Here is a 144,179-nt window from a genome sequence, read left to right as displayed (position 1 = left end):
TAAGAGGGGTACCAAGAAAGACTTGAGAACAAAAGGAAAACCCAGTGCTAATGAGCAAATCATATGAGTAAAACCCTTTTCAGGGTTTTAAAAATATATGTGTTTACATATTTTTCAGCAGAAATGGGACATATTGGGGCACCTGGGTGACTTAATTGGTTAAGTGTCTGCTTTTGGCTCAGGTCATGATCCTGGGGTCCTGGGATCGAGCCCCGCCTCAGGCTCCTTGCTTAGTGGGGAGCCTGTTTCTTCCTCTCTCTCTCTGCCCCTCCCCTCTACTCCTGCTCTCTCTCTCTCTCAAATAAACAAATAAAATCTATAAGGGAAAAAAAAAAACAAACAAACCTGGAAAGATACACCCCAAACCAGTAACAGTATTTGGTGGGGTGAGGGAGATGATTGTGGGAGATTTTCGTTTTTTTAATTGTATATTTGTGTATTACTGAACTATTTAGCATGGCTCAGTCGATTAAGCGTCTGCCTTCTGCTCAGGTCATGATCTCAGGGTCCTGGAATAGAACCCTGTCTCAGGCTCCCTGCTCAGTGGGGAGGCTGCTTCCCCCTCTCCCTCTGCCCCTGGCCCCTGCTTGTGCACATGCACTGTCTCTCTCTGTCAAATAAATAAATGAAATTTTTGAAAAAGAGAGGTGGGAAATACTACGTCTCCATTCTTGCCAATAAAAGGGGATTATAAAATGTTTCAGGCAGGGGCTACATTCAGAAGTAGTTAGTCTACTCTGGGAGTCTAATGCTCCTTTGGAGAGCATATGGATCCTGGTATATTGTGAAAGTATCAGGCTGTCAATTTAGAGCCAGAACCAATGTTATGACTACTCCATGAACTCTGGTTTCATATTGTACCTATATATGCAATCTATACATATTACAGACATACTATAGTTATTCCTTCCAGGTAGGACACAGACAGTGGTATGTGACTTAGGGGTCCCTGGAAAGAACCCCCTGCAACACTTCCCTTACTAGCTTGTTAGGATAGCAGAAATTCCATTATTAAGGAGTTTCATTTCTTCAGATTAAGGAATTCTCTGATATTAAAATTCTGCACTAAGGTCTCTCTTATGTGCTCCTTCAGCACGCTGTATGCCTCTGCAACAGACTTTATTTAGATTTTAATTGTCTGTTTTCGTTCCCACAAGATTCGGCTCCTCCCAGAAGGAACTATGTTTTGATAGATCTGCTCCCCAGTGCATTCCACAAGGCCAGACACACACAGGGTCTCAGTACTTTCACCAATTGAATGACTGCTTCTAGAGAGATTCACACTGAATACTAAGAATATTCATATGAATACTGAACCTGTTGTTCCTACTCTAGCTATTGTGAGGTTAAATTGAGGAAATAGGTGTGAATGCATTTTGTAAACTATGAACCATTATACAAAATGCACGTTATTATTATGATTAGTATTAGTAGTATTATTGTTGTATTATTGGAATATAGTTTTTTTCCTCAGATAATTTCCAGGGGGTATACTTTTATGGATGGAGATATAATACGGAGTCTTCTCCACCCGACAATGTCAAAAATTCCTGACCCATCCTCTAGCTGCTTGTGTTTGAAAGAGCTCAACTCCTTGCAGGAAGGAGGACTGCAGTGAAAAGTAACTACCAAGGAAATGTTTCACTTCTGTAAAAACAGGCAAGAGTAAATGGAGAGCAAGGATTATATGGGAGTAAGATATAGGAAAATACATAAAGCATGCTCTGAGAGCCTCAAATAGCACTTTCCATCTATTCCAGAATCTTTGGTCAATGACACTTTGTGACAGGACATGGGAGTTCTTTGGCTCAGGGCTTTTGTCCTTGTGAAAGGCATGGCTTTGCTCTCTAGGTTGCAAAGAAAATGTTTTAAAACTGTGATTTTTATCATGAGTTTCCCAGGAAACCATTTTGGTTCCGATGCTAATTTGGGTACCTGACTGTTTAATTGAAAATGAGTTTGGGGGAAAGGAGGGAGTAGAGGGAAAGACTGCTTTGGGTTCCCGCCTAGCAAGAGGGGGCCAGGCAGGGAGTGCCAAGTCGAGGGCTGGCTCCACTCCACACTTTTGCCAGCTGGCACCAAGCTTCTTTTTTTTTTTTAATTTATTTATTTATTTTCAGCGTAACAGTACTCATTGTTTTTGCACCACACCCAGTGCTCCATGCAATACGTGCCCTCCCTATTACCCTCCACCTGGTTCCCCAACCTCCCACCCCCTACCCCTTCAAAACGCTCTGGTTGTTTTTCAGAGTCCATAGTCTCTCATGGTTCATCTCCTCTTCCAATTTCCCTCAACTCCCTTCTCCTCTCCATCTCCCCATGTCCTCCATGTTCTTTGTTATGCTCCACAAATAAGTGAAACCATATGATACTTGACTCTCTCTGCTTGACTTATTTCACTCAGCATAATCTCTTCCAGTCCCATCCATGTTGCTACAAAAGTTGGGTATTCATCCTTTCTGATGGAGGCATAATACTCCATCATGTATATGGACCACATCTTCCTTATCCATTCGTCCGTTGAAGGGCATCTTGGTTCTTTCCACAGTTTGGCGACCGTGGCCATTGCTGCTATAAACACTGGGGTACAGATGGCTCTTCTTTTCACTACATCTGTATCTTTGGGGTAAATACCCAGCAGTGGCACCACGCTTCTTAACGGAGGTCCCCAGAGTGTGGGGCAAGGAGGTAGAGATTCATTTTCTTTTCTTAGTGCTAACCTGAGAGGCTGAGTAAAGGTTGAGCCCAGCACTCACTGAGGTTGAGCTGAGGGAGTCAGGAGACAGGCCCGAGCAAGACAAACAGCTCAGGTCTTGGAAGTGTTCTAAGCTTCCTGCTTAAGACATTTTTTAAAACTCCTCCCTCAGATGGAATGATGTCCCTACAGGGTGTGGATACCTGGAGCTTACCTCTACCAAGGCACCTACAAGTGAACTCTATTTACATTTCTGTGGCTTTTTCTTTTGGTGACTAGAGCCTCCATAATGATGACATTAGAGGGTGTGGCTTTGCACATGAAAGAATGCAGCCTTCTTATTTAATGCCTTTAATGTTCCCTAGAGAGGTGGTATATCTGGACATTTCAGCTCCAAATGCCTGGGAGAGAAGGAGGCTCATTAGCTGCTGAGAGGACATCTGGTATGCAGGACCTTCAGGTCAGACCTGCACTCACAGCTCTGCGCAGCAAACAAGGCCAAGGTTAACAGTCCTGGCAAAAACCATTCCAGTGCCATGTAACAACCATGGATGAACCCTGACCTAGGCTGCATCTTTGCTCATGGGCCGAAGTTCTCACATACACCTCGATAGCATCCTCTCTCGTCTTGAATCATGCTGTCCAATACAGTAATAACTAGGCCCATGTGGCTATAGACCACTTGAGATACGCTAGTCTGGTTTGTGATGTGTTAAGTGTAAAATACACACTGCAATTTGGAAGACTTTGTATAAGAAAAGAACATAAACCACCTCAATAGTTTTTGATGTGGATTATATGTTGACATGACAATATTTTGGATAGACTGGGTTAAATAAAAATAGGAGAATTCATTTCACTTGTTTCTTGTTGCTCTTTTTACTGTGGTTACTAGAAAAATTCAAATTACCTAATGCTCATATCATATTTTGATTGGGCAGTGCTGGTCAGAGTGAGTACCATTACACTCATTCATTCCCTCTGTCAGTGCTTACTGAACACTCTAATGTACTGAAATAAATAAGACCCAGGCTCTGTTCTCAGTCCACAGGGGAGAAGGGCAGGTGTTTATAGAGCAATAGCTTGGGGCGAGTGCTGGAACCGAATACCATGCACTGTACTGTGGGAGCCCCAAGGAAAGAAAGACACTCTTATGGAGAGCATCATCAGGGAAGGCTTCAAGGAGGAGGTGAGTTTTAGGATACACAGGGGTTTTAGCAGTCAGAGGAGAAAATGGGAATGATGTATCAAGACGCATAGATACGGGACATGCCTGGCATGTTTCAACAAAACACAAGTCATTCTTCCGGGTGCAGCTCTTAGGACACATGGGGAGTGACAGGTGGAGACAAGGCCGAGGTCCCAGGACCTAAAGGATCTCTCACGTCACAAGGAGTTGGCCCTGACAGTGGATCAGGGGCTGTCCAACTGTAATGTGCCCAAGAATCACCCGCAGAGCTTTTTAAAATTCCACACATCCAGAGACTTGGATCTTGATGAGTTAGGCCTCAGAATTAGCATTTTAAAATCAGCATTCCAGATGATTCTAATTCAGATTGCACTTTGGAAAATGCTACTGCAGGTAAGGGGGTTGAGGTAAGCAGTGACGTGATCATACCGGCACTAAAGGAAGACACTCCGAGAACAGAAGGCAGGTGGGTGGGGAAAGTTCTCCCGGACCTGCTTCAGTTATCTAGGTGAAAAGTGACAAGGATAGGGCAATGTCAATTCAAATGAATGGGAGAGGACTGCCACAGAACTTAGTCAGATTGGCAGGTCTTACTGACTAACTTGGTCCTCGCTTATGTCCTCACTGCAATCCCCTGTATCACATTGGAGTACTGGTTTCTCTTGTTTATTTTCCCCAAACGTTTTAGAACACAAAATCTTCTTAGTGAGACCTTTCAAAGCAAAGTTGATACAGGATTCAGTTTCTGAGAAGGCCTTGCCCATTATAGAGCCATTTTTATGGTATCTAAAGTAAATCTTCCCCTGACATCTTTTCTAAGTTCCCCTGGCATTCCAGATCACAGTTGCATGAAATGGATAGAACCAGACTGGGGGTGTCCCCACTTCCCAGAGCTTCTTGACTGCCTCGATTCCTTACTGAGTGAAAAAAAGACCTGGCTGGCTTGCATTTTTAATAGGAGAGAGAAAAAAGACACTTGCTTATCCTATAAATATAACTACTTTTAATGTTTGTTTGTTTGTTTTGGAAACTCTGTATAACCCAATCATAGAAAAAGACAAGGTTATTAAGTACTGGCATGCAATATAAAAGCGAAGTGGACCGTTATCAAGACAATAAAGACCTGAGTTTCAAACAAACAAACAAACAAACAAAACAAATGTGGGTTTCAACTACAGATGGGTTAGTGATGCCCACATAGGTCTTACCTACTTTGTTTACCTGATAGTCTACTTTTTATTCATTATTTCCTTGAGAGGACTGTCTTTAAACTCAATTTCTAAGATAGTTCATTTTCTCCAAGCAATGGGCTCTAAGAATTAGGAGAGGAACTGGAGATTTGAAGCTTAGTTATTTGGGGAGTTAAACTACATGTGTCTGCCATATGTGATGCATTATTTAATGCCCTGATTAAACACATTCAGGTCCACTACCTCTGGTGACCCTTTTCTGGCCTAGGGACCCAGTATACTTGCAACTTGGCTCTTTTTCTGTATCTCTGGCTGAGGCTGTTCCTATCTGCATCTCTTGGAGTTTCTTTGCCCTCAAACAGGAACATAGTGGATTTCTCTACCTTTCCCAAGCATGTGTTCTTGCTAGTGTTCAGGTTGGAGTGCAGGATCTGAGAAAGACAGAAAGGTAATTAATGTTCCAAAGTAATGCTCAGTATATTTCTACCCTCAGATGACTGGCACTCTGCCAGCTACCTTCTAGTTAATAATTAATTAATTAATATATCAGTGGCAATTGATGAAATTCAATATTCATTCTTATTAAAAACTCTAATAAACTAATAAACTTTAAGAAGCTAGAAACAGAAGATGGGGTCCCTGGCTGGCTCAGTCTGTAGAGTATGTGACTCTTGATGTCAGGGTCATGAGTTCAAGCCCCACACTGGGTGTAGAGCTCACAAGAAGAAGAAGGGAAGAAGTTTATAAAACACTCAGAAAAGTATGGAGATGCTTATAGAACATGGTGTTCCCAAGGGCCACCTGGGTGGCGCAGTGGGTTAAAGCCTCTGTCTTTGGCTCAGGTCATGATCCCAGGGTCTTGGGATCGAGTCCTGCATCGGGCTCTCTGCTCAGTGGGGAGCCTGCTTCCTCCTCTCTCTGCCTGCCTCTCTGCCTACTTGTGATCTCTATCTGTCAAATAAATAAATAAAATCTTAAAAAAAAAAAAAAGAACATGGTGTTCCCAAGGACAGCATAGATGTCAGCTGACAAGGGCATTACTTAATTTATATACTCAAAAGAAATGAAGAATGAATGACAGCAGCCGTCACCATAAAACAAAACAAAACCACAATCCTCTGCCTAGTTCCTGGACCTGAGCCAGTTCCCAGACCCTAAATCCATCCACTGAATGAGAGATGATAACCCTGCATCATCACGGCTAGTAGGTTCAATGATTCCCCTAGTCCTTCCCCAGTGAGACCTATGACCATTTAGTAGGGTAACTGTAGAGTGGATGATGAGGAATACAGCGATATTTCAGTGACAGCTGGATACAAGATTTGAGTTGACACCGATACCTGGAGACCTGAAGTGTTTGAATAACCCTCTTATTAGTGGAGAATGTATTAAGCCCAGAAAAAGAACAGAATCCTGGACCAACAGCGAGATCTAGCCAGCAGTCATTTTGCCGGTCACTGAATGTTTATTTGTAATGAACATATTTGGGATTCGGAAGAAACTTGACTTTAGTTCATTCTTTAGTGGAGTAAGATCCATCATAGTTGGAAAGGCCAAGCGGAAGCCTCTAACCTGCTTCCCTATCTGCCAAGCTATTAATCAATTGCATTATCACATCCTGGGGGAAGGGGAATGGCAGAGATTAGTGTCACCCTTAAAGACATAAAGGATGCAGGGGCAGTGATCCCCATCATATCCCCGAGTCTGGCTCAAGATAGATAGATAGATAGATGGATGGATGGATGGATGGATGAATTCTAGAAGATGACAGTGGACTATGGCAAACTCAACCAAACAGCAGTCTCAAGTGCAGCTACTATGTCAGATATGGTGTCTTTGCTGGGAGAGACTAACACAGCTTTGGGTACTTGCTATGAAGCCAGTGATTTGGCTACAGGGATTGACATGGTGTGCATTCTTGTGGGACAAATAATGGTGTACATTTCCACTCTAGGCCCAGAGTTATGTTAACTCTCCCACCCTCTCTGATAATCTGAAAGTACCTGGAAAAACCAGGATATTCCACAGAACATCGTAATGTTTCACTATGTTAGTGACATCCTATTAACAAGACCATTTGAGTAAAAAGTAGCAAATAAAAAAAAAAGTAGCAAAAAATTGTAGAATTAGTTAAGACAAATGCAACCCAGAGGGTGAGAAATATACTCTGAAAATTCAGGGGCCCATCCAATTAGTGATGTTTTTAGGGACCCAATAGTCTGGAGTATGCCATTATATCTCTTCCATTATATCCTTAAAGGACAAGCATAGCATCTTGTACCTTCTATTACTGAAAAAGAAGCAAAACATTTGATAGGCTTCTTTGGGTTCTGGAGTCAGGATATTGCATACGTGGGAATACGGCAACAGTCATGTACTGGATGACATAGAAGGCTGCCAGTTTTGAGTGAGGCCCAGAGGAGTAAAGGCTCTGAAGCAGGTCTGGGTTGAGATGCAAGCAAGTTTTCCATTTGCGCCAAGCAACACAGCAGACCCTATGGTATTTTAGTTGGGAAAGACAGCATGTGGAGTTCATGGCAACCACCAATAAAGATTTGTAATGTGGATCTCTAGGATTATAGAGCAAGGACATGCCAGCTATTGCACAGAACTCCATACCATTTAAAAACAGCTCCTGGGGACTCCTGGGTGGCTCAGCTGGTTAAGCGGCTGCCTTGGGCTCAGGTCATGATCCCAGTGTCCTGGGATCGAGTCCCACATCCGGCTCCTTGCTCGGCAGGGAGCCTGCTTCTCCCTCTGCCTCTGCCTGCCACTCTGTCTGCCTGTGCTCGCTCTCTCTGACAAATAAATAAATAAATAAATAAAATATTTTAAAAATGAATAAATAAAACCAGCTCCTGTTGTGCAACTAGGTCCTGGTGGAGATGAAAACCATGGGATATACACTGGCCCCGTGGCAAGAGTTAAACTGTGTTTTGTCAGAAGCACCAAATCACAAGGACCCAGAAGAGCTCTATCATAGATGGAAGTGGTGTATCTGAGACTGGGTATGAGCAGGGCTGGGGTGCATAAGTAAGCTCGTAACAGCAGTTAACCCAGAACCCAGGTCATTCACCAATGTTGCACCAGAACTTCTCCCTCAGCTCACGGAAGGGCTCCCTTATGACCAAGTCATAGAAGAGGAACAAAAGGACAAGCTTGGTTCATGGATGTATCATCTAGTATATCGGTACAAGCCAAAAAATGATGGTTACTAGAGAGTCCTACTCACATATCATCCTAGAAGAGAATGCTCAGGGGAAATCCTCCCAATATACAGAACTTTGGGCCTCTACTGTGTGTGGAAAGAGAAGTGGCTTAATATAAGAATATTAATAGAGTCATGGGAAGTAGCAAATGGCTTGCCTGGTTGGTTAAGAGCCTAGAAAGAAAGATTTTTAAGATTTTTAAAGATTTGGGATAAAGAGATCTGGGAAAAAACACTTGGATGAACTATGGGAGGCCATGTGTCTTAGCTTGGGCTGCCATGACAAAATACCATAGATTAGGTGGCTTACACAACAGAAACTCATATTCTCATAGTTCTGGAGGCTGGAAGACCAAGTTCAGGATGCTAGCATTGATCCAGAGTGGTTTCTGGTGAGAACTCTCCTTTCGGCTTGCAGATAGCAACCTTCTCAACAATGAAATCAGTTAATCTCTGTTATCCCAGTGCTGGTACAATGGGCTTGTGGGTAGTAAAGCTTTGGTGGCACAACTGGAGACATTACAGGCTTAAGAGCATGGCCGCCCCCTCACATTTCAGGTCAGTTACTTCTGTTGCTGAATGTCCATCCACAACTGATTTCATTGTTGAGTCTTTCTCTCTGAGTGCCCTCCATTACTAATGCCCTTTCCTTCCTGTGAGGCCTTGGGAAGTACTTCTGTCGGAGGGCTCAAAGTGATCTACCAACACGGGGTCTCACATAACACTGCCAGCTTCTTTTGAGGCCAGCTTAGCCTCGATGCCCTGCAACTATGGGGCAGGTCCCCAGGACAGGGTATATAGCAGAAATCAATTATCATCACGTAGTTATATGTCCTTAATGGATAGAAAATATTGAACTGGGAATGAAGAAATAAAACTAGTGGTGGTTCTGCTTTTGACAGATCTATCCCTCCAAAATTCATTCTGATCATGGTCAAGAGTGATTAAAATTTCCTCACAGACATGGTATTGTGCTGAGGGAGGTACTATGTGAGTCAGGCAAGTTCAAATGTCATTACAAGGAAAATCCAAGGGTAAAAATGCAGTCAATGAAAATCACTCTTTCCTATTTGCTCACCTCAGACCTGCCCCTAGGCTGGAGTCTAGACTAGCACAGATAGCATATCACGCCAGCGGCTGGCCCCACTGGTGCACTCACCAAGTCAGCAAATCAGCGACAGGTGATCTCCACAGGCCTCTAACAGGCTATCGGGTCACATACAGTACTTTGCTCAGAAAAACTCACTTATGTATCTCGTCGCTGATCAAATTCAAGTACTTCATATTTACATTTTAAAAGCCTAAAATGGGTGAGTTTATCAGAGCCCAGCTTCATGACACTGATGCATGTGCTTGTACCGAGTGGCTATGAGCTCAGTGCTCTTTGATTTAGGTGCAGGAAGCTTTTATTTTTGAATCTCTGCCTACTCATGGCAATACATCAAACAATCAGTTTTAATATCTTTAGGGTTAAGTGCACTCATGTAATTTAGAATTAAATGATTTTTATTAAGCACTTTTATAGACCATCTACATGCTATACAACTACACTGATTAAGGATCATGGTGACTGGTAAAACAGCAGCCCCTATGAATTAGGGAAGCATTAGTGAAATGCATTTTCTGAATGCATTCAGTACTAAGTAACTCAAATGTCAAATGAGAGTCCGAATGAAAATTTCCCTCCACAAAGCAAATACACAGCTGAACCCAGTGGGCTATATTAGATTCTAATAGTGACATATCACTGGTGTGTGGTCTTTCTGCTTTTCTGTCCTATATTCTCCCCCTACTCCACTCTCACTTCAGCCCCACCCCCCTCAACTTCTAAATTTAGTTGATTACTTCTCTTTGAGGCTGCCAGGAATGGGGTTGGAAGTGGGGTAGTAGTCAACCTACCCAGGTCCCCTTCCCCTTGTAAAAAATTTGCAGGAGAGCTGCTCACCGGCAGAGGGCAGCATAAATCTTTTGCCGTGCACATGCTCAGAGAGGCTCTGGACTTGACCCCCCTCTAGAGGGAAACCAGGCCCTGGGGTTGTCTGGTAGGTGCCACTGGGTCGCCAGGTGATTCTTTGTGCTGTTGTGTTGAACCCAATCACATTTCGAGTTCATGGCTACTTGATCAAAACTAATGAAAGCTTCTCTTGCCTACTGTTTCAACTGGGCATGGTTGCAGAGGCCATGGGGAAACACTTGCGTTTACCCTACAATTCTCTGAAGAATCGCAGAACTTCATTTTTGACTCAGAGTTCTTTGTTTTCTCTCTGTTTTTGTTTCTGGGCTGTGTGTGTGTGGATGGGGAGAGCTTCATCCTGAAAAAGGTAAACCACACAAATTCTTGAAAGAGAAATTCAACTAGTGGCTATAACTGGCAAAACTTTTTCCTTAGCTCCATCAGAAGGATATCTGAGTCCAAGCGATCTTATTAGGTATTATTATAACTTATTCTTCCAACTAGCTCCAGTGGTTGCTCCTGTAAAGCTGTCAGGTTTCAGCTGTAAGAGGAAAATGTTTCTCAGCACAGTGATAGTTGGGGTTGATGGTAGCAGTGGTCCCTAAAGGTCAAGACCAAACCAGGCTAATAGGAGAAATATTCTTTCCTTTGTGGATAATTAAGGAATTATAGTCTCATAAAGTAAATGATTATTGTTACACTTTGCATTTACTTTACCAGTGACATATTTTTTCACCAGTGGGGAGGACTATATTCTCATTACATTCTCTTCAGGGGATGAAAATATTCCTCTGGATGCTATAGACTGAGTTCAGAACTTCAGCTCATATCTAGACCAAACCTGAGGCTTTGCTTCAGTTTGGAAGTGCTAGAAGGAGCCAGAAGCAGCTTCCTCCTGAGGGGTGAGGGATAGTTGCTCCCAGAGAGAACAGTGGGGATCACCTAACTGGGAGTCTTGAAGAAAGGTTTGAGATGGGGACTGGGGTACGAAGATGAGGCCAGGGAGAGGGAACTAGATTGGGAGGACACCTATGGCGGAAGTGAACAGTTTAGTGGGCTGGAGAGGCACTATCCTTTGGCATCCCTAATTCTGGAAGGCTGTGGCCTTTGGTCAGGACAAGGGAACATCTAACTTAAACTTTTATTTCTCCCTACAATACTATTTAGAGAACTGCCTGACTCTTCAGTAAAGAACTTTGTTTTTCTGGATTATAGCCAGAATGGCTTGGTTTCACAAAGGTTGACAGGATTGGGGCAACGGAGAAACTACACCCTTGAAAGCTTTCGGGGCTAAAGAGCAGGAGGAACACTGTTTCTTTTCTGTGGGTTGCCTTTCATTATTAGAAACATGGAGACCAATGACACAAGATGGTCACAAGCATGAGAAGTGGCAAGACTAATCTTTCTCAATTCTCTGCTTCTCCCTGCCTACAATTTCTTTGGGGTTACTCACAGTTAAAATCATATTTTGTTTCTGACTTCCAACTCAACCACTTCTTCCCTGAGGGTTTGTCTCTTGTGTGGGTGCCCCTTCTCTGAACTTCCACAGCCCGTAATCCCACTTGCCATAGCATTTATCAACAGAATGGAAATTTCCTTTCTAAACAGCAAGCTGAATGAGGACAGGGATACTGTCAGTTTTTGCATGGTTCTAGCCCTAATGCATATCACTGTGCCTGTAGAAAATAGGTAACCAAGAATTACATGTTAGATAAATTCGTGAATAGATTTACTCACCTTATCACATTTAATCCTTACAACTTCATTATTATTTTTTTTTAAGATTTTATTTATTTATTTGTGAGAGAGACAGAGAGAATACAGGCAGGCAGAGTGGCAGGCAGAGGCAGAGGGAGAAGCAGGCTCCCGGCAGAGTAAGGAGCCCGATGTGGGACTTGATCCCAGGACGCAGGGATCATGACCCGAGCCGAAGGCAGCCGCTTAACCAACTGAGTCGCCCAAGCGTCCCTACAACTTCTATTATTACCACCCATTTAACAGATGTGAAAACCAAGGCTGAGGCAAATACATAAATTTCTCAAGATTACGTAGCAAGTATATAATATAAGAAGAGGTGGTATTTGAATTGAATTGGGCCTTGAAGGGTAGGTAGAATTACAACAGGTACAGATGGAAGAGGGACCTTTTAAGAGGAGGTAAGCACATGAATATAAGTATGGAAACAGCAAAACACAGAGCATATTTGGGGACTGATTATGATTCACTCTGGGTTGCAAAAAGGTATGTGCAGTGGCATAGTGGAAGATAAGGTTGGAGTAAAAATACAGTCACAATATGAGTCGATAACATTGAGCATTTAATATATGCCAACACAATTCTAAGCATGTATACATAAAAAATACATTTGTGAATAGCTAATACATGCCCACAGTAAAAAAAAAAAAAAAAGTTTAGAGAAACTGAATGTAACAGTCAAGAGTAAGACTCCCTCCTCTGCCTGTATCTTTGTCCACCTCATCTCCCCTCTCCTGAGGCACCACTGTAAGTGGGTTTTTCTGTATCCTTCTACAGATTCCTATTCTGTGCATATGGAAACATACGGAGATACTTTTTTACACAGGCACATACTCTTCTACTTTTCTACTCCCCCCCCCTTTTTTTTCCACATTGAATGCATTAGAGATCAACTCAAATTACGGAGCTGCCTCATTCTTTTTAACTACCTCTTAGTATTCCATTCTGTGGACGTACTATAATCTATTTAACCAATTTCTTCCTAACAGACATGTAGGATGTTGCAAATCTTTTGCTATTACAATCAACTATCAAATGTCCTTATATGTTTTGCTTTGAACTCATGTGTGAATATATTTGTGGGCAAACGCCTGATGGGTTAAAAGGAAGGTACAACTTTGCACAGATACTATAAAATTGCTCTCCAAAGAAGTTATACTACCTTATGCTCTTACCCACATGTCTTATCAAACTTTTTGATCTTTGCCAATTTGATAGATCAAAAATATATTTTTCACTATTGTTTCTAATTTGATTTTCTCCTACTATGAATGAAATATTTTAAATATAATGATATCTTATTCTGTAAAAATATAAGACTTATAAAGTAAATATAAATTTAAATATTTAAATATACTAAATATATAATATATTAAATTTAAATATTTCTTTAAATAAATTAGAATGTAATATAAAGTTTAAGTATATGTAATATTTTATAAAAATCATTACTTGATATATTTTTCCTTTTTTCTTAATTGTGTTCATTTTCTTTTTTTGAAATGTTGCTTTGTTGGTCTTTTTTATTGACTTGTTTGGCCTCTTTATGTATAGGGGAAATTAGCCCCTTAACATGATATGTCTTACAAATATTTTTTCCCTCAATTTGTCCTTATTCTTTTGATACTGTCCATGGTATTTTTGTTTTTTATTTTTTAAATTTTTTATTTCAGAAAATTTCAAACACATACAAAAATAAAGAGAATAGGTTAATAAATTTGTATGGACTAAATACCCAGCATTATCAATATAAACACAATCTCAATTCATTTATCACCATGCCTCTATCACCTCTCTTCTTCTGTCCTGCTGGATTATTTTAAAATAAAATATATCATTTTATATTATTTTTATCTATGATAATTATAGTCCTGCAGTGACTTTAATTTTTATGTAGTCAAACTTACTAGTCTTTCATTCTGTGATTCTGCTATTTAGATCACCAGAAACTCCCTGAGAATCTACAAAGTCACAAGAGACTTCTGAGGTGACTATCTTAAGATGAGTAAAACCATGCCACGAAGAAGTTGGGGTACCTTGCCCAAGGGGACATAACTTCTAAAGGGTAGGAGTTGGGACCAAATCCTGGCCACCTAAACCAGGGTTTCATCTCCTGACCATCACACCAGATCCCTGCCCAGTGAAGGTGTAACAGGCCATGCTGAGCAAGACAGAGACCTCAGGGGCGCCTGGGTGGCTCAGTGGGTTGGGGCCTCTGCCTTCGGCTCGGGTCATGATCCCAGGGTCCTGGGATCGAGCCCGGCATCGGGCTCTCTGCTCTGCGGGGAGCCTGCTTCCTCCTTTCTCTCTGTCTGCGTCTCTGCCTAGTTGTGATTTCTCTCTGTCAAATAAATTAAAAAAAAAAAAAAAAAGACAGAGACCTCAAATTGGCATTCCCATTTATTCATGGCTGAACCTTCATGCCCACTGGCTGCTTCCACACGAGCTTTCTAAGGCAGTGCCCCTTGGAGGGTAGGTGGGTGTTACAGATCCCCCTTGAGAATCTCATGAAAGAAAGTTCTAGAACACTGGTCATAGGAAGCATGCATTTTTACACACAGAGACACAAACACATGTGTATGTGGGCATGTACGCACACACACGCACACACGCACACACGCACGTGCACACACACACACACACACACACATACACACAACCATGTACCAGCTGTAAGCACAGCCTCCAGGGATCTGCTTATCTTCATTCTGTCATCTCTGCATTAGGCAAGGAAACAGGCTCTTAATTATCATGAATCTGGATTGGATACTTACCAAGGTTTTTTGCCATTCAGTTCCCTAGAGAACAGTGCAGTTTGATTATATTTGTATTTATGGGCAGGTGAGGATGACCTATTTAATCAATACATCTAAAGGCTAAGAGGTAAGCTATATTATTCAGACTCAGTAACAAAGCTTATGCTAATTTTCCCTGACATGTAGCATGTTAGGTTAATATAATTTGGATTATATGTATCCTTTTTAGAAATTGATGTTTTTGTTGCTGGTTTCTCCTGACATTTTTGAACTATAATATGGAATGCACTACTCCTCCAACAAAGAAGGTAATTCTCACTAGTGAAGGTAATTAATGGTTAGTTGATCATATTACAGCATAGAAATGATGTTTTTGTTACACAATAGGTTTTCTAATTGGTGATCCAAGGATGACCATGTTCATTTTCTGCTGATAGAGATTTCCTACTGTGCATGGCATTATCTCTTAATACTGTGATAGCAGCAAATGATGGTCATAGCCAGTAAGAAAATTAATTTACAATGTTTCAACAATCATTATAAAAGACCTAATAATGCTAATTTACATGTAGGACGAGTCATCTAATTAGTTAATTAAACAGGACCTTGCTGCCAGTCTCCTACAATGGAGCATACTGTGTTACAGGTGTTTGACAGAGCTGAACAAAGCCGAGGGAAGGTAGATGAATACAGGCTGACCCCACGAATGCATGTGATGTTTATAGTTACGAAAGCATGAGCAAGAGCAGTTGCTCTACTCAAAGTAAGAACCAAACAACCAAATTTTAAATATTGTTATTTTGTTTCTATTTAATGAGGAAAAAACTTTGTCGGCTTATTTCCTAGCTTTACAACTTCCAAAATGCCTTTAAATCTTGATTTGATTTCTGAAGTTCAAAATGCTCTCATAAGTTGGTTATCCTTTGGATTTTCTTAAAATAATAAAATCACTGCCATCTGTTGAAAACTACCACTATCTCTCTCTCTTTAATTACTCTTAGTTGTAGCACTTGTATCTAATTTATAAAACTTGTATGCTCACGGAGGCCATAAACAAAATGGGCTGCTAATTTTAATTAGCTTGTCTAGCTGGTGGTCCCACATGGCTGGGGATTCAGAAGTCCCAGTTACTTCTCCCCTTTCAGCCTTTGTTATTTCACACTAATAGGTTTTTGTATTTTTAGTCTGTCTTCATGGGAGAAGTACCCTGTCCCTTCAGTGAGTTTAGCTGCTTTTCCCTAGGCCTTGCCAGATGTCCTGATTCTTTTTTTTTTTTTTTTTAATAGGGGTAGGAGAGGACGACCATTGGGACAACCAAAACATCACATATGTCTCATTTGAATGCAACATAATTGCTCAGAAAGAACATCTATCTTTACTGATATTGTGAAATATTCCTTTCTAACTGCCAGACTGGAATAACTAATTTTAAGTGTTTTTGTATTATAGAGTTGGAATGGTTTCTGTTCTAAGAAAAAAAAAGGCATTGAACATGATTACAATAAAAGCTATCTAATGACTAAATGGAAATTCAACATTTTCTTAAAGAGTTTGCAAAACCACAATAGATTTTCTTTCTGTCGATTCAGATATTCACAGGTCATCCAGTCTGGCCTTCTGTCATAGTGCAACTATAATTCCTTATTTTAAAATATTAATTAACTTTTAGACATAAGTCTTTTAGCTCTGGATACAGTACTGCCTATATGAAGGAAATAACATACTGAGGTGAAGAATGGTGTTTCTTGGAATAGGTATTGTTTGCCAAGCTGTATCCAAGAGCCCTACAGAAAGTAGAAAAAGACATTATAGAAGAGTGAGCAGACATTTTTACAAGGTCACTTCATTCAGACTGGAAAGTGGCCAGCACAATGTCATTATTTACAACAGGATCTGGGAACACTTGAGGAAATTACAGACCATTTAGTTTTGATTCCATTGTGGGGGGCAAAGTCTTAGGAAGTATTTTAGGAGATTAAATGGGGAACACTGAGAAAAGCACAGCTTGATTAAAGGTAGCCAGTGCAGTCTCCGGAATGAAAAAGTCATGCTTCGATAATTTCTTGACTTCTTTAAGGAAGTAAATGCCAAGAAAAGCAAATGAATGCTTCAAAATTTTGTATTCTCAATTTCCAGGAGTTGTTTATTAAAGTTTTGCTTGACAAATTAGCACAACGAAGTGGTTTCTTAAAATTGGAGAAATGCAGAGACAAAGATTGATGGTGCATTAAATTGTTTTTAAAGTGAAAAGAAATCAGGCAAATATACCTTAGGACCAAAAGAATTTTACTGGAACAAGGACACTATAACAGTCTAACTCGACTCCATTGTATTTACAATTTCTTTTTTTTTTAAATATTTTATTTATTTATTTGACAGAGATCACAAGTAGACAAAGAGGCAAGCGGAGAGAGAGACGAAGGGAAGCAGGTTCCCCGCTGAGCAGACAGCCTGATGTGGGGCTCGATCCCAGGACCCCGGGATCATGACCTGAGCCGAAGGCAGAGGCCTTAACACACTGAGCCACCCAGGCGCCCCTCCATTGTATTTACTACAAACATCAGCATTGTATTGTTTTGGCATTTATTACATAGTTGTGCAGAATTTTTCCTAAGACAGTGGGAAATCATGAACACCCCTTTCAGGAATATACAGCCTAAGAGACAAGACTGATTCAGATAAGCAGACAAAAAACTAGAAAAACATAAATTGAAAATTTAGTAAGGTTGACTCTTAGATTGCTAGTAGTGAGGAAAACATGTTGGTTTTTAAAATTCAGGACAAGCATTCATAGTTTCTCTTTGGGCAGCAGAGGGAAAGCTACCATGAAAAGATGTTTGGTGGAAGGGTAAATCTTATAACTGTAAAAGGAATAAGCACACCAGGACATTTTCTGGGATCCTGGAACCATCTGGGAGGTCATCTAGTTTGCCCAGTCCAAAAAGAAAGTAGGAGGGAGATGATCCCAGAAGGGTAATACACAATTATACATGAATAGGGAGCTAACTGAAATTGAACAAGATAGAGACCAAAAATAGGAGAATGACATTAGGGTATTGGACTATACACCCTTAAGTCCTTTTCAAATCTAAAATATTGTGATTTCCTAGGAGAGATACTGCAGGTTTAGTAAGGACAGGACTTCAGAGAATCTCTTCTAATTAGCAAAGATTGCCTGGAAAAAGTGACCTAGAGATGTACAACATCCTCTACAAGGCAAGACAGATATAAGTAAAAGGGGAAAAGCGTTCACAATATAGCTGATGTTTATTGAAGGCTATGTCTCAGATAAGTTAAATGTTAATTTAAATGCTAAGCATTTAACATACATTATCATTTACTTTAATCCTCTCTAAAATTCTAATAGTTGTAATATGTAATAATCGTCACTTTACATTTGAGGAAACTAAATTAAGATTCACACAGCCAGTAAGTGAAAGGCACTAGAAATAGTTATTTTAAACCACTATACAAAAGTGTCCCAGTTCACCTGATCATAAGTTTTAATCAGGGGTGTGGCATAAAAACATATTCTATCCCCTCCCCTGAAGTTTTTAGGAAGTAGATTCTAGGACAGGGCCTGAGACTAGAATTCTTTTACAAACACCCTGACTCAGTTTTATGATCAGCCTTGTTTGAGAAACATCGTTCTAATACCATAATGCCTCTTAGAGAACCAGGTTTACTATATTCCAAACCCTAGAGAGTGCTGGAAGCTGGAAGGCTATGTGATGGGAAGTACAGGATACCTACCCTTAAAGAGGCTGAAAGCCTAGAGCCCCCACAGCAATTTTAGTCTATGAGGCTGTAGCCATATATTTGCCTGTAAGACACACCTCCTGGCTCTGTCCCATGGAAGCACACTCTCCCTGGCTCAAAACCAGTCCTCTTATACACTGCAGTTCAGAGAAATCAGCATTTTTTATAAATGCTTACATGGAGTAAAAACACAAGAAAAACAGAACCAGGTGGAATTACCTGGGAATGGATCCTTTCTGACCAAAAGCAGGGAAAAAGGAATAATGAAATAGAACAGAGAAGATCTTCAAATATTTAATTTTAGGGAGAATAGAATTGGTTAATACTTCGAACCCAGTTGTTTGTTGTCTTTGTTAACTGGGATAGATAAAAAGGTCTTTTTTTTTTTTAAATAAGCAATGGACACATTATAATATGCAGTCTACCTTCTTGATACAAGAACTCTGAAAGGATTGCACAATTAATTAAATGCATCAAACTTCAAAGAGCTACTAAGGTATCAACACACTCTTCAAGGGATACATGGGGAAACTACCAATTACACATTCAAATAAACCATACCCATAGCAGACTAGGCCTTATTAGTGTACATAGTTCAATCAATTCAACAAACATTTATTGAGCCTCTACTATGTGTAAGGCATCAGAACTATGCTCTATGGAGAACACAAAGATGAATACAATGGCCTCTCCCTTAAAGAAACTTGTCCTCGAATAAGTGAGATAAAATGAAGAAAAATGACTCTAATATAAACTGTAAATTTCATGAAAAACTATAAACAAGAATTCAAGGAGCTCAGATTTCCACAAGGCTCTGAAAAGTCCTCAGAGAGGAGAAGACATTAGAGCTAAGACTAGAAGGATGAGAGAAATTTGTAAAGAGAGCTTATAAAATTCTTTCTGTCCCTCAAAGTTCTCATCTGTAAAATAGGGATAATAATAGTTCTTACAGGTTATTCTACAATAATGATTTATAGGGTCAACCCAACTTCATGGATAGTTTAGAAGCAATAGTTACTTGTCAAGGAACGTACACCCTTGCCACTGCCTATTATTAATGCATTGTTTAGATTTCCACAGCCACCTTTCACAACACTTCAGAGTGATAAAGTATAAGCCTTAGAACAGAAAGGTTACCTTTGGCAAACCCCACAGAAGTGTTCCATAAGGATGAGTGCACTTTAGAGCTGTGAGCAGATCACTGGCTGTGTACTGGATGCTATGTTGAGGCGAACCAGTCAGGTAAACTCTTTCCCATCGGTAAAGGGCACAGAACATATCATCTTCTTGACTTGTTCGACAAAACGCCTCTCACATCCTGTCTTGACTTTTCTGGTTCTACGGCCATACCTTGGTTCAGGCTCTTATCCCTGCACTAGTAGAGAACTAGATCATTTCCTCCAGATGATCTCGTGGTATCTACGCTTCACTCTTCTGTGCTTTTACACAAACCACTATCAACTAACTTTCCTAATACAGTACTCTGTTAACATTACTGCTTAAAGTCCACGAGAGGCTCTCTAAAGAGAATCCAGACTCCACGGACTGCCATTCTGGACTCTTTGCAACCTGGACCAAACACACTCGTCTAGTCTTAAATCCCACAACACTCCTATGACTGTGGCTTTGCTTATGCATCTCTCACTGACTAAAGCACTTCATCCTCATTTTCATGTATCAAATAGAAATTATCCTTCAATGCCTGCCCAGCTCAACTCCAAACCTCCCCCCCAACATTCTGTGCATACGGCTTGGTACCACACATATCTGAGTATATGGCTATATCCTCAGGATAAGTAACATTAGCTGCTTATTATTATTTATGATAGCCTAATCATGGAAACAGCCCAAATGTCCATTGACTGATGAATGGATAAAGAAAATATGGTGTGTACACACACACAGAGAGAGAGAGAGAGAGAGAGAGAGAGAGAGGAATATTACTCAGGCATAAAAAAGAATGAAATCTGGGGCACCTGAGTGGCTCAGTGGGTTAAAGCCTCTGCCTTAAGCTCGGGTCATGATCTCAGGGTCCTGGGATCAAGCCCTGTATCAGGCTCTCTGCTCGGCGGGGAGCCTGCTTCCGCCCCCCATCCCTACCCCCCACCTGCCTCTCTGCCTACTTGTGATCTCTGTCAAATAAATAAATAAAATCTTTAAAAAAAAAAAAAAGAATGAAATCTTGCCATTTGCCATGACATGGATGGAGCTAGAGAGTATAATGCTGAGTGAAATAAGTTAATCAGGAGAAAAACAAATATATATGATTTCACTCATGTGGAATTTAAGAAACAAAATGAGCATAGGGAAGAAAAGAGAGAACCATGAAGCAGACTCTTAACTATGGAGAACTGAGGGTTACCAGAAGGGGGATGGGTAAGGAGGTGGGTTAAACAGATAGTAGGGATTAAGGAGGGCACTTGTGATGAGGACCAGGTGTTCTATGGAAGTGCTGAATCACTAAATTGTACACCTGAAACTAATATTACAAGTATGTTAACTGCAACTTAAATAAAAATGTGAAAAGTTAGCTGATTACAATATATTACAATACCATATTGTTTTCTGTGCAGAGCTTTGCTTATTTTATGCACTCAATCATTTGTTTAATTATACAAATATTTAGTAGTAGTATTATTTAACATTTCTTAACTGCTATGTTTTAAGTGCTATTTAAATGCTACACATGTGTTACATCATTCTGTCTTCTCAAGAACTCTCTGAAGAAGGAATTATCACTACCCCTATTAAAGGATGAAGAAACTGAGGCACAAAGAGTAATTTGCCCGAGGTTACAGAACAAATAAGCTGGGCTCAACTGAAACTCTTAATGAATATACAATGCTGGCTCTAATGTTAAGGTGCTTCACAATCTATAAAGACTTTTACTTACCCGGTTTTCATTTCAGATATGGCAACTGAGGCGTAGCGGCAGGCCCCAAGTTACCCAGTGAGTTAGAGAGGAATTGAGCACTAGCAGTCCTTCCTTTTTCCTGCTGCAAGGAGTCACAGCGGTATATTCCCACAATAAAAACAAAGAGAAGCAGGTGCCAAAAAACTGGGTATGAGATGAGGAGCTTTTCGGATCAGTGTGTGAAACTGGTACATTCCTGGTGCACTCTTCGGATTGTAACTCTGGCACATCCTAAAAAAATCCTAGGGGTGCCTGGGTGGCTCAGTCAGTTAAGCATCTGACTTCAGTTCAGGTCATGATCGCGGGGTCCTGGGACTGAGTCCCACGTGAGTCTCTGTGCTCAGCAGGGAGTCTGTTTCTTCCTCTCCCACTGCCCCTCCCCCTTCTTGTGTGCATGCTATCTCTCAAATAAAGAAAATCTTTACAAAAAATCCTAAACAAACAAAATATAGATCCTAATCATAATATCATACCTTAATACCACAGATCCTAATCTTTTAAAGACTTCTGACTTACAAAGTGTGACCAATATAGCCTATACCAAGATATCTCAGAACTGAAGTTACCAGTTTAGATATATTGTTTATTAGATTTTATGATAAATGCCTGAGGACACTATTAAGAGATGGTAGTTTAAAAATATAAATTTGGGGCACCTGGGTGGCTCAGTGGGTTAAAGCCTCTGCCTTCGGCTCAGGTCATGATCCCAGGGTTCTGGGATCGAGCCCTGCATCGGGCTCTCTGCTCTGCGGACAGCCTGCTTCCTCCTCTCTCTCTCTGCCTGCCTCTCTGCCTACTTGTGATCTCTGTCTGTTGAATAAATAAATAAAATCTTTAAAAAACATATATATATAAATTTATAATGTAGGAAGCAAAAATAAATTTACCAAGACATTTGAAAAGATTCCAATTAACGCTAGCATTTTTTTTCCTTGTGAATATAGTTGAGTTGTAGTAATATAATAAAAAATAGAGTACAAGTTTTAGAATCGGGCAAAGCAATTAAGTAAGTGGATGAATTTGAGTCAGCTCTCACTGCAATGTTATATAAGGAACCCCAAATTTCAGGGACTTATGAAAATAACCAAGTCTTTGGGCAGATTGTGATTCTGTCTAGTCAAGATTGGCTTGGACTGGCTCCAGGTTTGAATTAGGTTCAGGTCTACTTTATGTTTTTCCTTATTCTTTTCAGAACAGGAGCTGGGCAGGCAGGTTCTTTTCGTGGTGAACAGCAGAAGTGTAAGAAAGAAACCAATTCACATAAGCACGATTAATCTTTGATTCACATCACTTCTGCCCACATATACATGGTTAAAGTAAGCTGCAAGACTAACATCAACATCAATAAGGAAATATACTCTGCCCATTTCTGTAGGAAGGATGAAAAGTCACATGGCGAGGGTAGTGCAGAACTGGGAATGACAATCCAATCTGTCCCAATCTGTAAAGGAGGGATATTGACATTTACTTTAGTTTATGTTAGAAGGATTACATGTAGATAAATCATGTGAAGTGGATATTGTAGTTCTGGAACACAGTAATTGATTACCAAATACTAATTCCCTCTATTTTATCCCCTTCCCATTACCCCTACCCATTGAAGGAAAAGCAGAAGGAAGCAATGCTTCCTTTCTTTAATTAAGTAAAAAATAATCAATCTTGTTAGGCAAAGTGAAGAAAAAAAAACACCTTCATGAACTAATTTTTATTTCATCCTTGGATTTTTAATGTTTATTTCCTACCACATTTCCTCCTACTTAACTGCAAAATAATCATCAAAAGCAGGAAGATAACACTGACACACTGCGACTGCCTAATTCTCAGACCCTGTTCAATTTTTCCAAAGAATTATCTAAAGGATCCAGTTCAGGATGCAATGCAGAGGTGCTTGGCTGGCTCAATCAGTGAAACCTGTGACTCTTGATCTCAGGTTGTGAGTTCAAGCTCCACATTGGGTGTAGAGATTATTTAGAAAAATAACATTTTAAAAATCATGTATTACACCGTCTTTGGGGTGATCCGTGGTGGACGTTTTGAGGGCAGCTGACCTGTAGCCTGCGCGTCCCGGACCGCCTCCCGTGGAAGACTGAGCCGGCAGTGTAGCTTTCTCCCTTTGTCTCATAACCATGTCCACCAACGAGAATGCTAATTCACCAGCTGCCCGCCTTAATAGCTTCAAGAACAAGGGGAAAGACAGTACAGGAATGAGGCGGCATCAAATAGAAGTTAATGTGGAGCTGAGGAAAGCTAAGAAGGATGATCAGATGCTGAAAAGGAGAAACGTAAGCTCGTTTCCTGATGATGCTATCTCTCCACTGCAAGAAAACCGCAACAACCAGGACACTGTAAATTGGTCTGTTGATGACATTGTCAAGGGCATAAATAGCAACAATTTGGAAAGCCAGCTCCAGGCTACTCAAGCTGCTAGGAAACTGCTTTCTCGGGAAAAGCAGCCCCCCATAGACAACATAATCCGGGCTGGTTTGATTCCAAAATTTGTGTCCTTCTTGGGCAGAACCGATTGTAGTCCCATTCAGTTTGAATCCGCTTGGGCTCTCACTAACATTGCTTCCAGGACATCAGAACAGACCAAGGCTGTGGTGGATGGAGGCGCTATCCCAGCATTCATTTCCCTGTTGGCATCTTCCCACGCCCACATCAGCGAACAGGCTGTGTGGGCTCTAGGAAACATTGCAGGTGACGGTTCAGTTTTTCGAGACTTGGTTATCAAGTATGGTGCAGTTGAACCACTTCTGGCTCTCCTTGCGGTTCCTGACATGTCATCGTTAGCATGTGGCTACTTACGGAACCTTACTTGGACTTTCAAACCTTTGTCGCAACAAGAACCCCGCACCCCCGCTAGATGCCGTCGAGCAGATTCTTCCTACCTTAGTTCGTCTCCTGCATCACGACGATCCAGAGGTCTTGGCAGATACCTGCTGGGCCAGCTCCTACCTGATGGATGGTCCAAATGAACGGATTGAGATGGTTGTGAAAACAGGAGTTGTGCCCCAGCTTGTAAAGCTTCTAGGAGCTACTGAATTGCCCATTGTGACTCCTGCGCTAAAAGCCATAGGAAATATTGTTACTGGGACAGATGAACAGACTCAGGTTGTAATAGATGCCGGAGCGCTTGCTGTCTTTCCCAGCCTGCTAACGAACCCCAAAACTAATATTCAGAAGGAAGCCAAGTGGACAATGTCAAACATCACAGCTGGCCGCCAGGACCAGACTCAGCAAGTTGTGAATCATGAATTAGTCCCATTCCTCGTTGGTGTTCTCTCTAAGGCAGACTTTAAGACACAAAAGGAAGCTGTCTGGGCTGTGACCAACTATACAAGTGGTGGGACAGTTGAACAGATTTGTATACCTCGTCCATTGTGGCATAATAGAACCATTGATGAACCTCTTAACTGCAAAGGATACCAAAATTATTTTGGTCATTCTGGATGCCATTTCCAGTATCTTTCAGGCTGCTGAGAAATTAGGTGAAACCGAGAAACTTAGTATAATGATCGAAGAATGTGGAGGTTTGGACAAAATCGAGGCTCTACAAAACCATGAAAATGAGTCTGTGTACAAAGTTTCATTAAACTTGATTGAGAAGTATTTCTCTGTAGAGGAAGAGGAAGATCAGAATGTTGTGGCAGAAACTACCTCTGAAGGCTATACGTTCCAGGTTCAGGATGGCACCGCTGGGACCTTTAACTTTTAGCTTGTACAGCCGACGCAGAAAGTTGTTTGTGGTGTGCTCTGTTTGGTAGAAGTTTGTCTTACTGTTTCTCTACTAAGAACTCTTTTTAAATCTGTTTTGTTATTGTAGCACTTTTTACAACAAAAGTCTACTTGACCAGTTCCAAACTGTACAAACTGTATGAAGCTCCTCCTCCCAGTGGGTTTCTTATTTCTATGTGGAATCTCCTCTCTTGCAGTGTCTGTAAATAAATTAAATTCTACCCTTTTCTTTAAAAAAAAATCATGTATTTAGTTGTCTAACACATTAATATGCTTTAGTCTGAAAGTTTCTTAGTCTTTAATTGACTTTCATAACTGTTCTAGTTTTATACACCGTATAACAATTGCTACAAAATTAGCAGCTTAAACCAATATACATTTACGATTTTAAAGTTCCTGTGGATCAGGAATCCAGGCCTGGCTTAGCTGGGTTCTATGCTTCAGGATCTCAGCAGGCTGAACTGTGTTTGTTAGCCAACTCTGCAGTCTCATCAGAGGGCATACGGGGCAAATATCTGCTTCCAAGCTCCCTGAGGTTGTTAGCAGAATTCATTTTCTTGCTGCTTCAGGACTAAGCTTTAGTTTCTTAATGGAAGCCACCTTTAGCTCCTAGAAGCTATCCACAGTTTCCTGCCATGTAAGCTTCTCCAACATGGCCAAATACCTCATGGCAGCTTACCTCAAGGATAGTAAGTGGGAGTGTCTCTAGCACCTCTTCTAATAAGATGGAGTCTTATATACATCACATATAATTATGGAGTGACATCCTATCACCTCTGCCATATTGTATTGGTTAAAAGCAAGTCACAAGTCCTGCTCAAACTGAAGGGGAGTACATTACACAGAAGTGTGAACACCAAAGGACAGGGATTTTTATATGTGTGCGGTGGTCATAGGTTCTGTCCACCAAAGTGACCGTGCCACTTCTGAAAATTACTTTGTAGAATATTCCTCATTTGGGGTTTTTATAAGACGTTCTTCAGTTTGGATTTGTTTGATGTTTTCTTATGATTCCATCATGATTAGGTAAAGAATATTTTTCTAGAATATCACAGAGACATCGAACTCTTCACATTGCTTGGTGTCTCATGATTTCAATTTGTCCTATTATTGATATTCATATTGATAATCTGAATTAAGTGATATCTGCCATGCATCCTCACTATAAAGTTACTCTTTTCCCTCATGTAATTAGTAATTGTTTTGTGGAAAGATGCTTTAAAACTATGTAACTATACCCGTCCTCCTTACTTTCAATCAATTTAGGTATTTAATAACTAAATTTTAAAAACTTAGTTACATATTTAACCAGTAAGGGCTTATGGTTTACTGTTTGATGCAATGAGCTATAGTTACTAAAACTATTTATTTTGGTGCCCATTTGTCCCAGATTTAGCCAGTGGAAATTCCTTCAAGTTGGCTTATGTGTTATTTTAATATGACACCATCATTCTTTTAGAGTACTTTCTTACTTTCTGACATAATAAGATCTCCAGGCTCATGCACTTTCTTTGCCCCAGTGGTGATATCAGCCGTTACTCTGAGGAGCCCTTTACCAGTGCTCTTCATGCAGATTCAAATTACTGTCTGGGATCACTTGCTCTCAGCCTGAGGAACTTCCTTTAGTATTTCTTATAAGATGGGTCTGCTGGCAACACATTCTCTCCATTTTTGTTTATTTGGAAGTCTTTATTTTGCCTTCATTTTTTGAAAGATAGAATTGCTGGATATAGAATTCTAGGCTGAATTTTTTTTTTTAAATCTTTGAGTATTTTAAATATTTTAATCCACTGCCTTCTGGCCTTCATTTCATCGCTGAAAAGTCAGCTTATGATGTTCTTGAGAGCCCCTATAACTGACTAATTTCTTTTATCTTGCTGCTTTCAAGATTTCTTGTCTTTGACTTTCATCATTTTTACTATGTTGTGTCTGTGGTTTTCTTTGAGTTTATCTTATTTGGATTTTGTTAAGCTTTCTGAATATGTAGGTTATTGTTTTTCAATATATTTGAGAAGTTTTGGGCCATTACTTCTTTGAATATTTTTCTTCCTATTCTCTTTTCCTTCTGATACTTCCATTATTTCTATGTTGGTGTATCTAATGGTGTCCCATATCTCTGAGGCTCTGTTCATTTTTCTTCATTCTTTTCTTTCTCTGTTCTTCAGCTTGTATGATCCCTATCAACCTATCTTCAAGTTCATTAATTCTTTCTTTTGCTAATTCAAATCTGTTGAGACCCTCTAGTGAGTATTTTACTTCAGTTATTGTACTTTTCAACTTCAGAATTTCCATTTAGTTCATTTTTATAATTCCTCTTTATTGATATTTCCTATCTGATGTGACATTGTAATCATACACACACATATATATAAAGGTTACTCTGAAATATTCTTCTATTAATATTTATAAAAATATTTTTAAAATGTCAATGTTTTTTATTAATTTGACATCTGGTTGCTCTCATAGGTCATTTATAGTGATTGCTTCTTTCCCTGATGTATGAATCATATTGTCTTATTTTTTTGTATACCTCAGAATTTTTTATTGGAAACTGAACATTTTGGAATAATATAGCAGCTCTGGGTACTGCTACCCCATCCCCTCTCCCATAGTGAGCTTGTTATTTCATTACTTGTTTACTGATAGGCTGGATTATTTTAGTGAAGTCTATCTTTCTCCCACATTATTCACATTATTACACTGCTGATGTTGTTCCTCAAGGAAGTACAACTTTGGGAATGCTCATATCTGCTCTCTCTCAGACCACGTTCAGCTGTTAACCTCCACTAATTGCAGGCTGATTGCTCTATTGTTTTCATAATGCCATTCCTGTACAAACAAATCTAATCAACTTGTGGCTCTTTTGAAGGAAAATTTGTTGTTGTTGTTGTTTTAAGATTTTATTTATTTATTTGACAGAGAGAGATCACAAGTAGGCAGAGAGGCAGAAGCAGGCCGAGCCCAATGTGGAGCTTGATCCCAGGACCTTGATATCATGACCTGAGCTGAAGGCAGAGGTTCAACCCACTGAGCCACCCAGGTGCTCCACTGAAGGAACAGTTTTTGATGTCAGCATTTAACAATTGTTGTAACCCCAGGAAGGCTCTTCCCAGCTGTCTTATCCTCCTTTCTTTCCTGCAAACTAACCAGCCTCAGTCTTGGCTATATCTTCATTAGATTCATAAATCAAATTCCTTTACAACTGCCTTTTATTACACATCTACTATTTTTAAGAGCATCCTTAGGCTTAAATTTTTCTACTTGCTATTGCAAATGAAGACAGTTACTTTGGGAAGAGATTAGGAGGTATATGGTTCATGGTCTGCCTCTTTTAAGATAAACTCTCTGAGTCAGGGCTTAGGAGCTGAGAGTAGGGACAACAGGTCCTCTTAACTTGCTTCTTCTGATGGGGAACTACCATGTCAGGACCTCAGTACTTCTAGCATGCTACTCCCAAAGTAGAGCCTCTGGACCACAAGCTGGGATTGGGCAGATGGGATTTCCTATCTCTTGCTGCACTCACTCAGGAATTAGCCTGGGCAACAGGCAGTTGGGGGCAAGGTGAGAAATGCTAGGGTCCTGCTAGTCCTAGGAAGAAAGCCCTCTAGCTGGGAGCTAGGAGGGTGAGGGTGGAGAATCTGCCTGTGTGATTTGGGAGGGGAAAGAGAGGGAGTGGTTCAAATACCATACACTTGCCTTTCATACCTAGTTGTTTTTCTTTTTTTAACCTAGATTTTCTTCAGTGGATTTTTTTTTTCATTTGCCATTTGCCTTAGGATCACTTTCAGAAGTTTTGAATGATCTATTTTTGTTTGCCTGTTGTTTGTAATTTTGATCCTGGATCGAGCCTCACATTGAGCCCCACATCAGGCTCTCTGCTCAGCAGGGAGCCTGCTTCCCCTCTCTCTCTCTGCCTGCCTTTCTGCCTACTTGTGATCTCTGTCTGTCAAACAAACAAAATCTTTTAAAAAAATGGATTTTTTGACCAGTTTCACTGGGGAGCAAATCAGAAGAACTCCTCATGTTGTCACGCCAGCAATTAATCGTACAGCATTTAAAAAATTTTAAACTAAATTTTTAATTTAACTATGTTGTTTTTGTGTAGGCATGAGCCACAGCCCATATATATTTCAGAGTTTCTACACCATCAGAGTTCTTTTCTATTATCTGTAACTGCAACTTTTCCCAGATCTCTGCATTGTCTGTTCTCTGCCTAGAACTCCCCTTCTCCGGATATTTGCAAGGTTTACTCCTTCTCTTCCTTCAGATAATTTTTTGAGAATCATCTTTTTAGCAAGGCTTTCTTTCACCATCCTATTTAACACTGAATTCCTCCCTGACAAAACTGGCATACTTATCCCCTTTTGCAATTTTTTTTTTTTTTTTTTGGTTACAGACTATTATTATTATTATTGTTATTATTATTATTATTATTATTATTAGGGAGGGCGAGAAAGAGAGAGAAAGGGGCAAAGAGGAAGAAAATCTCAAGCAGGTTCCATGCCCAGAGTAGAGCCTGTCTCAGGGCTTGATCTCACAACCCTGAGATCATGACCTAAGCCAAAATCAAGAGTCAGATGCTTAATCAATTGAGCCACCCAGGTGCCCCCAGAGACTTTATTCTTAAATTTCTTTTGTTCACTACTGAATCCGTAGCACCTTAAAGTGTTCTGCACATAGTAGGCACTAAAGAAAAGAAAATTGTTAAAAGAATTTCTTAACATCTTACATGTATTAACTCATCTAATGCTTGATGATTGTAAATTGTGATAACAACTGATAGCTAATAATAATGCTTCCTACTCTCCAGACATGGAAACTGAGGTACAGAGAATGAATACAATGAGGCCATGGTAAAGGTAAGATTTGAACCCATGCCACATGACTATTAGATTAAACTTCCGTTCAGTCTCATTCTCCTCACTCCCAGATACTGGTTTCCTTTCCAGAGCACTAACTCAGCTAATTCCAGCTAACATGTTAAAAAGACATTGGCTAATACTAGTTAGGATTAAATTCCATAATGTTCACAATTTAATGATGAAATCTTAAAAATCAAATACCTTCAGAGTTTTTTTAGATACTATTTCCAGCAGGACATAGAGAGAATTATTTCTTCAAGAAAAGAAATTTGATTGGTGCTTCTCAAACACGGAGTGGCTTATCTGCCCTGTTTACGAGTATCCAGCAACATGCACTAAATTAAATGAGGTATAACAGCTGTGAAATGTATAGTTAGTTACACACTCTTAGTTTCTAGGAATCATGTTAATGCAGTTGGGTGTTTTATTGACCAATCTCAGTATAAGTAATCAAAAACCCCATGAAAAGCATCCCCATAAAGCTAAACTGGAATAGAAACTTAAAAAGATGTATTAAAATCAACATTCCCATACTTAGTGAAATGGAAAAATAGGACTTAATGATACTACTGTCCAACTTAACAGAAATAAAAATTATATGATTATACTATAAATTAAATAATAAATATTATCAATGGGTATATATTGATAGTGCAATTATGGATTATTTAAAATTTTCTGTATTTTCTATATATTCAAAATAAATGTATCATTTTTGGAATCAGCAAAAAAGTTGGTTAAATGTTGGAAAACACTAAAGAAGTTTGTGTTCATAAGGAGAAGCTTTAATTGCTAAACATGTAACTAAACCTATTAATCTCCATGTTGTATTTTTCTATGTGTAAGGGATAATACAGATGTTTTTATATACCTTAAATAATTTATAGATTTATAGATTTTTATATACCTTAATAATTTATAGATTCATTCTACACAGGTACAGTAAAGATCTACTACTTCTGAAACATACTATATAAATAATACAAATGGATGTCTATACTTCACCTTTGTTAAAAAACTTTATTTAAATTCATAATTAACATATAGTGTATTATTAGTTTCAGACGTAGAGTTCAGTGATTCAGTGATTCAACACCCAGTGCTCACTACATCATATGACCTCCTTAAGGCCCATCACCCAGTTACCCCTTCCCTCCACCCACCTCTGCTCCAGCAACCCTCAGTTTGTTTCCCATAGTTAAGAGTCTCTTATGGTTTGTCTCCCCCTTTGATTTCATCTTATTTTTTTATGTAAAGACTTCTTGTTATGAAGTGTTAGTCTTTATTACCAGAAGTGGCAGTAGAGTAGAGGTTAAGAGCTTAGGCTCTGGGACCACACGGCTCAGGTGCAAACCTCAGCTCCATCACTTACTAGCTGTGGGACAGTGAACAAGCTACTTACAGCCTCTGTGGTTCAGTCTCTTCATCCATAAAATGGAGGCAATACTAACTCCCTGTTTTATAGGGTTGTGGTAAGGATTAAATATGTCAAGCACTTAGAACAATGCCCAGATATGTAAGTGTTTGTTATTATGATCATTACCAAGTTGGCAGCCTCTTCAAGGTAAGGGAGCTATTTTATTTACTCCTCTGTAGTACTATTATCCCTTGCATATAAAAAAATCAATAAATGATTCTAGAATGAATGACAGGTTTAATTAATCTGAGAACTGAAATTAAAATGCTTCCTACATAGTCACTAAAACAAAAATTAGAAGGTTTCATGGACGATCATGTGTGAACTCGCTAGTGTGAACTCTCAGTATTTCTCTTTGGTTCCCTAGTAAGAGCTTTGAGAAGAGGAACCCACTTCTAACTTTTAACTGCAAACTCTAGAGATTTTACTGGATACACAAATAAGAAACTTAGAATGTTAGCCAGGACTCTATATGAAAGTAAGAGAACCCCAATTCTAAGTAGTTCATGTAAAAGAAGAAAAGGAGATGCAGGTGGCTCATGTAGCCATAATACAGGGAGAGGTCTTGACACTGGCCTTTGGGATGCCTAGAATCAGATGGGTCAGTCTGTCTGCGCAGCTGTTTCTGGAGGTATTCTCTCTCTTGGTTTCTCTCTTCACTTTGCCTCTTGTTCTATTTCTCTCTTCCATGTTGGCTTTATTCCCTCCCACTGCAGGCAGTTTCTGTGTAGGAAGGTGACATGGCTGCCAGCAATCCTAAACACACATCCTCAGATCCTCTCAGACAGGAGAGAAATCTTACCCAACATCTCCCATTATAAAAGATGCCATGGAAGGCTTTCTCAGGCCCTCTTTAGGTATTGTGTCCATCCCTAGAGAGAAGTATTATATAAAACAGGCACTAGTCTCCTGACTCAGGATTTGTTATTGTTATTTGCTTGTTTATTCGGACTGTTAGGATTACTTTGGTGAATTCTTTATTCTCCCAGTGTCTGATTTTATATCTCAGGGTATGACTATAGTTACTCTTTCCATGACGACACCCAGCTGTTAAAACCCACTAATGTCTAGAGTGAAAAAGCGGTTCCCCCAAAACCATGTAGACAGCCCAGACAGACTTTAGGAATGCCAAATATCAGGGAATTATCTCAATTTGTGTCTAATATATCAAATAATTTAAGGGATTGCATTAAATTATGGAATATTAAATTATGGAACATATTATTAAGGTAGGACCTAAATACTTAACTGAAAATATCCCAAAATATGAATATCTTGGCTCTGTAAGAGGGTCACATGCCATATTAATGTGATCAGCTAACCTCTCCTACTTCTTTAAGTTCAATGATTACAGTGATGGTACTCTACCTTGAAAAAGGTAGAGCCCAAAGATACTTCCAAGATACTTTAATTTTCTATTAAAGCAAAATGTACGTTATTTTATTATCAATGCAAAACATAGAAATTAGTGCCTTAAATCTCTCTCTGGTTTTTGTGAATCTTCCCAGATTAGTCTGGGGGAGGGTGAGGAAGACTCGGTATAATTATTATGTGAAGTATGATAAGAACTGATGTACCAAAAGATTTCTAAGCCGCAGTGAACTCAAGCCCAAGGCATCCCTAGACTGGCTCACTAACACCACAGTAACCAAACACTGCCTACAACAGGCAAAAGAGCCATTGTAGACAACTGGACTGAAGGAAAAAGTAGCTCAGCTACAACAGCAGGGCATGCACATCACACGTAGGAGATATCCCTGAAGTGCCAGGTTCTGATGAACAGGGAACACTGCATGGCAGGGCACTATAGGACCTCTTCTTCACAAGACCATTACTTTCAAATATAGGAGATGTAGCTGTCTTCCTAACACACAGAAACAGACCTAAAGAGACAGAGGCATATGTCCCAAATGAAAGAACAAGACAAAATCATAGCAAGAGACCTAAGCAAAATGGAGATAAGTAACACACTTGAGAGAGAATTTAAAGTAATGATCATAAAAGTCTCACTGGGCTTAAGAAAAGAGTGGAATCATCAGTGAGACCCTTAACAATGAGGTAAAAAAGAATAAGAGATGAAGAACATAAAAATGGGATTAAAAATACACTAGATGAAATAAATGGTAGACCAGAAGCAGCAGAAGAACAAATCAGTAACCTGGAGGACAGAGTAATGGAAAGTCATCAAGTTGAGAAGCTGAGAGAAAAAAATAATTATGGAAAATGAGGACAGACTTAGAGAACTCAGCAATACCATCAAGTATAATAGCATTCACAGTATATTAGAGATCCCATATGGAGGAGAGAAAGAAAAGGGGGCACAAAATTTATTTGAAGAAATAATAGCTGAAAATTTCCCTAATCTGGGGAAGGAAATAGAAATCTAGATCCAGGAGGTATAGAGATGCCCCCCCTCCACCAAAATCGACCCAAGAACGTCCATACCAATGTAATTTAGATGGCAAGAATTAGTGATAAAGAAAGAATTTTAAATTAGCAAAAGAAAAGAAAGCATTTACAGAGAAGGGGAAACCCTAAAAGGTGATCAACTGATTTTTCAACAGAAATTTTGCAGGCCAGAAGAGAGTGGCATGATATATTCAAAGTGCTGAAAGGAAAAAAAAATCTGTAGGCAAGAACATTCTATCCAGCAAGGCTATCATTCAGAATAGAAGGAGAAAGGAAGAGTTTCCCAGACAAACAAAATTAAAGGAATTCATGACCACTAAATCAGCCCTACAAGAAATGCTGAAGGGAACTCTTTGAGTGGAAAGGAAAGACCATAAGTAAGGGTAAGGAAAGTAGGAAGCACAAAAGCAGTAAAAATAAGTATATGTGTAAAAATCAGTCAGGGGACTCAAAAAACAAAAGGATGTAAAGTATGACACCATATATGTAAAACATGGGGAGGAGTAAAGAATGAGTTCAAGCTTAAGCAGTCATCAACTTAATACTGACTGCTGTACAGAAGATGTTATATACAAACTGTAAAGTAACCACAAATCAAAAATCAGTAGTAGAGATGTGAAAAAATAAAGAGAAAGTAATCCAAGTATATCACTAAAGATAGCCAACTAATCATGAGAGATCAAGAGAAGAAAGGAATGGAGAAGAAATACAGAAACAACTATAAAACAAGCAACAACATGGCAATAAATACGTACTTATCAATAATAATTACTTTGAATGTAAATAGACTAAATGCTCCAATTAAAAGACATAGGGTGATGAACTGGATAAAAAACAAGACCCATCTGTACACTGTCTGCAAGAGATTTATTTCAGACCTAAATACACATGCAGATTGAAGTGACCAGATGGAGAAGCATTTTTCATGCAAACAGAAGTGAAAAGAAAGCTGGGGTAACATACTTATATTTGATAAAACAGACTTTAAAACTAAGATTGGAAACAATCTAAATGTACAATAATCACAAACTTAAAAAGAAAGTATGGCATATCCATGTACTAGAATATTATATGATCAGAAAAAACTGTGCTATGAAAAAATATGCAATAATATAAACACAGTATATCACATGCTTTGTTTAAAAAGATAGTTATAAAATATTTAAATCCCATTATTTAAAATTGTATTATTTAAAATGTACATACATATTTTATATGTATGTAAATTCTTGTCTGTATCTTATATGTTTTCTAAATTTTTATAATAAAGAAATAATTTATGTAAGAAAAATAAAATTATTATTCACTTACATAAGTGAATACAGAGGCTTAAGTATTAAAAACACTTGAACATTATTGAGGATTGTAAGGAAACAACTGCCATTAGCAGATTACTTGTTCTTCTTTGTAGTGATTTCTCTGCAACCCTTCACACTATTTCACAATTTCGTCCTGAACTTTATCAAAACCCATGAACATATATGATCTTCAAAACAGCTATGAGGGATATTGCTTTTGTGAACTGATGATTAGCACTCTGGGGACAATGTGTTCACTTTCTTTCTTTTTTTCTCTCTTTTTTAAAGATTTTATTTATTTAATTGAGAGAGAAAGAATATGAGCGGGAGGGAGAAGCAGACTCCCTGCTGAGCAGGGAGCCTGATGTAGGACTTGATCCCAGGATCCTGAGATTATGACCTGAGCCACACAGGTGCCCCAATGTGTCCTCCTTCTTATCTTAGATTTTACTGCTGGGCTTAACAGTGCTGTGCTCCTGCCAGTGTTCATTCGTTGATTGAATCAACGTTAAATGAATATTAAACTCCTGAAGTCCTCTCCAATTGCTGACAGCACCCTACAGAATTTGCTGTGAGATGTACATAAACTGTAACCTGCCAAAATGAGACCCCAAAGTTGATTTGGGAGATATAATTAAGGACAACTGCCTTCACTTTTTAGCTCTGAATTAGGTTTAAAAAATATATATAGGTTTAGCTCTGAATTAGGTTTAAAATAAACAGTGTTTATCCCAGAATGGAATATGTGTAAAGAGTTCATATTTCTATTAGCTTATTTGGTATTTTATAACAAGATTTTAATAGGTCTTCCATTTTTATCTCATTTGCTGTGATCCAATGGGACTACAATAGGTTGGACAAACTGTAAAACTCCTAAAAGAAAGGAGCAGTGCAGAACAATTATCATGATTTCAAAGTGACATCCCTCTTGCCTAGCCCATTGTCTAATTGTATTTCAGCTGCAGACATATTTTCTAAAATTTATTTTTCATCCACGGGATATGCACAGGAGCCCTTATCTTCAGGCATGCTTTTGCCCTATCACTTTAGTAATCTGAATCACCCACCCAAGTTCAAGGAAAGTACCACGAACATAACAAGTCCTTACCCAAGTCCAGTGTATTTTGTTCACCTAGTTTACTGCCTTACCATCTGCCCTTCACTTCTGAAGGACTTGCAATAAAGCAGTAGCCAAAGTAAAAGCAGATACCCCACTGCTATCTATTTAACTTTCATTAAGTGAGTTGGTGCAGTGCTCAGGCGCCTTCTCAAAACCAGCCCATCATCTAAGAGTATTTACATAAGACTCTTTGCATTATATTCCGACCTCTGCAACATTAGTATTAACTACTGACATCTGCCAAGTCTGACTGGTAAGTGCTTTACAGTATCAATTCATCCCAAGCAAAAAGCATTTCTGAGTGCTGCAGTGCTCTTGTTAATGCCAATAAGAAGTATCAAGGCTCATATGACACCTAGCAGAAATTAGTACCCACATTCAAAGAAAAGTCTTTGTTATTTCCCAGAGTATTATGTGGACTTTATTGAGATGACTGCATCTGACACCTGCTGTAATATAAAATGCAGCTATAATTAGCCAACTGATGCTCACTGCAGTTTAGGTCGAATCCCTTCTGTGGGAATTATGCTTTAAAATATTCAGAACTCCAAGTGGCTCTCATTACATTTAATTTTAACTTAGAATTAGGTGGTCTAGAAAAAAAATTTAGGATTGTAATAGCCCCCTGCTGAATGCCACACAGCAACGTGAAAACCCATAGGGTTTTTCCCCCTCTAAATAAAAAAAAAAAAAAAAAAAATGAGAACAGCAGACTACACTAGAGCCTTCAATTGAAGTCTGGCTTTGCTTAATTGTACTTTTTGCACTCATCAGTCTCTCCTCTTCAGAGCAAGCTACAAAAATTGCGTGAATAGCCAAAGAAAAGTTTCCCACAGTCACTGGCCACAGAAAAACACTATTGTCCTTCCTCACAGTTTGATGGACAACATTTCTATAAATGGGTAGCCAGGCTGTCAATGGTACCCTTGCTGAAAAGGCAAAAGAAGAGAACAGATTCTGCCAATATCTGACAAAGCATGTTAACACATAATCAGGCATTCACTAGTCAGGCAGCTGCCCCTGGGACCTTCATCACACAGGTGCCTTTAAGCCATTTCCTATTCACAGATAAAGGAAACAAGCAGGAGATACCTGGGAAAGGAGCAGTCTATTATGGCTCGCCAAATGTCCATCTTCCAGGCTGTGTGTATAAAAGTAGAAAGAAGAAAAAGGAAACTGTGGCTTCAATTGAAAAACTGTAAAATAGCAGAACATTCACAAAACCTATCATTTAAGCTGTGCTGTTTTTTCCCCCTTTCTTTTCTCTTTATTTATTTTTTTTTAGGAGTGGATGTGTTTGTTTGTTTGTTTGTATGGCATAGAGCACTTGTGTCTAATAGCAAAGGTCTGTTTTCCTCAGTGGTTTGTCAAATGCATTTGTCCAAACGTCCCTTCACATGCAGGCTGAAATACTTACCTGGTCTAATTGAGTAACAGAGAATTTACTTTGTCACCTTAAGTGATTTTTTTTTCTACACACACACACACACACACACCACACTCACACACACATACACACTCCATTTTACGATCTGTGACCAGTGATGCCAAAGTGGTAATGGGGTAGATGATCTCCCAGTAAAGCATTAACTCTGGACTATCTCTTGAGGAGTCACCAAAATAAATACTCAGGAAATTGATTACCATTGTTCATTTCTTCATAACTGCTTAGACTAAGAACATTAGTATCCCACTGCTCTGATCTACCCAGTTAGAGAGAGTATCAAACCTTAATACTCCACTAAGCCAAAGGCCTCATCAGTCTACATATAGGGCATTTTCAAATTAAAATTTAATAAGACAATTTCAGATAAAATTTCATGATCACCACCTTAAGGCTGTTAAATATGAATTTCTATTTAATTCTTCATTTTCATTTTATTTATTTTCATACTCTCAGATCTCCTATACTCAACGTATGGTACAGATATGGGAAAGAACCAGAAAATACAATTTTGGGAAGTGATTAAATCCTCAGGGACCTTAGATTGACTAAATGTGGTCCTTGCAATACAGTTTGAAGATCTGACACACTCATAACCATATTTTCCTCTGAAAGGCAAGGTACTATAAAGCTACTGGGGAGCCACAAAGTCAACATAGTGATATAAACCAAATGCCATGAATTAAACTACTGCTTTTTCAACTAACTTCTTGAGTGCTACTTATTTTATATAGCTTCCTCATCTGAAAAATAGGAGTGCACTGCTTACCACAAAGTTTTGTGAGTAGTCACTGATGAAAGTTGCTGCCTTTGGTGTAGGAAGAACATCTGCTAACTGGAACAAACCAACCAAGGATCACAAACACTTTAGAAATATAACCTTGCATTCTCTGATCTAAAATGTTTTTTTCCCCTTATTTCTTCTTTTTACTTATTTCTAGAATAAAAATAGTATTATGAGGTAGAGTTTAGTTAATAAATCATTAAGTTACAATTTATTAATTTTATAATTTTTACAAATATATGAAGATAGAAAATTTTCCTTAAATTTCAATTCAATAATATTTAGTGTTTGCTTATATATAATCATTGACATTACTATCATACCTATTACATGCTAGGCACTTTATATATGTTTCATTATTTAATGACAACTCTGAGATAGATACAATTATTGTTGCTATTTTGTTTATTAAAAATTTTTTTTAGGGATTCCTGCGAGGTTCAGTCAGTTAAGCGTCTGCCTTTGGCTCAGGTCATGATCTCAGGGTCCTGGGATCAAGTCCCACATCGGGCTCCTGGCTCAGCAGGGAGCCTGCTTCTCTCTCTGCCTGCCAATCCCCCTGCTTACGCGCTCTCTCTCTCTCTCTCTCTCTCTCTCTGACAAATAGATAAATAAATTCTTTAAAAATTTTTTCTTTTAAATTAAACTCTACCTACACATGGGGCTTGAACTCACAACCTAAAATCAAGAATAGCATGGTCTACCAACTAAGCCACCTAGGTATTCCCATCATTGCCACTTTATAGTTGGGGAAATTGAGGTTCTAGAAGATAGAGTAGTTTAACCTTCCCTACTTCTCTATCAAATTGCAGACTTGGATATGTCTCCTTCCAAAGACCATGCTTTCCCTACAAAACCATGGTTCATGTTTTAATAGGGCAAAATGAATTTTTATTTTTTCATGATTTGAAAACAAAATATGCTAATAAGTGTGGGTTTCTTAACCACCGTAACAAAAATTAAATCAACATCTTACCTCCAGGTAGGATAACCAAAACTTTTTTGAATAATTGAATTTGAGTTTATTTTTCTTAACTATTTCTAGGGAAATCATTTCCATCAGTGACCAAATTTATACCTGAAAATTTTAACCAAAGACTACTTTTATCTCAAAGGCATGGTCTATCTCACCAACCAAACTGAAACTCCTTAAGGTCAAAAAGGAACCCAGTCTTCAGCTTTCTCAAAAAATTTTTTGTAACAAAACATAACCTCTTAGGAGTTTCTTCTCCAGGTATGCCCTAAAAACTCCTATAACTTAAAACACTCTTTTATTCTGGCTTTGGTTGAATCCACAGTTTCTTATTATTTCCCATCAGGTCAAATATAAATGTTTTAGCTTGGTGTTCAAGTTCACAAAAAACTAACTCTAACGTGCCACTTCAACTTTTTAATTTTACGCTTTACTCCAGCTGAGCAAATCTCATATCTGCTTCTTTCTTGCTCATTCCCATTTCTGACTTCCTAGTTGCTATGTTTCTCTTCTATCAGCCTAAACCTAGTATTTCATGTCCATCTAATGGTAGGTGTACTTTCTTCAAGGAAAGTTTAACTCACTCAACACTGGTCTTTCACTTAATTTCATCTTTTGATTTTATTATGTGATCTATCACCATTCACTGGAATGATATGATAGTCTGTCTCATCCTCCAGTTGTTTCATGGAGCCTAGACTTACGTTTCCCACCAAATTATAGCCCCCCTGGGGGCAAAAGAAGACCATGAGTCCATAAACAAATGAGAGAAGAATAAAACAGTTCTCTCTAATGCTCCATATAACATTCTCTTATATTTAATCCTTGAAGAAAGTTATCATCCATTGATATTCTTCTAGTTCTGCAACTAGAGAAAGAAGCAACACTCAAATCTGACTTGAACAGAGAATGAGTTAAAATAGTTGCCATTTCTGATCTTTTCTAGGTAGATGTGGAACTCTACCTAGTAGTGCACAAAATATTTCTGGCTTTTCTCCTTCTGAGCACATGGGGAGATTATCATTCTTGACCCCATCTGAAGTTAGCATGGCCATATCCGAGGCGTTAGTCAATAAATGTGATCAGAAGTAACACATATCACTTTTAGGGAGAAGCTTTAATATTTTGTGCTATTTTCCATTTTATTTTTTCCTTCCTGCAGTAATTGTGAAAGAGTGGAGGTAGACCCCCTTCCTCAGCCAGGGTCTCTAAATGAGGATAATGTACAGCAGAGTCCCCAGCCAACTAACGATGTACATGTAACAAAGAAACCAACTTGTTTGAAGCCATTAGGCCTGGCCTGCAGCATTGGCCTACATCCCTGCAGTGTAGCCTATGCTGCCTGATGCGACAGCTTTCTTTCTTTTTTTTTAAAATTTTAATATTTTATTTATTTATTTGACACAGAGAGAGAGGTCACAAGTAGGCAGAGAGGCAGGGAGAAACAGGCTCCCCACTGAGCAGAGAGCCCGATGCGGGGCTCGTTCCCAGGACCCTGAGATCATGACCTGAGCCAAAGGCAGAGGCTTAAACCACTGAGCCACCCAGGCACCCCCAGCTTTCTTAAGTCAGTATGGGATTCAGAATGTCAAGATACAAGAAGACTGAAAAACAGAACGACTAAATTAAAAGACTTTAATGTAGAATCCGTAAATATATAGGATTAGGGATTTCATTTTTTAATGTGGTAGGTGAAGAATCAAGCTCAAAAGATCCTTGAACATCTTATTGAGTTGTTTATGATTTCTTTTCTTTCTCTTCTTTGACATCCATTGTACTTTCAATCTCTGTACATTATTTTGAAATTTTATACTGATGGTAGACTCCACTAAAAATCTTAACCATCACAAAATTTAGGTTAGATTTCTTTAAAATTTATATATGTAATATTTCTGATTAAATGTTAAAATATCATTTGTGCCCTTGTAGCTATAGCTACAAAATGATATGCATATTTTGGGCATTATTTTGCTATTGGTATCATCCAGGCAGTCAAAATAAAAAATCACAGATCTAGCTTTATTCAACTACATAAAAGTTTCTTTAACCTAGTTATGTCACAAATATACACTTTAAAATTTTTATTTATTGTTGGGCATGGGTGGCTCAGATGGTTAAGTGTCTGCCTTAGGCTCAGATTGTGATCTCCAGGGCCTGGGGGATCAAGTCCCACATTGGGCTCCCAGCTCAGCAGGGAGTCTGCTTTTCCCTCTCGCTCTGCCCTTCCCCCTGCTTGTCCTCTCTGTTTGTATGTGTGTGTCTCTCTCTAATAAATAAATAAACCTTTAAAAAATTTATTTATTGTTTTCTTAGATTTGTTTTAAAAAGGAATATACAGCTAAAGCTTCAAATATGAAATATGAGAACCTACTGAGTATGCTTGTTTTTTTACTTTTATTCTTTTTTATATACTAATATGCTGACAGATGCATTCCCCTATGACTACATTCTTCACCACACATAAGTACTATATAGTTATGAATAATGAAATTTAAAAAGCACAATGAAAGAACAGCACAACTGTTTTTTTATTTCTCACTCTTGAGGACTCATTGCAATATTTCCTGCTCCATATTAAGTTTAAGAGCTTCTGAGAAGTATTCTTAGAATTCAGATCTTTTGGAAAGAATAATGATTCAATTAGAGTTTTTTTTAATCATGATGATTACTTTATGATAATGATCTTATATGGCTAAGATGTTGCACTTACATCGCACTTAGATGCAGGATTTCATTTTAGCAAATTCCAAGAATCATCCATGACTTTATTATTGTACCTGACTTTTACAAGTTCTTTATCCAAGAACCTCTTCATTCTCAATTGAAATGGGGATGCTATTTGATAAAGTGCAGTGATAACCAGTACCAGCTGAAAAACATGACAAAATGAAGAATATCAGAACCATTTGAAAGCAAACCAGGAATTCCCATTTGTAATCTTAAAAATCCTCCTTGGAATCAGTTCAGAAACCAGTCTTTCAGAGGTGTCTCACAATTCCCTTTAAGTTTCATTGAAGAAATCTAGACTTTAGTAATACATATGATATAAGGCAGTATTAGTTTCCTACCGCAATAAAGGCAGGGAACCAAGGCTATACCAACATCACCATTTCTAGTAACAGCCTGCTAACTAAAAACTGAAACTAGCCAAATTCCTGACAATTTCATTCACTGGAGTGGCAAGACACGGATGGAAACAGTACTTAAAATGAATTATTATGGCCCGCTCCCCCTCTCCCAATCCCACCTCCCCCCAGCAACCCCCAGTTTGTTTTGTGAGATTAAGAGTCATTTATGGTTTGTCTCCCTCCCAATCCCATCTTGTTTCATTTATTCTTCTCCTATCCCCCTACCCCCCCATGTTGCTTCTCCATGTCCTCATATCAGGGAGATCATATGATAGTTGTCTTTCTCCGATTGACTTATTTCACTAAGCATGAGGCGAACCATAAGAGACTATGGACTCTGAAAAACAACCTGAGGGTTTTGAAGGGTCAGGGGTGGGAGGTTGGGGGAACAGGTGGTGGGTGATGGGGAGGGCACGTTTTGCATGGAGCACTGGGTGTTGTGCAAAAAGAATGAATACTGTTACGCTGAAAAAAAAATAAATAAATAAAAAGGGAAAAAAAAATTTCTGGGACAGCAAAAAAAAAAAAAAATGAATTATTATGTGCTATCGTGAGTGCTGTGAAGTGTGTAAACCTGGCGATTCACAGACCTGTACCCCTGGGGTTAAAAATACATTATATGTTTATTAAAAAAAAAAAAAATTGGAAGGGGAGGCGAACCATAAGAGACTATGGACTCTGGAAAACAACCTGAGGGTTTTGAAGGGTCAGGGGTGGGAGGTTGGGGGAACAGGTGGTGGGTAATGGGGAGGGCACGTTTTGCATGGAGCACTGGGTGTTGTGCAAAAACAATGAATACTGTTACGCTGAAAAAATAAATAAAATGGGAAAAAAAAAGAAAAAAAAATGAATTATTAGAGTGATTTTTTTCAAAGAAAAAAATTTATTTTGTAAAAAGATTAACCATTTTTTTCTTTTGTCATGCCCACTTAAGGTGTTCAACTTACCAATGCTCATTCAACCAATATCTACTGAACCCTGACTATGTTACGGAAATGAAACCCATGGCATTGCATAGAAATAGAAGGCAGGTTAGGATATATGTCATAGGAGCAGCACAGACAATGCTGGCCTCCTGAGAAAGCTTCTAGTTACAGGGGCCAGGGAAACTTAGTGTGAGAGGTGAGTCTTAAAAAACAGGTGAGATTAATAAAGGGGGGGGAGGGGCGCCTGGGTGGCTCAGTGGTTTAAGCTGCTGCCTTCGGCTCAGGTCATGATCTCAGGGTCCTGGGATTGAGTCCCACATCGGGCTCTCTGCTTGGCAGGGAGCCTGCTTCCCTCTCACTCTCTCTGCCTACTTGTGATCTCTGTCAAATAAATAAATAAAATCTTTTAAAAAAGGGGGGGGGATGAGATTTTAGTTGGTGTAGATGAGAATAAAACAGATAAAAGTGAATGAAGAGGACAATACAGGTGACAAGGAAATGACTATACTGTAGTAACTGCAGAGTACTTGAGCAAAAGGGAAGTATGAAAACAGGATAGTTATAGTCAGCAGGGTCAGAATTTTAGCTGTTGATGATGGTGATGGGTTTCAGTGGGGGGGGGGTGTTTTAATGTAGCGAAGTTGTCCTCCTTTGAGGGAGTTGAATCACTTTCAGAGAGGAAGAAAAAAAGGAATGGTATGAAGAGTCTAGCCCTGAAAATAAAAAACACCTCTTCCTTTTGAGATAGGAAACCATCCTACGTTACTAAGAAAGAACATCCAAGGTCATAATATCTAAATGCACGCTTCCTTTCTTTCCTTTTCCTCTACTTAAGGAGCCTGTTTTCAGTCTCTAAACCTATCTTTTCATCAACACATACATTCATTGTAACATTTACTGAGCACCTACTATGTGCCAGAAATAAGCACAAGAGCCTGCCACATGGTTGATACTCAAAGTTTGCTGCTTTAAAGTAGAGAAAAGGCAAAATGAAAGAGCACTAGGTATCTATAAATTTCTCAGTAAAGTAGGATGGATATTATCTGGTGAGAATGGGAAGGGTAAGCAGTGAATTAGATGTGTGAGCAGAAAGATCTGAAGCACCTGCTGAGGGAAGTGTGCTGGGGAATAAATGGGAGATCAATAACAGATTGTGAAGAAGCAATGAGAACCCAGTTGGAGTAGGCTAGATTGATTTTCCATTGGGCCAGAGGAACAGATATGACTTTCTCCAAGAATACTATTTGAACAAAATTCTCTACAGAACAGGATAAGGATGAGTGAAACATATAGGGGTAGGCTGGTGACTAAAGGTCAGGGTTGGCATGACGGAAAGATAGGGGTTTAATAATGGAGTTTCTCACTTCCCTAAAAGCAAGCCCTCTCTCCGCCAAATAATGTGGTGTTACATGACACTTCTCTCATATTCTTAAGCCATAAAAAATGAATTAAAATTATACTCTAAACTTTCCTATTCTAAAATCACATTCTAGCATGACTTCTGAAATAGTTGTATGATTAGTAAACCTGTTTTAGAATTGTTTTTTTTAATATCAAGAAGTCCACAGAAGTGTCCTCTTATGATAAACTCCTGTCCTAATTTTCATAAAACTATACAAATATTAAGCGCAAGATGTTATAAAATTGACATTAAATAAATAACATTTATTTTTCCATTGTGAGATTTTGTATGTGAGAAATCCCATATTATAAGCCTTATAAATTATTTTTAAAAAGCAAATGGGAGATCCTTTCAGATGACATTAAATTTATACAAATTAAAAAATAGCATCTACTGATTTAGCTATTACCACATTCATTTGTGATGCTCATTAGCTAGTCAGAATTTATATATCCCATATATCTGCATATCTGAAATGACCTTAAGAAAATATGGCACAACAGCATTAGTTTATTCAAGAATGATATGATTGACTACATCACAATTCTAAAACTCTATGGCAGAATTAGTATCTTTCATTTTAAATGAATCTTCTGACACCTGGATTTCCCTCAGTTTAGATGGGTTCCTAGTCTTAGATGAAAAGAAGATAACTGACTTGTTATTCTCAATTCTTCTCTTTCAGAACTCACGTAAAGTCAAAATAAGCGAGTATGTAGCAGTCAGGAAAATACCATGCTACAGGGTAAGAACTCAAAAGCTCTTCAGCATATACAGAGTATCTTTTCCTTTGGGATAGGGCTAGGTGCACACTAGACACTCAAATACTTGTGTGACTAGACTCCATACAACCCAAGGATGGATCTGTATCTGGCCTGTTCACAGCGGAATCTCCATTTGTCTACCAAAGCATCAGTCACAAAACTGGTATTAAGGAGGAAAGAAGCTGGGAGGCACCAAAATAGTTCAATCGCAAGTAATAACATTCTCCTAGGCAGTATCTTGAAAGGGTCAGGCACTGAACAAAACATCTGCATTTTAACAACTGTCTTAATAATAGCACATGCTATTAAACACCAAAGGACTTTTGAAACTACTCATGTTAAAAAAAAATTAAAAAATTGTATTCAATTTATAGATAATCTACATATGAAATCACTAGTATTAATTGTTGCTCAATAAGCATACATTTGTTCTTGTAAATTTGGTATATTCTTTGCCCATGATTTAACTAACTCACTTTTTAGAGAAAGTTGTCAGTTTTAAATGTCAATAGTTTTGTCTTTCTTTTTTCTTTTTCTTTTTTTTTTTTTTTAAGGGAGATACTGCTGCTGCCTGGGTAAAAAGGAGGAGGCAAAATATGCTTAAAGGATTTTGTTTATTATTATCACAGTAATAGTTCAAACCAGTAACAAAAAAGATAAAACAGTTTATTATCCTTAGGGAGATTTTCCAAGTGTTTTGGAACCCCATTTGTATTGACAAAAATAAATTAGACGAAATTGGTCGAAAAGAGAGCTCTCCATATGAAGAGTTCAAAAGATGAATTATATTACTCTTCAGTTATTGATAATAACAATAATTTAGCTTACTACTTCAGTTTATAGTTTACAACATGCTTTCACATACTCTATCTCAATTGATTTGAACAACTTGTAAGTTAAGTCATGCAGCTAATACCAGATCATTGATTTTTTTTTCCTATTTCCTTGATTTTTAAAGCAATTCATTCATTGTAGAAAATTATAGGAAAAATTGTCTGTAAAGTATATAGAAAAAGATTACTCTAAACCAATCATAGTTAATATTCTGGTGAATTTCCTTTCAGTCTTTTTTCTGTGCATTATTCCAATATTTGAGTTAACAATCTTTACAATTTATTATCCTACATTTTTCTTCTGACATTACAAACAGGTTCCCATTTTGTTTGAGTCTTTAAGTATCATCTGAGTAAATTCACAAGATACTTCTAGTTTTTATTTTTTTATTTTTTTAAGATTTTATTTATTTATTTGACAGAGACATCACAAGTAGGCAGAGAGGCAAGCAGAGAGAGTGAGAAGGAAGCAGGGTCCCTGCTGAGCAGAGAGCCCAATACGGGGCTTAATTCCAGAACCCTGAGATCATGATCTGAGCCGAAGGCAGAGGCTTAACCCACTGAGCCACCCAGGCGCCCAGATATTTCTAGTTTTTAAACACGTATAAATAGAAAGGTATTCGGAAAAAAAAAAAAAGAAAGAAAGAAAGGTATTTTGGATATCCTTATACTCAAAACTTTGTGTTTTAGAATAATTTCTTAGAATGGATGACAAGATTACATTTACCAAATACTAGAAGCAGGGAAAGGATCAGAAGGAATTTGATTTTCTGTAGTCAATGTAATTGCTTTTGAGGACAATCTTATTTTTATAATCCTTAAAAACCTATAAAAAGTTTTCCTTGCATCTCCCTTAAATAAGACAGAAACCCTCAAATCAGTTTTTGTTTTCTCTTCTCATTATGTTCTCTAGTGAATAAAGAAAACAGTTAGTTGCTATCTTAGTATAATAACATATTTTTAAAATATCATCAATTTTAAATTATTCTCTTTTCGAAAAGATAAAGAAGTTAAAATAATGATCACTAACTTTACTGAGAGCTCACTATGTGCATGTGTGCTAGCATTTTACATGCATTAATTTAATAAAGATAATTACTCAATTGAGAAAAGAAATGAGTATTCACTTCAACAACTAGGTTTAGTGAGCCAATTTATCAACACAGGAAGTAGGTGTAGGCTTCCCTTAAATAAATGTAGAATATAAGAAAAACTGCTGTTAGTCAACCAGGAGATACACCAAGAGAAACTTTCTGATCTTGAGGGATATTACAGAATCTCCAATTAGGGAAGATCAAAAATGGAAAAAGAAAACAATTGGGAGAAGGAATGAATGACATGTGCACTTTTAATTTCTTTCTTTTTAAAGTAATAGATGGCTGAAAATAGAAGGGGTAAAGATGAGAATATCAATGAGAATCAAAGAACAGAACATAGTCAAATGATGAGAAAAGTCATTAAAAAAAGTAGGCTTCTTGTTTGTGCTACTACTGTACTGTGAATTTTTTTATACTATCTAATTTTATCCAACTGTATGAAGTCAGTGGGATTACCCCACACAATCCAAGCAAGAAGTTCATCAGCAAATGCTTAACAGAATATAGAAATCTGGGTTCGAAATATTAAATGAATACACTCAATATTTTCATAAAATAAAAGAGGAAATCAACAAATAAATATAGGTGATGAAACACATAAAATAACCTAATAGTTAAGAAAAATAACCAAACAGCTCAGAAATAAAAACTGTATTTTATATTTTAAACTCAGAAAATGGGCTAAATGGCAGAGAAAATATAGATGAAAAGTAAATTAATGAGTAGTAAGATGGAACTGAGGAAAGCTCCCAGCACCAAGATAAAAGATAAAAGAAAAATGTAATATATATATGAGAAATGACACTAGTTACATATTTCCAGGAGGAAAAAGTAGAGAGAACGGTAGGTGGGCAATGTCTTAAAATAAAATGACTAACAATTTGGCAGAATTCTTTTTAAGAGATCCATGTGTACAGATATAAAATATTTATCAAGGGACGTCCAGGTGGCTCAGTTGGTTAAGTGTATGCCTTTGGCTGAGGTCGTGATCTTAGGGTTCTGGGATCAAGTCCTGCATTGAGCTCCTTGCGGGGAACCTGCTTCTCCCTCTACCTGCCCCTCCCCTTGCTTGTGCTCTCTCTCTCTCTCAGACAAATAAATAAAATCTTTATAAAAAATAAAATAAAATACTTATCAAATGCTGGTCAAAATTAAGTTTAAAAAACTTATATCTAAGTTCATGATGAAACTTGTGAAAAGTAAAATATATTGTCAAGCTTCCAAAGGGAAAGTACTTAATACTGTAAAAAATGAGAAAACGTTGTCATTCTATTTCTCATCAGTAAAGCTGGTAATAGGAAAAAAAAACAAAACTCAGAAAAATATTTTCAAGATACTGAGCAAAAATAACAAAAAAAAACTTTGAACCTAGAAACCTTTGGCAAGTCAAATTATCACTCAAGTATGATGACAAAATAAAGATTTTTCAGACACATGAGAATACAGAAAGTTTAACACCCACAGATCTTCCCTTTAGGATGTTTGGAGAAGTAGACTTATAATTGTAGTTCTTGAAACAAACAGAACCACTCATTAAGGGGCATTAAATCAGTCAGAGAATGAACTTTTAAGAACAGTAGAAAATAAGAGTTTGTGCCATTGTCAGGGACATCTGGGAATCATCTGTGCTTTGCCCAACACCCACTCCCTACATGAAAACGTAGCCTTGCTGGTACTAATGGCTTAGCACAAATCTGGCTTTCTCATCTGAAGGGTATTACTTGTGCCGAGTATCACAACCACTGCATGACCCACGAGGGAATCATAAGGCCTAATAAAAGCAGTGACAGACCTCTACGTCTGACCAAAATGGAGTAATTGGGTCCAGATTTATCTTTCCACTTAAAAAACTAGGGGAAAAAAAATAGCTAAAACAGGAAAAAAAAAAAGCAACTGGTTTTAGATATTGGATAATAAGTATAGGCCTGTGATCCTGGAGAGAAAGGAAACAAACAAAGTTGAGTCCAATAATTGCACCAATTTACTGTATATAGTCAGTTTCCAGGCTGCGGGTCCGGGAGGCAGAATGCAAATAAAGTCTAGTTGTCTCACTGGGTTGAGGAGATAGCAAACATAGTTTGAGGAGTCAAGTGAGAATTGGTGGAACAGAGTACTAGAGAAAAGGGAGTTCTGCAAAGAGAGTTCTGGAGATCTGCAGAGGGATCTCCTTGTGTCTTTGGCTGAGTATTGATTCAGGTATATGTGAGAGGAAAGTAATCAAGACTGGAAATTAATAGGCAAAAACAGTTCCCACTGTTCACAGAGGGAAAGGGATAAGTATATTTTGTTTTCACCAACAAGAGTGAAAAGCTCTTGCAATATAAGAACATTAACTAGACACTCAGAATGAATGGGTATCACCTTCATTGTGGGGCTAGTTTAGCCCTGCCCTAAGGCTACTGTACAGGCCAAGACAAAGCTTAAAACCAAGCCTCAAAAGATCTAACCAATTACATGTAACTTAACTGTGTATCAAAATGAAACCCTATTTAGGGCGCCTGGGTGGCTCAGTGGGTTAAGCCGCTGCCTTCGGCTCAGGTCATGATCTCAGGGTCCTGGGATCGAGTCCCACATCGGGCTCTCTGCTCGGTGGGGAGCCTGCTTCCCTCTCTCTCTCTCTGCCTGCCTCTCTGCCTACTTGTGATCTCCTGTCTCTCGCTGTCAAATAAATAAAAAAAAATAAAAATAAAAAAATCTTTAAAAAAAAAAAATGAAACCCTATTTAAACAAATGCTTCAAAATCCATAAAGCAACAATGCAAAATCTATAATGTTTGGCAATCAGGAAAATATGACCCACAACCATAAGAAAATAAATCAGTAGAAACAGATACAGAAATAAGAGATGATGTAAATAACAAAGATATTTAAAAGAGTTAATATAAATATACTCTGTATGTTCCAGAACATATGAGCAAACATGACCATGATGAGAAGAGATATCAAAGATATAACAACAATTCAAATGGAACCTGTAGAGAAGTACAATATTAAAAAATGAAAGTACACTGAATGGGATTTAAAACAAATGAAACACTTTGGAAGATAATACCAGTGAACTTGAAGACAGCAACAGAAATTATCCAAAATGCAGCACCAAGAGAAAAAGACTGGAAAAGAAATGAATAGACTTCTGGGATAATACCAGGTGGCCTAACAGATATATAACTGGAGTCCGAAAAGGAAAATAGAGACAGGAGGTGATAGAAAAAAATATTTGAGGAATAAAAGTTTAAAATTTCTAAAATTGATAAAAACTATAAACCCACAGATCCAGGAAGCTCAATGAACTCCAATGGAAATAAAAATAAAGAAAACTATGCCAAGGCACAGTATTAACAAAATTGCTGAAAACCAGCTGCAAAAAGAAAAATGTTAAAAGCAGCTAAAGGACAAAAGGCACATATACATCAGAATTCTCAATAAATGATGCAAACCAAAAAAATAATGGAGACACATCTCTAAAGTACTGAAAGAAAAAAAACAAACTCTTATTTCCTTGTCCAGCAAATACATGAAAAATTGAAAGCAAAATAATTTTTCAGAAAAACAAAAACTGAAGAGAAGTCATTACCAACAGATCTTCACTCAGGAAAAGTTAAAAGAAGCTCTTCAAGCAAGTGGGAAATGATACCAAATGAAAATCTGGATCCACACAAAGGAATGAAGAGCAGCAGAAAGGATGGATATGGGAGTTAATATAAAATATATATTTTTTGTGTTCTTTAAAGGATAAATGGCAAGGTTCAAGAATAATTTTTGTGGTAGCAAAAATATGTAGATTTTTTCTGACTATTTTTCTCTTTTTTATTTTTCCATATTAACTTTAGAATGAACTTTCCAGATCCAGAAAAAAAATATTTTTGATATTTTATTGGAATTGTATTAACTTTATACATTCATATGGGAAGAACTGTCAGCCTCATGATACTTAGTCCTTAGCCAAGAATGTAGATCTTTTCATTTTTTCAAGTCTACTAGTCTACTTTGTGTTTCTCAGAAGCATTCTGCAGTTTTCTTCATATAGATTTTGTACATTTACCAGGAAACTTAAATCTTAAATATTAAGAACTACTGACTTGTGAAAATGAATTAGAAACGAAGACTGTTTCTGAAGTTAAATTACAGGTCAAAGGGGAAAAGTGGGACTGAATTTGTAAAGCTTGATTTACATGATTTTCAAGGAAAAACATTTTTAATATAAGGTAAGCATTTATAAAAATAAATAAGATGATTAATAACCATAATAAAATAAAAAAAGAAATGCAAAATGTGCCTTTCTTCCCTTGAATAAGCCATTTTCTTTAAGTTGCTGTATCTTCTAATAACATTAGCAACCTATATACTGTTTTTCTATATTTTTTACCAATTATTGAGAGAAGGGTGTTAAAATCTCTAAATATAATTGTGGATTTGTATCTTTCTCCTTTCAATTCTATCAGTTTTTCTGAAAGTATTAAATATTTTGGAAGAACTGTTGTTGGTACACAAACAAGTCTTCTTGGTGAACTGACCTTTTTAACATTATATACTGCTCTTATGATACCTACATTTTCTGATATTAAAAATATAATGTAATTATTAATATGGTTGGATTAAAGTCTACTACCTTGTTAGTTATTTTCTATTTGCCCCATGTCTTTTTTCTTTCTTCTTCTCTTTTTTGAATTATTTTTATGATTCCTTCATATTTCATTAGCTTATTAACTATGTTTCTATGAAAATATTTTAGTGGCTATCTTAGGGCTTATAATTTACATCTTTTTCATAGTCTATTTCAAATATTAGATTGTTCCATGTACAAGCTAGAAACCTTACAAGTGTACACGTAAAATTCCTCCCTCCCAATTTTTGTTATTGTTGTCACACATTCTTTTTATATATGCTATAAATCCACAACAAATTTGTAACTTATTGTTTTAGACTGTTAACTATCCTTAGAACAAGTAAAAATAAGGAAAAAAATCATCCTTTTTTTTTTTTTTTTTTAAATAGGCTCCACACCCACTGTGGAGCCCAACCCTGAGATCAAGACCTAAGCTGAAATCAAGAGTGGGACATGTAACTGACTTAGCCACCCAGTCACTTCAGGAAAGAAATGTCTTTTATATGTCATTTTAGTTTAATTACTTCTCAAAATCTTTATTTCATTGTATAGATACAATTTTTTAAAAAATTTTATTTACTTATTTGACACAGAGAGAGAGAGAGATCACAAACAGGCAGAGAGGCAGGCAGAGAGAGAGAGGGGGAAGCAGGCTCCCTTCTGAGCAGAGAGCCCGATGCGGGGCTCAATCCCAGGACCTGAGATCATGACCTGAGCTGAAGGCAGAGGCTTAACCCACTGAGCCACCCAGGTGCCCCTAGATACAAATTTCTTGCTAGTATCATGGTCCTTTTGCCTGAAAGACTTCCTTTCACATTTCTTACAGTGCAGTCTGCTGATAATCAAGTATCTTCGTTTTGTTTACATTAAAAAATATTCATTTCTCCTTGATATTTGAAATGGAAGTGTGGGGCCTAATTTCCCTCCTCTTGAGTATGGTCTAACCACCATAACTTGCTACTGACAAACAGAATCAGATGGAAGTGACGGTGTGTAACTTGAAAGACTAGGTGCTAAAAGGCACCATGGCTTCTGCCTTGCCAGCTTTCTCCACAGTGGGGGACAGAACCACCAAGCAAAGCCATTCCTAAATTTCTAACCCACGGAAACTAGGAGACAAGAAATTTTTGTTGTTTTAAGCCACTAAATTTGGGAGAATTTGTTACACAGCAGTATGCAACTACTACTGGAGATCTCTGGGTTTCTTAGGTCTGTCATTTGATGCTTTCATTATTTTTAGAAATTTCTCGGTCATTATCTTTTGAAATGTTTCTTCTGCTCCGATCTCTCTCTATTCTCCTTCAGGGATCTCAGTTGCATGTATGTTAGTCTGCATGGTGTTGTTCTGCAGTGCTTGGATGCTTTCTTTGCAGTTTTAAACACTTGCCAAATCTGCCTCATCACGTCCCCTCACCTCTTAAGACATCAATCTCAGGTGAGCACCACTCCCTTCTCTGAGGGACTCCACAGGGATGCGCCTCTAAGCTCCTAAATTTTAATAATTCCAAATTCTTCCTTTTGTTCCCCCAGCCCTAGAGGGGTTAGCTGCTTCCTGAATTTGCTATCTTTGTGATGTAGTATTGTTTTCTTATTATCTCTTAACAATTTACCCTAATAACAATTTTTATTAACATTTTATCTGTTCAAATAGCAGGTATGGTTTCTGTTTTCTAACTAAACCTGACTGACCCAGAAATTCGTATGGAGAGTCCCAGTAAACAAATCCTTGGAGACGGGATTCTGGGATTTGTTGAGTTGTGTTGTTGGACTTGATTATAACGTAAGCTCCTTGCTAATAGAAAGTGGAATGTTGTGATCCATTTCATGACATGGTAACACAGTTAGTCAGTATTACTCCCACTTACTTGGCCATGGAAACTTTTGTTAAAAGAAGCATCTCACAGGACTAGTGTTCAGCAGAACAAACTTTGGGAAATGCTGGCTTAGCCATACTTCTCTATTCAGTGAATCCTCCCTAAACGCATTAAGTATGTTCAAGCTGATGCTCATGCTTTATCTAAATTAAGAAATGTACTCATCATTTGATCCTCAATCTATGTTATACATCAAGTGTTTAGAGCTTTTCCTGACACTGAATCCAAACACCTCCCCACAGGAATTAACTGGTTGTATTGCCTTATACATACTTCTAAAATGATCATTCTCACATTATATCATAATTGTTTGTTTACATATATCCTAGCCTACTAAAATTGGAGCTCTCTGAGAGAGTCCTTGTCTGATTCCTCTTTATATGTCTCATGATGATCAGAGTGTCTGGCATATACAAGGTACAATTAATTGGTATGGCTATCATTCATGAGAATGATTATGGAGGCTAGCTATATGTATTAAGAAAAGTTTGAGCACTTTGAATTTGGTATTATTCCAGAAGAGGATAAAGAGACATGCTTTGTTATTTGAAATGAATTTGTCTATCATTCTTCCCATGTGGCATAATTTCCCCTCAAGAGTAGAAAATTGTTTTTGTTCCATTTTACATTTTTGTTCCATTTTTGTTCCATTTTACATTTTTGTTCACCCTAGACAGGCAAATAAATTCAGCTCAATAAGAATATACTGAGTAATTGCTGTATGCCAGGTACTATAGCAAACCTTAAATATACAAACATGATACATATAAATGCTTATAGTTCAGTGGGGAGACAGACTCAGAGTCAGGGAAATTTTACTATTAATATGATAAGTACAATAATGGAAAGTATATACAAGTTGTGGGAGTTGTTTAGCAGAAAGGATAAACTCTTTATGAGAAGAATTGAGGAAGACTTCCCAGAGATTTCTGAGCTGGAGTTTGAAGGAGGAATAGGAGTTCTTTAAGCTGACCAGAGGCAAGGGCATAAATTAAAAACAAAAACAAAACCATGGAGGCAAAAAATAGTAAAATGTTGAAGAACTAAGAACAGTTTCAGGAGCATTAAGCACCAGAAGGTTTGTGCAGAAAATGAGGCTGGAAATTTAGACAAAGGCCAGATCATGAGAAGAGCCTAAGATGCCATTCTAAGGAACTTAAACTTATCCATCAGGTTATGCGGAGCCAGAGAAGATTTTTCCTTTGCTGCGTTGGTTAAAATGTGTACTATATATATGGAACAAACATCTCTTGAGTACTATTAATACTGCAGGCATTTTACTGTGCGCTGGATTATTTCATGGGGTTGTACCTTAAAGGTACTTCATAAAGGACATTTTTGTTGTTAAGACAGATAGGCCAGATTTCATTTATATTTTCTTTTTTTAAAAGATTTTATTTATTTATTTGACATAGAGAGATCACAAGTAGGCAGAGAGGCAGGCAGAGAGAGAGAGAAGCAGGGTCCCTGCCAAGCAGAGAGCCAGATGTGGGACTCGATCCCAGAACCCTGAGATCATGACCTGAGCCGAAGGCAGTGGCTTAACCCACTGAGCCCCCCAGGCACCTGAGATTTCATTTATATTTTCTATCCTCTCAATTGATCTTATCATAAACTTGCAGGACAGTATTTCTAATTCTGTTGGTAATGCTAAGACCACCACTTTGAATCATTTCTGCCAGGCAGCAGATTTTTCAGGAACTCACTTTATAAACTAAAATTAGTCTTCTATAAGAGGAAAATTATTTCCTTTATTCCCTTTCTAAATGTCATAGCTTTCATTATATTTTTGTTGTACATTACTATCTACATATTTCCATTTAAAGTTAGCCCAAAGAAATCCACATCTTTTAAGCCTACAAACTCTTCTATTTAAAATAAATAAAAGAAAATGAGAAATTTTCCAAAATGAAGGTAGTAAGCGTCAGGAAGGAGTCAGAAATATCCCTGGAAAGTAGAAATAATGCATAAAAGAGTTAAATTCCAAGTATTATCTCAGTAAGCAATACTAAGATATAAGTGGAAGTCTGGATATCAAAACACAGAATTACAGAGATAACATATAAAAGTCAAATGGCCATCACTTCTATAATAGAGGTTCAAGGGAACAAATAAAACTTGAAATTTCAAAATCAGTGATGGCATAGACAGGAATGAGCAGTACCTTATTCAAGATGGTATTCTTATACAAAGCATGTCCCCAACTGTTTCCTACCAGTGTCCTGAATACTGGTACAAAAAAACCTTCACACCTAGATGAAAACAAATGATCTGAAACCAATTGCTAACTTGTTACAAAAAAAAAAAAAAATCTAGTTACCCTGTTATAATTATTCTCTGAAAAGAGAACCAGAGGGAAAGAAAATATGCTTGCACTGCAAAGAATCATGAATTTTAGTTAGATATGGAGATGAGTGCCTTGAATGAGAAGGTTGCTAGATTTTGGATTACATATTGTGAAATCTTTTTCTGGATGTTTCTAGACATAGGCGGATTATAAATTGCATATCTTGCTGTGAGCAAGGGAACAGACAAGATTTCTCAAGATCCTGTCAAGCCTGGTGATCTTTGGGAATGAAAGCCTAATTAAGAGGCTCCCTAGGGACAGGTCAAAGGAGTTCTTTTATCCCTACTGCCCCTATTCCAGTTCCTTGATGCCTATTCTGTTCCTTTCATTCAGCCTCTCTAAAACTGAAGAATACATATTGTGCAAGCTTCCACCTTTGCTGCCTCTACTGTAAATGCATTAGACTATTAGAGTTAAGAATTTTAAATACCTCCTCTCTTATCTATAAACTGATGGGTTTTATTTCTGAATAGAGCTTAGCATTTAAAATTCTTCTGAAATTTTTTTTCAGTTGGACAACAAAACTTTTTAATGTTAGAGTCTGACTATATACCATAAAAGTCCTTCAAATACCTTTTAATGAATCTGATGAATAATACGTTGGCAAATTTCACTTCAGATTTGTCTTCCTTCTAGTTTCAAAGATTGTGTTGCATGCAATTACTTACTTGGGTTAAACTGTTAGAACCGTATTGATGTGTCTCAATTCTTTGAAAGCTTTCGGGTGAGTGTCTCTACAGTATCACCCAGAGAGTAGCAACCGATGGATGTTTTAAAACCTAACATATTTTAAAGTAATTAATGCCATTCCCTTGATAGTACACGAGGAAACGTAGGGCATTTTATTGTCTTTTCATATTCTCCGCTCTCTCACATGAGAAATTAGTGACATTAATTTACGTAAGTTTTCAACAACCCTGTAGAGGTGAAAATGTTCTAAGTATGACCATTCTATGTGAAAGAGTTTTCAAGTTTAGAAGCAGGTGTGGGTACTGCTGCATCCCCGACCAGCAGTCTTTCCTCAGACAACTCCACAGCGCCACGTTAAAATTTTAACTTTTAATTCAAAATTTTAACTTCTAAAACTCTAACATTTAACTTTAAGTTTCCTCTTACCAACGCTCATAAGGAAGGTCTAAAAATCAAGACAGAATTCAGATGCTAACCCTCAGTAGACCACCGTTCCAACCACCGTCCCAAATACCATACGCCAGCTTCGCTCGGGTCGGCAATTACCTGCTCCAAGTCTTTGGCGTGACGATATAGTTGCACCTGATTGGTGCATCTGCTTGTCAATCATAGCGAGAGGTGGGTCCTCAAAGGCCCGTTCTAAATTAGACGCTGTGTTTTTACGTCATCTGCCGGCGACGAAAGCAGGAGGGGGGCTTGTGAGCACAAGTTGGTGGTGGCGGGGGTAGCTTGCGAAGGTGTCATGGCTGCTGCCGTTGAGCTTAGTCTCTCGAGCAGTGGTGACAGGAGTCTGGAGCGGAGCTGCAGCCCCAATCTCTCCCAAGAGGTGCTCTGCGAAATCTTTCGCTCTCTGCATAGCCTGGTGGGACAAGTGAGTGGTGATCTGTGGGAGTAGCGGTATGGAAACTATCTGGCCCCTCCCCCCTCTTTTCCTCTAGCGGAGGCGGGGGGCTGCGGAAGGCTGCCGGGGACCGGGACAGTGTCTGAGGCCGGAGGAGGAGCCCGAGCCCAGCCGTCTGCAGTCGGAGTGAGGATCGCCATACAGGCTTAGTTCAGGATGGGTTGCAGATCAGATTTCCTTGCAACTCTTCTCCCCCAAAGTGAGAGAGTATAGTTTCAGTGAAAAAGCTGGCTCCAAGAACAACATGCGTTGAGAGAAAGAATGTGTAAAAAGCCTTGTGGGTTTTGGAAGGTGCCCGGCGCTCACGATCCCCTTTCCTTCAGTGAATTCATTATAGAAATTGATAGGTTTGTACGATCTGAGAGTTTTGGAAAAGGTCTCTCCGCCTTTTTTTTTTTTTTTGATGACTTGCTTTTAGGAGTCACTTGGTTTATTTCTTTTTTTCCTTCTGGCTGTTTTGTGCATCTCTTACCCTTTCATAGAGGGAGGAAAATAAAAGGAATTAATGTAGATACTTGCATAAAGTTGGATGAGTTATCCATGGTTGATACAGTTTGCATCAGAACTGTTTAATCGTCATTTAATTATTAACTAATTTAACTGGCTGATTAAATAGCTTCAGCAGAAATGTCATAATAAATTGGATTTAAATAAAAGTACTCCTTACACTCTATTCCGATCAAGTCACTATTTTGTTTCATGAAGATGCAAAGCATACTATATATGAGAAACAATTTGAAAATAAGTTTTCTTGCTTTTAAAAAGGAAATCTTTTCTCTTGTATCCTGGAATATTTTCCAGTTCAAAAAGTTTTTTACGGGGTTGCTACTAGTGCCCGTAGGAGACACCGTGTTAACTTCCTTTATGAAGGCAGAACATTCGTCTGATATGTAAAAAAAAAAAAAAAAATACTTTTAAAAGCAGTGAGTGGATGGAGAATAAATTTTTTGAAACGTTCAATATTTTTAAAAATCCTAATATGTTTGTCATTACTCTAAGTTAAATTTTGTTTGGTCTAACATAACAGTTATTAATAGATCTGCTAAAAGTTCTAACTTTTGAGCTCAGTTGTTTGCCCCGGACTTACTAAAATTTTTTAAAGACCTGGGACATTAATATTTTAGTTTTATCACCCAAGACCTGTAATAGTTTAATAGTTTAAGAACATTTTATGTGCTAGACATTAGAATTTTAAGGTTTATTTGTGTTTTAATGTCAGGATGAAAAAAGTTTATGCTCACCTATAATTTATGGAAGTTTTATTTTCAGTGGAGAGATATTTTTTAAAGTAACATTAAGAAACAATTTAAACATTTCTTTTGAAAATTAAATACTGAATTTTTAAATCTCATTTACAAATCTTAATATATATATATTTCATGATTTAAGTTCACTTATGTCACCTGTCAAAAATGTTTAGAGTAAATATTTGGAAAGTTTACGTGACACAGTAAAGGAACCAACTGTACAAATGTCAAGAAATTAAATCATTCTCATTAATTAAATACTAACCATTTTTATATTCTCTATATTTTGAGATGTATTATTTAAAGATAAGAATGAAAGCCACAATACTTATAAAATTGCCCCTGGAGGAAATCACTATTTACTTTTGCAACAAGTTTACAGGATGTTTTTTTTAAATGTAAGTTAAAAAAAAAAAAGTTTCAATATGCCTAAATTTCATTCTGCATACTATCATTATATTGTTGGCTCTCCTCAATAGGAACCTAAAACTGAATGTTAAAAAGTATTCTAGATTTCAAATTTACGGATTTTAACATTATTGCTTGCCTCTGCATGACTCATTTTACCAAGTTGAAGCATTATTTATTGTTAGCTTGGAGTTTCATATTAATTTTAAGTTTTTACTGAAAATGCATACTTAAATAGTCCATATTAATGTGAGACTAAAACATTTTTGAGTGAATGATTTACAGTTACAAGTACAAAAAGTAAAAGTGCAGAGAACTCATTACTAATAGGGAATTTGTTGAATAAATAATTGGATATATTGGGACAATTTTAAAGTTAATCTGTATCATTATTATGTGTTTTTCTTAAAAAACCAAGTATCTTTAAATGTGTTTGAAAGGCTTACATAATTATGTTAAATTGAAAGGAAAGTTATGATCCCAACATTAAGATTTATTTTCTGTAAGTTATTATTTTCTCTAGAAAATTGATGCTTTATTTTGGTTAAGGATTTGTCTGTGTTATCCCTAAACTCTATTCATAAATTTGTTATCAACTGATTTTAATAGTCTTAGAGGACTGTAGAAGTGCAGTAATAGTTTACTTCCATACATAAGTTGTTGTCTAATGAAATTTTTATGAGCATTAATATAAATTAAGATTAATGCGGTAATCTTAATGTAAAACCGTAGTGATTATAAACTAATCTTTGCCAGTACAGCCTATCCGAAACTTCTATTTCTTTATACTTATCTGATACGTACTTTAAATGTTTCTTGTCTCATGCAAAGGGTGGTAAATTTTTGTCATATAATATTTATTCAATACAGTGCCTTTTTTGGTAACTTTGGATCTCTGGTTCTTTGTACAGTGATTCATCTTTTTGTTTTATAATTACAACTCATAATATCTATATTTGAACTAATGTACTATTTGTCTTTATTTTGTAGAAAACATGACTTTTAATAAAAGATTTCTGAAAAAAACAATAAACTTAATCCTACCATGCAGTGTATCTTTATAGTATGCTATAAATGCATATCCCTAGAAAAGTTTTTGGAGTTTCACTTTTTTTTTTTTTGGAGGTTCACTTTTATTTACTTAAAAGCCTGGAGATGGAGGCTTTCCCTCTAAAATTTCCACTGATTTTGATATTAATTTTATATGTAGGTTCCTGGTAGTTTTCTATATATAATTTTATTCTAATAGGTCACACATAGCCAACTTTTAAGAAGTTTTATATGACAAGCGCTCACACAGTATTAGAAAATACTATTTAGTGAAAGATCTGGCCATTCTATTCAGTCTCTGACCATTTATTTCACTATTGTGGGAGAGTATTTGTTTTTCGCTTGAAGATTTCCACAGCTAGATTGTAGATTTTTATTTGAAGTAGATAAACATGTTGCCATTTATCCCTAGACTTTATAATATGTATGAATAATGTTGATTTTTAAATTATTTTAAAATTGTTTAAAGTTGAAAATAATAAAAATGTGATTCAGAAAACATCAGAGTAGTGATATATGTCAGTTATGTCTTTGTATACATATTTAACAAAAAGGAATTTATATCAGAAGTTTCATAAATGTGCCTCCCCTTCTGTTTAATGGTCTGAGCTAGAATTACTGAATAGGGCCTATCTTGGCTCTCATCCAAAGGTTTTTAGAAAATGAAGTATCAAAAAAGCCTCATCTTTCCATCTTTTGTGGATGGTTTCACCTGTAAGATGGTCCCATTACACAGACCCAAGAACAGAATTAGAATGAGAGGTCATTGGTTTTTTAATGAAGATTACACCTTTCTTGACCTTTTAAAATGGTAATGAGAGCATTTTAATGTATCATTAAAAATCTGGTAACTTTGAGCTAAATAGGCATGTTACTCTAAAGAAGTATTATTTTTGTGACATCCATATACATAGCTTAATCATGTAATTTTGTGATGTTGCTGGTTTGCCCCTTTGAAGCTTAACCTCAGAGATGATGTGGTGAAAATTACAATCGATTGGAACAAGCTCCAGAGCCTCTCAGCATTCCAGCCCGCTTTGCTCTTTAGTGCACTTGAGCAACATGTTTTATATTTACAGGTAAATTTCTTGTTAAAAACATTAAGTCAGGATTGAGAATAGAAATTAATTGTAGTTAAATTATAAGCCAGAGTATTTGTCAGTTCTGTCTTACCACTGTATTAACAGTGTTATCAATAAATGGTTACTTCAGCCAGATTAGATCCAAGTCTGTTAATTTATATAGTGATCTGGACAGTCTTAGGAATATAGTCCAATAGGCCGATGTGGCTGTGAAGACTGAATGAATGCAGTTCTATTCAATTCTAGACTTGCAATGAAAATTCAATACAGTTGCATCTATGGTGGGTTATAATTAAGCAATAAGACACGGCAGGTGTGTGTCATGCTATGATAATGATTCCATGCCTTGGGTGAGTTTGGAGGCTCATGGAGTGCTTTCAGTGGTTCAAGAAGTGGCATTATCCCAGCATGACACATCCTGGAGTGTCTATTGCAATTAAACAGTTTCAGCATAGTTTTTAAAAAGAAAGTAATTTCTGTGACATTAATGTCTCATCTTAGTAAGTAGCCAGTCACTATTTTATCTTTTCTTTTTCTTAACAGTTTGAAATAATTCATCCTCTATATTAGAAATCAACATTGAGTTATTTATAATAGTACTGTTACATTTTTTAATATTTCAGTTTAATAACTGAACAGTATTATGACCTTGCTGGTTTCCAATTGAACATCTCTGCAATTATAATTGTTGTTAAGTTTGCAGTTTATCTCTAATCAAAGTAAAAAATATGAAGTGTCAAAGGTAAGTGGAAGAACTGTTGGATTGGTCATTTTACTGCTATTAAGATGTTCTAAGGTTCCAGAAGAGTACTTGGTATAGTAAACAACAGAAGCAAAATTATAGGTATGAAAAAAATAAGTGGAACATTGACAACTATGGGTGTGTTTTGATTAATGGAATAAACATTAATTTTCAGCCCTCTGTTTAGTGACTTTATGGGAAATTTTAACTCTGTTTCATGTTGAAATAGTTAACCCTGATATTAACGGACAGAAATAATTAGCGATAGAACTCAATTGAGGCCTGATTAAGGGGGGGGGTGGTTTTGAGTAGTATAATTTACATTATACAATAGGGTTGTTTTTTGTTGTTTTTTTAACCCACTCTAGTGATAGGCATATATCTCTTCCCAGCTGTGGATCTTGGTAGTTTTTTTTTCTTCCCTTTTTCATTTTCTTTTTTAAAAATTTAATTTCATGACCCAAGAAGATATCTTTCCATGTTAGGAAAAGCCCGAGTGTTCACTCAGCATAACACCTATATATTTCATGTCTATGCTCTCTCCTTCACTTTGGCCAACTGCAGTTTCAAGTGGAGAATCTCCAGTGATACAGTGATAATGCAGGGCTTTGCTGAGTGAGAGCACTGGCTCTCATGTTAAGGAGGAAAAATACTAAGCCTTAGTGTTCTGAGGAGGCATTTGAATGACATGTTAATTAAGTGGCATTGGTGCCAGAGGCTAAGGCTTTGATTTGGCACAAAATAAAAGATGAGTGACAGAACGATTCCCTCAAAGAAAATTTTAAATTTCCTCAGGTTTTCTTTCTTTCTTTCTATCTTTTTTTAACAGATTTATACCAAATGATAATGGTCACAATAGCAGAGAACAGCAAACACTTACATGTGATCAGATCTATGTATAGTGATATGCTAACTTTTTATATGTAGTTAATTGATATTAAATATTGCATTTACTTAGCAGAAATTTATATAAATGTTAAATGTATAATTAATTTTGATTAGTTTGAACCTCTGCAGATGCAATTCTGTTCTTCTCAGCCTTTTTTAGCAAAGCTGCAGCCTCTGATTAAAGAGGAGAATACAACTGTTGTTGGAGAGATAGAAAAAACAGAAACGGGGAACAAGAATGAAGTAAATGCCAAATTTCCCATTAGTGACCTACAAGAGGAAGAAAAGCACAAAGATTGTGATTTAGGAGATGTGAAAAAGACACAGATCCATTATGATCCAGAAGTAGTTCAAATAAAGGCTGGAAAAGCAGAAGTAAGAAGGTTTTATTTGGGGGGGGGGGGAGTATTATTTTAAATCTTATGCTCAAACTGTTAAAACATGCATACTTATTGTTTATAGATTGACAGACGAATATCTGCATTTATTGAAAGAAAGCAAGCCGAAATCAATGAAAACAACGTCAGGGAATTTTGCAATGTTATTGATTGTAATCAAGGTAACTACCTGGAAGAAGTTAATTTTCATAGGATTTTAAGCACAGTTTTTAGAGTTGCTCTGATTTTTCATTTGTTTTTAAAAATGAATAACATTAAGTCACAATTCATTTCACAGGTTTATTTAGAAACTAAGGCAGTGGAAATTCTTTCTGTTTAATAAGACTACATTGCAAAAATGGGTTTCATTTTGGTTATGCCAAAATCAAATAAATGTGGACATAAAAGGGCTAATGTTTACCACAGGTGAAGATTGTTTTTTAAAGTTCCTTTGGGAAATGAAGATGAAGTATGGGTGGCAGCATTTTTCAGTCTCACTAATAAGAAGGAACTAAACTATATAAATTTTGAGCCTGTAAATGTATTTTTGAAATTATGTTAATATAGTAAACAGTAAAGTTAATACTCCTCAAGAGGGAGCAGTTTTCTCACTACTCCTGAGCTTTCTGAAATGTTTTGTCATGATAAAAGCAATCTGTCATCAAGACTATGGTATCTTACCCTTTTTTCCTTTCTCTCATAGTGTATACATTTGCTATTTTTCATCAGATTCTCCTTTTCCTCTCTACTTGATGCTATAGTGTAGTTACAGGTCTGTAGGTATGCTGTAGAATACAAAATACTGCAAAGCACTGGCATAGATCATTCTCAGGCATCATAGTAATAATCAGAACAAGTAGTTCTTAGAAAAAATTATGGAAAAGAGTTCCTAATTGGAATGAACATTTTTCTTGTTGCCTCTGACATCTCTTAGCTAATTAGTACGAATACAGAATTGTCAAATGAACCTAGAATTGACTCTTACATTGGTACACTGAATCTCTTAATAATGAAATAACACAGGCTCAAGTGGGTCCTAAATTCAGCCTTTTCTGCTATTAACATTATACATGCGTAGACTTAGTATTATTTTCCTGTTAGCTTTTCAGAATAGGTACAGTAGTGGCACAATCTCAGGTACTACAATCCATCCAACTGCAGGCAACCCATGAGAATGGGTTTGTTGAGGGAGCAAGCACATGTGTCACTAATGTTATTCCTCTGTTCTCCCTGCTAACTCTATTATTATAAACCACCAGGGGATAGAAATTGACAAGAATTGAAATGCTCAGCAGGATTCCTTGGCCCATTCAATCCCTTGCTGGCTCAAAACAGTGCTAGCAAGAATTGCTGTGGAGAGTGACTAGCACTCACACATTCACTATCTTCACACCATGCTGAATTTCTCACTGATGGGTCAGTTAATCTATATACTTGGAATATAACTCTAGAATGGATGATAGCTTCTTTTTTTAACCCTTAGCCCCATGAAATGGGAGAAAGAGAATGGAGAAGTGATGGCCCTTTAAACGTATATTGAGGTGTCTCAAAAGAAAAAGAAAGAAGAAGAAAATGATTCTGTTTAGTACCTATATATAAAAGATGAATTTGGAATTATGTTCACACAATTTGTCAGCAGACCTATTTAGGAAACTCAGACTGAAAAAAAAAAAACATGAATGTATTGTAATGTGTTAGTGTATTCCTTTGATACCTGTCAATCTGACTTAAGTATAAATAATAGATTTTTTTTAAATTCCATAGGGAAAAAAATTTTTTTTCAGTATCTCTTTTACCATCTATTTTTTATTAAAAATCAAGGGAGGGGCGCCTGGGTGGCTCAGTGGGTTAAAGCCTCTGCCTTCGGCTCAGGTCATGATCTCAGGGTCCTGGGATCGAGCCCCACATTGGCTCTCTGCTCGGCGGGGAGCCTGCTTCCTCCTCTCTCTCTGCCTGCCTCTCTGCCTACTTGTGATCTCTGTCTGTCAAATAAATAAATAAAATCTTTAAAAAAAAAAAAATCAAGGGAATTTTTCAGGACATTTACTGCAGTGCATGGTTTAACTTAGTGTCATTTTAAATACTGTGAAACATTTTTTTTTTAAAGATTATTTATTATTTATTTGACAGAGAGAGATCACAAGTAGGCAGAGAGGCAGGCAGAGAGAGTGAGAGGGAAGCAGGCTCCCTGCTGAGCAGAGAGCCCGACGCGGGACTCGATCCCAGGACCCTGAGATCATGACCTGAGCCGAAGGCAGCGGCTTAAACCACTGAGCCACCCAGGCGCCCCACTATGAAACATTTTTATATTATGTTAACATTTTTCCAGTTTTCCCCCGGGTTCGTAATTTATCTTTTGATACCTAATTTGAAAAAAAAAATACATTTTTCAACTTAGAAAAAAAATTGGAACAAATTTTTACAAGTTATTTTTCCTAAAATTGCATTTTTTGAAAAGAGTGGTCTGGAAAGAGCTAACTTTTGGTAGAGATTTTTTTAAAATTAGCATTGGAAACAAAGTGGAAAAGTATGTGTTATTTTTGAGGTTTTAAGATCTTTTTTTGTGTGGAGTTCTGAAATAAAAATGTGTTAAATGTAAAATTAATCTTTATTAGATGATCCTTAATTTGATCAGTAAATAATATTAAAATGCTGAATTTTTTTAAGGTTTTTCAGTAAAAGTAATGAGTTCAATTTATTTCTATGATGAAATAAATGGAATAATGTCTCTTTGGCATATAGAGAATTAAATGCTCTCTATAAAACATAAAGTATTTTCTCTAAAGACCCAGATGGTTTGGGGGAATATTGGTATTTATTAAAAATTAAATTGTGCCATTGAGTGCTAAGGATTTTTCTGTAAGCAAATCTGAAGATTAGGTAAGATTAAAGATTATAAATTTTAGAGGGGGAAGTTCACTGTATTTTATCCTGTATGAGATGGTGATTTAATTACTATTATTTAAAATGATAATTCTCTTACTAGTAGTATGTTAATATGAATTATTAGAAGTTTATCAAAATCTCATACATTTGAAATTAAGAATATACTTATACTCATCTAAATTCTCCTTAGAAAACAGTTGTGCAAGAACTGATGCTGTTTTTACTCCTTACCCAGGATTTAAAAGTCATGTAAAAGGTAAGAACCAACTATATATCTTCATCATTGACAGAAGCTTGTTCTAGATTACAAGCAAAATGAAATAGATATCACTTCCTATCTAAATTTTATATATTTTAAAACAAAAAGTCTTGCCTTCTTACTTGGGTTGATGATCAGATGGATTTTATGAAAAGAATATGAAATGCTGTTAGAATTTCTGACTTTTAAGCTTATTAAATTTGTATTTCAAAAGTTTCTTAATATAGTTTCTAGAGTTGTGAATACATACGGACCACAGACCAGACCTGAAGGAATTCAGGGGTCAGGTCATAAACCTAACAGCTTGCTCCGAGATTGTGGCAATCAGGCTGTCGAAGAACGACTGCAAAATATTGAGGCTCACTTGCGATTGCAGACGGGTAAGCAGAGTGCTGGGCGGTGCCCCATAAATGTACCTTTACAAATAGAGAGCAGACAGTCATGTTCATTAACTTTGTGCTTGTGCAGTTTCTGGTACAAAACAGGTATTCATGAGTTTTTAAATGAACGATTGTTCATCTCACCTTTTCACATCATATGCAAAGTACAGTGGGTACACAAAGTTAGTGTTCAGCTCTCAGGGGAAGTCAAGAGATGGTACCCCTGGTAAAGTGACATTTGCACTCTTGAAGGATTAGTTGGGAATTTGTCAGCAGGCAGGAGCAAATTATTCCAAAAAGAGGGAACAACATCTGCAAAAAGCACTGAGGCACATAAATTAAGGAATTTCTGAGTCCAGTCTTGCTGGAGTATTTCCAGAGTGGAAGTAGAAGAACATAAGACTGAGTAAAACTTCAAGGGTAATAAGAGGTTAGCATTAAAAATTAATCCCTTCTCCCATAACGAAATAAATTTTTAACAAAACAACTGTATAAAAGGATGGACTAGCTTATTAAGTCTAATAGTATCAGGGTGCGGTGACTCAGTTGGTTAAGCATCCGACTCAGTTTTTGGCTCAGTTCATGATTTCAGGGTCATGAGATTGAGCACCACTGGGCTACATACTGGGCATGGAGCCTGCTTGGGATTCTGCGCCCCAACCCCCCCAGCCACCTCTCTTTCTTTCTGCCACTCCCTGCACCCCCCCCCCCCCGGCTTGCACGGGCTCTCTCATTCTCTCTATGTATTTTTTTAAAAGTCTAATAGTATCAAGTAGTTTATTATGAAAAATATCTTTTGAGTGCCTGCTGTGTGCCAAATGCTGTTTTAGACACAAGGGATACTGAAATGATATAGTTGCAGTCCCTAGCTTCAAGAACCTTGTTATCTGGAAGAAAGAATAATATTGAAGTAGAATGTTATGGTGCTATGAAGGAAGCGTATATGGTGAGGCACAAGGAGCCTCCATGTGAAGGGATTTTAGGCAATGCTCCACTGACTCAGTGAAGCTTGAACTGGCTCTTGAAAGATAAAGAGATGAGCCATAGAGCATTCTAGGTAAAGGGGACAGCAAGAGCAAAGTCAATTAAATACATTACTCATTTTACCTTACTCAAGAGTAAGAATGACCCAGATCCTGAAATAAACATTCTCAAAAAAGAAATCTATTTCTAGAGTTTTCATATTTAACAAGTTGACACTTTTGATTGGAAATTTGCCCATATGTTTTAATTGCATAATGATTATCTAATTAGGTATTCAGTCAGTAAATATTGAGCACCTGTGTAGTTTGTGAACTGATGGTTCCTAGGTTTGTGTGCACAGCCATACCTAACGAACAAAATAAAATTATGCCCTCCTGGAGCTTATATTAAAGTGGAGAAATGGGCAATAAATAAAAAAAATATATAGGACTGTCAGGTAATAGTAATGGTTTGAAAAAAATGAGAGAAAGGATAGGGATTACAGTGGGGTGGGATAGGTGGTAACATTAGACAGAATGGTCATGTTGCAGTGTGAGAAATAAGAGGATTTGGAATATAATCATAACCTGAAATTTGAGTAACCATAATTCATCTTCCCCCTCCACAGAAAGGTTGTTAGGTAAGAATTATGATAAAGTTCCTCTTTAATATTATTTTAGGTTAAAGGAGGAAATGGGGCATGTAAGGAAAAATAGAAATTAAAGAAAGTGATAAATACATATAGCAGTCACTGAATTGGACTGTAAGGTGTCCCTGTGCATTTTCCTCTCAAGTTAACTATCCAAATCTATCAGAAGTACACACTGTTCTATACAGGAACTCTTTAGTAGCTTGTAATGAATTTAACATAAAGTAAAACTGGCAAAATAGGAAGCATAAATGGGCTGGAGGAGAGATGCAACAGAATACTACACCCCATAGTGTATAATATTGAAAATGTGAACTAAGGATTTCATTTTATTTTACTCTTGTTCATTATCTTCTCAAGCTTAAATATTTCCCATTCCTCTGCATAAGTATCTTCTTTGCACTTTTTTTGTTTTGTTTTTTGTTTTGGAGAGAGAGAGAGAGCAGTGGGAGGAGCATAGGGGGAGAGAATCCTGAAGCAGATTCCCCACTGAGCAGGGAGCCCGACACAGGGCTCGATTCCAGGACCCTGATATCATGACCTGAGCCAAAATCAGGAGTTGGCTGCTTAACTGACTGAGCCATCCAGTGCCCCTGCATGGAGTTATAAGAACAGAATTTGTAAGAAGAATTATTCAATAGTATTTCAGAATTTTTTTTAATGTATTTAGGTGGTCCAGTGCCAAGAGACATTTATCAGAGAATTAAAAAACTTGAGGATAAAATCCTGGAACTGGAAGGAATCTCTCCTGAATATTTCCAATCTGTAGTAAGTATAGCGTCCTTTAAAAAAAAAATCAATATCTGTATCTATCTATATATGTAGAGTTTATTTTGCGATGCTTCATCATGTTCATTTATCTGCTTACTAGTGAAATGCCATTTTAATAATTCAACAATGAACATAGTCCTATGTAGGGAGTTACCTAGTTTTTTAAAAAATTGTGATTCTAAACATTGTATTATTTGTAGACTCACTTTTTTTTTTTTTTTTGAAAGGGGTCCTTTTATTATATGTTACTCAGATTCTCAAACTTGAGCCATTTCCATAGCATAATAAATCAGCCTAGGTAGTTGTCAATCCTGTCACTATGAACATGCTGTCTTGTAGAACAAAGGCTTCCTCTGGGTTCCTGCTCTGTCAATTACCCTTCTGTCTCTTTAATCCCTCCCTGTCCACAGACTCCTTCCCTCACTACACATGTTTGCATTCTCCTCCATACTAGACAAACACCTGAATCTGCCACCCTATCTTTTTCTTTACCTTAACCACCAAACTTTTTGAAAGACTAGTCAATATTGGTCTGATTCCTCATTCTAGCACTTATTTATTCATTCATTCTTATTCTCTTTTCCAGGGACATTAAGAAACAATGTTGCGCTGATAAGTCTCTCTTTGTTGCATCAGCAGGTTTAGAGGAGCGATCCTGAGCTGATTGTGTTATTTTCCTCAATCTTTTGGGGTGATTATACATAACACCTGCCTTTTCTGAGAATTGGTTTTCTTCTTCCCTTTTTTTTTTTGTTATTTTTAAATTTTATTTCTTTATTTTTGTTTTTCTTTTTTTAAGCAGCACCATATTAGAAAACTAAATCATGTAAAAGGGAACAAAATTTTTTAATTTACTAAGTTTTTAGTGAAAATTTTACTAAATCTCCTATCTGAAAAACTATGTAAAATAACTCATTAGCATGAATCATTATAAGTCACTGGTAAAAATAAAATTCAAATTATTTTAGGTATACCGGCAGTTTTTCCAAAGTGGCAAACTGGGTATTAGAGTAAGGTACAGAAAAGAAGTATTTCTAGATGAAGAAGGCAGGTTATATAACAAATGTGAGCAGTGAAACCCAAAGATCAAAAATTTAGAGAAAGAGTTTCAGTGATTTATCCCCTCAAATGAGGTTTACTAGAGTTCTAAGGGCTGAAGCAAGGATTAAATGAGATAATACCAGTCAAGCACTTAGCACACGGCCTAGCACATGGTAAAACTCAGTAGCCATTAGCATTTATTTAGTTTCAGAAACCATGTATGAAGTAGCTTTATAAATGTAGATAAATCATACAGTTCCTCTGGCTCTCAGTTGTCTAATTTAGATTTCTTGGTTGTACTAAATAATTACAAAGGTCTTTCCAATTTTAGGATTATTCTTTGAATGTATCTTCCTAGAAAACTTGATAAAGTATGCTTTTTCTTATAACAGTCTACTATACATTGTTCCCATTCAAGCTGCCTTCATTAAGTAATCCCTAGGCAGGTTACTTTTCTTTTTTTCTTTTTTTTTTTTTTTAATTTGTTTATTTACAGCATAACAGTGTTCATTGTTTTGGCATCACACCCAGTGCTCCATGCAGTACGTGCCCTCCCTATCACCCACCACCTGGTTCCTCAACCTCCCACCCCCCTGCCCCTTCAAAACGCTCTGGTTGTTTTTCAGAGTCCATAGTCTCTCATGGTTCATCTCCCCTTCCAGTTTCCCTCAACTCCCTCTCCTCTCCATCTCCCCATGTCCTCCATGTTATTTGTTATGCTCCACAAATAAGTGAGACCATATGATACTTGACTCTCTCTGCTTGACTTATTTCACTCAGCATAATTTCTTCCAGTCCCGTCCATGTTGCTACAAAAGTTGGGTATTCATCCTTTCTGATGGAGGCATAATACTCCATTGTGTATATGGACCACATCTTCCTTATCCATTCATCCGTTGAAGGGCATCTTGGTTCTTTCCAGTTTGGCGACCGTAGCCATTGCTGCAATAAACATTGGGGTACCGATGGCCCTTCTTTTCACTACATCTGTATCTTTGGGGTAAATACCCAGCAGTGCAATTGCAGGGTCATAGGGAAGCTCTATTCTTAATTTCTTGAGGAATCTCCACACTGTTCTCCAAAGTGGCTGCACTAACTTGCATTCCCACCAACAGTGGAAGAGGGTTCCCCTTTCTCCACATCCTCTCCCAACACACGTTGTTTCCTGTCTTCCTAATTTTGGCCATTTTAACTGGTATCAGGTGGTATCTCAATGTGGTTTTAATTTGAATCTCCCTGATGGCTAGTGATGATGAACATTTTTTCATGTGTCTGATAGCCATTTGTATGTCTTCATTGGAGAAGTGAATGTTCATATCTTCTGCCCATTTTTTGATATGATTATCTGTTTTGTGTGTGTTGAGTTTGAGAAGTTCTTTATAGATCCTGGATATCAACCTTTTGTCTGTACTGTCATTTGCAAATATCTTCTCCCATTCCGTGGGTTGCCTTTTTGTTTTGTTGACTGTTTCCTTTGCTGTGCAGAAGCTTTTGATCTTGATGAAGTCCCAAAAGTTCATTTTTGCTTTTGTTTCCTTGGCCTTTGGAGACATATCTTGAAAGAAGTTGCTGTGTCTGATATAGGAGAGGTTACTGCCTATGTTCTCCTCTAGGATTCTGATAGATTCCTGTCTCACGTTGAGGTCTTTTATCCATTTCGAGTTTATCTTTGTGTATGGTGTAAGAGAATGGTCGCGTTTCATTCTTCTACATATCGCTGTCCAGTTTTCCCAGCACCATTTATTGAAGAGACTGTCTTTTTTCCATTGAATATTTTTTCCCGTTTTGTCGAAGGTTATTTCACCATAGAGTTGAGGGTCCATATCTGGGCTCTCCACTCTGTTCCACTGGTCTATGTGTCTGTTTTTATGCCAGTACCACGCTGTCTTGGTGATCACAGCTTTGTAGTAAAGCTTCAAATCGGGTAACGTGATGCCGCCAGTTTTGTTTTTGTTTTTCAACATTTCCTTAGCCATTCGGGGTCTCTTCTGATTCCATACAAATTTTAGGATTATTTGCTCCAGCTCTTTGAAAAATACCGGTGGAATTTTGATCGGAATGGCATTAAAAGTATAGATTGCTCTAGGCAGTATAGACATTTTAACAATGTTTATTCTTTCAATCCAAGAGCATGGAACAGTCTTCCATCTTTTTGTGTCTTCTTCAGTTTCTTTCATGAGTGTTCTGTAGTTCCTCGAGTACAGGTCCTTTACCTCTTTGGTTAGGTTTATTCCCAGGTATCTTATGGTTCTTGGTGCTATAGTAAATGGAGTCGATTCTCTAATTTCCCTTTCTGTATTTTCATTGTTAGTGTATAAGAAAGCCACTGATTTCTGTACATTGACTTTGTATCCTGCCACATTACTGGATTGCTGTATGAGTTCTAGTAGTTTGGGGGTGGAGTCTTTGGGGTTTTCCATATAAAGAATCATGTCATCTGCGAAGAGAGAGAGTTTGACTTCTTCATTGCCAATTTGGATACCTTTTATTTCTCTTTGTTGTCTGATTGCCGTTGCTAGAACTTCTAATACTATGTTGAACAAGAGTGGTGAGAGTGGACATCCTTGTCGTGTTCCTGATCTCAACGGGAAGGCTGCAAGCTTTTTCCCATTGAGGATGATATTTGCTGTGGGTCTTTCATAGATAGATTTTATGAAGTTCAGGAATGTTCCCTCTATCCATATACTTTGAAGTATAGGCAGGTTACTTTTCTAGTTCAATTTCATACTTTGTTAATGTAGTCCTTATTAATGTAGAATTGATCTTACAAGAGAGTATCACAGTATTAGATGCCTCCAGAGAGATCTTGCTTCTTTATTAATCTCTTTGATTTTGACTTAGAAAGCTTAACATCTACCTGTTATTGAACTTGGTTAGCAAAAGAACAGCCCTTCAAATCATTGTCTTGTTTTGGGGATCTCTATACACAGCATAAAATGTTTTGAGTATTTGGTTAGAGGTAAAATAGTTAGATTATAGAGGACCTTAACTGCTATACCCAGAAGTTTATATATTTAAAGTTTAAATGCTGTTGAAAGCATTTGAGCAGGGAGGTAACTTGAGCACATTATTTGAAAGATTTATCTAATACTGTTCTGGAAGGTAAATGAGAAGGAAGAGACTAAGAGTAAGGAGACAGTATTATACTAGCTTAGATGTGAAGTGAGATCCCGAACTAAGGACAAGAGAGTGAGAATAGAAAAGATTAATGCAAGAGATAGTAGGAAATAAAGTTGACAAATACTGATAATTGATTGGCTGTGGAAAGAGTGTGGAAAGAGACATAGAGCAAGGGTGAATCCACTTTCTGATTGGAAAAATTATATACCGTCATTGACAGAAATAAAATCTGAAGGAGGAGATACTTGGGGAGGAAATGTGAATTTAAAGTCCTATCAGGATATGCAGATAGAAATATCAGGTAAGCTTTTCAAGAGTAGCACTTGTATAATTGGGAGAGTCTGTAGAGGTGATGGTTAAAACACAGAATAGGTAAGAACACTAGACTATCAGAGGCCTGAAGTCTGCAACTCAGTGACTGCCTAACTTCAGCAGCAGCAGCATTACAAATGTAAACAGAATTGGCCTAGATGTGTTAGGTTACCATACCTGTGATAAAACTGGCACTTTAAAAAAACAATTTCCAATTCTATTAAACAATATATATTTTATTAGAAGGATCACTTTTGGATTAGTATTGGAAATGACATGTCAATAGTGAGCTGCAAGGAAGCACAAAACACTGAAAAGCTTTAAACATTCAGATTAACTCTGTCCTCAAGGCCTCTGAATAAATATGGCACAGGCCCAAAGGGAAGGAGGATCTCATAGTCACCCATCCATAATAGAACGAATGTGCCATCTTTAGGAGCTGCACTCCTTGCTTGCAGTAGATCCAGCGCTAGGAATGTCCATGTGCATGAAAGGAGTTACACACATACCCTGCAGAGGACATAACGTGTAATTTATCACTCTTACTATCCTCATGCTGGGAGTACACGTGTGGCAATTACATATTTTTACATATCTTTTAAAGGTGTCCAGAAAAGACTATATAGGCTGTATAGTCTTCAAGCTTCTAAAGTTAGTAAGGAAAATTTGAGCCCATTGAGTTTCTTAAGGATTGAATTTTTGTAGAAACTGAATTCTGAACTCTAAAAAGATTTTAAATGAAATGTGTTTAATTCAGATTGAAATGTAGGTGAACTCTAAACACAGGGAAGACTTGTAGTTGAATAGAGATTTGTCATTATGGGTAACATTAACATTCAACATATGAAAAGGGAAAAACTAACAGGAAAAATACATAAATTGTATTTGGTTCATAGAACAAAAGCAGACTGACTAGATGAATTTATTTTCAGTTATGAAACAGACATAAAACTCCAAAAAATGTATATAAAATAGGAATTATAACAAAGATTTGTGTTTTGTTGCACCTTTTAATGCAATCATTCTAAAGAACTTTACTCTTCACATTTAACATGGAAAGACTTGAATGTGGTAATGTTTAAACATTTTTAAGGGCATGACTTAATAAACCATTTAAAACATACAATTCTTATGAGTTATTTCCAAATAATTACTTACTGATTTTAAATGATGACCCTTGAAACAGTAAATATAACATGCTTCACAGGTACATTTTTATAGAACTTTGTTCATTTTGTAGCATTTATCACTTATAATCATATGTTTACACATCTGTTTTTCACACTATATTTTGAACCTCTGAAGGGCAACTATGTGTTCGTCTATGAACACATAGACCATAGTAGGCATTGAATAAATGTACAAATGAATAGCGTTTGGCTGATAATTCCCTGTCGGACTTTTGAAGGTCTGTTAACTGTCTTCCAAAGCACTGACTAGGTAGAATCTTAGCTCTAGTCTGTAATGAGGGAGGGGAGAGTCAGCTGCATGTGCACAGGCCCACGTGTCCAAGTACGTGGTGGGCCTGAAACACGAGGTGGCAGCTGGGTCTGGGTGGAAAATTAAATTGCAAACATATTTTGGAGGGCCTTGAAGGGCACACTAACCAGTGTGTAATGCCAGTGTCACTAGTGCACAATTACGTTTCTGAGAAAAAGAAACCTATAATTTAGGTTCCTGTATGGTGGCATTATGAAGTCCGAGTTGGAGAGAGATTAGAATCAAGGAAGATAGTTTAGGAAACATCGTTGTCCACACTGGGAAGAAATGAAGATCCGAATCAGGGTGGTGGGATGGGACTCAAAAGAGAGGAAATATTTAAGACACTACACCTTAAATAAGCCCCAAAGACCACATTTTACTGTTTTCAAGGTACTGAATCATTGATGTCCTTATTCTCTTCATTCTGATACTTCTCAGTTTGGTTTTGTGATAATGATAATAATCTGATTGCTCAGTTACATGGAAACTATCAATATAAACTCTTAGACAAGGGAAGTATATTTTAATCAGGTGTGTAAAAAGGCACCTCTTGGAAAGTAGAAGACTGAGAAGCCTTCTGACCAAAATTAAACATTAAGCCCTTAACCTGCCTATGGGCCCCATCACAGGTAGCCAGATCAGTTTGGCAAAGGAAGGAACCTGTTCATATAAGCACCTTTCCCCCCATATTTAATAATTCGAACACTTAATGATTTCCCACTTACTGTAACTACTGATAAGAGGCATATCTTGAAATTCTTTGAAACACTTTTTGATACAAAAGGAAATGTGAATTTTTACCTTCCCTTCTAAATCCCAGTGGTCAGAAATGTTCATGAGAACATTTTGCCACCTACATTGGCAGTTTCTTTGTCAAATGTACCAATATGCTAATTTGCTATTCTGAAGTTTGTGGTTCTGTGAGACTAAGGACAAAACCTAAAAAAATTCACTTGGTCGGAGTTTAAAAGGTTCAGCAGCAAGTCACCGAGAATGTTGTCCGCTTAAGTTACAGACATTTTTACTCAAACTGACTTACACAGTGCTTCAGTGTTACTGCTATTTACTTTTAATATCATTGTTGGGAGGGTACCTTCCAAGATACAAGAAGGCAGATGTCAGTGGCAGCTAGCACTTGCTGAGACTTATGGGCTTTGTTTCTGCCAGGGTTCTCTGTATTTTGTTCAGTAGTCTGTAAATGAAAATTGTGTAGATTTTCTAAGCATTGATTACTTACTTTTTTTCACTTTTAATCTAGAGCTTTTCTGGAAAAAGAAGAAAAGTTCAACCACCTCAAGTAAGTTACTGAATTCTCGTTGTGGCTTCTGAAGTAGTTTGATTAGTTTTATACCTCCCTTATCAATAAAAGTTCTTAACTCTGGTTGCTTTTAGATCATACCTGGCATTTAGGACTGGGGGAAAAAAAAGGGAGCAGCATAAATTTATGAACTTGAATTAAAGAAATAATTTTATTTGAGGGGCATGGAATGATTCAGAGGGGCCAAATATGAAAGTGTCTATCTAGCTGTTAATTGGAGCAAAATGTATCAGTTACAGAATGCTGAAAAATAATAAATGCTCAGGTAATTTATCCCCCCTTTTTAAAAGATTTATTTATTTGAGATAGAAAGAGAGCACAAGAAGGAGGGGCAGAAGAGGAGGGAGAGAGAATATCAAGCAGACATCCCCCCACCTACCACTGCTGAGAGCTGAGTCCAGAGCCCTGTGCCCATGAAGTTTGATCTCATGACCCTGAAATCACATGAGCTGAAACCAAGAGTCTGACATTTAATTGACAGATGCCCCAGCGCCCTGCTGCACACACACCCCCCACCTTTTTTTTTTTTTTTTTAAAGATTATTTATTTATTTGACAGAGAGAGATCACAAGTAGATAGAGAGGCAGGCAGAGAGAGAGAGAGAGAGAGGGAAGCAGGCTCCCTGCCGAGCAGAGAGTCCGATGCGGGACTCGATCCCAGGACCCCGAGATCATGACCTGAGCCGAAGGCAGTGGCTTAACCCACTGAGCCACCCAGGCGCCCCCCCCCCCACCTTCTAAGTAATCTCTACACCCAGTTTGGCAGTCAGACTCAGGACCCCAGGATCAAGAGCTGCATTCTCTACCTACTGAGCCAGCCAGGCATCCTGTCCCCCTCCCTGCTTTGCTGACACTACTAATTAGCATCTAAATAAAAAAAGGGTGTTTGGGCGATGTTGACTTCAGCCCACCACTGTCCATAGTACTACTATATTAATTAGTTGAATCTTAAATAGTGAGGTTCTGGTAGCTATTAATGGCAGTAATGTGAAATTAAAGTTGGAGAAAACTTTGAAAGATTTATTTATTTATTTATTTTTTCCTTGAAAGATTTCACTTATTTGACAGAGAGCGAGAATACAAGCAGGGGGAGCAGCAGGCCTGGGGAGAGGGACAAGCAGGCTCCCCGCTGAGCAAGGAGCCCCAATGCAGGACTCCATCCTCTCACCCTGAGGTCTTGATCAGAGCCGAAGGCAGATGCTTAACCCACTGAGCCACCCAGACGCCCCTTTGATTATTTTTTTTAAAGATTTTATTTATTTATTTGACAGAGATCACAAGTAGGCAGAGAGGCACGCAGAGGGAGGGGGGAAGCCGGCTCCCTGCTGAGGAGAGATCCTGATGTGGGGCTCAATCCCAGGACCCTGAGATCATGACCCAAGCTGAAGGCAGAGCCCTAACCCACTCCCCGCCTTTGATTTATTTTTTAAGAGTAGCATACTACTTATTTTTTTAATTGTAGAATTTTGAGTATATTTTTGAGAGCATCCATTTTTTCCAGGAGAGGTAGTTGATTTGCAATTGACCCATCAAAAGAGAATTTCTAGCAGTTAAGCTAATCCTAAAGTTTAATTTTTTTACTGCTGATAGAATAGTTGGTTAAAGAAAAAGTTTTTACAGTCCTTTCAGAGAGTAGAGAGGTCCAGATCTTTATCATTAGGAAAGAGAAAGAAATATTAAGCTATTAAAATTAATAACTTAATAACCTTAGTTATTTTATTCCTTTAAGTTTATGATATAGTCAACATATAGTTCAGTTTAAAAATTATTCTCATGAAGAAAAAAAAGACATTTACCATATTTTAGATATAGTTCACTTAGTACTTTATCTGCATTAAGATATTTCAGAGTTATATTCAGCAATTTGTATTCTTGTTTACAGCAGAACTATTCACTGGCTGAACTTGATGAAAAAATTAGTGCCCTCAAACAAGCCCTGCTCAGAAAATCAAGAGAAGCAGAATCCCTGGCTACTCACCACCTTCCATGAAAAACTCCTCTCATTCTTGTCATTTGACTTTTTTATATACGTGTAACTTACCCTGCAGTTAATTCAATGGCTATGTAGCCAACGGTGTAGCTTCCCTCTGAAGGCAGTGTTTCTTTTCATGTGAGTCCAGCGTGCAGCAAGTTATCTTCAGATATTCCAGTGGATTTTGAAATGGTTAGGCATTAAAAACAGCATTGTCAGTATGTGTTGCCTTCTGTTTTAAAGGAGGTATCCTGGAAACTGAGAGACTTAAATTGAAAGCACATCTCTGTGTGTGTGTGTGTACCACAGAAAGCAAGATTTATTTTGAATAATAATATTTAAAAGGACTATATTTGTAACATCAGCGTTAACCAGTTCATTAGTTTAAATCCAACTTTGTACGTAAGAGGCATTCACAAAAATTTATCAACTGAATATTAAATGAATGCATACACTTTTTTTTTTAATGTCAGTTTTAATGTAAATAAACAGTAGATCCCACCTTTATTCCCTTCCTGTGTGTCCTTGAGCAAGTTAATCTCTTTCTGCCTTAATTTCCATATCTACAAAATGGGAGTAAAAATAATAAAACCTAGAGTTGTCATGAACAGGTGAGATCATGCATGCACAGCTTTTGAAACTGGCCCAAGGGAAGTGCTCAGTAAATGTTAGCTGTTATTACTGTATAAAACCAAGTCTGTCTTTGAGAGTCTTTAGATGTCATAAACAGTCTCTCAAGAGCCTCACTTTTTTAGTGTCCCAGTTACGTTAGTGTATGTATTTCCATAGTTGCAAATTAAACATTTAATAAGATGTAGCTACAGTCAAGGAACAGATATTTAGGTCAAGAATTGTTTGGCTGCAAGAGATCAGAAATCTACCTAAAATAGCCTGTAAATAGGAAGTTGTTAAAAAGAATCAGAAATCTGGAATTTAACTGCAAGAAGTATATCTGGATATTGTGGTGTCTAGGAGGTCAGCAACAGTTCATCTCTCTGTGTCTGCAGTGGCCTCTGGCTGTTTCTATGTCTAGTTCTGTCTCTGTCTCCTACCTTCCTTCTTTTCTGCTCGCCCTCTTCCTGTGTGTCTTTCCCCCTCTCTCTCCTTTGTTCTTTTTCTCTTACACCTAAGCATCTGTGCATCTGGTTTATTCTATGTGGACTGATTCTTCTGAAGGCTTCTACATTACTTCTTCTCCACACAGGGCAACATGCTAGCCCTGTCTCTATAGCCTTGGCATTCATGCCTTTGAGTTGCCATGGTGCAAACTCTGAATCCAGCCCTGTAGAACCTCACAATTCCACTGACCCACTTACCTCTTGGTATCTCTTAGCTCAGCTCCTGAGACTGAAGCTCACTCAGCGTGATCAGGGGTCTCAGGCAGTTGTGGCCAAGATGACGGGGCAGGACCTTCTCACAAAATAGGCAGTATGCACACAACCTCACGCAAGCATTTGCAGAAGCCTTGACAGTGGAGTCACCTGGTAGAAAATGGGGGCTTTGGAATTATTCCCAAGAAGTGGATGTGGACTAGGTATATTCCCTGAACATCTTTATTCTCTGCATAACAACTCGTCCTTCAAGACAGTCTCGCCTGATGTGATCCAGTTTTAGAGGTGCAGCTACAAGCGGCTGCTCCTCAAGTCTCCATCTGGTTGTCGTAATCACCATCCTGCCTGAATGACCTCCTCTGGGTGTATCAGCACATTTTACTACCACCATGCCAAAGATACAATAGGAAAGACTTCATAAAAACGATCAATTAGAAAAAGAGGTTGACTTAGAGGTGGGAAAAAAATCTAGAAAAAAGGATCAAATAGTGGTCTGCCCTTAAATAAATGTCCCCAGTCTGTTTTGGACCCTCTTGGCAGTAGAATAAATTCCTAAATCATGCTTGACGGTCCCAGGATCTGTCCATTAGAAGGATTTCCTTTTCCCATCATCCTTCAGGCCTTCTGAAAGGCATTAGAGTTGACCTCTCTCCACTTAAGTAATTATTGTCTGGGACCAGCATCCTTTCTACTTGAGTCAGAACCTCCAGAAGAGACGAGAACCAACACCATATTGCTGTGAGTTGGTATAGGTGCCTTGTTCTTCTGATAACTGCCCCAGAATTTTAGTGCGCTTTCATTGTCTTTCTTGAGTAGTACATCCTTGACTAAAAGGCAATGCCAGGAATTTCTGTGGGGTTAAGCCTGCTTTCTTGATTACCAGGCTACCTAATGACCATTCCCTCAGGACTTTTGTTTTTTCGGCTCTTAGACCCATTGTTCTTAATGGCTTTGTCCTCAAGAGAATAAAGGAGGCAAAGTGGAAAAAGGCTGCAGAACAGGAAGCACTTCTTCCATAGTCTAGCCCTAAAAACCCCTTCCCTCTACAGATTACATTCCAATCTAAGGAAGCAATTTACTAGGGGTCCGGAGTTAGCATGGGTGATAGTAATCAACATGTTTATCCTGCAGAAAAGGGCTAGGTTTCACAGACTATTGTAGCTACTGCTAGAGATCTTCAATTGCTAGGCTCCTGAGCCCTGAGCTCCAAATTCATGAGGAGTATCTGAACCTCGTCTTCAACAGTCTTAGTAAAAAAGACTTCCCTTTATGAAACAGATACATAAGCCCCGTCTTTCCCTATCTGCTTTTAGCCACACAACCTGGTGTAGGCTTTTAGCCACACAACCTGGTGTAGAAGACCTTTCACCACTGCATTTTAATCACGTCCACAGGGAATTAACCCATGCCTACATTTCGACATTTGACAACTTTTAAATCTGAAGCTTTGTCTTTACTGACATGTGGTTTGAGGTCCCAAGAGATTTGGGACAATTGCTTAGCTACTGTGCTGTCTCTTACCTCCATTCTACCAGTTTTCCATGAATAGGGACTCCTGTCTTTGCCCCATCCCTCTGCCTTGACTCCACAGCTAGTTCTTCTTTTTCACTCAGAGTCTGTTACTTGCAATCCCATTGCTAGCACTAATTTCTGTTTTAGGGATTTGTTGTTTTCAAGAAACAGAAACCTAACTCTAACTTAAGTAAAGGGGTGTTATAAAGAATATGAGTAATTAAAATTATAGGAAGTTCAGCCAGATTTTGTCACTGTCTCCCCCTCACTGGGTCATGTTGTCTGGATTCTGAATATCCTTTTCATTTTGCTTGACCTCTCTGAAAATGTCTTCTTTTCTGCTGCTTTGCAATCTAGTTTTGCGTAAGACTTTGAGGTCTGTGGTGCTGCTATCTCTGATCTAGCTCTTTGGCTCTGGTGCCCCATATTTATTTATTATGATTCAAAATCTGAAAAAAGAGGAATTCATATTCAAAACTGTCAACCCCTGCACCAATTACCTGTGGCCTGAATGTTAGGATATCCAAGAACAAAAAGATGCACGTGGACTCAGTCCTTTGAGGAATGAGGGGAACTTTCAGCAAAGAAAGCATGGGCCAAAACTCTGCCCCTGTGATCCAGGCTGATGAAAAGTCCTGTGATCCAAGGCTTTATAAAGTTTTTAGTTCTCTAAGAAATACACCCCCCCACCATGACTTTATCTGAGATACTACATGGGTCCACTGAACAAAATTTTAGCTCTGGGTTTCTTTCTTTGAGCAGTTCTAACTTTATAAAGATTGATATTTCATAATTTTAGTCTTAATCTCCAATGAATAAAGAGAAAATGTGCTTTTAAAAACAGAATAAAATATCCTTTAATTCCCATATAGGTCCACTGGACCCGTTTATAACTCTAAGATACATTATGGGATCTCAGTGATTTAATTCTTCCTACATATTTTCAAATATTTTATTTTATCATCCTAGGAATTATTTAATCATTACTAATCAATTATTTCCAACTAGACTTTAAAAAACTAAAATAGTAAGGAAATGGAAAAATGATGGAATACCCTAGAAGAATGTAGTAGTATGTAATAGTAAAATAAATGATCATCCTTCAGTTTTCATATAGCATCACCCAAAGTATTGCATTATATTTCAAGAAGATATAAAAATTTGGAGAGACACCATCTTTAGAATTTATTGATTTGGGTTTTTTTTTTAAAGCTTGTGGTTGATTATAGTTAATACTTTAGAATTCTTTGTTTTGATACAGTGGCGAGTAAAAGGAAATTAACAGAAGAATTTCTACAGTTATTAAAGGAATCAAAAAGTAAATGCAAAGAGACAGAGGGCAGTACTTGACACCCTAATAATGCTGATGAGATTGGTATGCAAGCAAAATCTCAGACTATGAAGTGTAGGTTGTATACTCTATTTTTTAAAAATAATTTTTATCATATTTTTAGTACATTCATGGACTGTATATTCTAAATCTGTTTTCTCAAACTTAAGAATGGATGAGTGAACCATATATTTCTAAGGACAGTTAGAAAATCTGGTATTCTCATCCACTTATTCAACAGGATGGGCTTCATCATGCAAATTTTACAAGGACCTGGACCATCTAATTTTGCTAAATGGGCGGTGTGGCTATATCCTTTCACTTTTTATAATGTTTATGCACCAAAATTTACTTGATACAATTCTTAAGTTGAAAAATGCTGAAGACAGCTATGTATACAAAGGTGACTGAAAGGAAACAAGTAATGTGGAAATGAAAATATTACTGGACTGGTCAGTGTCATTGCTTATAAATCTAAAAATTAAAATGTTTTTCAGTAATTGCCATCCTTCTTCAACAAAATCATGTCATCAGTTTTGCATTTTCATGATGCAAGTGTAAGAAGAACCAGCAGTATAAATAAGCTTGAACCTAATAAAAATGTATTTGAAATCTGGAGTTACTATTTATAAGATGGATATGTTCCAGGTTCACACATGGCAAGTGATGAATGGTTGATCACATTCAACTGACATTGAAAGAAAAAAATATATATATATTTCATTTCACATATACATATATTTCATTTCATATATACATACACCTCTAAAATATGTGTGTGTGTGTATATATATATATATATGTATCTTCAAAGCCAAAATATATGAAATAAAAATTGTGTTTACAGCTTAAATTCTTATTAAAGCTTCTAACTGAACTACTCCCCAAATAATTTACTTGGTAAATTATTCATTAAATGAATTAAATATATATATATTTATTTTTATTTGAAGATTCACTGGACCAAGATGGTAAATGCCAATGACTATTTTTCCTGGTATATTGAAAGTTAAGCTGCATTTTTAAAATCTGAAGATCTTTGTAAAATTCATATATGCCTAACAATTTCTTATAATGGTACCAAAGTAAAAAAAAAAAAAATCATATACATAGGCAAGGGGAAAGCTAAAATTACTTTCAAAGATTTAATTTTAAAAAATGTTCCAAGAAATTTAAGACCTATGAGATCACTTCCTCACACACTTCTAGGAAACTTTAGTCAAAAGGAATGAATAAAACTGTGAGAAAATCCTTAGACTGCAAGAGGATCGCATGCTTCTGCTTTTTAAAAAAGTAATTTAAGTAGCTGGCACACTGCTTTCCCTGTGTAAAAAGCTGGGATCGTTCCAAAAACAACCCATCCTTATAGGACAAAATGCTTCAAATGTTCTTACTTACCTCTTATAACTTGCAGCTCTTGGTAAGCACAGAACTGTCAGAGGAATTTATTACTGTGAGTACTATTTTCGTGTCTTTAAATGGCCTTTCTAGGATGTCCTTTACACTGCTATAAATCACTAGGAAATAATTTTTTTCCAAGTTTTTTTTTTTTTAGAGATGTTATTTATTTGACAGAGATCACAAGTAGGCAGAGAGGCAGGCGAGAGAGAGAGAGAGAGAGAGAGAGAGAGAGAAGGAGGCTCCCCGCTGAGCAGAGAGCCTGATGCGGGGCTCAATCCCAGGACCCTGGGATCATGACCTGAGCTGAAGGCAGAGGCTTTAATCCACTGAGCCACCCAGGCACCCCCCCAAGTTATCTTAAAAGCATGAATATTGATATAAGTTTAGGTTATCAAACAGAAGGGTTATTAATAGATTTTGCTACTCTAGAATTGTGGAATTAGCTCTTTTTTTTTTTAAAGTATGAACTATTTCAAACATACAGAAGAGTATAGGCAATAATAAATATCAAACCACCACCCAGTTTTAACAGATGTTAACACTTGCATTACATATTTCAAGTTTATATATATATTTATTTATTTTTTTAAAGATCATTTATTTATTTATTTGTCAGAGAGAGAGAGCACACAAGCACACACCAAGCAGAGGGAGAGGCAGGCAGAGGGAGAAGTGGACTCCCTGTCTAGCAAGGAGCCCAATGTGGGACTCATCCCAGGACCCTAGGATCATGACCTGAGCCAAAGGCAGAGGCTTTAATACACTGAGCCACCCAGGCATCCCTTACTTCTTATTTTTAAAAGAACAGACCAGGTACAGTTATAGCAAAACCCAATTGCCCCTCAGTCCTTCCTCTGTTCCTCCCTCTCTCCTTCTCTATTTTATCAGACGAAACCATAATCCTAAAGTTCGTAGGCATCATTCTTATGCTTTTTTTTTTACTATTTTTAACATATTACATTAATTGTATCATCCTTGTATTTGCTACTTTCCACTGAACACTGTTTTTGAGGTTGTTGTTTTTTTTGACTTTTTCTGTTTTTGAGTTTTAACCACATTGATTTTTGTAACTATAGCTTGCCTATTTTAACTACTATTTAACATTGCAAATGTACAAGTAAACTAGATTGTGTCCTTCATTTGGGGGACCTCATGAGGAACACCAAAATTGTTTCTTCTCTTTTTAGTTCTTGGACGGTACCCTGAACTTTGTGATGCAGCTTCTGGAGTGGTAGCTTTTCATGCACATAGCTTCCTACCTTGGAAAACAAGCTACCCTAGAGGTTTACTTGAATGTTATTTTTAAAAAGGGATGCAAATTATTTCTAAATAAAGTTATTTCAGATAGAACTGGACATATCTAGCAGCTGACAGGAAAGTATAACGAAGCATAAAATATATGTTCATGTTTAACTGTGACAATTCTGTTTCTTTCCTGTACCATCTCAGCTGATTTTAACATTTCGGGCTTAATAGCATGGGAAGTGCGCTTTGAAATTCACTGTTGCTAAAGAACTTTAGCCTGCATGTAGCAGCCTATTAAATAGCTGCTATTCACTGCCTTTTTTTTCTCTTCTTGCTCTTGGAATCCTGATCTCAATACAAAGACAAGCATAGATGAACTCTCATGCCAATGAACAAATCTGGAGAAAAAAAAAAATATGACTGATGCTTGAAAAGTTCTGGCCTCTGTTTATTTGCCTTTATAAGGTAAAGTTGGGAAAAGGGAATTGAAAGGGCATTCTGTTAACCTTAACCTGTCATCTGAGGCTGTCAGTCCAGTGTACCAAGATGGAAAAATAACAAAAAAGGAATTATGGAAAATTTATTCACTGAACATTTATTGAGTAAGAAGCACTACAATGGGGCTGGTATACACAGATACATAAAACTGATGGAATCTCTGCCCTCAAGCTTTAAGCAATGTATGTCCTTATCCACAGCATTGACAACAGCCCCAGTTGCTCCTTTTCAAGAAAACTAGGGGTATCTGGAAATGCTTAAGAGGAATAACTAACATAATCAAGAGAATCTTTTTATAAAAATTACAGAAAACTTCTACTCAAATGGCTTAAACAATGAGGGTTTATTATTACACATAAAGAAAAAAAGATTGTTTAATGCGCTAGTTCAGTAACTGTCACTGAAGACCTAGATTCTTCCCATCTCCCTGCTGTCACCTCAAGTCTTCATAGTGGCAGCATGGCTGCCACACTTCCAGGTGTCACATCTGCAGCAGGACAGCAGAAGAAGCATTGTGCGACAATGGCAGCAATTCTTTTCAGGTGTCTCTTTTCTTATGAGATGCTCTCCTTCATTTCATTGGCCAGAACTGTATCACCTATGCCTTCCTAAACCAATCACTGGCAAGGGGGATTACATTTCCATACCTGGCATTTAGTTCAATTAAAAATATTGAGCACAGGGGCGCCTGGGTGGCTCAGTCGTTAAGCGTCTGCCTTCGGCTCTGGTCATGATCCCAGGCTCCTGGGATGTGCCCTGCGTTGGGCTCCCTGCTCGGCAAAAAGCCTGCTTCTCCCTCTCCCACTACCCCTGCTTCTGTTCCCTCTCTCTATGTGTGTCTCCCTCTGTCAAATAAATAAATAAAATCTTAAAAAAAAAAAAATACTGAGCACACACATGCCAAATAGTTCTCTTACTTAGTTTTAACTGAAAAGACAAATACAAACAAACTAAAGGCCAAGTATTAGGTAAAGCTCAGGAATATGCATACAGTGATATAGATGCAAAATTTAAATCTCTGTGTTAATAAACTGATCAACTAATTTGTTTTTAGTGTTCCCATCAGACTGCACTAGCTATCTGCTACTGGGAAACAAGATCAATGTTGGGAGGTGTCTATTCCCCAATAAAGTCTTACCGATAATTTCTTTTTTTTTTTTTTAAAGATTTTATTTTTATTTATTTGACAGAGAGAGATCACAAGTAGATAGAGAGGCAGGCAGAGAGAGAGAGAGAGGGAAGCAGGCTCCCTGCGGAGCAGAGAGCCCGACGCGGGACTCAATCCCAGGACCCTGAGATCACGACCCGAGCCGAAGGCAGCGGCTTAACCCACTGAGCCACCCAGGCGCCCCTTACCGATAATTTCTTGCTCTCAGCAAAATAACTACAAATCTAAAATTCCAAATGGGAAATGTAACAGAAATTAGCCATCACTCAATATTTAAATTCTTACTCATTTCATCAAAGAAACACCATTATTGAAAGAACACTTTCTTCTTTCAAAAATACAAGTACATCCCTGACTGTTTTATATTTTGCAAATAGCCAAATTTTACGTTTTATGTGGATGATTAGAGGGAATTCTTCTTGGATTAAATAATACTGCTGACAATAGGGAAATAATCCCTTGAATTTGTAGAGTACTTTATGCTTTTAAAGTGCTTTCTCATATGTTAATCTGAATTATATCTCATTCTTACTCTAGGAAGGGGTAAACAGCTGCAAAATTAATTCTTCATTTTTTAAATGTGAGAACTGGGACATGTTAAAAGTTAAAAGATCTGCCCAAAGACTTCACAGCTAAGCAGTTAAATAATCAGGATTAAAATCAAATTACTTCAGTCCTAATTCAATGTTTTTGGAGCTACTTAACAAACTTTCATGTAACTCAAAATTATTTGATACTATAAAAACCTAGTTAAAAAACTGTAAAAAAAAAAGTTGGAATCTCTCTTGTGAGTAAATAAAAATATAACATCTTTTAGGTCTTATCTTTTTCAACCTAGACGTAGTTGTTAGGTCCCTGAAATCTCAGGGCCTTAGATATATTAGGTTCAAAATGTTCCTTTTTTTCAAATGGTCCTATCAAAAAAAAAAAATAATAATAATAATAATAAAATTTTTAAAATGGTCCTATTACCTCTTTTATTAGAAACTGCTATATATTTCATATAAACTCAGAATCCAGCAGGCCTTGGCCTAGATAGTTGTGATTTTAAATTCTATTTATGTCCTGATTCTGAAAGAGCCAAAGTCAAATCTAAAAAAAGAACAGGATTACAAAAAAGAAAGATAGAAAGAAAAAGAAAAAAAAAGGGGGGGGGAAGGATTATATAGAATGAAACTCTCAATGACAAATTTGAGAAAAATCTCACTAGACAGGACCTTGTGTAGGAAAAACAACTCTTCCTACTTTCCTGGATTTCAGGAGGATTAAAAAAAAAATGAAGAAATGTTTTAAATCTATCACCCCTTACCTCAAATCTTTGAAAAGTGATGGATAGGTGATAGGAAATGATGTTTTCCTTACAACAGCTAGCCCCCTCAAGGTCCCAGAAACCCTGCTTCCAAAATTCCATAGAGACTTATGCTATCCTGAACCCCCTCCCCATAATCAGTCACCTGTTTCCCCACCCTGTGCAGCTCTTCCTGCCCACGGGTCCTGTTCCTGTGCTTTAATGAAACCACCTTCTGCACGGAAGACACTTCAGGAAATCTTTCTTGACCATTTGCTCTGAACCCCAACATTCCCACATCACTATCACCTCAGTATGAGACACCCCACACCATTCTCCTAGATACATCAAAGTCCTCTAGGGGTCCTCCTGCTTCTGGCCCTTGCCCCTCTGTTATCTATTTACAGCAGCCAGAGTGATCCTTTAAAATAAAAAGTCAGTTCTCCTCCTCTCTCTCTCTGCCTACCTCTCTGCCTACTTGTGATCTCTCTCTGTCAAATGGGTAAATAAAATCTTCAAAAAAAAGGGGGGGGGGGGCGCCTGGGTGGCTCAGTGGGTTAAACCTCTGCCTTCGGCTCAGGTCATGATCTCAGGGTCCTGGGATGGAGCCGCATCAGGCTCTCTGCTCAGCAGGGAGCCTGCTTCCTCCTCTCTCTCTCTGCCTACCTCTCTGCCTACTTGTGATCTCTCTCTGTCAAATGGGTAAATAAAATCTTAAAAATAAAATAAAATAAAAAGTCAGTTCACATCACATCTTTGCTGAAAACCCTACAATAGATTTTTACTTAATTCACTCAAGAGAGACAGCAAAATCTCTCCAAAGGCCTGTAAGGTCCCCTGATCTGCCCACTCCATTCTTTCTCATCTCCTCATTACTCCTCAGCACCTTGCTGCCGGGAATGCACCTGCCATACTCCTACCAATTAGCATGAAACATTCTTCCGCTAGACTGCTGTCCCAGAGCCCCTTCATATCTGTGCTCAAAACTCACTCTTAATGTGGGGAGGGGGGTCCATTGTGCCAGCAAACCAACAAGGCACGGGTTACATTTGAATTTCAGAATTTCAGATAAGCAATGAATAGCATCTCAGCGTAAGTATATCCCAAATACTGCATGGAGAAAAAAAAAACCACGTATATTTTAAAAATTATTCATTGTTTATCTGAAATTTTCATTTAACTGGAAATCCTGTGTTTTGTTTTTTTCTAAATCTAGCGACCCTACAGTGGGTTCCACCCCCATCCAAGTAACTCATGTCTTCCCTCTCCCCCCAGACTCCAGATTCCTCTCACCTGCTCTATTTTTCTCTTCTTATAACACTCAGTTTCTTCTAACCAACTACATAATTTACTTAAGTATCAGATTTACTGTCTGTCTCCCTCCTCTGGAAAATCATGTTCCGAGATAAAAGTAAGATTGAATTTGTGGTCAAAGAATTTTATTTTTTGGCATATTTCTTTTCCACTGTTTTGAAGGGCTGAAACAGTTGTAAGTTTTTCATGAAAACCCTTGGGGAAACTAGGCATGTCTATCTCTTCGCTCTTACTATTCTTCCATATCTCATGTATATACACATATGTTAATGTGACTGATTCCCATTTAAAGCCAACCCTTTGCTAGAAACTGTAGAAGTCTGTCCTCCAGAAAATATGCCAGACACGGAACTGTCAAGATAGAAAATTCCCATGGAGGGAAAACTACCTTAAAAAAAATTCAAACACTGTGGTGTTTCCCAATTAGATACTTTCTTTGAAAGCAGTCAAACATATATATGCATATATATGTATATTTTAATTTTATTTATTTGACAGAGAGCGAGCGGGTGAGGGAGCACAAGCAGGTGGAGTAGCAGGCAGAGAGGGAGAAACCGACTCCCCGCTGAGTAAGGAGCCTGACACGGGGCTCGAGTCCAGGACCCTGGGATCATGACCTGAGCAGAAGGCAGTTGCTTAACCAGCTGCGCCACCCAGGCGCCCCAAATATATATATTTTTTAACACACTTTTTTCTGCAGCAGCAAAAAGGCCATCTGCTGGATTCTATAGTTCAGTAAGCGCTCTAGAATAAGTAACCACCCACCTTGTTCTTTGTTGATGCATTCGTTTATTCATTCAACACACTGTCCTTGTGTAGCCACCTTGTGCAGAGCACTGTCAGGCACTTGGGGAGGGGAGGGTAGGAGAGATATCCTTGAGAAGGAAGAAGAGCTCACGTCCAATGGGCCTGTAAATCAGTTTAAAGAGCCCGTGGGAGGAGCAGGGGGATGGCCCCATCAGACCTGCAGGTTAGAAAAAAATTACTCTAGTTTCTAACTACAGTGTGGGGAAGAGATTACTACGCTTAGGTACATTACACTTGATTAAGAAGTTATTGTTATAAACAGGGTCATAACCTTCACCTCTGGGCCTCAAAGTAAAAATTTCAGAAAAGGACCCCTTTGAAGAAACCACAGTAGATCTGTTTAAATTATCTTATCATGGTCTATTTAAATGCACTTTTAAAAGTTACTATATGTATAGCAAACATCTGCAATTTCATTCAATCCTGTGAATTTCTACTAATGAAAGGAGAAAAAGGAAAACCTGGCATGAACTAACAATTGTGAGTACTTCCTCAAACCACACAAAGGATAAAGGCTTTCTCATGTGTTATATCATTCAATCTTTATAATAAAATGAGAGGTTATTGTATTACTATCCCTCTTTGCAGATCAGGGATTTGAGACTCAGAAAGGTGAGTCCTGCCCTCCATATAAGGCAGGGTTGGTTAACCTGAGAGAGGGTTGCTCTCTCAAGCCCATGTTCTTGCCTCTACAAAAAGCTGCAAATATATTAACAGTACGGCCAAGTTAGACAGCAGCTGGATAGGGGAAAGGCTGAGGTAACCTTGAATAAAAATAGAATAAAGAGTGAAAATGGTCAGCTAGAGCAAAGGCAAAAAATTAACTGGAAAAATAAAATTGAGGAATTTCCCTTTTGATAAGAGCAAAAAAAAAAAAAAAAGGCAATTTTGCTTCCCAAATGGAGAGATATAAAGCTATGAAAATATCAACTTTGCAATTTTTGGAATACCACAAGTATAACCACAAACATAATTTCTACTGAACTACAGAATTGAAGAGGTGGCCTGCTTGCTGAGGTGCTCATGTTAAAGATGAAACGCTACAGAAAAGAAATCCACTTATTAACTTATTTAATACACCCCTCTCATCTAGCCTGGTATTTGCTTTTGGCCAAGAAAGCTTGATCAGCACGCAGACCCCTGAAAGCCAGCTACTTGTCATAGATTCGGTTGCCTGGCAAAGTAACACTCCCTGGTACAAGGAACAGAGGGGTCTCTTGTCATCAAAAGAAACTTTCATCCAGGTTTGTGTCAAACATTCTAAGACAGCAACTGTTTTTGGAGAGAGAGCCAGTCACTCTGTATCATGACTTCGTGTCCTTTCAAAGACACAGTGTAATCTGGGGCCAGTTAGGTAGCCAATGTTCACTCACATACTAAGATTTGAGGAACACAGGCAGTGACCCCTTCCTGAAATCTCTATTTGGTAGAGATCTTGGATTAATATGCATGGTTGTGTCAGTACCCACTTAACTCATTAACTGGCCAATCACCTACCAAAAACTACAGGAAAAGGAAGGAACAGAGATTTGGTGCACTTTGACAGGGAGGGTGCAAGGAGAGAATGCTGGCCCAGGGTAATATATCTCAAAGACAAGGTTAGCTAGCCAGGAGGCAGGTTGAGGTAAAGAAGACAGGGTCTGTGTATTCAACATACCATGGAATGCTCTGTTCACAGTCACTACTCAGTGTTTCTTTTCTTTCCTTTTTTTTAAGATTTTATTTATTTATTTGACACACAAGAGAGATCACAAGTAGGCAGAGAGGCCAGCTGGGGGGCCGCGGGGTGGGGGGGGGGGGGGTAAGCAGGCTCCCTGCTGAGCAGAGAGCCCGATGTGGGGCTCAATCCTAGGACTCTGAGATCATGACCTGAGCCGAAGGCAGAGGCTTTAACCCTCTGAGCCACCCAGATGCCCCTCCGTGTTTCTTGAATAATTGTTGAAGTGTTATGAGAAGTAGGGATGAGGGGAGAGTCCTTACACTAATACTATTTAACAAGTTTTCTACTGCCTATATCTGAACAGGCAGAAAACTGCTCAGTCAAACAAAGTGAGGATGCAGTATAAGTTTTATATATATATATGTGTATATATATACACACCCCCTTTCCATGGGGCATGGTGTGAGCTATGTTGAGCTTTTTTTTTTTCTTTTTGTTAAAAAGAAACAACAGGTCCAAAATAAAATGGAGTCACTTGCGCTGAGCTCCACATCAGCTCCACAAGACTTAGTAATACCTAACCTAATTACAACATCAGTCCCTCCCAAGAACATAACCTTAAGGGGTCAGTCATGTAATTTCCTGGTAAGCACTAGGAGGTATCTGCCTGATAGGCCCTTTTCATCCCCTAAAACAAAATGATCTTTCCTGAGCCAATCCATTCTTTCCCCCTCTTCTGCCTATAAAAGCTTTCCATTTTGTACAGCTCCTCAGAGCACCTTTCTCCTTGCCAGATCAGACGCTGCCTGATTCATGAATCATTGAATAAACCCAATTAGATCTTCAAATTTATTCATTTGAATTTTTTAATACTCTTCTAAATATGGGTAGATGTTTTTGTGTCCTTCTATTATAATGAACAAAGAAGCAAAGAAAATAAGATGGGAGAGGAGGAGGGGAAGAGAGGCAAGACAAAATTTAGTAATTCTCTAAGCCCCTGTCTGGCCTCTTTGGTCTTGGGGACAGAACCACTTAAGCAGGCAAGTCAAGGGCAAATCAGTACACCTTTGTCCCCAAGGTGGACTTTACTGAGGAATATATTTTTTTCTGAGAAACTCGGAGTCTAACTGGGATTAGCTACCTGGAAAGGAAAGTGGGAAGTCTTTGAAAATTCTGATTCAATAAACCAACAGCCAGTACCCTCGATGAGAACAGGAGGGAAGAGAAACGTTCCCACTGCCAGAGCATTTTGCAGATAATTAAAGCCAAGACTGACTCGCAGCAGGATGATTTGAACACACCTGACACGGGGCTTGACTAGAGCTCTCTCAATGTCTCTTCCAGTGCAGTTATGCTATTAGCTTTCAGAATATCCTATGTGGGGAAAAAACACTTTTCCTTGAACTATTCCATTTTTCAATTACTACAGAGCTTTGAGTTTTAAAGTTCACCAAAAAACCCATCATGTTCCCATTTCGGACATACCCCTTGTCTAATGGGTAGTAACGAGATCACCCTTTCAGACGCTACCGTCCACATTATTTAAACATCAGGCTGCCCTATTTCACTTTTGGAACAGGCTATACAATAAAACTATTTGATCTTTTCTTCATTGTCTGTTTCAGGAATGCATGCAGGATTTTCTTCTTTGCTATAGGAACAGATTTCTCCTTGGCTGTGTAGGAAGTGATTCACCTCTAGGAGGCTAATTTCTTAGAGTTGAGTGCAGGATCTTAATAAATAAACCAAAAAGTGAAGTGCTATTTTGAACAGCCCTCACACCAGCAGGAAGAATCAGTGAATGAGGAACCTTGGAAGACTGTTCACTACATACCCATTTACTCCAAAATAGTATTTGGATCAGCATTGGATATTTTTTAATAAATTATAAGTGATTCTTCTTTCTGTATTAATTAAGAACGTACACTACTCCTCAAGTGTTTTAACTCCCCCAGTGCCAACTTTAAGTCCTCTGGATTATTCCTGATGCATGAAGAGCTCTGAAAACATAACAATGGTAAGCAATAACCCAGGGTGATTAAGAAATCGAGATGTGTGCAGATGCTGATAAAAAAAAAATGCAGAAAATAGGAGAAGAATAAATGAAACAAAATGGGATTGGGAGGGAGACAAACCATAAGTGACTCTTAATTTCACAAAACAAACTGAGGGTTGCTGGGGGGAGGGAGGTTGGGGAGGGGGAGGGGGGTTATGGACATTGGGGAGGGTATGTGCTATGGTGAGTGCTGTGAAGTGTGTAAACCTGGCGATTCACAGACCTGTACCCCTGGGGATAAAAATACATTATATGTTTATAAAAAAATAAGAAATAAATAAAAAGTTTCAAAAAATGCAGAAAGATGGCAAATGGAAATGAGAAAGATTGCCCAGACGTAATGTCAGAACACACTAAAAGTTTAAGTCTTTGAATATGCTAGATTTATATCACATCTCTCTTTAGAAGAAAGTGTGGGAGGCAGGAGGGTATGAGGCACATGAAAGATGCAAAACTTCTAGGATAGAGTAAATACTCAAAACAATTTAGCATGAAACAAACAAAAAAAGTGACAAAAGATGGAGATGGAAAGAGAAAAATTTTTCCGTTGTCATTTTAAGTAGAAGTGCAGCACAGAAAAGCATTTTTTTGTTCAAGTCGGTAACATCTGATGCGTATCTCAGGCATGTGTATTAGTCAGGGTTCTCCAAAGAAACAGAGCTGGTAGGAGAAACAAAACAGACAGATAGGGACTTATCAGGAGTGACTGTTCACATGATTATGGAGACTGAGGTCCAATGATCTGACCTCTGCAAGGTAGAGGCTTAGAAAAGTAAGTGGTGTAGTTCCTCTCCCAACCCAAAAGACTGAGAACCTGAAGTCCTGATGTCCAAAGGGAGGAGAAGATGGATTTCCCAGCTCAACAGGAAACAAATTTGCCCTTCCCCTATCTTTTAACTCTTCAATAGAATGGATGATGCCACCAAACAATAGTAAAGATGATCTTTACTGTCTAGCAATTTAAATGTTCATCTCTTTAAGAAACAGTCTCACAGATACAACTAGAAACGTTTTACCAGCTCTGGGTAATGCCTTGGCTCAGTCAAGTTGACACAGAACTAACCATCACAGTATTACTATCGACTTACACAGCCTATTTCCGTTTAATCAGTCAAGCAATAAAATCATTCTTCCTATGTCAACAGAATACTCTCTTTCTGCAATACAACCCTGTTTTTTTTTAATGCACAGGCTTTTCTCAGTTGGGAGAACTTATAGACAATTGCTTCCTCCAAAGGCATTCTGAGAAGATGGCCACTGGAATTTTCAGTCCAGATCCTGTAAACTGGGGGCTTCCCTGACAGGGGAGGGGACAACCAACATGCAGTGATACTGAAATGTCTCATCTTAGAAGAGAGAACCAGGACCCAGAATCTGTGCCTCAGGGCTCTCTAGTAATGATTTCAACAGTCTCATCGCTAGAAAAGTAATCTCAGTAAATTTTACTTTTATGGAAGAAGAATGGCCTCAGAAAAGCTAAATGTTTCAAATTTTGCCCAACTTCATACCAACATGCAAGTTTTCTTCACTGATAGGTTTTTCATAGCAGTGATAAACACTTTAAGACTTTCTTGACAGTACCCAGTTGAAAGCTTAAACAGTGTTTCCTTTGACCTCTTTCAAGGTAAGCCCCTGCCTGCAAGTTCAGTGATTTTTTTCCCTTCCCTCTCCCCCTTCCTTCCCTTCCTTTCCTCCCTTTTCTCTCTCTCCTCCTCTCCCACCCTCCCTCCTTCCTTCCTTCCTTCCTTCCTTCCTCTTTTACTTTTTTATAGAGAGAAAGGGGTGGAGGTACAGTAAAAGAGAGCAAGAGAATCTTAAGCAGGCTCCACACCCAGCGTGGCACTGGATGTAGGGCTTTGCCTCATGAAACTGAGATCACGACCTGAGCCAAAATCAGGAAGTCAGACGCTTAACCGACTGAGCCACCAGGCGCCCCAGTGCTGATTTCTTTACACTAAATACGAACTTCACTCTAGATAGCCAATGTCCATTTTCACCTAGACAACTGAAGTTTTAAGCTTGGGTTCTAAAGGGAAAAACAAAGAACAAGCTAGTTTTGTGGAACAGTCTCTCTGGGAAGGAACAAACCATGTCAGAACAATTCCCTTTGCAGACTTCCAATTAAACTATGTTGTGTCACAGACAAAATACTCATCAGAATCGGGAATAGAGGGGTATTGTTTCAAACCTATTATGTACAAATCACCTAATTTTTCAAGGTTAATGAGTGTAATTTACCCATCTTTGGTTACTAAAGGGGTTATATATGATGAACAAAACTTAAGAATTTCATCCATTATATTTTTGTTGTTGATTCCCCTACAGTTGTTTGGCTTTTATGTGCATGTAATTGATTTGTATAATTCTGTCCAAAGCAGATGGGCAACTGCTTATGACCACTTGCAAACCATTTAGATTAATTTTGTACTGATGTTTATTCAAGGCCAAATGGAGAGAACATAAAAGGTGTGATGTTCAACTTAGCATAACAATATCATGAAAAATCTATTTGGTCTCAGCAGTAAAATAGATTCTCTCTACCAATCAGTTTCATAAGTGCAAGTGAATTACTTCTGTCTGTGCGCCTGGACTAGCTACCCAAATTAATTATGGCACAGCGTTCTAGTTCTACAATAGACTGCAAACTTTGCAAGAGCATAATAAAAGGTCACCTCCAATGCTACGTGATATTAAATTTCACACTGAAGACTTAAACTTCTCACACTTTCGAACCAGAGGATAAAAAATTATAATCATCTGTTAAAAAGATATAAAGAGATATACACTTGATAATCCAGAGAGCCATAATCTACTAGAATAGTTCACAGATAGTAGTGATTCTAATTTTTTTCAATGAATAGATTTTTACCTACTTTAGTAATGTTGAACCCCACACCTTTAAAGTCTTGCTTTGAGTTACAATTAGTACCACTGAAATACCACAATGTCTATTTAGAACATTTCACTGTTTTTTTTTTCCTAGAAATATATATATATATATATATATATATATATATATATATTCTCTCTCTCTATATATATATGTATATTCTCCCCTGTGTTTAGACTTGGTATTTGGATAAATCTAAGTAAGTTTAAGAGTCAGTGTTTATTATGTAACTAGCAGGACACTTTTATCTTTATGCCACACCATGCTAATTAAAAGGGTTTCCCTAAAATCCAGAGCAGTTAAAAATGCTTTGGAAGAACTGGGTGTTTTAATTTTTTCTCCTTTAGTGGTAATAATCAACTCAGTCGACGAGACAGATCAGAGATGTCAAGATACTTAAGATGTGTGCACAAAAAGGCCAAGTTTGGAAATGTGAAATGTGTATCCCTAAGTGATGAACAGAAAAAGCAAATGATCTCTGATCTTTTGCTAAAGATCCCTGTGGCTGAGATCTGTCAGAGATTCGCCAATATCATTTTATTTCTCTGGGCATAAGGGAAGACTACATTTTTCAGACTCCATGCAGTGAGACAGGGACCAAGCGATTGAATTCTGGGTAAGGGAATGTGGGTGGGTAGAAGTCATATAAGGCATGGACATGATGTTAGCCATTTTCTGTTCTGGCATAACCCTCTTCTTACCAGATTTTCTCTGAGGTCAGTCCAAATAAACATGGGGAAATGTAGGTCTACTTTAAAAACCAGACAGAATTTTGGGCTGACATTCTAAAAACCAGAAAGCTTTGGAATCCTTGAAGAATTAAAGTTGTTTAGGTCAGTCTAATAAAAGCTACGAGCATCACAATAAACTCCCATTTTTTAAAGACCATGTATCTTAAAAACTGAAAGTTCTACTTATCATGCATTACAGAGTGTCAAGGATTAAGATACAATAACGTAGAGGTTTTTAAAAACTCTACCTGATGTAATGCAATCTTTTTTTGATGACTGTGCAGACAAGTCAGAATTCTAAATGCTGTTCACCATTCTGCACATCAGTGTTCTTTAAATAGTACGTTCTTGAAATAGTACAACTGATGCAGAAGGTAAGGGTGACTTGGCTGAAAGCAGAGCAGCCCATGACATTTATGTTGTATTTTTAAACAAAACCCTGAAAAGCAAGATTTTTTTTTTTTTTTTTTGCTTCTTTCTTTCTGTGACTGTACCCAGACAAAAACACGTTGGTTATTTTAACTTTCCTACTAGTTACTGCAGATGAATGGAAATTTATTAAATATATATTAATTCAATTTATTCATATCCTAAGATCTATATTTATGTCCTTCTTGTAAACACCTGTAACTAGGCTCTTTCTCTAAGTGAAGGAGGATTATTTAGCTTTATGGCAATATAAACAATGCCATGTTCTGTGAATATTAATATTTAAAACCTCACTTTGAAAGGCTGCAGGTTTTACAGGGAAAGATAAGATGTTCAACAACTTCCTCTAAGGTGTACTTTAAGCCTAGCATTTAAGTATAAAAATTATTTTCTTTTATTCACTTGAGTATTTATAAATGTAAAATCCTTGGAATGTTTTTCTTCTCATATTTAATATGCTTCATCTTTTGCTTATGCTTAGAAAAACAGATCACAATATTCATCAATTTTCTGTGAGGTTCCAATAACTTTACCTTATAAAATGCTAAAACCACAGCGCAATGCTAACTCCACAACGAAATTATGTATTTGTAATCCTTTTCCCTTACATGAATAATTATTAGTTAATGAATAGTTTCTTCCTAAGAAGGTTTTTGAATGGTATGGTCCGTAATGCCAGCCGATCACCTCAGAGGGTGAATGAGCTTGTCACTAAGGCATATAATCCTCCTGGCAAAGAAGAGGAAAATGTGTTAGGACATAATTAAATACTTACTTCTGGGGAAAATATAGGAAAAGAAACTTTATCTTTTGTCAAACACACTTTTGTTAACCCAGACTTTGCCAGATTTGCAGCATGTCAAAACTGGTCCTTTCCTTAGCCATTTAAGTACCAAGAATGCACACTCATTGTTCACGACTAGTTTCCGCTTGCTTGTGACAAAACAGCTAGTTGGAGAGTCAGCCTCGGTCAGTGTCTATTTAGGGCAAAATGTCAAAAAAGAATGTCCTGCATTTGGGGCTCAACAATAATGAACATAGCTAAATCTGAAAATTAACAAAAGAAAGTGAACAGCTTTTTAAATTCTGAAGAACATTAGATTCTGGTGTCCTTTTTGTTCTGATTGTTGTGGCTTAACATTCTGAAAAGACCACCTGTTGGGCAGCCATTTTGTGATTGTATTAAATGCAGCAATTGCATAAAAGAACACTTTCCAAAATAACCTGGCATTATTATTCACTTATTTTATAGTAAATCTGCATTCAAAACCTGCATTAAAATATGAGGCTTTTCTCCTAAGTGAAATTTAAGCTATAAGTTTGATATAAATGCATACTCAACTGCAAATGCATGATTTTATGGTCAACTGCATTATACTTAAAAATGAGTTCAAGTAAACCTTTGATATGGCAATTAGAGAGTATGCTGAATGAAGTGAAACAGTCAAAAGTGGTGCACAGTAGACAGGGAATCCCGGAGGAAACGACACAAAACTGATAGCATATAATTATTAGACTGACACAGAGAGACATAATGTAGATGGAGAAAATTACTGTTGCCTATTAAGAGAATATGATATCCTCAGCAATCCTGAAAGCATATTTTCCTGGAACAATACCTCCGAATTCATGAATAAAAGAAAAGCCATGTCCCAAACTCAAGCTTTGCAATTCATTTATGCTAAAAATGCCTCCCGGAACATGGTGGAAATAAAAATACTATTGTTTAGGGCCAATTGATGAAAATGAAAGTTGATGCTGTGACTGACAACAAAGAAAATACAGGAAGAGAATACTAAAATGAAAAATGAAACTGTTTCTAAGACAAAGAGATAATTTGCCATAACTTTCTACTAACTTTTTAAAAATACATATGTTGATGTTAAATATGACACTTGGATCAAAAAAATCACATGAGATGCATGAAAAAGACTCTGGATGCATGACTCTATTTTTGGCTTTATGAGTACTTTAAAATTGTGTGGTGGAGATCAGTTTTGAATTCCATGATTTTTAGGGGTACATGAGCCTGCAGAGTGACTGCATTTCCTGAATTTGGAAAACATAACTTTCAAAATGTTTTTTAAAATACTACATAAAATCTCTAGGATTTTGTAATATTTCACATTTCAATTCAATTCTGATTATCGTCTTTTCCTCAAGATCAATTACTTCATTTCTGTTAAATTTGCTCTACTTAATGACCTAGAGTAAGTTGGGTGGAATTAATGACTGTATTGTTACAAAAATAACATTCCTTTGTCACTGAGATACAACCAGAAAGTTTTTCCCTAAGTTTTTCAAAGTTTCCATTCACTGAAGGCTTTACCTCTGTAAATGTTTTAAAAAAATAAAGATTCACTTCTATGTTGTACTAAAAGCAAGTCTTGCCTTGGAAGAGAAAAAAATAAAAGTGCTCACCTTAAGCCTTACTTCTAAGTGGAAAAGACCAACAAAAAAAGAAATTTCCAAGTTAAGTGTGTAAAAAATTTCGTTGTTGATTGATACAAAATATATTGCCCCATTCATCAATGCTTCAATAAACTCCTCAACTTGCAGAGATTCTTGTGTTATACAAACTCTGAATATTTAGTCTAAGTATAAATTTTTTTTTAAAATCCTCTCTGGGTAGACTTAAAGGAAAACATTTTTTTGATAAACAATCACACTGGGATTTTACATCTTCTCTGACTTTATTTTAAAATTTTTTCTGACTTTTATTATTTTAAAAAGTATAACTTTTATATCCACAAGTAAACATACTCCCTAGCTTTTAAGAACACTATTTTTTCCCTATGTTTCAGAGCGTTGTACAGAAAAATAAGCATCAAAATACGAACTCATGGAAGTATACAATAAAAAAGCAAATATTCACAAATAGGGAAGGGACTGTAAATGAGATAACTCTCCTTCATAAATTTGGGATTTTAATGGTAAGAAATTATAAATGCACCCAAATATCATGGCCATGTATGTGTCTGGAAGAAAAGCTTAAGATATGAAAATTATCTGGCAGATTTAAAATTTTAGTTCATCTCTCATAAGCTTAGCTTCCTAAACATCTGTTTTCCTGATATAAGTCACATTCAATGGTATACTCATCACCTTCCCATAAGAAAAACAATATGAAAAAAATGACAGAGGACATCATGTCAATTTCAAATCATATCATAATCCAGTATTATTACAATTCAATATTATTGGAAGTCAGTGACCTTAGCAAGGTTATACAATATTTTGTGGAGCTGTTCTATGCCCAGGCTACAATATGCTCTATTCTTCTAAGGAAAAACAGTATTTTACAAACACCCTCAAAACAAAATACAAAACTATGTAATACATAATAAATTAATAGAATTCCCTGTTTGCTAAAAAGACTGAGTCCATGAATCTAGTTAATTAGAATCATGGATAGAAACTTGGGTGTATGTAGAAAAACAGGTTAGGCTTGGTGGAGGGGGGGAGAAGTATATCTTTACTAGAGTCACACTATGCCTGGAACTGCAAGAGTTAATAAGAGGTAAGGAGGAGGTGAAGAGAAAGGAGAGATGAGGGAAATAAGAAAAACTGAGCAGGTGAAAGAAAAGATTCAATGGAAGGTATTTTTGGTCACAGCTAGGTGTCAGAAACAAAACTAGAAAAATGGAAACTGCTTCAACACTGGAAAGGAGATAAAAAAAAAATAAATGTATACCACATACTAATAGAAAAAGAAAATAAGAAATAATAAAAAGGCTTTCAGGTGTTCCACAGAGCATATCTGTGAAAAAAATAAAGCAAGCAAGCAAGAAAAGAAACAGTGAAATTGAAATTTTCTCCAAAGGTATCTCATCTAGAAGGCTTCATTGTGCCTTCCCTTTCATATCAAGAATTTAATTTTGCATTCCCTTTGTCTGTCTAAAGGTACATTTCTGGTTTATTCCATGGATTTCTTCTTCTTTAAAAAAAAAAAATTCTCCTTACTAGCTAAAAGAAAGGAATAAAAATCAGATCCTTGCTTAGTTTCTTTTGATCCAAGTTTTGGAAAGATGGGAATGTCTTAGTCATCAACTTCCATATTTGCTCATTTTCTCTGCTGCACACAGAACCACCACCATTTTCATTGTCTTTAAGACCCTCTCCTTATGATGCTAATACTGACTCTTATGAATTTACCATTAATCAAGAAAGCTCCTTCTGTATGTTTATGTAATCGAATACAGTAAGTTGAACTGCTCTTTTCAACCCCAGGGTTGTGGTTCTAATCTTAGGATATATATATTTCTGGCCATCTGGGGTTGATCAAGGCTGAGGCAGGAAGACCCAACCATCAGGAGGGGTGATATATTCAGGCCCCCTAAATCTCTTCTTGAACAAAGTCAAATTACAGATTTGACTCTGGAACAATCTAAATCCTTCCCCTTTTTGCTGGTTTTGGCCCAGCGCGAGGAAGCTTATGGAATTCTGTCCATATTTACAGCTGGGCGTTAATTCTACCCTGAACTAACCTGTAGTCAGGAAGGACACCTGGCCAGCCACTTCCCTAAGCTACAGCACTTGGAATTAGAACCAAGACCTAGGCAACTGAATCAGATCACCAAGTGATTGTCCTATTACCTGGGCAAGGGACCTCAGTTTCTCTCTTTATAACTTCAAGGGCACCAGTTTTTTTCTCACTTACAAGCATATTACAAGCATATCGAGCCATTCTCTTCCACTGACCAACAGTACACAGGATTCGTTGAGGCCCCATGGAATGAAGAAACTACCGTTCAGCTGATGAAGCCAGACCCCATATAGTGTGCCTTCTGCTTGTGCCCATCCCCCACAAGTAACCTCAGACAGCGGTCCTGATCCTGAGCTTCTCTCTGGTGCCCATGGCAACCCCATCTATTAATGCTGAAATGTTACTGCAGGTTTTTTTTTTTTTTTCTAGAACAGTTCTGAAATGAACTGTTGATGCTGCAGTTTTTGCACATCCTTCAACTTATGCAGAATTCACAGCCGGAACTTACCAGCCTGAATCCAATCAAGTTCTCTGAGACACACCATCTAAAAGCTGACTTACACATTCTTACTGATTAAACCTGCCATTTAACAAAAGCGTTTTTGTATTTCAAAACTCACTTTCCTCCTTTCACTATTTTTTCTTAATTGCCATAGCAGAAAACTACTTTTGGGAGTAAACTCTCTTGCAAACTCTTACCTTCGATTTATGTGAACACACACACACACACACACACACACACACACACACTATTGTAAGCACATGCATACATGCAATACTTAGAAGGAATAAGCGTTTTAAAGCTCAGACATATTCTACATCCAGAAAATTCTATGTCATTTCTTTACAATTTACCATTTCTTTGGGCTATCATATTAAACAATTGATATTGGTTGAGGACAGAACCTTAAAAACCCCCTCTGCACCAAAATATTCTGTAAGTCACTTATTTGCAAATTCTTTATTATCAGTTTCTGAAAAAAAAAATGACACAAACATCAGTTTCTGTGAAGAAATTTGCTAGTGCCAAGTAACATTTGATATATTTGATAACATTTCCTGCTTTAACTTTCTTCTCTGTAGTATTCTTCTTTAGAGTACTCTCACTTTCACTGGAAATGGTATATTTACTCATTTTTCCATTCTTGCTTCTCTAATAATTATTCTTTAAGCTTTTTTAAAGCTCGTTTTAGGGGCCCCTGGGTGGCTCAGTCAGTTAAGCATCTGTCTGCCTTCAGCTCAGGTCATGATCCCAGAATCCTGGGATCGAACCCCACATCAGGCTCCCTGCTCGGTGGAGAGTCTGCTTCTCTCTCTGCCTCACTCCCAACCCGCTTGTGCTCATCCTCTCTCTCTCAAGTAAATAAATGAAATCTAAAAAAAAAAAAAAAAAAAAAAAAAAACTTCTATTTTTATTTATTTATTTGACACAGAGAGAGACAGCAAGAGACAGAACACAAGCAGGGGGAGTGAGAGAGAGAGAAGCAGGCTTCCCGCTGAGCAGAGAGCCTGATGTGAGGCTCCATCCCAGCACTCTGGGATCATGACCTGAGCCGAAGGCAGATGCTTAAGGCCTGAGCCACCCAGGCATCCCTAAAAAAACAACAAACAAAAAAAAAACAAAAACAAAAAAACCTTGTTTTAAAACTACACTCATCTAATGTGTCTGTCTTTAAGAGTTTAAAAACCCTAAAGCTCTTTTATTTGTAATGTCACCTGTTAAGGGAATATCTTTTATAAACTACAAGAGAATGCCAAGTTAGTTAGAAGAGCCAGAACTCTATCCTGGAATCACCCACCTCTGAAATTCAGCCACTCCTTCGATAAACAGCAGCAGCTGTGAGAAAGCGCAGTGCTGCTAACATTGCACACCTGGGCAGGCAAGAAATGGAAATTCTCTACCTAATTTTGCAGGGTAAGAAAGGGAGGCAAGGGATGCTTAAAAGCTGGAATGCAATGACCCTACATGGGAATCTGAACCAAAAATTCAGTGTTCAAGATTGAACACTTATAATAAAAGATGGATAAGGTCATTACTAGAGAGAGGGTCTGCCTAGCAGCAGGCTAGGGCATGTCCTTCACAGGGAGAAAAGGCTGCCTCCTACAGCATTATTGAGGGTACCAGCTGCAAGGTAATTACATTCTCTCTGTGCAGATCCAAGTAGAACCTACCAGGAACATTTGCCAGAGCTGGTGGGCTGCCGCAGTTGTAGGGGATCGGTTAGTCATTCCAGATGAAGAGGAGCTTTCTGGCTGCTTTTGGGAAGGACTGGCATAGGCAGGAAGAGGTAAAACCAGACAGATCTGCTAAGCAAGGGCCAGGTAGTTTCAGTTAGAGATGGTCTTTTCCTGTGAAGTGCTCTATTAATTATCCATGTGGGCAGGAACTGTTTCTCTTGAGCAGTTACTGATAGATATTCAAACAGTTAATGAAACTCCATCTGTATAGGAGCTTGCAAGTGAGAGTGCAGGCTGAATTCATTAATTTCAGATGTGAGGCTTTTTTTTTTCTTCTTCTTAAAGCAAGGAAAAACCCACAGTTCGAACAAACAGTATTTGTAAAGTTCTGAAAAGACACTGCTACTGGAAATGGGGAGAAAAAAAAATGCTTTCAAGCAAACCCTACTGTGTTTAAAATGAAAAACAATGGTAAAGGTTTCCATATGTAATTAAAATCTCATTCTGAAGTTAGCACTGTCACTGGCTTCCAAAGGACTCAATTAACAGGGAACTGCCAAGAATATGATATCTTCTTTGAGATGCTTTAACAAATGCTCCTAAGTAGAAGCTTTTCCTTCCAAATGATAAGCAATTGCTGTTCATTCCAGCGTAGAAGAAAAGGATAAGAAAAGAAGGTTTATAATATGACAATTATGTTTTTAAGTGTGCATATTTATCATTAGACCTATGCTAAAATTCGGACTGAAAATGATATCTAACTTAACGCAGCTATAAAAATTACTTATTTCTTTAAAAATAAATACAACCACCACCCACCCTTCACCTGAGAAGGGAAAGGTGCACAGTCCACACACACTTGACCAATGTCTGCTTTTCCAGACGGTCTTTCTTACAATTGAAGACTAAATGCACAGTCCTGGGGATCATCTAACCCTTCCAAGCCCTGGATTTCCCAGGTGCCTGGGACACTATCAGAGTTTCATCTCAAAAGTACTGAACGGGGCCTCCATTGGTGTGCGGCTATGGCAGCAAGACGGGACAACTTCGGTCATTCTGCATGGAAGTGATGTGGCCAAACAAGCCAGTCAGCCATGGGCGATTTGATTAAGCACTGTTTCAGGTGTTTGCCTCTTCTAGTTGCTGAAAATTGGGTCTGAGGAATTCAGCATCTGAAACAACCCACTGACAGATCCGGGCGCCCTGAAGAGCATAGACCTTGTGGACATTTGGGAAAAAGGCAACAGCAGTGCCCACTCAGAAAGCGAATGTCTCAAAACAGGGGCACCTGGTAATTAAAGTACAAACACCAGCAAGCTATCTGTGAGCTTTACCTGTGAGGACCAGGAAAGCTAAACACCTTAATTTCTAGACTTTCCCTTTGATCACAGAGGCAGACCCTGGGAATTTTTCGATTCCTTCTTTTCTTACAGGCTTTTTTTTTTTTTTTTCCTTGTCCTTAATGGAGATCTTGAACTGCAGAGCCGCCGTGTCAGAACTCAGATGGTTAACATTCACTTCTTGCTGTTTTATTGCATATTACTGTGCGCGCCTGAGCAGCGGGAGCAGATTCGGGCAATTACAATCAAGTCAGGGCACACGCCGCGGCGGAGCAACACGGGCATGATGAGGATACTGATGAGGCACTTATCGAAAACCCCACATCATCCACACTCATCAGCCACAACATGTCACCCCAAATGAGGCATCAGCTGCCTTCAAAAGGCTCATTGCACAGTGTTTACCGCTTCCCTCGGACCCACTTTTGATTTTACGGTCAGAGCTGGGTTCAAACAGCAGCTGTCTGGCAAAGACAGGTCTGAGGCTTCTAGCAGCTTCCCCCAGAATTCTGGGGCTTTGTCTGGGGGAGCTTTGGGGAGCAGGTCCTGGCAAGGCGAGAGGATGCGGGAAGGCAGAGAAGTGTCCAGTTCCGTTTCTCTTAAAGAGGAATCTCTTTCCCAGAAGGGGCCCTTGATTAATTTCAAGCACTACCACACAGTGGTGGCATAATGGGGGTGGGGGTAGGGAAGCGGAAGAAGGAGCCTTTCGCAGAACTCCTTAAAATAGTAACAGGGTAGGTGGGACCTCTCAGGAAGACAGAAGTCCTAGAAAGGTCAATCCCTTTGGAAAAGACAGATCCAACCAGGAGAGCCATTCAAGTGGTAATTTTTAATTCTTTCATCATCAACTCATTCTTAGGTGGGTGGTTGGGGGTGGCATTTATTAGCAATTTAAAGGAAGACTTTATTTCAAAAACCCTGTTTTCCTGCTACAGAGGGAAGTAGATAAATTCCTAGGAACATTCTTTCAAACTACGTTGCTCTGACTTAGCACAACTTGCCCCTAAACACCTGAGGGGAATCTATTTGTGTACTTTGAGAAAAAAAATATGAGAAACTACTGCCATCTATTTCTGTCATTCCTGGCGGGGAGAGGGAATTAGACTGATAATTCTTTGTACATTTTTTTCCTACGGTTGGATTGTCAGTGTCATTTATTTTAAAGCTAAATGCTCTCAATTGTGTAAAAACATCCTACACTAAAACATTTTTCCAGTTAGATCTAGACTACTTGACCCAATACCAATAAAAAGCCACACAGATTTTAAATTATTCCCTCTTTCAGCTGCACCACCCCCTCCAACCAAGCGCTAGTGAGTACCATCTCAACCAAAGCTGCCACAATGAACCGCAGCGTGTGGCATCAAGCCTCACATGAGGCAAGCATGGAATAAGGCGGCCTCCTCTCCCCACATTATCTGTCTTGGAGATAGTCACACATCCAGAGCATCGTTCAGCAAGGGGCTAGAGGAGATTGAATAGGTTCAGAGAGACAGTGTGGGCATGGGCCAGGCCACCAAGCAGAACCACAGACCTGTCAGTCTGAGGTGCTCCTTTCCATACCACGTACTGGGGGTCATGAACTCTCTTCCTTTTCAGTTTAAGCACAACCTTTTTTAGTTTCTTTGCGCAATTTTCTTAAACTCAGTGCCCAATGCAGGGCTGGAGCTTACAACCCTGAGATCAGGAATTGCACACTGACTCAAGAGTTGCATTGTCCAAGGCAGCCAGGCAATTCTTTTTTTTTTTTTTTTTTAAGATTTTTTTTTGACAGTGAGCGAGATCACAAATAGGCAGAGAGGCAGCAGAGAGAGAGGGGGATGCAAGCTCCCGCTAAGCAGAGAGCCCGATGTGGGGCTCCATCCTAGGACCCTGAGATCATGACCTGAGCCGAAGGCAAAAGCTTAACCCACTGAGCCACCCAGGTGCCCCAGCCAGGCACTTCTATTTGTACTATTTTTATATGTGATTCTGAAGCAGGTGCCATTAGGCTTTTAATGGTATTTTAACATCTTTACAAAAAGTGTGGAGCCAAACTCAATACTTTGGTAGACTTCTGAGTCTGAATAACTGTGGTAATTATGATAAATTAATTTACTTTTTCTGATAAGTCATTTTATTCACTCTTCAAAATGAACTTAAACCAGAAATTTCAGGAAAGGGGCTCCTTCACGTCCATTCCGTCTCAGACGTTGTGGTGGTTTTTTTTCTTTCTAGGTCCCTTTCTCTTCTAAACCTTCTTAAACTCCTTTCATGTCTCTTACCTGATGATATTCCAGATTGGCCCTTTCTGCCCAAATTCTACTATAGTTTCTAGGACCTTTCCCTAAATTTAAGCCCACCGATTTCTATCACATGCTTGGATTTCAAGGGAAAACACCACGACACGGACTAGGATGGTGGCCACAAAGCTCAGGGTGACACTAGGCTTTGTTAGCTCCAGAGGAGCCGAGGCAAGCATGTGCCTACATTTTCCTTTGTCATCTTAGACATCTCAGTGCCTCCAGTAAGAAAGAGGAGACCTGATGCCCCAAGAACTTGTGTTTATCAGACTATGGTAAGTGAATACTAAAAGCATTACAAAATGCAAATGCAGAAAAGAAAATGGGTGAGTACCAAGGGGATGGCAAACAATTTTGGGAGGTTAGGTTAAAATTAACTCAAGAATCTCAAATCCATCTTGGTCCTTCCAAGTTTTGCTTAAGACTGATTTTCACTAAGTCCTATCTTATCAACCTTTCACTTAGTATTTCTTTTTGGAGCTCTTCAAGTAGGTGGCATCTATCTATGATATATAGAGAGAAAAATGGGTATTTGGTTAGACTTCCATGGCACTTATAGAGAGGATTCATTAAGTAATCAGATTTGCATGGACATTAGCAACCTTCTAACCATCAACAATGCCTGCCTTGGTAACCGGTTCTGGAGGTTGCCAATATTCCTTAGAATTCTCTAGGAAATTTTAGTATCATTGCTTGTGTGTGTATGTGTGTGCATGTTTAAAATGTCTACGTATTGGATACCCTTCTATGTCTTGCTCCTGATAGAAGGGGTGGGAAGAAGGCAGGAGAGGGGCTGCAAATTAAAATGCAGCATGATAAATTCTAGGCAATTATCCAAACCAAAAGAAACGGAATTATTCCTGTAGAGCATTCACAGAAACTCACTGGTCAGAAGGCTACTGAGTCTCCTAGTTTTCAACATCTGGTTTAGGAATCCACAGAAAATCCTGCAGGATCCTTGCTGGGAGTTTCAGAGAAGATCCAGGCAAGAAAGAGGCGGTTTGCATGTGTGTATTCACATGAGGCATGCACATCTGAAGAGTGTGTGTGTGTGTGTGTGTGTGTGTGTGTGTGTGTGTGTGTTATCTCTTTGTGGGGTCATCATCTAACGCTCTTTGTGATGCACATTCTAAATTAGGCAAAAGGGATGAATCTTTCAAATGCAGATCATGTTTGCATTAGAAGAGCAATGAGAACACTTGTCAGTTTCAGAACATTTATGTGCTAGAAGTACTGTTAGCAGAAGAGCAGTTTAGATAAATTCAAGACTTTTTTTGCTGATCACAAACATTAAGCTTCACACCTGAAGCCCTCAGCCCCCCGCTGTGCTCTAATCCTGGCACCATTCACCCTTAGAGACTCAGAGTGCTGTGCCTCAGCTCTCAAACCTTTGATTGCCCTTACTTTGAATGCCACCACCTGCAAAAACGCCTTTTTATTCCCTTTGAGCCTCTTGAGAAGGAAGTAAAAATGATAATTCATGACAAACATTAATTAATTGTTTACAAGATGATCTTTTCTTTTTCCAACTTCTGTTCAGCAGACATGCTGAACTGCAAGATTCCACTCGCAACGCCAGCGTCCGTCAAGAGGCCTGCATTGTTGTTTCTCACTGAGGCATAGGACCGACTGCAGGCCATTGTTTCTAAAGCTCAAGTGGGCCTGTCTGGTTCGGGCTGGAAGAATAGGGGTGACATGCGTGAGTTCCCCAGTATAAAAGAACTACCAGTTCTAGAAGGGTACAGGAGTTTAGCCACTAATGCAGAGTAAATAAACCTTTTTCACCACCTCGTGCTCCATGTGATTGTTTTTTTAAAGGTCAAGAGCTGCCATTACAGTATTTTAAAAGCTTCAAATTAGGCTTAAAGAACATATCACTAAACTCAGAGAAACCTTATCAGAATTGAGGAACCTACTGTGATTGGTCCTTGAGTTCATCATCACTGGGACGGGGACTGCAAAAGGAATGCAGGTGCCCCATTGTTTCTGATCTCGTGCCATTTGCTCAAAGTGGATGTTGCCCAGCTTCTTCCAAATTTTCTTGGAACTACGGAGAGTACTGAGACACTTCAATTTCAAAATTTCATATGGTCCACGCATTCTGGAGCGGCAAGAGTAAAGGGCAGGGACGTTTCACCACAAACATGTCCAAAATGCAGAGAATGGGTCATGTTCCTGGGACACTTCCAAATGTGTGTGAAAGAAATAAGAGAGGAGTAAAAGGCAGAGGGAGATTTCTTTTTTAAATTAAAGAATAAAAAGCTTACTTCAAGGAAGTGTAGAGTAACAGCAGAAAGACTTCCTCAGCAACTAAGGTTTTCAGATTTCAAATTAGGAGCCCTTAGATCACAGCTGCTAGGCTAAAAATCAATTCTATATTTTCTGAGTTAATACTACGGATTGCACTTAACAGACATGGAGACTAATAAGGTATGCAGAAGGAGTAAAAGCAGCGCACACACACAAATTCAGGCCTTAGTTTTGGCCATGATCCAGCACAATGATGTTTCAACCAGATTTGAAAAAAAAAAAAAAAAAATCAATAACATCTGTGGTATAATGGTTAATTAAAGCAGCTCTTCAGCAGAGCTCAGGAGGAGAGGCTCGGCCTGAAATTCAGACAGCTGAAGCTTGATTATCAGGAAAGAATGCTTTTTTAGCTATGAGTGGATAGGCCAAAAGCTGCAGTGTGCCGAAATGGGGAGAAAAATTGCTTTTATTTTAACTTTCTTTTGGTAATCAATACATGCTTTTCACCTGTATTAGGACACTGCTCCGATCCAAAGCCTCTCACTCTACTTCAGCAACAATTCTAGCTACCATCTTTTGAAACTCAGGTTTGAAAAGGAGCCCCTAGCCCCTGCAGACCAAAGAAACAAAGATGCAGGTGTGGGTGCATGTCCTGAAGACCAGTTAAGGATCAGGCTCTCGATGGTCTGAAGGTTTTAATCAATAAGCTGTGAGCAAAGCTGATCTGACCTTGGGATACACAGAGGTCAAAGCCAAAGCACTAAGGTGGCACAATAAAACTACTAAAAATTCTCAAGGAAACTATGAAGAGCAGGGTCAAAATTTCCGCTTTTTCCAACTGTTCTGAGTACTATGCTAGGGATGTTTTCCTCACCTTTTTAAGGACAAACGTCAAAGAATCAACACTGATGTGTGCTGCCTACAGACGGCAAAGTCAGTAGGTGACTTCTCTAAAGAGAGAACTCTTGGTAACAACCCAACAACCCCTCTGACTATTGGCACCTTGCACTGACTTCTGTCTTGACTAGAAATGTCTATGAGGGCCACAAATTTCCAAACTCCCTGTAGTCAACTGCACTCAGAAAAGGGGCAGAATGAGGGTTCAGGAGTTTCAGGACAGAGTGACACTGGAGTGAGATCTTCGAGGAGGGGGAAGAGTTTCCACACAGACAAGGTTGAGAAAAAGGCAGAGAAGGCACTCGGAATTGATGTACACTTGTGTAAATTACAGAAACTGTTTAGAAGAATATGTATATAAGAAGTGATACAAATGTTTTATAAAATCTTCATAATCAATCTTCATATTTTATATTGGCTCTCCTTATTTTAAAAACTATCAGGATCAGAGATTCCACTGCCTTCCTTTATAGCTACCACAATCAACTAGTTCTTCTTCCGTTTGGCCACGCTCTCTCACCGGAGGTTGGAAAATTTTTTGGCATTTTCTCTAAATTAAATGCATCCAGCATCTTTGGCTCTTAACCAAGAGTCCAGAAGTTATTTATTTGCCAGCATTTGTCACATACTTAGCAATATGGAACTGGGAGATGCAGACTTTATTCTAGAGTCACCTGTTCAGCCAGAAGTCATGTTAAAATAACCATATTAGGCCCAAGCAGTAGCTGCTCATGCCAAGCTCAGTGTCAGCAAACCAAAACTTCACTCGGTTTCTATGCTTGGCTCTCCCAAAAGAGGAAGGCTTGGGTCAACCACTTAGTGCCTGCCTCTCAGCATAAGTTAATATTATGAAAATATTATGTTTTTCTAAAGACTATTAATCATGAATTGACTGTAGAATTTTTTTCACTTGACAAGGAAAAATGCTATAAATATATATGATTCAGATATTTTTTATAGAAGAGATACACACACAAATGAAGATCAAATGAACAGATTTGAAAAATGCTTTGAAGATGGCATTAAGTACTATATAAACATACACATAAAGGGTTGTATTATGTTTGTTATATTAACACATTTTCATGAGGATTTCCAAAGAAAGTAAAGGAGGTACCACTGGGGTAAGTTTTAATGCAGACTTGCATGATAAAAAGATTTATACTGTGCAGAGAGATAGCTCATTAATGCTGAGGTAGCATTTTAGTTGAAAATGAAGTAATATATATGATGGAGTATAATTCATTCATTCAACAGTGGTTACCTGTAGGATATGACAGGGAAACAGTAAGGAGGAATATTAACCTAGGACGAATTGAGTAATACAGCAAATGTGATACTCACATGATGTAAAATCTTGCTGTTTGAATATTCAAAGCCTGTAGGCCAATTAAACTCAATCCAGTTTCTAAGTGAAACTCACTTAATTTTTATTTTCTGTGAGAATTACACCGGGAGAATACTAAAATGACTCATAACCACTTAGCTAGTAACATCACTAGCTACCTATTATAGGGAATATCAACTCTTATTAGGGTGTTTTCCTTCATTTTGTTTTGTTGGAATACTCACTGCACACTAAATACACCATTATTAGAACAAATATTAATGCCTAGAACTTTTCATTTTGAGCCCTTTATGCACATCACCAACTTAATTCAAATAACATTAGCAAGGCAGGCAGTATATAAAGTAATGCCTATTTTACAGACAGGAGAATATGGCAAAATTGCTTAACTCAAGGCAACAATGACACCAGAGAAAGGTGGGAGTTGAAGTGGTTATGGCCACAATGAAATGAAATTCTTAGATCCCCAAAATGTGTTGCGGACTGTGTGTCTTTTATTTTTAAAATACTCTTTTGGGGCACCTGGGGGACTCAGTCGATTAAGCATCTGCCTTCCGCTCAGGTCATGATCCCAGGGTCCTGGGATGGAGCCCTGGGTCGGGCTCCCTGCTCAGCCTGCAGTCTGCCTCTCCCTCTGGCCCCCACCCCCAGCTCATGTCCTCTCTCAGTCTCTCTTGCTCTCTCTCAAATAAATAAATAAAATCTTTAAAAAAAGAAATAAAATGTTCTTTTGCCTTTAGACTGGTAATCAGAGTGGAATCAGACTCAATAGATCTATCGTGTCTGATCTGTAGCAAGTACTAATGACCCAATGTGCTGCGTCTAGCTCATCATTAATTATCTTCAACATTGTAAAAATGTCCTGATTTATGACTATTTGTCTTCTTTATCATTTAGTCTCTATGGCCCTTAGTGTTACCATATGTAAAATTTGCATAAAGTTTCATACTTAGTTATTAACCATACATACTTATCTCACATGCTCATATGAGATAAAGGTGGTGAATGTTTGAAAACTCAACTCAATTTCAGTTGTCTTCTGCACAGCATACTCCAAACTCCCCTAAATACAAAGAAAGAAAACCTTACGCTGCCTAAAAAACCAACAACTCACTGCTGGCATCTTAGAGAATTATACTTACTAAAACTTTACTTACTTTACTTAGAGAAGTATAAGACTGAGCTATAATGAGATAAATAATAATCAGCCTATGATATGTCTCAACAAACTGAACAGACCTTTCTCACCTACGACCGACATTTCTGACTGGCTTATTCAACACTATTCCCAAGTCCCCTCTCCCCTGCCCCAGAAACACTAGCTCTGCAGACATGCCAATGTGGTCTTGTTCTCCTTCCTTGTGCCTCCACTGGAAAACTTAGAGAGCGGCTCTTAAGACCACATGAGGACACGAATGTAGATAAAAAACCAATACTCTCAGGATCACAGAACGGAAATACAGGAAGTTGGTAATAGCTGAACTGCCAGTCCAATCCTGAAATTGCCCACCCCTAGGCATAATGGGTAAACAAACGTTGTTACAGTCTTTAACTGTTAGGTTTTTGTTACTTGTAGGTTTCAATATTCCTAACTGAAATATCACACAGAAAATGGTGGGGAGGAACATAGCTTCACCACAGTTACATTTCCTCTCTGGCTCAGGACAGATATAACTGGGCAGCTCTCCACTACTGTGCAGATATTACATTTTAAAATAAATCATTTTTATGTCTCTGATAACACAAAAGGAATCAGTGCGTAAGAAAATATATGAAGTCCAGAAATACACAAAGGAAAGAGAAAATCACCCATAATCTCACTACTTAGAGATAACAGCTATGAATATTTTCCTATACATAACTCTCTTAAATTGTTAAAAATCAGAAGCATACATTTCTCGTTTCCCTCTGTCAAACTACAGGTATATAAACCATGCATAAATACGTATACACATTATTTCATAAAATGAAATCATTCTAATCCATTCAACTGTATTTTCTCTTTTAATATATGTTGAAGATATTTCCATGCTAATCAACATCTATTTGCATGGATATACATTTGACTGTGTAGAGTTTCACTGGATGGTGATACCCAAATTTATTTTAACATCTAAAAATTTTAGATATTAAAAAACAGCATTTGGCATTCAATTATATACATAAGATACATATATTTCTCTTGGTACAAAAACATAGATATATACTTCTATCTACATATAAATACACATATATCCTTTTCAAATTAAAAAAAAATTTACATAATGCTGTGCTTGCAGGTTTGATTTCTTTTTCTACTAATTAATATTTTATATATTTATCTATTACATTTTTTAAGGATTAGGTTCTAAAACTAGTATTTTAAAAAATTTTATTTTATTTAAATTCATTTAATTAACATATAGTGTAATATTAGTTTCATAGGTAGAGTTCAGTGATTTATCAGTTGCATATAATACCCAGTGCTCATTATATTATCTTAACGGCTTTATGATACTTCGCTATCTGGGAATATTAGCATTTAATCAGTACCTCTGTTAGTCATGCAGACTATTCCCAACTTTTGTTGCAAAAAGTCACCAACCCAAAACAAAATTATTTACATATGTCCAAGATAATTTTCTTAAGGTATATTCCTAAAAGTAGAATTACTGTGGCCAAAAAGAACATTTACATTTTTTTAAAAAAGATTTTATTTATTTATTTATTGGTCAGAGAGAGAGAGAGAGAGCAAGTACAAGCAGGTGGTGAAGCAGGGAGAGGGATAAGTAGGGAATAAGAAGAGGGAGAAGCTCCCTGTTCCCCAGGAAGCCAGCTGCAGAGCTCGATCCCAGGACCCTGAGATCATGACCCAAGCTGAAGGCAGACACGTAACCAACTGAGCCACCCAGATGTCCCTACATTTTTTTTTTTAAAGATTTTATTTATTTTATTTGACGGAGAGAAATCACAAGTAGGCAGTGAGGCAGGCGGGGGCGGGGGGAGCAGGCTCCCTGCTGAGCAGAGAGCCTGATGCGGGGCTCGATCCCAGGACCCTGAGATCATGACCTGAGCTAAAGGCAGAGGCTTAACCCACTGAGCCACCCAGGTGCCCCAGTCCCTACATTTTTTTTAATTAAGTTTTTTATCTTAATTCCAGTATTGTTAACATACAGTGTTACATTAGTCTTAGGTGTACAATATAGTAATTCACCAAATCTATATATTACTCAGTGCTCATCATGATACATGTACAATTTGAGCATTTACATTTTTAAAGCTTTTAATCTGTATTTTTAAATGGCTGTCCAAAACCATTGTAGTAACTTGCACTCCTGCTAACAGTGTAAGAATATCCATTTCCCTGAAACTGAAATGCATCTGGAGGAAGACAAAATATTGTTCCCCACTGACCCCTTATTTCCTCAACTATGTACATTTACCAAATGCCTTTGCCAGAAACTTATAAAAAAAAAGAAACAAAGTTGGGCACCTGGGTGGCTCAGTTGTTAAGCATCTGCCTTTGGCTCAGGTCATGATCCCAGATCAAGGCCCACATCCAGCTTCTTGCTTGGCAGGAAGCCTGCTTCTCCTTCTCCCACTCCCCCTGTTTGTGTTCCCTCTCTCTCTGTGTCTCTCCAACAAATAAATGAATAAAAAAACCTTAAAAAAAAAAAGACTCAAAGTTGACTGTGTTAGAAATTCACATGGGCAGTGGTAGGCAGAGTCCTGGCAAGGGCACTCCCTACCAATAAGCAATAGAGGCTGGGGCACAGCAGGGCAAGTGGGGAGGAACAGAAGCTGCTGCAGAGAGAGACACCTGGGGGTTTCACTGTTTGCAGTCAGCAAACCAAAAAAGATAAAAGTTTCTACAGAGAAGAAAAAAGTGTGGCCTCCTGTTTCCATTCTTCAAAGTAAATACCCAAATTATACAGAGGGAGAAGGGACAGTAGGTTATGGTCCAAGTAGATCATATTGAATGAAAACCAACTTGTCTTTCATATGTGAAGCCTACAGACTCTTAAATCAAAAGTATAATATGGTGCTGCTCTAGTAGATACAGATCCCAAATTATATGAACATGCAATACACACTATATGCCTAGAGTCATCGATGATTTCTATTACCAAACAGATTTTTTTAAATGATAAAATTATAAAATTCTAATTTAAAAAAAGTCTAGGGGTGCCTGGGTGGCTCGGTCAGTTGGGCACCCGACTCTTGATTTCGGCTCAGGACTGTGAGTTGGAGCCTCTGCTTAAGACTCTTTCTCTCCTTTTCCCTCTTTCTCTTCCCCTCTCTCCCCCCCCCCAAATAAAATAAAATAAAATCAGCCTATTGAGGAGCCCAACTAGACATGATACCTAAAAGTGGGAGACATTAGTTTGGTTCACAGGTGCTGGGGGTCACTGGAGGAGCTAGAGCTGTAGGGGCACAGCTCGTATTTCTCTTTATAAATAAGAACTTCATGGGAGGGGTTTAGGCTGAGCCCTCAGGTACTGGATCCATGCTTCTGAGCTCTCCCCTCGCTGGCGGGGGTCCCCCTCCACTAGAAGAGTTGACAGTTTCTAGCCAAGGCTGAGGTATCCAGTGAGCACGGTAGGCACAGTGCCTTGGGCCCACAACACTTTTAAGGATCCACAAAATGTTACTTTTTCATTTCTTTGAAAATCAGGACTAAGATAGGGTCTGGCAGAAAGAGAACAGTCCTGGGTTCTAGGCCAACTCTTCCATGAATTGGCCAGATGATCCTAAGAGTTCAGGACCACTTTAAAGAGGCTTTGGGAAGTCAGAGAAGAACTGTATCCTTGTGAATGAAGAATGTGCAGGAAACACAACATGCACTTGCACAGGGCTTGAAGCAAAGCTAGAATCTAATTTGGTAGCTGCTGAATGGCACGCATCTACAGAATAGTCGGCCTTCTAATCATCTGATTTACCACTCATACTTTTCTTCAGTGCCTTTTGTCAACACCTAGTCTCCCTATGTTAGATCGTGACGTTATGTGTGTGTTCTAAACAAGTAATACTTTAAAAAGGAAGCCATGCCTTTAGCACCAGTTATTCACTAGACTTTAAGAATTTCTCCTTTTCATTGAAAAGGAACATACAGTTCTCTTGATATTGTAACCTAAAGGAAAATGGGCTGTCAGCAAAAGAGGTAATTTAGCCAGAATTCCTGTGCTCTGTACTTGAGCTACAAACAGGGTCTTCATAAGGGCCTTGTGCACTTTTAAACTTTAATAACTCAGGTTGTACGTGTTAGAGAAACAATCTGTAAATGGTACTCAAAGGTAAATGTATTAAAGTTTAGGACAACTACACTGCACAACTGCACACAATATGTACTCATTTCAGATCCTGTGACAAATGAAATATGGCCAGCAGAATTGAAGTTCATGACAGCTCTAAGAAGAAAATTGAATTTGCCTTTAAATTCCATTTACAGTATACTATCATGTCTACCTCGTATGCTTTTGAAGTTAAAAGTTTAATAATGGCACAGAGACTTTATAAAGATCCTGTACTTGAATTCAGTGATAAGTATAGTTTGAGAGAACATCACACCATCTCTTAGCAAAGATAATATACCTGCTTACTTTGTCTGCTTTTAAAACAGCTTCAGAAACAGAAAGTAGAGGAAGTCTCCAGAGTTGGTACAACTCAGTAAACAACAATAAAACAGAATATCTGAAACCAGAGCCTAGTTCCAAGCTTTGCCAAGAGCTTGGCTGAGTGACTCAGGAAAATCAGTTCCCTCTCCTGTCCCCCAGGTTTCTTCATTCCATGCTAATAACAGAGTTACAGGAGTCACCAACTGTCTGTCACATGGTTTTTATGAGCCTCTGTGCATGTGTACAAGGAAAGGAGTTACTGTCTTACCCTCTATATTTGCCTAGTCAAAAGTCTATTCCAGTGTATCTCAATATGAGGACAAAACACTAGGAAAAAGCACAAAACAAATGGAGTTACTATTCCCTCCCTGTTCCCCAAACTACAGGTTGCAAATCTACCGAAAAATCTGGGCGTGTGCATTTGAGAGGGGGAACAAGAATGAGGTTCTCTTAAAGTCCTTGCTGAATACATAGAGCCGAGAGCTGGGACAGAGTTACACAATTTGCAGATTGCTTTGGCTGGTCTCCGTGTGCTTTGCAAAGTGATTCATTTCCTTTATTTGGTCAAGATAGAGAAATATTGGGCACATACAAATTTGATGTGGTTTTTGATTGGAATAGTTTATCAGGTAAGTAGGTAAGATTTCATGATAGACATGGACAGCATTTTAACATTTAAGACGAAGGGCAGCTGGAGAAAACAGTGTAATCCAAAGATGTCCATATTCCCAGATTCCCCTCCTGGAAACTACTGCTTCTCCTCATTGCTTTCCTGCTTTTGTGAAGGGGCACAGGTATTGTTCTGCTCCATCACAATTTTCTTCCTAAGGGAATCTGATAAACATCTTCACACTTGGGGCTTCTGGGTGGCTCAGTAGGTTAAGCCTCTGCCTTTGGCTCCGGTCATGATCTCAGAGTCCTGGGATGGAGCCCTGCATTGGGCTCTCTGCCTCCCACCCCGTGCCCCCGTGTCTGCTTCTCTGCCTAGTTGTGACCTCTGTCAAATAAATAAATAAAATCTTTAAAAAAACAAAAAGCAAACACACACAAAAAACTCATCTTCACACTAAGTTGCAATCTGCTACTAACTCCACCAGTGGTATTGTATTTTAATAGAAGCCAAGTTCAAGGAGTAAACTGATTGAATGATCAGTTTGACTGAATGACTGAAAGATTTCAGGCAATCCTGAAGTTGGAGAAATATCAAGAGGAAGCAAAAGCAAAGAGGCAGGCTTTGCTTAGAGCCCTGAAATTCTCGAGTGGGCAGTCTTCTCCCCAGTCAACTCTGCCCTCAACAGTTAGCTAGGCTCTACCCAAAGTAGGCCATGGTTTGCACACAGACTTTTGGAGATAGCCTGGAAATGCAGGTTTGGGGGTGATCCGGTGGGCTTCAATATTTGGAAAAAAATGGATATGACATTGCTCCTCTGGAGTTTTTTCTTCAAAGTCCTTAGATAAGACTGTGACAACCTGGAAAGCTGAAGAAGCAGCTAATAACTCAATTGCCATTGACTCAAGAACAGGCAGTGGGCTAGGCCCCTTAGCTCTAGGGCTGCCGCAGGAGGGGCCCTTGGATCAGCAAAGTCAGGACTTACTCCACTTAATAGAATTTAACCAAACAAAGAAGTACTCTATTCTGGACTATTTATAACTTTGAAGGCAAAAATTAGAAAAAGTTCATCTATGCTGATATTGGCTTGAAATGATTTTGTTGCATCCAAACTTGGGAGTAGAGTCTTTTTTCAAAGTAAAGGTTTTGGACTACTCAAATATGTTGTTGCCTCCATCCCATTGGTTTTTCATTAGGCGCTTTCCTAATGATGTTTTTCATTAGGAGCTTTCCTAAAAATGTTTTACTATTATTGTATTGTTATTTGATTTGTGGTAATGTATTTACACACTCACTCCAAACTCTCTTCCTTGGCCTATCTTTGATGGAATTGCCCTCTTTATAAATAGGGCAGGTAGCCAGCATGTCTCAGACAAAAAAAGTCCCAGTTTAAATGGAGCATCAATCAAAAGTACAAATGCCAAAACTCTTTCTTCAAGTTCTCTGCTATCATTTGGGGGAAAAGAGAACACCTAATGTATCATCTTGATGCATGTGGTCTTGCCCTCATAGGAAAAAGCTTCTAGAATGCTCAAGGCAGCATTTACAGCATTCAGACATTTTTAAAACTTTAATTCAAGTGTGAATTAGTACTCTTGGTTGTTTTTTTTTCTTTCTTTCTTTCTTTTTTTTTTTTTTGAGATTCTATTTATTTATTTGACAGACAAAGATCTCAAGTAGGCAGAGAGGCAGGCAGAGAGAGGGGGAAGCAGGCTTCCCGCCTAGCAGGGAGCCCAACATGGAGCTCAATCCCAGGACCCGGAGACCATGACCCAAGCCAAAGGCAGAGGCTCTAACCCACTGAGCCACCCAGCCCCTTGGTTTGTTTCTTTTATGTGCTAGCTAACCTAAGGGTTTCACTGGGAAGTCTCTTGAGTAATGCTTGGAAAAATTGTTCTCATCTATGTTCCACCCATAGAGCTGGTATCAAACCTTCTAGTCTTGGTTCTCCTATCTAATCTCTCTGAACTTCAGTTTCCTTGTCTATAAAAAAAAAAAGACAGAAAAATAGAGACAATAACATCAATGTGTATTACTAAACAACAAGAAAAGTCCCTACACACCAAAACACGCACCTGCTAGAGGCTCTCACACAGAGCAGGAGTGAAAGCAGTACACCTCTGTTCTGCTTCTCCTTTATCTCTGCGTTCCTCGTGGGGCAGACTGCTTTAGCTAACACTGACATTCCTTCCAGAGAGACTGCTAAAAGGACTAAGGAAAAAAACCAAATCTTTATTATATTATTAAGCCAGAAAAGCATACTTGAATGAACTTTGTGCATCTCTTTAAGAAAATGTTTACAAATACCAGGATTTCTTCATTTCTGAATCAAATGCAGTACCAACAAGGACCAGTCCCATATGAGAGAAGGAAGCACAGTCAGGGCTCGGGTGTCCCTGAACGTCTTGCTGCCTTCAGCTTTGGAAACCACACTGCCCGCTAACATGTCTCAGACTGTCACAGACTTAGATGAGATAATGTTACAGTGAAGTGCTCTGCTCCCCCTAAAACAGTCTGCAATATGAAGCACTATTATGACTCTACCATGTCCTACAGCATAGTTAAGATGTTAAAAACAACTCTGGGCGCCTGGGTGGTTCAGTGGGTTAAAGCCTCTGCCTTCGGCTCAGGTCATGATCTCAGGGTCCTGGGATCGAGCCCTACATCGGGCTCTCTACTCAGCAAGGAGCCTGCTTTCCCCTCTCTCTCTGCCTGCCTCTCTGCCTACTTGTGATCTCTCTCTCTCTGTCAAATAAATAAATAAAATCTTTTAAAAACAACACAGAAAACTCTGTCTTTCCAGTTATATATTGAATCAGGCTATATGTTTTTTGGTACAGGAAGTCTTAAACTAGCATTATTTACTTGCATGAAGTAGTACTGAGTTTGGAATAGGTTAGAAAAGCCCAGGAGGTCTTTTTATTTCCAATGCACTTTGTTTCACATACAGGTCTCAGAATCTGAGGCTACCTTAAAATCCCCCATACCTTGCTAAACCCTCTCTAAAGTATTTCTGCCTGGGCTCTTCCAGCTTGGACAGCAGTCCTTGGAGAATGGGAAACCTTACCATTCATAGAGATCCGTCCCATCTGTATACAGTTCTGATTATCAGAAAGTGTACCTTTGGGCTCTAAATTATAATCTGCCTTCTTGAAACTGTTTTTAAGAGTGTTCGGTGAAAAATCTTTTTTTTTTTTTTTCCGGATAATAATAGTCATTTACACTTATTGTAGAAAGTTCAGAAAATGTGACCAAAATATAAAAAATTAAAAATTACCCATTATCATGAAACCCCAAGATAACTACTTTGCTTTTCTTTATTTTAGTGCTCTCTCACACTCTCTCTAAACTATATCATATGACACATGCAACACTTTATTCTGCTTTTAAAAATTCCAGTAAGGTGTTTGAATTTCTCTGAAAACATAATTTTCCCCAACAGAATATTATAAAAATTTTCAACCTACAGAAAAGTTGAAAGAATTTTACAGTGAATGGCCATAAATGCATCACTGAACTTCTGCCATTAACACTTCACTACGTTTATGGTTATCACGCGGTTAGCCATCTAGTTACCTCATGAACCCCTCCTATCTTTTTCATGCACTGCAGACATTGCAGACATCATCACACTTCCTTCCAAAAAGTCAGCATTCATATTTTTAACTACAATCCAATATTAATACTTTTCTATGTAAAATTTACACACAGTGTGAAATACACAGATCTTAAGCATATACGCACTAATTTTTTCAGATGCACACCTGTGTAACCCAAGCCCATATCAAGGTACTGAATATTATCCTAACCCCAGAAAGTTCCCTTATGTCCAATTAATCCCTGCCTGCATCACCAGCCCCTAATTTTGCCAAGTCATGAATTTCATGTCATGCCTAGTGTGAAATTCTTATGGTTGGGATCATACAGTATGCACTCTTCTGTGTGAGGCTTAAGTCTTTCAGTGTGTGGTTTTTTAACTTCTTTTTTAGATTTATCCATTTTGCTGTGTTATACACAAACAAGCAGTTGTTTGTTCCTTTTTACTGTTAGTTACTATCTTATTGTATGAATATACCAATTTATCCATTTTCCTACTGGACACCTGGGCTAAGCCCAGTTTTTGACCATTACAAATAAATCTGCTATAAACATTCTTAGATGAGTTATTTTGTGAATGTAAGTTTTTTCTTTCACATGAGTAAATATTTAAGAGTGGAATTTATGGATCTAGGGTGAATATATGTTTAGACTTAAGAAACTGTGAAACTTTATCTAAACTGGTTACACCATTTTTCATTTCCAACAGCAATGTATGAGAGTTTCAACTGATCTACAACCCTGTCAATATTTTACGTTGTAGTGTTTCTGACTACAGATATACTGGTGGGTATATAGTGGTATTTTATTATGCTTTTAATTTTAATTTGCATTGTCCTGATCACTAATGATGATGAGCATTTTCCCATGTGCTTACCTGCTAATCAGATTGTTCTTTTTCTAACATGTCTTCTAAAATCTTTTGCCTATTTTTAATTGGGTGCCTTGTCTTTTTATTGTTGAGTTTAGTAGTTCATTATATATCCTAATTACCAGTCCTTTGTCTGACATGTGTTTTGTGAATATTTTCTCCTGGTCTGTGGCTTCATTTTCTTAATGGATTTGAAAATATAATTGTTTAATAACTACAAAAAAAATTCAGTGTTATGAATTTGTATAGTTCATTTTACTACTTCTCTACTGTTGGGTACTGAGGGCTTTCCTGTTTCATTTACAAATAACACTGTGATGAACATTTCTGTACATCCTTTAATAATTTAAACACTCACCCTTTGTCACAGGTGTTGAAACTCGTTTCCCATAGTTTGCCAACAGCACTTCAAATTTTTTAGAGGTTTTGAACTCTAAAAATACTTCTGAGCAGAGACTTTGCATTTAGATAGGCCTAAACCCAATAAATTAGCTACAGACTTGAGCAAAATAACTTCCCTAAACCTCAATTTCCTCATCTTCATGGGACTGTTGTGTCAATGAGTTATAGAACTGTAGTCCTTGACATAGTATCTAGTATACCTTGTATGTGCTTAATAAATATTAGAGACCTTGATGATGATTTTTACTTTTGCTTTTATATTTTTTAATTCCTTTTGTTTATTTTACCAATTTCAAGATCACTGAAATATTCACTTATATTTTCTTCTTGTTTTTGGCTTCTTAAAAAATTTTCACTCATCAATTCAAGTCATATAATCTTCAAAAATCATTGTTTTTGTCTCCTCCATCCCCATAGTCAGAGCTATTTTATGAATTACATAATTGAGTTGATATAGAACTGTCTAAACAAGGGTATATTAGTTCAACATTGCTGTGTAACAAATTATCCCCAAAACTTAGCAATTTAAAACAATAAACATTTATATGAATACGTGTTAACAGTTTGCATTCTTTTGGTCCCCTTTTATAAAAATACATCTAAAATTTTTTTTAAAAACCTCTAGAATTTTTATCATGTCTCACTCTGACAGAGACATTCTTCATCATAATTAGTTGCAAAATCTTTAATTACCATAGTTCTAATAATTTCCTTATTTTGAATAGTTCTGTTAGATTCCCTTTGATACAATCATATTATTTTCTTCCTTTAACCTGTTCATGTAACAAATAGCACTGATCCACTGCCCAATGTTAGACCGTTCTTGTATTCTCAAAGTAAATAGGAGCTGCTGATATGTTGATATTATAGTTAGGATTTCTTTTTTCAGGATTTCTGTTTTGAGATTTATATGTGAATCCATCCTCTTATGGGTCCCTATTTGGTTTCCCACACATGTCTTTTAAGCAACGTGCAATTAGAATTTGATATCTGACACAGCACAAAACATGCTTTAGCTATTAATATATTCTGTGGCTCTAGATCTGGCTTTATGTTAAAAATTATTTTTTACAATATTCTTCTTTCAAAAAATGTTTTCTTTGTTTTGCGAGCTGTACAGTAGTCCTTGCAGAATGGGAAACCTTCTTACCATCACAGAGATACGTTCCATCTGTATACAGTTCTAGCAGAAAGTTTATTTTTAATTGACTTAATACCCCCAGCCCGCTACGCCTCCACTGCCTCCCTGCTCATGTTCACCCTTCTCCTCAAAAAATGTTTTACATATTATATTCATTTCAGGGATCATATTTTTATTGATCATTTAAACAATTCTTTAAGTGGGTCAGATTTTTACTGTTAGCCCTTTCACGGCGCAATTTCTCCTATTTTTTATCTATTTTCAATTCACATTTTGTTAGTTAATTTTCATGTTAACTATTCAAAACGGATGGTACAGGTCTAGATAACTGCGCTCAGCAACACAATGGGTCTGGGTCAGGGTGCTCCAGGGTTGTAGTAACTTGGAGACTTAGAACCGCAAGGCTCTATCTTACCAATGGGTAATCACTGTCCAGTGAGGTTTTGCAGAGAATGCAAAACAGACAGGTTCTAAATTGTTCAAAATTTTGCTTGTTTGGGCCATTTCTAAAATAAATGGATATGTAAAAACTTGGGTGTGGTGCCAGTGGCCTTTTGAACTCACAAATCTCAGCCTCCAGGGAAGAAAGAAACGACCTAGGGGCTGATATACAGAAGCCATCTTTGGTTCACTTATATAATATTTTTTAGTGATTTCCCCAACAAATTTTGTAAAGTCTGAATTCTTTGTTATGTGTGGCCACGGAAGTCTCCGTTCAGTTGTTTAGTGGTCAGCTCATGACTGGATAAGCATTTCCTTAAGTGTCTGGGACCAATTAATCTCTAGCTTGTATTTTATTCACATTCTCCTGCTTTTGTTGTTGTTGTTGATTATTGTGATTTTTTTTCCTTCTACTTCACTGTCCATTCCTTTGTCTCTTTTGGCACATATTTTTTCATCCCTCCAACCTCTAAATCCCAAGGGTGGGAGGGCTCACTCCTTGGATTTCCTCTTTATCCACACTCACTTTGCTAGTGGTAGGTACTTTTACGACTTCCAATACCATCTACCTGCTGACAGCTTCTCTATTTATATCTCCAGCCTAAATCGCCCCTCAATTTGACACTTGTTTATGCAGTTGCCTATTTGATATGTCCATCTAGATATCTTGCAAGTAACTCACATTTAACATATACATTCAAAACCAAATCCTCACCCGTAGCCATTTGTTCTCACAGTCTTCCCCACTGCAGTGGATGTCAATTCTATTCTTTCTGCTACTCGGACCAAAAATCTGAAGTTGTCCTTGACATCTTTATTTCTCTTGTATCATATTTAACCTGTTAGCAATCATGTTGGCTCTATCTTCAAGATTTAGTTAGAATCCTGTCATTTTGCACTACTTCCAGTTGCTATTTCCGTGGTCCAAGCCACTGGTATTCTTTTTCTTGACTTTAAATAGCCTTCTGACTGATCTCCTAGCCTCTACCACTGCTTGCTCCCTCCAAAGTCTATTCTTACTAAAATGGCCAGAGTGATCCTTTAAAAATCCTATCAAGTCAGTCCTCTGTCCCAAACTCTTCGATGGCTTTTTCAGCCTTCTCAGTAAAATCTCAAATTCTTTGAATGGTCTACAAGGTCTAAGTGGTCTAGTACCTCATTACACCACTAACCTCCTTTCTCAAATACTCCCTCTTCACACTCTGCTCCAGCCACACGTGCCAGCATGCTTGAACTTGCTGGTTCCTCTATCTAGAACTCTTGCCCCAGATACCAACCGGCTGGCTATTTCTGGTCTTAGCTGAATACCACCTTATTGGTGATATTGCCCTGGCCATCATTTTAAGAAAATGAGCTCCCTCTTTCCTCTGCAGACACTCTTTATCCCCCTTATTTTTCTTTGTTGTTCTTCTCACCATCTAAAACACTACACTTCTGGAGCACCTGAGTGGCTCAGTCAGTTGAGCTTCTGCCTTCAGCTCAGGTCAAGATCCCAGGGTCCTGAAATCAAGCTCCACATCAGGCAACCTGCTCAGTGAGGAGTCTGCTTCTCCCTCCCCCTCTGCCTCACTCCGTGTTCCTGCACATACGTGCTTTCTCTCTCTCTCTAATAAATAAATTCTTTTAAAAAAATACTACAGTTTTGTTTATATGTTTATGCTTAGTCTTCCCCAGTCTAAAATGTGAGCTCCAAGAGAGCAAGGATATCTATTTTGTTTACTGCTTTAACTTTACTATCTAGAATAGTGCTTGGCATATTGTAGGTACTTAATTAATATTTGTTTTGAAACTGGATTTGACACATGTCTGCAAGAAACTTGGATTTTAGAAAATAAAAATCTGATCCAACCTTAACCTGTGCCAGTCAGTCATCTTCTCTCTTCAGCTTGCCAGGCAACATAATTTGGTCGACACGTGCAAGTTAGTCCTTAATTTCAGCTAAGAGGAGGTACCCAGACTCTGTATTGCCTGGTCTCTGTGACAAGGATGCATTTAGATAGCTTTAAGATCATACTATTTGTTCATTTACATCTATACACATCATCATTCCTTCAAATTCACTGGCACTAATTTCCTACCTTTTGAACAACTTAAGATAGTATTCTCTTAAGGTAAGCTCATAAACATTTATTTTAGAAAATTTTGAAAATCAAAGAAACTATGAGGAAAAATATCACTGTCTCCCTATGCAAGTAAAATCAATGTTTGCATTTTATATTTCCTTATAGTCTTTTGTCTATTCAAAAAATTTATATCGTTCACATAATCATAACTATACTTACATTTTCCATTTGAATATACCACAAGTGAATAAAGTTTTCAAGTACTCTAAGTAGCTACAATGATTTGGGGAGACTTAAATGCTGAATTGGTAAACATTCAGTTAACCATTCTCTTGAAAGAAATCTGGATTGAGCAAATTGCTTTCCCAGAGGCAATCTCTCTAGGACAGCTGCTTAAACCAAAGACGCTAATAATTACATGGAAACCTGTACTGGATGGTCTTGTAAAAGGGTATCTGGTTTGCCATTAAAAATTATAATTACATTAACCTCACGTTTCTGGCGGTTGAAGCACTAAGGCTGACCTTTTTGCATTCCTTCCTCATATCTACCTGTAACTGTGACTTTGCAGGGAGGGGGCCTACCTCTTGGAGGTGAGTTAAGAGGGGACTCTCCAGCTGTCATGAGTGGAATTACCACTTTAATTTAATTACAGGTTTTCTTCAATGGGCCGGATGTTGTTAAAGTGATTTTGTCTGTCTTTTCTCCCAAAAGTTTGTGATCAGTTTGGTTAGTCCTTAGAATATTAATAGTCTGTTTCTTGATTCTAATTAAGTTACTAGTACCTAAGCAAAATAGCCATTAAGAGCTATGGAAATGTAATTGCTCCACCAACTGGTCAGCTATAATATTTTATTACAGCAATAGAAATGAAAACAATACTGTTTGCCTATAGGAAAATTTGCAAAAAAGTAATTTCATTTAAAAATAGGAACAGGTTTTTAAGAAAAGATTCTTCTTTGAAATAATTTGTGAAGTCAATTGCTTTTTTTCCTTCTTGTTGAATATACTTTTTTAAAACTTATTTTTCTAAGTTATATTCCAAATTCCAATATGTTTATTAAATTCGTGTTCTTGTTCCTTGTGTAAGCCAGTGACTGAAACAGACTTAAGGTGGGACATTTCCCAAGAGTATTTACTATTAAAAGGGACCCCGTAGTTAACCCCAATGCATACCAAGTTAGTTAACCTAAAAAACAAAACATCACCTAACTGTATAGGTATGTGCAGTCTTCACACATACTGCTCTGCTCATGGCAGTTTAAAAGAAAGAATATTTCTGACAATTGGTTTTTTGTATCTTTCTATTTATTTTTCTCATCCCATTAAGCCACTAAGCCCTCTTGTGTGAAAAGAAAATAGTCTATTATGCTTTTGCTCCTCGGAGCTTTTCCCAAGACAGACGACTCTCAGTACTGTGACAATCCTCCATAAGGAAAAAGTTGCTCAGACACGGCCAGAGAGGAGGCAGGAAACCCGGAAGTCTGGTTTCTCCTTGCCATCGGCCTCCCATGTGGGTTTGGGAGCCCAAGGAACTTTTTTTGGGTCTGAGTCTCCTTATCCATAACTTGAGACCCTCCTGTAGATCACCCTACTTCTAGCTCTAACCAATCCATGACTTCATCTTGTCCATGAGTTGCGATTACACTTATGAATAAAAAGGCATAAAATTCTTCATGAAATGTGGATGCTTTAGAGCTGTGTGCTGAGTACTGATTATAAAAGAATTTCTGTCAAATACCATGTGAAGGATGGTTAGATTTATGTGTGTTTATATGGTGGGATACAAGCACCCAAACATTTATTTACACACACTATCCTTCTTATTCAACTCACCTCACACGATGCTGACAGTGGACTACAGTGTCACTTTTTCACTCAAAGTTCTCTGAAGGCATATCTTTAAATGTTCAAGGCATATCAATTAAAGGGGCTTCACAAAGTCAGCTGTCTCCATGCTTCTAGAAGGTGTGGTGGTTAAACCACCTCATAAAGATTTGTGTTATCAAGTGACAATTCATTCATTTATTCATTTGTGACATATTTATCAAGTACTTAATGTCTGTCAGCTCCTGCGCAAGGAACAATATCCTTAAAGAAAGAGGGAAAGAACGAGGAGGAGGAGAATTCCTTAGGAAATGGTGACGGAATTAGGGCCAATTATTTGGGAGTTCATCCACTAAAACTGTCGTGTTTCCAAATGACTGACTCTAAATGCTGAAACCGCAAAGAAAAAAAATTGAGCACGAGAATACCTTTTGCAAATTTTTGGTTACAAGAGGGGCTGTGGTGGTGAACAGGAGGTGGTGGTGGTGTTTCAAGGTGTGGAGGACAGCATAATCCTTGTCTGGAAAACAGAAGGTGGTAAGATGTCACTTAAACATGAAGCACTAAGTAAATTGCTATGTCTCAGGAATTAGATGGGAAATAGTTACTAAAGGAGAAGAATAAATCTGGATAAACCAAAAGTCAGAATGCCCAAGCATAGGGCAATTAGACTCTGAAAAAATGTTATTTCATAACAAAGGAGCGAAGAAACAGCAGGGGAGAATTGCGAAGGCTCAAGGCCCCTGATGTCCTCCTATTCTTTTGTTACTCTTTACAACCCACTAACGAATTCCCCCTCTCTCACCCACACCATCCCTCACACCCTCTTTATTTTCAATGTGCTGGCCCTGACTCATCCTACACCTCATCCTACACCTCACCATGCTCTCAAGCCTCCCTTCGCAATACACTCTCGCCGCTACTTCAGAGCTCAGCGGAGCACACAGGACTCAGGCTGCCTCCATTTTCCACCTCTCTCTTTCACCCCGGAGGACCATCGTCTGCCTGCTCTTCCGTACCAGCAGATTTGGTGATTTGGGTGAATACCAGGGCCCCAGGGTGAAGGACTGCTTTCTCTTTCTTGCGAAATTTTGGGGGAATTTCTAAAGTTCCCACAGGGCTCAGCCTGCCTCCTCTCCGTGCTTTTCCACAAAGCAAAATGTTAAGCAGCCACATTTCCAGAACTGCTTTTATAGAGTCAGGCCTTGAGCAAGGTGTGGAAGAGCCTGCAAACTGCCTCGGAAGCCCACGCCTGCTGGGGGTGTAGTTGCCCCTGTTTCCCTCCAAGCCCAAAGCTGCCCAGTGTGGCAGGCTTCTAGGTGGGATTGTAGCTTTTTTTTTTCTTTTCTTTTTTTTCTTCTAAGCTTCCCTTTCAAAGTAATCACTGCAGGAAGTTATCCACGTATTCTGATGATGCTAAGGATATTTTTGAAATTCTTCTGTGGTAATTTGAAGAACAAATTTATATCAAGAAAATCAGGATCAATTTATAGCTGCACCCCTTTCCAAAACCAGTCCCACTCAATTCGGCTGGCCTCCACACGAATTTCTTACTTCAGAAATCAAATCTATTTTCTCTGAAGATATTCAAGGGAAAGTGGTGTAGACTTTGAATACCACCCCAAGAAAGGGGTTCTAAAACTTTGTCGAGAATTGTTAACACCTACGTCTCCCAGGATACCATTTTGATTTATTTGGATGGATTAGGTCTGGAATATTTATTTTAAGGCAATCAAGCAAACCACAATATTTGGTTTCATGGTAGAGCATCTCATTTCTCCAAGGAGGGTCACACATCTTGGGAAAACCCCCAAATTCTCATTGTCTCAGAATTCCTTACACTGAAATTTGATCACTAAGTAAAATGACAGTTTATTTTTAATCATGTTGGTTCACTTCCAATATGTTTAGGAACTTGACCTTTAAACTTCTGCAACCTGGCCTAAACATTCATCTAGTGTTTACTCTGCTAGGTATTATAGAAGATATATAAATGAAACTAGCCACTTTCCTTCCCTCCTTCTCATGTTTAGTGAACTTCTATTCATCCTCCAAGAACCCAATTTGACATCTTCCAAGACACTGAACTGACATCTGACACCAAAATTTTACATATTACTCCACGTATAATCTCCCCATGAACTATGCACTGAGACTGTTGAATTGAGGTGTCACTGAAAGACTATGAAGTGTAATACGTTTATATCTAAAATCCTTATTATTTGACATCTGATCTAGAAAGGATTCTCTTTCCTCTTCTAAACAAGATAAACAAAATACAAATGTGACAAGATGAATCAAAAATACAGAATCTGATATTGTCACATCCTTGGAAATTTTTCATATTCTATAGAAGAAAATCACAGAAATATCTTAAATAGATAAAATGATGTAGGATTAATGTAGCAGTGATTATAGAAAAATATAGGTCAGAATTGTGGACAATTAAATGTTGCTTCTTTCCCCCTCAAAACTAGTGTTCTCAATCAATGTGTGTACAATGGAAGAAGGGCATCATTTCCATAAAAACTTTTTTTTAATCCAGAGATGACACAGGGCCAGGTGGTATTTCTTAAATACAACATTTAAAATGTTGTTTAAACAAAACATTAATGAGCTGGATAACAATGTTAGCTTTATTAGCCAGAATAACTGGGGTGTTCCAAAATGACAGCAGTTGGCTAATGGATATTTAATTCTCTCAACAATGACTTTTTTCAACATTACTAAAATTTTTAAACATAAATCCAATTTCTAAAACTTTTACAATGAGCACCCATTTACCCACCACCTAGATTTTTACCATTAACGTATTTCTATACTTGCCTTATCACTTATTACTACCCATTTACCCATTCCTTGGTACATCTTTTTGAAGCTTTTTTTTTTTTTTAAGATTTTATTTATTTATTTGACAGACAGAGATCACAAGTAGGCAGAGGCAGGCGGTGGGGGGGGGGGGGTGGGAAGCAGGCTCCCTGCTGAGCAGAGAGCCTGATATGGGGCTAGATTCCAGGACCCTGGGATCATGACCTGAGCCCAAGGCAGAGGCTTTAACCCACTGAGCCACCCAGGCGCCCCAAAGCTTTTCAAAGTAAACTGCAGTACACATCTTTCTAAATACTTCAGCATGCATATCATTAACTGGAGTTCTATATTTATGGTTTTTTGCTTTTGAAGTAAAATTTATACATGATGAACTGTACAAATCTTAAATGTACATTCACTGAGTTTTGACAAATGCAGACCCATGTAACACAAACCGCTATCAAATATAAAACATTACCCTTACTGCAGAAAGTCCCTTTATGTTCCTTCCTAGTTAATCCCTGCCCCAATCCCCACAAATTAGTTTTCAACATGAAGACTTTGAAAAATTTGATGAAATTTCAAAGATTTATTTATTTATTTGACAGAGAGATAGAGAGAGAGCACAAGTGGGCAGAGTGGAAGGCAGAGGGAGAGGGAGAAGCAGGCTCTCCAGTGAGCAGGGAGCCTGATGCGGGGCTCAAGCCCAGGATCCTGGGATCATGACTGGAGCTGAAGGCAGCCGCTTAACCTACTGAGCCACCCAGGTACCCCAAACTTGATGAAATTTTAATAAATTCCTCTCCTCTTAATAATAATGTACCGAAAATGTTTACATCAAATAGAGAACAAGGTTGGCTTAGTGGTTAATATCATTTTCTTTGCAAGATTACCAAGTAAAACATGTCCTTACCCTGTACCATGCCTATAAATCTTATATGTTAAAAACAGTTGGCCCTGGGTCTTTGTGGACTAGGTTGTTGGGGAAACCTCACATAGTTGCCTTCCCCATTGCTTGGGGGCACAAAGGAAAAGTGAGGCTGTCACATTTAGCCTATTCCTCCCTGGGGTGGCCTATCTTGCCTCTGTCAGCATGAGGCTTTTTGCCTTCTTCCATCAGTTTGGAAGGACAGGATAACTCAAAGAGAACTGCCTTTCAGTTGGGTTAAATGAAGGGTTCTAGGAAAGGGAAGCGTTAATGTTGAGAACGCTCCTCTAGCTGAAATGGAATGAGGGAAGGAGCCATGAGTGTGTGCTTTGGCATAGTTTTGGGTCAGAGAAACAAAGGTGAAGAGGGTGAAGTTAACAGCAAAGAAAAAGGAAAGTAAAGAAAAAGATGAACACTGAGAAAACACTGGGAGAGATTTCCTAATTTTCTGTTTAAAAAATTATCTTCCAGGAGCTAATGTTCAGCCCAAAGGGCTGCTGACCCCTAGGCTCTAACTCCTAAGACAGCTCCCAGTAATCTCTGTGTTTGTCCCCTCCATGCAGGATGAACCCACCAAAACCTAGAAACTCTGGCTCCTTTCCCAGGGGGATGGGGTAACCTGATGGTTCTAGACACAGAAGAAGACAGGATACAAAGGAGCTGAAACTGCCTTGCAGTGATTGGCACTTTACCACTGGGATGGTTTGCTTTTATGGTTGCAAACAAAATTGCTTAGAATGAGCAAAAATACAGAATTTTCTTATACCCCTATTTTCTTTATCTTAGCTTTAATACATATATTAGTTCAATGTACACAAGTTTCTTTCTTCTAAATTTCATTTAAGATTTTATTTTTAAGTAATCTCGACGCCCAAAGTGGGGCTCGAACTTACAGCTCCAAGATCAAGAGTTGTATGTTCCACCAACTGAGCCAGCCAGGCACCCCACATAACCAATTCTTGAGCTGTGAATTGCTTGCCTTTGTAACTGTTCCAGATAGACAACATTATATATATAGACAGGTACAGACAGTATCAATGCCTGTATATATAATGTTATAATCATTTAAGGAACTTACTTTTAGTTTATCAATTGCTTAGGTTCGTTAATGTGCCAATTCTTTTTTTTTTTTTTTTCAAAGATTTTATTTATTTATTTATTTGACAGACAGAGATCACAAGTAGGCAGAGAGGCAGGCAGAGAGAGTGGGGGGAAGCAGGCTCCCTGCCGAGCAGAGAGCCCGATGCGGGGCTCGATCCCAGAACCCTGGGATCATGACCTGAGCCGGAGGCAGAGGCTTTAAACCACTAAGGCACCCGGGTGCCCCTCTTTTTTTTTTTCCCCCTAAGTAAGCTCTATACCCAAAGTGGGAACTGAACTCATGACCCTGAGACCAAGAGTCACATGCTCTACCAACTGAGCCAACCACACATCCCAATGTGCTGATTCTAATATCTACTTTTCCAAAAGATAAGAGGGACTCAGGAACAGAGACACTACTCGAAGTCATCAAACTCCCAAGGTGGACGAATTCAGAAAGCCACTCTCTTTGGATTTTCATTATTTAGCCTCTGCCTCTTGAAAATAAAATGTATCTGCCCCTGCCTTAGTCAAAGCTGTTTGACAGTGAACTTTTCCTTTTATTTAGTATTTGCCAAAAGGATGTGTGTAAGGAAATGTTATGCAGATCTCAACTCAACTTCCTCAAAAGATCCCCTTACCTCACCCTATCCAACTGAGTCCCCCACCACAAAAACACTCTGGCTTTCCAGCAAGCCTCCTCCTGTCTCTTTTCCTGACCTATATTTTAGACTTCCCTAAAAAGTAAATGGAAGTTATTCACAACTACCCACCACATCCAAATTCAAAGCTCTAGATCGGAGAGCTCCTGGGCAGTGCAGGGTTTATGAAAGCAACCAGGCCTCTCCTGAAAGCAAGAGGATGAGCCCACTGTCTGGAATATATGAAGTACTTGATGAAAATATAAGGAATGATGAATGAATGAATAAATGAATGAGGTCCAGTGGGCAGTTAACAAAAGAAATAAAGACAATCCCTGCTCTCAAAGGGCCTATCATCTGTTTGGAAAGATAGAAAACATCAACTGAATGGCTGAAAAGTACTTAGAGAAAAAATCTTTCAACACTCAAACTAATTTTGTACCAACATGGCCCATTAAGACCAATGAACAATACCAGAGTTAGATGAAGTCAGTCATGAAAGAATGCCTAAAGGAAGGGGATTGTCTCTCTCTGCCTGTCTCTCTGCCTACTTGTGATCTCTGTCAAATAAATAAATAAAATCTTTAAATTCTAAAAAAAAAGAAGTTTGAATTTATCTGAAGATTGATTTATCCCAACATGCTGGGCCTTTGGTTATGAGTTTAGAAAAATGTTTGGTTCTGGCAGCATTGCCTGGTGATTTTAGGTCACTCAAGTTGGATCTGAATCCTGCTGCATAACTTAACTGACCATGTAACCTTATTTACTTCTCTAAGCCTCAGTTCCTTTATCAAGAAAACAGGGAGTGATATACTTACCTCAAAGAACTACTGTTCTTTGAACTTAAGAACTTAAAGTGTGGTCCCCAGATCAGCCTCATCACACCTACATCGAAGAACTTGTTAAAAATGCAAATTCTCAGGCCCCACACCAAATTTACTGAATGAGAAACTGCAGGCAGGGTCCAGCAATCTGTGCTTTAACCATCCTCCAGCAGATTCTGATACTATTCACAATTTGAGAACGACTGTTATATGGTAGGCATTACACTTACAGGGATTATAAGATGTAAACAAGATAACACACCTAAAGTCTTTGGCACAGGGCTGGCACAGAATAACTGCTCCAAATTGCCAGAGACAATGATGGAGGTGGCAGTGCTAACCACCTTCACGAAGCAGGTGAGGAAGATCCTATGATACTGGGCCACAAGTGGGAACACTATTCTCAGAAAAGGGAAAGCTCATTCAGGTACCTCACAGGTAACCAAGCAAATGTCTGTTTTCTAAAATGGCTCAAACATGAATCTGGCCATAATTCTCCTATCAGCCTATATCTGTCAATGGTTTAGCAAAGATCCCCTGAACACAAGCTAATCTGAAATTCCAGAAAAAAAGATAAAAATAAATAAGTTTCAGTAACTTTTATTGGTGATTCCAGGTTACCACTCTTTCCCTGACTTCCTCTAACATTTACTGTCAATTTGGGATGCTTATTTGTGGTTACAACTCTGAAAAACCATGATTTGCCTGTTTTCGTTATGGTAGATAAAAACTTAGTTTCCTTCCCTCCCTCCCTCTCTTCTCTTTTAAAAAAAATTTTATTTATTTATTTATTTATTTATTTATTTATTTATTTATTTGAGAGACAGAGAATGGGAGAACGCAAGTTAGGGGAGAGAGAGGGACAAGGAGCATCCATGCTCAGTATGGAGCCTGACATGGGGCTCAATCTCACAACCATGAGATCATGACCTGAGCTGAAATCAAGAGTTAGATGCTTAACTGACTAATCCACCCAGATGCCGTCCACTCCCTTTTTCAATAAAACTTCCATTGCTCCATTACAGACATCATTCTTTCAGCCAGAATGAAAAGGAATCCATTAAGCAAACAGCCTAGAAGTGAGATTTTCTCTGATTTCTACATGAGGAATCAAGACAACAAAATCTAGACAGATTCCATGACTCTTCTGTCCACTTATTCAACAGTTTTGAGCTTCTACAATGTCCCAGTCCTGGTGCTACTATGAACAAAACAAACGCTCATGAGACCAACAAATGTGGAAGACAGAGAGTAATCAAACAGTCATTTAACTAAGTTAAAATTACAAGTGTGATAAATGCTATGAAGAAGAGGCATATGGTACTATGAGAACTTGTAAGAATGCGATAAGACCCAATTCTGGGGTTGGAGGAGGTTTTCCTGAGGAAGTGAGTTGGAGCTGAGATCTATGATAGGGAGAATTCTCAGTTGGCCCCATGACCTTGGCTCCCTGGTTGTTGTGCCTTTATAATCTCTTCCCCTTTAGTGTGAACAGGACCTGACACTTGGTTCTAACCAACATAATATGGCAAAAATGGTGGGAAGTAACTCTTGTGACTAGGTTGTAACATGTATTAGAGAAGTGACAGTGGAAATGAAGAGAAACAGATGAACTGAGAAAAATCCAGAAGGCAAAACTGAGAGGATTCTATGATGGTTTAGAGATAAAGATATGGAAGAGGGAAGTATCAAAGTTAACTCTTTGGTTTCTGTCTTGGTCATTCTCCGGCATGGGGAACATTGATAAATGGTCAGATCTGAGGGAGAGGTCAATGCTAGTGAGTGAGTTCTGTATGGGCAAGCTGTATGGGCATGTATGTGGCAGTCCAGAGCTGTGAGAAAGTCTCTGGGTAGAAGATCTATATCTGAGGGTCTTGGTAGTAATTGAAGCATTGGTGGTATGGACATTCTTGCCCAGGAAGAGATAGAGAGAGAAGAAAAGAGACCTCTACTCAAATCTTGTAGGACTCCTCCAATTAATGTCTGGCAGGGGAGGTAGAGGTCTGATAATAAACCAAGAAGGAGCTACCAGAGAGAAGGAGAAAATTAGCAGTGCAGTGAAACTCGCTTGTCTCTCCAGCTTAGGTAGTTGAGGTGTCTTTGAAACCAGGATTATTTCATTCTCCCTCCTAGATTAACCTGGAAGCACCTGTGGTCTTTGTCTTTCACATTTATTGTAACTCACCAGATCTAATAATGTCCAGGGCACATAACAGGGACTGGCTAAATATTTCTTGAATTAAATCATTTCCTTGTTGTTCAAGAAAGGATGGAATGAATAGATGTAGAAGCCCAGTTCCTTCAAGCACATAAACAAATGAGCAGAGTACAGGATATTGTTTCATTGCGTAGATGGTAAATACACAGCTACGTGACTAAAATGGTTCAAAAGCCATTTCAGTAGTTTCTGTTGCTGAAATATGTTTAATCAAATGTTTAATCTCTTAGAGATTCAGAGAACTGATAACAAAATAAGACTTTTTGGCTCTACACTGCAATCAAAAGTTAATTATTGTTCACACCTTTGGTGTTCCTCAGGTTCTTCAAGAAGGCAAACTCCCAATGGAAAAGGTATTAGGGACTATTTGTTTACTTAAAAAATGCATAAAGAACTTACTGCATTCATAATCAGTCCTTTACCAAAACTTACCATCTAGTGTCCTGGTTTGGGGGTCTTTTCCAGAGTGAGTTAAAATATGCTGATGCCTCATCAGGTGCCAAAAGAATATGATGTAACTCTAACAAACCAACTAAATCCAGACCTCTCAGAAAAGGACGCTTAGTAATACACATTCCCAAGTCATTCTGCCACCCTAGGGGCACTTACAGTCATGAACCTCAAAGAATGTGCTTGGATTAGTTTTCTAGGGCTACTAAAACAAATTATCACAAACTGCCTGTCTTAAAACAACAGAGATTTATTTACTCAATGATACTGGAGACCAGAAGTTTGAAATCAAGATATGAGCAGGACTGAGCTTCCTCTGAAGGAACTAGGAGAGAATCCTTCCTTACCTCTTCCTATTTCTAGTGGCTCTAGGCATTCCGTGGCTTGGTCACAACAAAACTCCAACCTCTGTCTCTGTCTTCATATGACATTCTCCTCTATGTTTCCATGTCCTCTCCTTTTCTGTCTTTTATAAGGACATTTATCATTGGATTTAGGACCAAACTAGCAATCCAGGATGATCTCATTTTGAGATTCCCTACTTTAATTACATTTGCAAAGACCTTTGTTTCAAGTAAGGTCACATTCTGAGGTTCTGTGTAGGCACAACTTTTGAGAGGTTACCATTCAACTCACTACACCACTACAACTTCCTAAGAGCCAATTAAGTTAAGCAAACTCAATTATTCCCATATTAAAAGAAAAAAACAGACTTTCCAGAATGTATTTTTAAATTGTCTAGAGTAATAGGGGGCTTGACTCTGAACTTTCTGAAAGACCTGAAAAGATGATTTCCTGGATTCAGATAGGAAGTCCCTTCTAGGAGAGCACTTGATGCCTCTCAAAGTGTCTTCTGGCAAAAGATATCTTCAGGAACTTGGAAGCCCACCATTAGCATCACCCTTTGAGGGTCTCTAAGAAACAGAGGCAAGTTAGCTAAGCAAAAGAATGTGCCTGGGAAAGATGACACATTGCTGGCTAAAGCTCTAGCAGAGATTAAATTTACTTCATTAACTTATCTCACCAAATTGCCTAAATTACTACCAAATAATAAACTATACGTGTGGGAGAATCTAGTTCATGCTACCACTAATAAATTGGTTTTTTGGAGGGGTACCTTTAATTTAAATTCAATTAATTACCATATAGTGTATTATTAGTTTCAGAAGTAGAGTTCGGTGATTCATCAGTTGCATAGAACCCCCAGTGCTCATTTCATCAAGTGCCCCTTAATGTCCATCACTCAGTTACCCCACCCCCCATCCAACTCCCTTCCAGCAACCCTCAGTTTGTTTCCTATGCTTGAGAGTCTCTTATGGTTTGTCTCCCTCTGATTTCATCTTGTTTTACTTTTCCCGGGTTTGTTTCTTTCACTAACCAGAATCATGTTGTATGTATTGTTCTTTGATATGCTTGTTGGAGATGTTCTCAGCCTAGCAGACTCCTTTTATCCATTATACATTCCACAGAATTAGTATCACCGTGTTCCTTCATTCTGCTATTATAATTACACGCACTTTCATGCACAAACTTGAACACAGGGACTGGAATTTGAGGGGAAGAATGTCAGTTTGAACCCTTGGTAATCTGAGGTGAAGGTGTGTTCACTTGGCACTGAGCAGGTGGCAGACCATGCATGCTGACTGGGGCAGGAGGGTGCCTGGACTGTGAATTTGGCACCCACAGGTCGATGACATCATGTGTGACAGGGACATGGCTGGTTCTGCTTTTAACTTTTGTTTTTCTGGGAAACTCTCTCTCTCCTTCTATTCTAAATGAAAGCCTTGCTGGACAGAATATTCTTGGCTGTAGATTTTTTTTCCTTTTAGCAGTTTTAATTTATCATGCAACTCCTTCTGGCTTGCAGAGTTTCTACTGAAAAACCCACTGATAGCCGTTTGGGGTCGCCCTTGTATATCACTGCTTTCCTTCTTTTGTTGCTTTTTAAATTCTCTTTTTATCACTACTTTTGGCTATCTTATTTACTTTTTGTCCTGGTGAAGACCTCTTTGGGTTGGTTTTGTTGGGGGCTCTCTGTGCCTTCTGGATCTGGATTTCTCTTTCTTTCCCAAGAGTCAAGAAGTTTTTAGCTACTATTTCTTCAGACAAACCTTCTGCCTCTTTTTCTCGCTCTTTTCCTTCTGGGATCCCTAACATGCGACGGTTATGCTTGACAGTGTTGCTGAGTTCCCTGGGTCTATTCTCATTTTGCATACATTTTTCCCCTCTCATCTGCTCAGCTTGATTATTTCCCACTACTCTGTCCTCCAGGATGCTGAGCTGTTCTTCTACTTCCTCTAGTTTGCTATTTATTCCAGGTGGTCTATTTTTATTTCCATTTAGTGAGTCCAATAGCTCTAACTGGTTCTTTTTTATATGTTCTCTCTCTTGATGGAGGGTCTCACGGAGGTCCTATACTCTTTTCTCAAGTCCAGTGAGTATCTTCTTGAGCATTACTTTAAATTCACTATCAGACATGTTTCTTATCTCCATTTCCCTTAGGTCTTTTGCTGTGATTTGTTTCTGTTCTTTCATTTGGGACATATTCTTCTGTATCCTCATTCTGTCTATTGCTGTGTCTGTTTCTCTGTTAGGAAAGTCACCTATGTCTCCCATACTTGAAAGTCATGGCTTTATGAAGAAGAGGTCCTGTAGTGCAATGTCTCCTTTTCACCAGAAAATGGTCCCTTAGGGGTGACTCCTCTATGTGTTGCTACAGGGGTGTCCGTCCATTATGGTCGAGTTGTGTTTGCCTTCAGTCCAGTCTGTGATGGCTCTCTGCCTATTGTGGGGAGTCTGTTCCCTGTGGTGTTAGTGGGCCAGTCTGGGGCTGCCTTGGGCTAGAGTTGAGTCAGACCAGGTGTTTAGCATCTGAATGAAGAGACAGACCAAGTAGCAACAAACTGCAGGCACTTCCCCTGAGAAGCTTTTGTTGGTGGGCGGGGCCTGCAGTCAGACTGGTGTGTGGTTATCCTCCCCTTTCCCTGAAGCAGGATTCACTTTGGAGAGGTGCTGGACCTTGTCTGGGCTGCACACACACTGCCAGGCTTGGGATACTGCTTTGATGGGATCTTGCCAAGAGCAATCAGAGGGAGTGGATCTGCTTCACTGTGGCCTCTTGTCTACGTCAGGCTGCAGAGAGTCTATTCTGACAGCTTTCTGGTATCTTTCTGGCTTATTTATGCCAATATGGGTGTTCTCTAGGCAGCCACGTGGCAAGAGGTGACAGCTTTCTGGTATCTTTCTGGCTTATTTATGCCGATGTGGGTGTTCTCTAGACGGCCACGTGGCAAGAGGTGAGCCCAAGGTCCTCTTACTCTGCCATCTTCCCAGCAGCCTCCCCACTAATAAATTTTTTAAAGAGATATAAAACCTAGGGGCATCTGGGTGCTCAGTGGGTTAAGCATCTACCTTCAGCTCAGATCATAATCTCAGGGTCCTGGGATCGAGCCCCACAACAGGCTCCCTGCTCTGTGTGGAGTCCGCTTCTCCCTCTCCCTTTGCCCCTCCCCACTGTAAGGTTTTATAGGGGAGATAAACACGACACCAGGCGAAGTAGGCACAAGGCAAGATTTATTAAAGTCACTCTCTGAGAAGTCGCACTGGGAGGGAGTCGGCAGGGGTCTTTTCTCGGGCCAAGGCAGGGCATGGGCTCACATCCATATATGGTAGGGTATTTGGTGATCAGAGAGTATGATATGGTAGGGTATTTGGTGATCAGAGAGTATGGGGTGGGGGGTCCTGATACTTCTGTTTCCTGCATAGGTATCGGGTTACCTATGGAGACGTGACCTGGGCATACATCCTTTTGGTGGGAGAGTCAAGGGTTGAGGAAAGGGTGGGGGAGGGGGCTGGAAGATGGTGGCCCTGGCAGTCATTTCTATTGTTCCTCCTGCATTCCCAGAGCCACCCACCCAACACCCACTGCTTGTGCATTCTTTCTCCCTGCTGCCCAAATAAATAAATAAAATCTTAAAAAAAAAAAAAAAGATACAAAATCTAGTCAAGACTAACTTAGTAATCAAATTGCTCATGCCTATGAGACCCACTCACTTCTTCCTAATCTGGTGTGTGGAATTCCCAGCAATTACTTCTTACCAGAGAAAGAGCTTTATAAAGGGCTGATACGGTGAGCCTGTGCCTGTGATCCCCAGGAAGTCAAATAATCTGCCAGTCTGCCACTGCACCTGTACAAAAGACACAGGTATCACCTGTGCAGACCCAGACCACAGCATGATGATTCAGTATGCATTTTTCAAGATAATCTGTGAAGCCATAGCGGCAAATGCTTGACTTGAACTTGTTCCTCAGTGACTCATAACCTTTATAGCCATACCACAGCCCAGTTTGGAAGCAAAGGAGTTCAGAGTCTACAAAACACACCTTCATGTCCCACTAATTGTGAGGAAGAGGTAAGAGCATGTAGATCACTGCTGAAAACAACCAGTTATGAGAATCAGTTGCAGCAGAGGAAAGGAGAAAGAATGAAACTTTCTCAAGCCATTAATAAATGACACTACTTGTAAACTAAATATAATTAGGTATCCTGGCTCCTGTCAATTGCTCCTATCAGTAAGCATTTGCACTGGGGGAAGGGGGTATAAGTCACTGCTCTGAGCTATGGTATAGAAGATTAGGTTATAGGAGAGCAAAGGGTAGGACCTTAAACTTGGGTCAAAAGCATAAATTTTCCGACTCCTATCCAATGGGATTGGTCACTCTGGCCCCTTACTGGAAGGCTGAAGGCAATAGTGGCTTCAAAGAGGCAAGAGCTCCATAAAAGAGTGACAAACTTGAACTCCAAAGCCATATAAACCATGGCCTGCTCAGTATTTGGTGAGAGCACAAGGACAATTCTGCACTCCACCACCACCCTGAATTTCTGGAAGCTCCAGCTCTCATATCGCTCTTTGGTCTAGCAATACCATGCTCTTCCATCTCACAAGTCAAGTCCAAACATCTCACAAGTGTTATCTTTTTTCGATAACACCGGTTGCTGGTAATGCTATTAATCTACCAAATTCTAAAAGCACAAAGAAAAAATATCACTTCCAAATCCCAGCACATGGAGAAAACCAGTGTTTCACATAACATTTTGGTATGTTTTTCTGGTACTGCTGAAATGCAGAAACGTACCCAACTTGAAACAACAAATAAATGGAATTTTTGAAGTCAGTTTTCATTTACTCCACGATATTTAATAAGCGCTTACTATATCTAAGCACCATGACAGACACTAGGAAGACAAAGATGAACAAAACCATGTCA

At 38.1% G+C, this 144,179-nt stretch overlaps 1 protein-coding gene and 1 pseudogene across 9 annotated transcripts; both read left to right on the top strand.

Moving 5' to 3' along the window:
• The first annotated feature begins 23,526 nt into the window (after nt 1–23,526).
• On the top strand, nt 23,527–25,220 carry LOC123944222 (annotated as a pseudogene).
• Nucleotides 25,221–57,812: 32,592 nt separating this feature from the next.
• LOC123944354 (MAP3K12 binding inhibitory protein 1) lies at nt 57,813–79,476 on the top strand. Of its 9 annotated transcripts, none has more exons than XM_046009404.1 (10): nt 57,879–57,999; nt 59,568–59,674; nt 61,694–61,813; nt 63,597–63,821; nt 63,909–64,005; nt 66,900–66,965; nt 67,196–67,348; nt 69,631–69,728; nt 76,945–76,983; nt 78,886–79,476. In XM_046009404.1, the coding sequence occupies exons 2-10, from the start codon at nt 59,660–59,662 to the stop codon at nt 78,991–78,993; spliced, it is 921 nt and encodes a 306-aa protein (XP_045865360.1). In that variant the 5' UTR covers nt 57,879–57,999; nt 59,568–59,659; the 3' UTR covers nt 78,994–79,476. The 9 variants fall into 9 exon arrangements, with proteins under 9 accessions (XP_045865357.1, XP_045865355.1, XP_045865354.1 ...); XM_046009403.1 differs by having other exon boundaries at nt 63,576–63,821; XM_046009401.1 differs by lacking the exon at nt 59,568–59,674 and having other exon boundaries at nt 57,813–57,954.
• Nucleotides 79,477–144,179: the final 64,703 nt, after the last annotated feature.

This window comes from Meles meles, chromosome 6, assembly GCF_922984935.1.
Source record: "Meles meles chromosome 6, mMelMel3.1 paternal haplotype, whole genome shotgun sequence".
NCBI classification, from domain to species: domain Eukaryota; kingdom Metazoa; phylum Chordata; class Mammalia; order Carnivora; family Mustelidae; genus Meles; species Meles meles.
This window is presented reverse-complemented; position numbering and strand designations above follow the sequence as displayed.

What these genes read in the sequence shown, in the direction of transcription:
- LOC123944354 (XM_046009395.1), top strand. Translation starts at nt 57,871, where the DNA reads ATGGCTGCTGCCGTTGAGCTTAGTCTCTCGAGCAGTGGTGACAGGAGT. An exon ending in TGTTATTGATTGTAATCAAG is followed by an intron (nt 64,006 to 66,899) that starts GTAACTACCTGG and finishes AATTCTCCTTAG; the next exon opens with AAAACAGTTGTGCAAGAACT. An exon ending in GAAAAGTTCAACCACCTCAA is followed by an intron (nt 76,984 to 78,885) that starts GTAAGTTACTGA and finishes TCTTGTTTACAG; the next exon opens with CAGAACTATTCACTGGCTGA.